The following is a 144,179-nucleotide window of genomic DNA, read 5'->3' on the forward strand; positions in this document are numbered from 1 at the left end:
ATGACGGTGCTGGGACTGATAAGCAGGGGATGATGAAACAGCATACAGAGATGAGGTGGAACACCTGTCTGCATGGTGTGAAGACAACAATCTATCTCTCAATGTCGACAAGACAAAAGAGATAATTGTGGACTTCAGAAAATCATGTCCTGCCCACATCCCACTCAGCATCAACGGTTTAGATGTGGAGACTGTTAGGAGTACCAAGTTCCTTGGTGTGCACATAACTGAGGAACTTACGTGGACACATAACACCTCATCACTAATCAAGAAAGCCCAGCAGAGACAACACTTCCTGAGGCGGCTGAAGCGAGCAAGTCTTCCCCCTTCCATCCTCAACATGTTCTACAGAGGCACCATTGAGAGTGTTCTGACCAGCTGCATCACTCTCTGGTATGGCAACTGCAACATATCCGATCGCAAGCGCCTGCAAAGGATAGTGAAGACAGCAGAGAACATTATTGGGGTGCCTCTCCCTTCACTACAGGACATATTTTACAAATGCAGTGTCCACAAGGCCTGCAGCATTGAGCAGGACCCCTTACAGCCCTCACATAGACTTTACACACTTCTGCCATCCAAGAGAAGATACTGCAGCATCAGAGTTAGATCTGCCAGGCTGCAGGAGAGTTTTTACCCTCAAGCTGTCAGATTCCTCAACACCAGGCTGCCCCCTGAGATCTTCCACACGGCCTTAACCACCTCTAAAAACAGAACTTTTATACATGCGAGCCACTGTCCTGTGAAAACAAGTGTGTAGGTAGAGAAGAACTGAAAATCTCATACTGACCTTTAAGGATTTTGACACTCTTGATATCCTTCTGCTGTGAAACATTCTGACCTGTCATTGTTTACATGTCTTAAACAACTATTATCATACACTGATCATTTGTACAGTGCATCCAGAAAGTATTCGCAGCGCATCACTTTTTCCACATTTTGTTATGTTACAGCCTTATTCCAAAATGGATTAAATTCATTTTTTTCCTCAGAATTCTGCACACAACACCCCATAATGACATGAAAAAAGTTTATTTGAAGTTTTTGCAAATGTATTAAAAATAAAAAAACTGAGAAAGCACACGTACAGAAGTATTCACAGCCTTTGCCATGAAGCTCAGAATTGAGCTCAGGTGCATCCTGTTTCCCCTGATCATCCTTGAGATGTTTCTGCAGCTTCATTGGAGTCCACCTGTGGTAAATTCAGTTGACTGGACATGATTTGGAAAGGCACACACCTGTCTATAGAAGGTCCCACAGTTGACAGTTCATGTCAGAGCACAAAACAAGCATGAAGTCAAAGGAATTGTCTGTAGACCTCCGAGACAGGATTGTCTCGAGGCACAAATCTGGGGAAGGTTACAGAAAAATTTCTGCTGCTTTGAAGGTCCCAATGAGCACAGTGGCCTCCATCATCCGTAAGTGGAAGAAGTTTGAAACCACCAGGACTCTTCCTAGAGCTGGTCGGCCATCTAAACTGAGCGATCGGGGGAGAAGGGCCTTAATCAAGGAGGTGACCAAGAACCCGATGGTCACTCTGTCAGAGCTCCAGAGGTCCTCTGTGGAGAGAGGAGAACCTTCCAGAAGGACAACCATCTCTGCAGCAATCCACCAATCAGGCCTGCATGGTAGAGTGGCCAGACGGAAGCCACTCCTTAGTAAAAGGCACATGGCAGCCCACCTGGAGTTTACCAAAAGGCAACTGAAGGACTCTCAGACCATGAGAAAGAAAATTCTCTGGTCTGATGAGACAAAGATTGAGCTCTTTGGTGTGAATGCCAGGCGTCACGTTTGGAGGAAACCAGGCACCGCTCATCACCAGGCCAATACCATCCCTACAGTGAAGCATGGTGGTGGCAGCATCATGCTGTGGGGATGTTTTTCAGCGGCAGGGACTGGGAGACTAGTCAGGATAAAGGGAAAGTTGACTGTAGCAACGTACAGAGACATCCTGGATGAAAACCTGCTCCAGAGCGCTCTTGACCTCAGACTGGGGCGACGGTTCATCTTTCAGCAGGACAACGACCCTAAGCACACAGCCAAGATATCAAAGGAGTGGCTTCAGGACAACTCTGTGAATGTCCTTGAGTGGCCCAGCCAGAGCCCAAACTTGAATCCGATTGAACATCTCTGGAGAGATCTTAAAATGGCTGTGCACCGACGCTTCCCATCTAACCTGATGGAGCTTGAGAGGTGCTGCAAAGAGGAATGGGCGAAACTGGCCAAGGATAGGTGTGCCAAGCTTGTGGCATCATATTCAACAAGACTTGAGGCTGGAATTGCTGCCAAAGGTGTATCGACAAAGTATTGAGCAAAGGCTGTGAATACTTATGGACATGGGATTTCTCAGTTTTTTTATTTTTAATAAATTTGCAAAAACCTCAAGTAAACTTTTTTCACGTTATCATTATGGGGTGTTGTGTGTAGAATTCTGAGGAAAAAAATTAATTTAATCCATTTTGGAATAAGGCTGTAACATAACAAAATGTGGAAAAAGTGATGCGCTGGGAATACTTTCTGGATGCACTGTATCTATCTATGATATACAGAGATCACCATTCAGTGCCCAAACCCCTTCATCTTTGTTTCTTATTACACCTTGCATACATTTCCTTAAAATAAATCTTCATCCTAAGTTCATTTGATATTGACCTCTGCATGTATTTTTACATTTCTGATTTTTAGTTTTATTGCCATTCCAGTTTGATGAAGGTATTTTGATCCCTTTTTTGGTATTTTGACACCTATTCCACACCAGCTTGTTAGCATAACAAAACCACTGCAAGTTTCTGTAGTTATTTCTTTGGTATTTAAGCTCCTGCTATCTCCAAAGACTTCAACCTGGAATTAGACTTTGGCTTTAAAATTTGATTTATGTTTGACCTTTTGTTCTGATCCTTGTTCGTTATTGACTATAAATTTCCTTATCACTTCTTCCTTTCTCAGCCCTGCTTTGGCTTGTCTTAACATTAGTGAAACAGTAAATCTCTTTCCCCCAACAAGTCCAAGCTACTGAAATAAAATCTGGTGTCCACATAAGGATTGCTACACATAGCAAGATTTTAATATCTGCTTACACAACCAAACCCAAACACATGAAGGAGGCCCATGGAACAGCATGGTGTCACATTGGGTCTCTGCTATTGGAAGTTCCTGGTTGTGAATCTCAAGACAGTACAGGGAGATGGCATTCATCTTTAATAGTGTTTCCACTGCAGGTTTCCCCTGTTTTTACAAAGAGAACCTGTTCCTGAAAACCACATGGTGAATTTTCATAATAGTATGGGTCCCAAACATGATCCAACTGACTTCCATACAAATACGCAGCACTGACCCTTTTAAAAGGGAACTAAAATACAGTCTGTGCATCACATTCATCACTTCTGAGGTGTTTGTCATGTCAGCACACTTTACAATATAGTTTCTTCAAACTGTTATATACATTCATGGCCGAAATTATCGGCACCCCTGGAATTTTCCCAGAAAATGCACCATTTCTACCAGAAAACTGTTGCAATTACAAATGTTTTGGTATCCACGTGTTTATTTCCTTTATGTGCATTGGAACAACACTAAAAAACAGAAAAAAAGCCAAATCTGACATCATGTCACACAAAACTCAAAAACCGGGCTGGACAAAATTATTGGCACCCTCAACTTAATATTTGGTTGCATGCCCTTTGGAAAAAATAACTGAAATCAAGCGCTTCCTATAACCATCAACAAGCTTGTTACACCTCTCAACTGGAATTTCTGACCACTCTTCTTTTGCAAACTGCTCAAGGTCTCTCAGATTTGAAGGGCGCCTTCTCCCAACAGCAGTTTTGAGATCTCTCCACAAGTGTTCAATCGGATTTAGATCCGGACTCATTGCTGGCCACTTCAGAACTCTCCAGCGCTTTGTCTTCAACCATTTCTGGGTGCTTTTAGAGGTATGTTTGGGGTCATTGTCCTGCTGGAACACCCATGACCTCTGACGCAGACCCAGCTTTCTGACATTGCGCCCCAATATCTTTTGGTAGTCTTCAGATTTCATGATGCCTTGCACACAGTCAAGGTATCCAGTGCCAGAGGCAGCAAAACATCCCCAAAACATCTTAGAACCTCCACCATGTTTGACTGTAGGTACTGTGTTCTTTTCTTCGTAGGCCTCATTCCGTTTTCCGTAAACAGTAGAATGATGAGATTTACCAAAAAGCTCTACCTTGGTCTCATCTGTCCACAAGACATTCGCCCAGAAGAATTTTGGCTTCCTCAAGTACATTTTGGCAAACTCCAGTCTGGCATTTTTATGTTTCTGTGTCAGCAGTGGGGTCCTCCTGGCTCTCCTGCCATAGCGTTTCATTTCGTTCAGATGTCGATGGATAGTTCGAGCTGACACCATTGCACTCTGAGTCTGCAGAACAGCTTGAATATGTTTTGAAGTTGATTGGGGTTGTTTATCCACCATTCAGACTATCCTTCATTGCGGTCTTTTATCAATTTTTCTCTTCTGTCCACGTCCAGGGAGATTAGCTACAGTGCCATGTGTTGTGAACTTCTTGATTATGTTGCACACAGTGGACAAAGGAACATGAAGATCTCTGGAGATGGACTTGTAGCCTTGAGATTGTTGATATTTTTCCACAATTTTTGTTCTCAAGTCCTCAGACAATTCTCTGCTCTTCTTTCTGTTCTCCATGTTAGTGTGGCACACTCAGACACACAACAGAAAGGTTGAGTCAACTTTTCTCCATTGTAACTGGCTTCAGGTGTGATTGCTATATTGCCAGCACCTGTTTCTTGCCACAGGTGACTTCAAACGAGCATCATATGCTTGAAATAAAACGATTTACCCACAATTTTGAAAAGGTGCCAATAATTTTGTCCAGCCCGGTTTTTGAGTTTTGTGTGACATGATGTCAGATTTGGCTTTTTTTCTCTGTTTTTTTGTGTTGTTCCAATGCACATAAAGGAAATAAACATGTAAATACCAAAACATTTGTAATTGCAATAATTTTCTGGGAGAAATAGTGCATTTTCTGGGAAAATTCCAGGGGTGCCGATAATTTCGGCCATGATTGTTGGAATCAGTCAGAGTTGCTATAACTATAAAAGAAAACTTAACAAGACAACATGTATAGAAACACCAACATTTGTGTGGAAAGCTGCATACAAGTATGTGTTTTAGAAATTTGATCCAAGGAACTGCAGGGTCAACCTTAACCCTTAAATATTTACACCATTTCTCATAAGTACTTGCAGGGTCTACTTTATGCACCAGTGTAAAAAGGGCTATTTTAATGCACACTGTGAGGTTCTAATATAAAATATTGCAATAATTTTAAATTGTATGTTTTTAATGTCATTTAATACCATATTACCGAATAGTACGACACAGTCTAGGACTATCTGACGGTGCTCATTTGTCACCGGTCACACTTTCATCCACTGCAGTATTTGCGGAGATAAAGTCATTGCAAGAAGAACATCTCATCATTGTCAAACATACGTCAGTACCCGTGCAGTGTACCAAATGCACCATATGGAACTTGTGACTGAGCATCCACTCATAAAACCAGGGGGGCACATTGGAGAGAAACCACTGCGATACGGTACTTGTAGTGAATCAAGCTGAGGAGAGATGGCGGATGCTGCCGGTAGGTTCAAGTAAAAGGACTTTGGACAAAAATAACTCAGATTGGTGTACAAAATACACCAGTGCGAGTAGTTGAGGGTTAAGTGGCCTACGGTCACCCATTGCCTCCATATCTCATATCTCTACGACAAAGAGGGTATTTCTCCAGGGACAGAACCATGCTCCCTCAGAGCAAATTCTCAGGACCATTATACTAATACAGGGTAGGGCCTCCTTTTGCTCTCCAAACAACCTCAATTCTTCATGGCAAGGATTCCACGAGATGCTAGAAACATTCCTTTGAGATTCTGGTCCATGTTGACATGATTGCATTACTCAGTTTTTCAAGATTTGTCAGCTGCACATTTCAATGCTGCAAATCCCCAGTTCTACCACATCCCTCAGGTGGTCTGTTGGACTGAGATCTGGTGAATGGGAAGGCCACTGAAGAACATTGAACTAATTATCTTGTTTATGAAACCAGTTTGAGATGACTTTTGCTTCGTGACCTGGTGCATTATCAAACCATAAGTAGCTATTAGATGATGAGTAGATTGTGACCATGAAGGGATATACATGGTCAGCAAGTGACATTCCACAGAATATTTTTCCACCAGAACCAGTCTGGACTGTTGACACAAGGCAGAATGGGTGCATGGATTCATACAAATAGTACCAAATTCAGACCCTGTGTGCCTTAGCAAGAAATTGAGATTTATCAGACCAGACTGTGTTTTTCCAGACTTCAGTGGTCCAGTTTTGGTAAGCCCGTGTCCACAACATGTTCTGCATTCTGAGATGCTTTTCTTCTCACCACCACAGTTATACAGAGTAGTACCCGAGTTACCACTGCCCTTCTTTCAGCCTGAACCAGTCTGGCCATTCTTCTCTGACCTCCCTCTATAACATGGCGTTTTTGTCCACAGACTTTCCACTTACTGGATGAGGATTTAGAGCAAGGGAACATGACTATAGTCTTGGGGTTAAACAGTGACTGAAGGTTTTCATTCCAAGCCAGTTTCATAATTAGAAGCCAGGGTTGGAGGTTGAATTTTGGCTTGCCAAGTTTGAACTGATTGTATGGAATGTTAATTGCTTCAAATAAAATCAATAAAAAATAAAAGAAGCCAAGCCAATAAGATAACGAAGCTGGCTATTTACAAGTACTGTGACGTCCATATCAGTGACAGGTTGGTCTGGTCTCAGAACACAGAGGATCTATAACAGAAAGGGCAGACCAAGCTCTTCTTCCTTAGGAGACGGCGTTCCTCTGATGTGGGAAGTGACATCCTTCACATCTTCTACAAACTCTGTAATGGCCAGTGTGGTGTGCTGGGCTGGTAACATCACGTCAAGATAGGCCCACCAAATCAGTAGGCTAATTAAAAGGGCAGGATCAGTTATGGGACACAGGAGGTGAGAATGAAAACAAAACTGAGTACAATTATAAACAGTGCTGCACATCCTCGTTTGGACACACCAACACTGAGGACTATCAGCCTATGAATTTTTGATAAGTGTGTCAAGAAGTTTGTATTGAGACTGCCAAGTCAGTATTTCTTTCTTTATAATTTACTTCCCGTGTGTGTATATATTTATCTCTATCTGTTTATTGAGCTTCTGTAAAGAGCAAAATTTCTTCCTGGGGAAATAGAAAGTTCTATCACTAGGGCTTGTTAGTGCTTCCATTCTTCTAAAACAAAAATTGTACATATCTTTTTTATTTTCTGAGAGCTTTAAATAGTGTCCATATGGTCCTTCCCTTCTTTATTTTAAAAGATTTTATCATCACAGATACTTCCTGATGCATGTCATCATCATCATCGAGTCATGTGCGTTGTTGCACTGACTGTCAACGCGATGAAACGCCGCCATTGTTCTCAGGTTTTGGCAGCTTCAAGTGATGATCCAAGGAATGCCAAATACACTGCGAATTCATGGTCTGCCTGGTTCTTCCTCCCGTATGTCAGCTTCCACTGAATTTGTCGCCATGACATTCTGCTGTTATCCATTCGCTTCTGCCTTATTTTGCCTCTTGCTGCTGGTTGAGCTGTTCTTGCGTGCACCTCAATATTCATAATTTTCACTGTCCACTTAATCCTGAAGATGCGCTGCAGACATCGCTGGTCAAATGCATCTTGTGATGGATGGCCGGCGAGAGTTTCTGGCCCTCACCCCCAGGCCGCCAGGGGGAGCTCTCCCGACAGCATGGACGTGCCCTGAATTCCAGCAGGGCCTCATTGACTTTGCCCTGCTGGATACCTTGGGGACCGCCGGGAGTCGCTGTAGGGAGGCTCTGGGACTCTTATGTGCCCTATAACCCGGAAGTGAGTCATGATCACATGACAAGAAGAAACGACATGCTTCCGGGTTGAAGAAAAGGACTTTTTACCCTGGCCCGGAAGTAATAAGGACTTGTGGGTTGTGGAACAGGAACACCTCCGGGTCAGGGGGTATAAAGGACCATGGGAAAGCCCAGACATTGAGCTGAGCTGTGAGGAAGGGTGGCGAAGTGTCTGGGAGAGGAGGATTGGTATTGTGATTGTAGAGAATAGTGTTTATTGATTATATGAGTAGTGTGGAGTGGAGGGTGCTTTGTGCAGTGTATTATTATAAAAATAAAGAGTCTTGGACTTTTACCTGGTGTTTGGCGTGGTACCTGAGGGTTCAAGAGGTCGATAAAAGCCTCTACTGCTACAATCTATTTGGAGTTCCATGACATCTGGGAGTACCCATGATTCAAAGCCGTAGGTCATTACTGTGCATTATAGAACCGTCTTTTGTGATGGATATGTTGCGATCTTTCTAGATGTTGTCCATCATACCAAAGGCGGTGGCAGGGGCACTGGCCAATCTAGTAGACACTCTTTTGTCTGTCTTATGTACGAACCGAAAAATCTGAAGTCGCATACAATCTCAACAATCTTGTCTTCACGTAGGGGGTATCTGCATCGCGCTTACATTGTCACGCAGTTGGCCGATCAGCATAGCTTTAGTTTTGTCGTAGTTGATCTTCAACCCAACTGATGCATGTACACAGGTTTAAATGGAAGCACGTTAGCTGGAGAGCTGGTAAGGACTCTTTTGTCATTTGCACCTCATTATTAATTGAAGGCTGGTCAAGAAGACAGGCAACAATTAAAACCCGAATGCAGCTGTTAAAAAGTAAAACAGGTAGGCAATTAAAGATTCTGAATTGTAACAAACAATATGTCAAAAAGACATATTGGCTTAGGAGTAAATAAATGGCTTCTAATTAAGAAACTGGTTAAAGTGAAAACCTACAGCCACTGCAGACCTCTTAGGACTGCATTTGCGGTGTGTGAAAATCCAAAATACTCATACCAGCACAACTGGCATCAACAATCCCGCCAACGGCTCTATCACTGAGATCACATTTTTCCCCATTCTGGTGTTTGATGTGAACATGAACTGAAGTGTACCTGTGTGATTTTTGGCATTGCACTGCTGCCACGTCATTGGCTGATTGGATGTCTGCAAGGCGTACAGATGTTCTTCTCAAATTAAGAACATTTGAACACTCTACAGTAGACGAGAACAGGCCATTCAGCCCAACACAGTTCGCCAGTCCTATCCACTTATTTCTTCCAAAAAACATCAAGTTGAGTTTTGAAAGTCCCTAAAGTCTTACTGTGTACCACACCACTTGGTCACTTATTCCAAGTGTCTATCGTTCTTTGTGTAAAGAAAAACTTCCTAATGTTTGTGCGACATTGTTCCTAATGATCTTCTCTGTGAGTGAACAGTATGCATAGGTGGGGCTTTGCGACTAATTTGACGCCCTTGTTCAATATTCATTTCTACAGGGTGGCCCACGAAAAAGTAGCCCGCTTTCCTGCCAGAGTGGTGTGCCGAGTGAATCCTTCCCCGTAGCACCTTGTCAACCCAACCCTTCCACCGAGTTTATTGGGGGACTGAAGCAACCCGACAAGGAAAAACGTGTGCATTACTGCACGTGGCTACTTGAAACGATTGCGAGTGGTTTGATGGTTCCGCTGCTGTATTTCATGTGTGACGAAGCCTGGTTCCACCTGTCAGGGTATGTGAACTCGCAGAATAGCAGATATTGGTCAGTAGTGAACCCGCATGCGATTCATCAGGAACCTCTTCACGATCAGAAAGTCGGCGTCTGGTGTGCTGTGTCTGGAACTCGGATTGTGGGTCCCATATTTTTTGAGACAACAGTGAACACGAACGTGTACATGAGAATTTTTGAGGAATTTTATGGACAGTTGACGCTGGAAGAACGCGAGTACGCCTTCTTCCAACAGGACGGCGCGACTTGTCACACGTGTCACTGGCACGAATTCGGGAGGCATTTACAGAAGACAGGATTGTCACCAAAGGATTGTGGCCTCCGAGATCGCCGGACTTAACAACATGTGACTTATCTGTGGGGCAATTTGAAGGGAAAAGTGTACGCTAATAACCCGAGAACTTTACAGCAGTTGGAAGACAATATTCGTAATGCAATTCAGAGCATTGGTGCCCCAGAGTTGCGTCGCGTATATGACAACATGTTAAGGCGCGTCCAAAACTGCATTGACGCACAAGGGGATCATTTCCAGAACTTTCTGTAAAGAGTGAGTAAAGATTTTGGCATTTCAAGTTCTTTCTTTCTTTACGGAAGGCTGCCAGTAATACTATAGTAACGCAGGCTACTTTTTCGTGGGCCACCCTGTACTTTGAGCCCAGTTACTGCCTGGGTACGCTTTGGCTGCAACTCTGAATTAGATTAAGAACTAGGGGGCTCCGCCCCCTGCTCGCTTCGCTCGCCAACCCCTGGCGTTGGGACATGACAAAGAGTGAGATGTATGAATTAGAAATAGAATAGTGTGCAGCTTTGGATGATGCGCATAGAAATAACAAATAGAGTGTTTGGCATATATTAATGTTTTATTGGAATATTTCTTTGTATACAACATTAGTAGTAAAGATGGTTTCTTGTCCTTGAATGAGTCTTCCTTGGCATGGATCATTTATAATTTTAAGTCTAACGTCAGATGAACGTCGAACACGTGAGAAGGCAACATAAAGTTGTCCATGTCCAAAAACGGGTTCAGAGAGGTAGATGCCAACCTTGTGCATGGTTTGTCCGTGTGATTTGTTGATGGTCATGGCAAATGCAGGTTTAATGGGGAACTGTTGCCGTTTCAATGTAAAAGGTAAATCTAGGTCAGAACTCGTAAGGTCAATTCTAGGAATGAGAACAGCACATGTAAGAACTGTTGCTTGAATAACATTGCGTGTCATGGTGTTGACGACTAAACGTGTGCCATTGCATAAACCCTGTTTTGTGTTAAGGTTTCTTAATAGCATGATTATTGTTACGTTTTTAAGGGCAAGGTTGTGTTGTGGTAATCCGGCTGGGTTAATAGTGTTCAAATATTCTAAGGGGAAATTTATATGTTCATTGTCGTCATCAGAGTCAACTTTGTCAGAGCTTAGAAAGATCTGTCTCTCTCCAGGAAGTAATGAAATGACCTGGTTATTAATGTGATTAACATTAATATTTTTTGGACATAATATAGTGCGTTGTGTTAAAAGGGGTATTTGGTCCAATGAGATTGCTGTTCCAAATATCTCTTTTACTAAGTCGTCTGAGATAAATTCATGGATACACGTGATTGTCTCTGTGCCTGCTGTTTTTTAATTCTTGAAATTGTAGCACTCCATCCATCCTGTCCAGTTGGAAATAATATGGGGTATGTTAAAGTATCAAGAAGCGGAAAGCAAATGTCTATGCGTTGGAATGTAGGTGTGTTGTTTTTATCAGGACGTAAATGTAGAACAATATCTCTGTGAAATGGAGGCTCACCATCTTTACTTTGAAAGACAATTGCCACTTCATTAACGACGGGCAGATTGTATCGTCTTGGATCTTGTTCTTTGTCCTTTATCAAGACGGATGTAGATTTGTGCATATTTGCGTTGTTGATTCGTTTCAGGGTGCACTGTTCCAATGCGATGCAATATTTGTCCACATATGCGAAAGCAGTATGGGCCATTGCCTTTTGGTGGCCTGATATGTACTCTGGTAGATGCAAAAGCAAATGAACTATTGTAGGATCTAATGCAGTTCGTAAAGTTTGTACTTTCAGGCACATCGTTAGTTAGAAGCTTCTTTAGATATTCAGGATATGAATGTAAAGGAGGCAGTCTAATCTGACCTTTTTGACAACAACGTGTAAATTCATTATTTGTATTGCCAGTTGTTTCTTCTGTGAAGTTAAGTGAATGACAATGATTGCAAATGACATTCATTAATCCCAATGAATTTTCCTCAATAGTGGATTCCTTATTGAAGGCGCTTTCAGCCATTTGGCGTAAGCGTTTAACAGGTGTGTGGTGTTGATGTCCGCGATGGGCATGTTTTTCTTTTTGCGTTTGATTGCCTTTTTGTTGCATGTCCATTATTTGTGACGCGCTATTTTATTCTTTTTTTTTATTCGCCTCGGCTTTGCGCAAAGTCCGTTTCAGTCTACGCCGTGCATTGTTTGTATCGAGCCTTGTCCGTTTTTGTATGTCGGTCATTTGAGCTTGTTGCTTTTCGCGTCTTGCTTTTTTTTTTTCCTGTCAGTTCATTTGCGCATTGTTCACGTCTCTGTTCATTTATTCTGTCTCTTCGCTCCCTTTTTTGTATGTCTGATACGCGAGCTCTTTCGGTTTGAAATCGTGCTTCTTTCGATGCAGCACTTTGACACGTGAATCGTTTTGTACCCGTGACCGTGTATTCATGACTTGTTTCTTTCTCAGCATGCGAAATATGGATAAGTAATAAGGAGGATCGCACTCACTGTTAATATGTATCCTTTTCTGCAGTTGAACGGTTAATAGTGCTTTATTGAAAGGACATCCACCTATGCTGACACCTACTATGCTGCCTAGTGTGAAGGTGTTGACGTTCACTTTAGAATATGTGGCTTTGGGTGTCACTTCTTATGGATGTGTGTGTGTGTGGGGGGGGGGGGGGGTTGTTGTTGCACGAGCGGCTTTTTTCTTTTTGTGTTCCTGTGTCTTGTTTGAATCCCCCTCTTTGTGTGTGTCCCGTCCCTTGCTTGTAGGGTCTGTGGGGTGGTTTTGTGTTCTTTTTTTTTGTCTTCCATGGGCTTGTTGAATCCCCCTCTTGGTGTGTGTCCCGTCCCGTCCAGTGCCTGTAGGGTGGGGGGGTGGTGTGGTCGTGCCTTGCTGTTGTGCGCTCGTCTGTTCTTTTTTTTTGGTGTGTTTAGTTTTGTGTGCAATGTGTTTCGTGCTTTGCCCGCGTTTTACTACTTTTTTATGTGCCTTTTCCTTTTTTCGTTTTGCCTCATTTCTGTGACTACTTTTTGTATGTGCTCACTCCTTTTTTCTTTGGTCTCGTCCGCCTCTCGCGGCCCCTCATCCGCCTTTGTCGCCCTCTTTTGTCCGCCTTTCTCCGACTCTCGCGGACTCTTTTGCGCCTGCGCCTCTCGCGGACCCTCATCCGCCTCTCTCGCCCTCTTTTGTCCGCCTTTCTCGGCTCCTCAGCCGACTCTCGCGGACTCTTTTTGCGCCTGCGCAGTATGTCTTTTTGCAGCTACGGCCCATTGCCGGATGTGCCAGCGTCCATCATCCGGTTTAGCATTCTCGGTTAGTAATATGGATGTTCGTTTTTTTTAAACAACAAAAGCAATTTTAGATCATATAAACTTCAATAAAACAAGTATTTACTTTCATTACATTTATTTCTAAAGCCACCAACAGTGTCATCGTCACACACCCTAAATGTTTGAAAAGCAAAAAGAATTGGCAATTCTTACACAATGCTTATGATACATAATATAAACAACACCTAAAACATTTGGGAATTTAAAAATGCAAAGCATCATGCGAGGCAAATGAAGGTGCATGCAGTATGAAGGACGAGCTTCATTCTGCAACACTGCCCACCAGAAGGTCCCAAAATATCTCGTTTATCAGTTTGTCCGGTTTTTTTTTTTTTGTAACAATATCCAATATTCATGTGCACAGAAATATTCCGATATAAAAATCTAAATACAGGCTACTAAAGGATAAGTAGTACTTACTGTATGATGCTGGCTGGCAACCCTACAACACTGCACCACAGTCATCATCTGGTTATCTAATGATAATAAAAACAGGACAAAAGACAGTAACACTAGACACACACAAAAGGGGAAAACATTCCAGTCCATTTGCTGTATTGGATATCAGTACAAAGCCACTGTCTGAAGAATGTAAACCACTAATGACTGGCGAAGAAATAAATAAACGAAGAAATGGCTATTCAGTGGTGAAAAAAAAAAAGGCTATAAAAATATGAAATGGTTTGGCTTGGGTTACTTCTGTAAATCAAGAACCCAACAGTCTCTGAGCACCGAGTGGCTTTGATGTGGCTACAAAGGTTGAGGGTCAAGGCTACCACCCCATCACAAGCAAATGGACTAAAATTCTACCGGGTAAGTGCAGAAGAAGTGAGGCAGGAGTGGCTGCCCCTTCCTTACAATGCAATACTCATGCTTATCATCTTCATGAAAGTACAGGGTTGAAAAGATGATCCGCGTTAGACATGAATTTACCAGAAGGAGAAAGCAACCAAATTAAACACACTGCCATTTCATGTCAAAGTGTCGACCGTCACCGGCTTTAAGAACTCCTTGCCTGAAATTGTCTTTTTATATAGTTGACCGCACAGGTGATGCGTAATGAAGTGCAAAAAGAAGAAGAAAAAATCTCCATTTCCTCTGTGGGTATGTCAGAAGTCAAAAGGCTTTTATTTATGAAATGAACCGTATAATCTCCGGTTTGATGGGTAGGATAAGTAAGGGAGAGGGAAAAAAAAAAATCTAGTCAGTAGACGTGGGTCGTGTTAGCTGGATATTTATTGGGCGGTCTCCTTTAAGCATTGAAATATTTCTCTGTACATTTTCTTCATCCAGTTCTTCTTTAGAAATTTCCTGATCTGAAACAAAGAGGGCACTGCCAGGATCACGAGGGGGGAAAAACGATGACAACCCCATCCACTTCATTTATTTGGGTGTATTGTAAGCCAAGTGTCTCTGATTCATGGGGTTATCCGGAGACTTCATCCATTCTTTCTTGAGCAGTTGCTTAAGTTGGGACAGGCGCATGTTGGGATTTTCCTGTTTGAGCCGAGGCATGTTCACTTCCTCGAAGGCAGTAAAGGCAGCTTTCATCCTCCGCTCAGGGTGCCGATCGACGAGCTGATCTGCCACGCTGAAAAGGACAAAATAAAGGTGGAGAGAAGTCAGAGATGGGCGGCGTGCATTTGATGGATTCATGTGAATCACATACTGTATGAAAAATTAATGTCCAACAGAAAAGACTGCATACTGACAAAAAGAATTAATGTGTGTGTGCATATAATAATAAATAATAATTCTTTGCACGCTTTTCTCACTACTCAAAGCGCTCAGCAATTGCAGGTTAAGGGCCTTGCTTAAGGGCGCAACACAGCAGAGTCCCTTTTGGCATTTTACAGGATTCGAACCAGCAGCCTTCCGATTGCCAGTGCTGATCCCTAGCCTCAGAGCCACCACTCCGCCATATATAAATATGTATATGTGTAGTTTTATACCCTGCATCTGACTGCATATTTCTTGCACTCAACTGCTGATCGGCATGATGGTTCCTCATGGGGGTGCTTAGTGATTATAGCTGCGGCACACACCAAGCTTACAAACACATTTTTTTTAGAGTTGCAGTGAAAGCAGGGATTTTGCTGAAGTAAATACTGTAATAAACCTTTCATCTGCGTAGAATATGATTTGGTAAATTACACACAGATAAAACATGAATAAAAATATACAACAAGAACAGTAATAATTATTCTCCAAACAACCTCCAGAAGTTTACCAAAAATGTTAAAAATATGTGCCACTTATATTTATATAGTATAAGTATGATTTTAATATGCATCGTTTTGTATAGTATTTTACACACTCCAGGACACCATGAAATATCAGGAGATTTTAAATTTAAATCTGGCTCTTCTGCCAAGAAACAAAAACTGAGTCATCTCTGGTTCTCCCAGCAGGACAATGACCCAAAATATATGTCCAAATCAACACAACAATGGTTAAAATCAAGCTTCCAGCTGTGGACATCTCAGTCCATGGACCTAAACCCCATTGAGAGCCTGTGGAGCGATCTGAAGAGGAGAGGGTACAAGGGAGGTCCTAGGACCCTCGACAATCTAGAGCAGTGCTCCACAACCTTTTCTCACATAGGACACACCAAAGTTCTTCCTAGAATTCCGCGGCACGTCAAAAGCTAAAATATATAGCAGTGGCGTAGCTAGGGCGGGATCGGTCCGCTCCGAGCACCAGCTATTTAGGGGCGTCCAAACTACGGTAGTTTCCTTTTTTTTTTTTGTTCCTTGAGGAGGCGCAAAAAAAAATTTCATTCAGCTTTAGGGCGTCAAATTTTTCACCGCCCGGGCAACATGATCTCCAGCTACGCCACTGATATATAGATATTAATTTAATACACAAATTGTACAATAAATTTTCATTTTTTATTGTAAGTATACATTTATTATAAGTATACATACATAAAAACTATACTATATTTACTTTTATGCAATCTTAATAATTATTATAACATAATGACTGATTAATGTGATACCTGCGCTTGTTTCAATGAACACAAAAGTTTTATATTCGGCTCAATATTTGACAGCGCAACCCGAAGTTCTTGGTCAAGATCTTTTAAGCATGACCGCTTATCATTTTTAATTAACACAAGAGTTGTTTGTCTTTTTGGCGTAACTGGGATGGTTTGAATTCAGATGGCGATTTAGTTTACTGGGTGCCATTGCCTTGTTTGATAGCTGATCGCCGCAAATGATGCATTGTGGCTTTGGAGCCGTTTCGTCACCACACCACGAGAATCCATATCGAATGTAGTCTTCGTTGTATTTCCTTTTCACAATCTTCTTTGGGGCGGCACGGTGGCGCAGTGGGTAGCGCTGCTGCCTTGCAGTTGGGAGACCTGGGGACCTGGGTTCGCTTCCCGGGTCCTCCCTGCGTGGAGTTTGCATGTTCTCCCCGTGTCTGTGTGGGTTTCCTCCGGGCGCTCCAGTTTCCTCCCACAGTCCAAAGACATGCAGGTTAGGTGGATTGGTGATTCTAAATTGGCCCTAGTGTGTGCTTGGTGTGTGGGTGTGTTTGTGTGTGTCCTGCGGTGGGTTGGCACCCTGCCCGGGATTGGTTCCTGCCTTGTGCCCTGTGTTGGCTGGGATTGGCTCCAGCAGACCCCCGTGACCCTGTGTTCGGATTCAGCGGGTTGGAAAATGGATGGATGGATGGACAATCTTCTTTGTTTTTTTTTTTTTTGCAACACTTGTGCTGGGTTCTTCATTATCTGTACGTGAAGACGAATCTTTTCCACGTAAAAATTTATCCATATTTAAAGGGGTATAAAACTAAATATGAATCACACGAAGAACGTTAACCATACACAATTCAGAAACACAGCTAATAGTAATGAATGATAACTACTGTCGCAAGACGAGTGAATGCGACGTAGCACGACTAATACGTCGGCTTGAATTGAATCTAGGTGAGGGCACGGAGCGCTCTGCTTATCAAAGCATACTACGGAGTTGTCTGGCGACTACGTAGGGCCTACGTCGTAGGCGCCAGGTGCCAGGCAATGGGATTTATTATTTCAGAGAAATGACACACAAAATTATGAAACCTTTAAAAGGCTACTTACGCGAATATTTCATTGCACGTATTCTCGTTATTGTGTTTCTAAGGAGGACAATTGAAATATTATTTAGTTAGAAAATTGTCTTATTTGACCGCGTCACACCTGTATCGGCTCAAGGCACACCAGTGTGCCGTGGCACACCGGTTGCGGAGCACTGATCTAGAGCATAGGCTCTTAAACTATGGGATGCATGCTGTCTAAAAAAAGGGTCGCGAAGGGTCATGATTCACAATTTTGAACTCAACGGGAAAGGGTAGTGTACTGTTAGCCAAGTGTCCTGTGGAGGATCGCTGCAGGCAGTTTAAGCAAACACTATCGGCCCATTTCGACATGCGTTGGTGATTATCCAAGGGGGAAGGAATCTCCTCCCAAGACATCCCAAATGGTGACTGCTGGCAGGAAGACTGAAGGCAGTGATTCTCCAAGAACAACAAATCCCCCTGACTCAAACAGGGTGCCAGTCCATTGCAGGGCGAATTACACAAAGCCACACACACATAAACATGGGCCAATTAACCCTTATTAATCCACCTAACCTGCATGTCTTTGGACAGCAAGAGGAAACCCACCCAGACACGGGGAGCACATGCAAGGAGGACATGGGATACAAACCCACCCGTCTCCTTACTGTGAGGCAGCAGTGCTACACATTGTACCACCATGCCACCTCCACTAATATATATATATATATATATATATATGTGTGTGTGTGTATGTAAAATGTCAATCAATAGATACATAGATATTAAAGGCACTATATTTTAGACAGACATGAAAAGCACTATATGATAGATAGATAGATAGATAGATAGATAGATAGATAGATAGATAGATAGATAGAGAGTAGTTGGCAGGATTAGACAGACAGACACAGACAGAGTAGTTGGCAGGATTAGACAGACAGATAGATATTAAAGGCACTATATTACAGACAGACAAACAGATGCCCTAGAGCAGGGGTGGCAACCTCCAGTCCTGGAGGGCCGCTATGACTGCAGGTTTTCATTCTAACCATCTTCTTCATTAGTTTTTGCTGCTAATTAACTTCTTTTGCCTTAATTTTAATTAACTCGATTCAGGCCCCTTAGTTGTTTCTTTTTCTTTAATTAGCTGCCAAACAATAATGAGACACAAAACATGGTGCCACATGACCAGCTCACCTGTGCCCATCACATAATATCTGAAAATAAAGAAAGGTGAAGGTCTCAGTAAGGTTGATCCCTTAGGTCCCCAAAACATTTTGACAGTGTTCTTAGAAAAAACAGAAAATCAATAGTTTTGGAAATGTCTGTTGTGTCCGAATGAGAGCAGCGACAAGCCATAGAATTAAATAATGAGTTTAATTAACAGCAAGAATTGACTTCTCATTAAGAAACTGGTTGGAGTGAAATTAGTTGGACTTTGAAGCCCCAATTTAGCTGGTCAACTGTTGACTTGTTTCACATTTGATTTCTGTTTGGCTGTCATTTAATGAAGTAAATAATTAATTGAGAGCACTGAATCCTTAAAAACAGGGCTATTAAAATGAAGTGAAAAAGATGTTAATTAGCAGTGAAAACAGGTCACTGATTAGGAAAAGGGTCAGAATGAAAACCTGCAGCCAATGCGGCACTCCAGGACTGGAGTTTGCCACCCCTGTCATAGAGGATGGTTGGGTGTCCCACCCAGGGTGGAGGTGTAGTCCTTACTCGGCTGGGATACCATAATGGAAGGATGGACTAAATGTGGGCTATACCATGCCAGAATGTTTTATGTTTCCCGTCCTGAGTGGGATCCCCAAAGATTACAAGAACCAGGAGGGAGCAGTTTATCCCCCACTTTAATAGATATCAGTGTCCCTCGTGTAGAATCCCAGTTTTGACACCTGCAGGGCTAAATGGGAGTTGGAATCCGGAGGTGCAGCCCGGTAGGGGTCTCTGGAAGATGATAAAGGGTGCTGCTAGGGGAAGACCTCCCTGGCTTTCTCATAACCTGAAAGTGTTCCCAACTGGCTATATCACATCACCGGAAGTACTTCTGTGTCCTCAATAAAGGAGACTGCAAGGCCTTGTTGAGGCGAGTCCAGGCTGGGAGGAAGAAAGGTAGCAATCATCTTGGAGGAGTGGAAGTAGAGCAGTAGACAGAGAAGAAGAGTGAAAGAAGGACAGACAACCTGTTTATTGTTTGTACAAGGTATTCTTGCAATAAATACCCTTTTATTTGAATGTGGAACCGATTTGTGTGCTCGTGAATGGGGTTTGGGGCTCAGTGGTGCCCCCTAGCCTTCACGACAGATAGACAGATATTCCCAGCACCCTTGGCCAAATTACATATTTTGTTAAAAGCTGAGGTTCAAAACAGTTATTACAACGTCAAGATGACAAATTAAAACAATGGCATTTTTATAATAATGTTAACATACAATTACGATTTTTTTTGATGAACTAAAAAATATTAACAAATAAAAGTAAATATGACATTTTGAAAAGTTTGGACAACCTACGAATTCAGTACTTACTAACACCTCATTTGTCACAAATTGTGGCTTGCAAGTGTTGTTACAGTCAGCAAGGAAATTACGAATTTTTGTTTTGGACTTTTTATCTTGTTCTTCCTTGATATTTAAATTCTATTTTTACATCTTTTTTTCTGTTCATGCTTGATCCACTTTTTATGATGATGATGTTGTTTATGATTAACATTTGCATTATTCTGTTTTTTTAACTAGTTCTGCATATAATTTTATGTATAAGTATCCATGCCGGTGTTAACATGTTCTTTGTGCTTTGTGTGTGGTTCTCCAAAGTGGGGGGGGGGGGCACCTGTTTATTGGCATCAAGAGCTTGCCATCAGTCCCCTACTGTGGTGCTGCGTGTGAGGGGTCTCTGGTAGTACGGGACAGGCTTGTGGGTGTGGGTTGCTACAAAGCCATGAGACTGTCTAGTGTTCAGTGGGGAAACAAGTGGATTGTTTATTTAATATGCAGGCACAACTGGCTCTACTATTCCTCACTGACACTCCAAAGATTGTTAAGAAAAGCATTTGCACACACAAAGGTATAAAAGAAGCCTAAATAGAGAAAGTAAAAAGAATCATGATAAAGAAAGAAAAAGAGAGAAAAAAGTAAATCAAGAATGAGAAAAATTGGCAAAGAGCAGGGAGAAGATCAGGATTGTAAGCCAGTGGAATGGACAGGTGAGGGAGTGAGGAGAACAGCATTCCAGAAGCGGGTCAATCTCACTGAGTAATTTGGTTAAGCAGGAGCGATTGAGAGCTCCAGGGGTCCTGCAGGACCGAAGGCAGGAGGGCAGGACGATGGACACACTGTCTCCGAGTATCCCACTACTATTGGTGGGGTGTGTTTGGGGTGGACAGGAATAGGAGTTCAGGGGTCTGCTAAGTAACTTTGTGGGATGGTGTCGGTCACACCAACTGCTTTTGAACATTTTCAAAACTAAGGAGATGGTCTTGGATTACCATAGGTCCTGAGACCGGTGTCCTTTGAAAGGATTGATGTGGAGTGGGGTTCAAGACCTATAAAATACCTTGGAGTGCAGTTGGATGACACGCTGGACTAGTCAGAAAACACAAAGGCTGTGTTCAGGAAGGGGCAAAGCCAGCTCTATTTTTTGAGGAGGCTGGGCTCCTTTAACATATGCAAGAAACTCCAGCAGATGTTCTATCAGTCGGTGGTTGCCAGCACTCTCTTCTATGCTGTGGTGTGCTGCAGCGGTAGCTTGAAGGAGAGAGATGCTGAGCGTACTGACAAGCTGATCATGCGAGCAGGATCTGTGGTTAGTATAGAAATTGACTCGCTGGTGACAGAAACAGAGAGCAGGACACTATGCAAGCTACTGTCTATTACGGACAGTGAACATCACCCACTATACATCACCATAATTAAGCAGAGAAGTTTGTTTAGTGGTAGGCTACTATCACAGAACTGCATTATAGATAGATACAAAAGATCTTTTGTGCCCTGAACCATTAGAATCTTTAACTCTTCCTAGCAAAGGAGTTTGGGAATGGGTGGTTGAGTTCTGGCCCTGATGCTACTTCTCTGCTCATACACTATACCGGGTGTCCCAAAAAGAATATCAGAGTTTTAAAGAGTTTTTTTTAGCTTGGCGCCCATTCATCGGAGACTGCAGAGTAACCTAGAGGCGTCTTGAGGAATTAATCTAGTTTCATTTCGTTGCCGGTAGATGGTGCTAGTGCTTATCAAAAAGCTAACAGTGTGTTGTTTCGATTAGTTACGTTTGCAGTTATGGCTGTGCCACCACAAAAGGCTTTTTGCGTTTGCGAATTCGCCAGAACTCAATCAGTTGTTACTGTGCAGCGAGCATTTCATCAAAAATATGGGACTGACCCTCCGAATGACAATAACATCTGTCGATGGTACCGGCAATTTCGGGATAATGGGTGTATCTGCAAAGGAAAAGCAACGGGCGATCTCGAACTTCCTCCTCTGCTGAGAATGTCGCCCGAGTGAAAACTGCGTTCACTCGGAGCCCATCGAAATCAGTTCGACGAGCAAGTCATGAGTTACAGATACCAAAGTCAAGTGTATGGAGAATTCTCCGACGCCGGTTAATTATGAAACCGTATCGTCTGCAGTTGGTTCAGGCCCTTAGACGAGGGGATAAGACGCGTTGAGTTGAGTTTTCAACTTTCACCCAGCAAAATTTGGAGACCAATGAAGATTTTTGTTCCATGATTATCTTCAGTGATGAGGCCACGTTTCACATTAGTGGGAAGGTCATAATGTACGAATCTGGGGTGAAGAAAACCCTCATGCAGTTATTGAACATGAACGAGACTCCCCCAAGACTAACGTTTTTTGCACAATTTCCAAGTCGAAAGTTTACGGGCCTTCCTTTTTTGAAGGAGCCACAGTAACAGGGGCTGTGTATCTGCAAATGCTGCAACATTGGCTGTTTCCTCAATTGGAAGATCAAGAACCAGCCGATTTCATTTTTCAACAGGATGGGGCACCTTGATCTGGGAATCAAGATTTGTCACTCCACCATTGGCCTCCAAGATCCCCAGATATCACCCCATGTGACTTTTTCCTTTGGGGATACGTCAAAGGATTAGTGTTCCAACCACCAATGCCCTACAACTTTGGACGAAATGAAGTTGAAGATAATGGCTGCCATTCAGAGCATCAATCCTGATATGTCAGAGACAGTTTGGCAGGAATTTGAATACCACCTCGATATTGTTACAGTTACTCGTGGGGGACAAATGGAACATTTAAGAACAATGTGGGAAACACGTGAATATAACAGTTTTTATATATGCTTGTATAATTCAATAAATATAGCTCTTTGAAACTCCGATACTCTTTTTGGGACACCCTGTATTAGCTAGGCACTACCTTTAATATCTCACCTCTGGGTCACTACTGTATATAAACTTTCAGAACGTGTCACTTTAAATATGTTACCCTGTCAGCTTAGACCATGTCTCTTTATTTTACTTTAATATTAACTTCGCTCGCCATATCCTGACCGAGAAAGCGCTATGCGACATTATGAAGAGTGGGGCCTGAACGCACCCCAAAGAGATGCGGCTGCTCCTCCAAAACTCCTCTGAAACGGTAATACAATGGGAAACAAATAACAGTTGTTATTTTTACCTCCTCTTTGCTCAATCAGCTGCTGCTGCTGTGCCATGTGATCTCATCTCGTGCGGTGCTCCGAACGTGTAAAAGCCTGTACAGCAGCTGTCCTTTTGTCTCACTGCCTTGTCTCTCTTCTCCCCCCAGACATCCTCAAACACTATTCGATCTCTTTTCGCTGTTCCGTTATTTTACCGAGTAATATTTTCCGTTTGTTCGCACTAATGCAATGTTTACTCTCATTTTTGTGAGACTTTCGAATTTTCCTACTTCCATGATCTCTAACCTGCTCTACATGTGTTTTACGGGACTTGTTCCAAAGGTTGTAAGTATGACGTGACTTGACCGTCTCGCGGGATGTGCAAGTGTCTCTCTTCAAAAGATCATGTCTCGTCGCAGGAAAAAAGGTCTCGTATTGTTGCTAGATTTTTTTTTTATAATAGAGAGATGACATTTGAGTATCTGTCACTTTAATATTATGTGCCACCTGTCACTTTGGTAGTATAGTAATATTTGCACAATTCCCATTACACTGGCATTATTGTTTACACCAGCTTGTGATTGCATTATTTGCAAAGTATTTGTTATTTGATATAATTCTTCGCTATCAGTTTCTCTCTGGATCAATAAAGTATCTCTCTCTCTCTCAATGGCGATTTACTGAGGTGGCTGTGATGTGAGTCAAAATGGGTATTGGGCTTGTCTGGGTCTCTCCCGTGCTGTGGAAACATGAGGGGTGAGCGGAGGTGGCAGGGGGTATTGCAGGAGCATGGGGTGTTTGGGCATCCTGATGTTAACAGTGTTTTAACCTTGATTTTACCTTTCTTGGATCAAGTTATTTATTTTGCTGATTTCCATTGGGTGTGACGAGGATGGACAGGATTAGAAATGAGGACATCAGAGGGTCAGCTCAAGTTGGACGGTTGGGAGACAAAGTCAAAGAGGCGAGATTGCGCTGGTTTGGACCATGTGCAGAGGAGAGATGCTGGGTATACTGGGAGAAGGGTGCCAAGGATAGAGCTGCCAGGTAAGAGGAGAAGAGGAAGACCTAAGCGAATGTTTATGGATGTGGTGACAGAGGACATGCAGGTGATGGGGGTGACAGAGCAAAATGATGAGGACAGGAAGAGATGGAAAAAGATGATCTGCTGTGGCGACTCCTAACGGGAGCAGCCGAAAGAAGAAGAAGAAGAAGAAGAAGGATCAAGTTATTTATTTATGGACTGATCTTTTAACTCCCACAGATGAGTAATGGGTTTTATTTATGAACACTGCCTTGCTGGATAAAAAAAAAAAAAGCACAATGCACATTTTCACTGATTTTGTTTTTTTTGATTCCTCACTGCACTAGCCCATCCCAGTCATTACTGTCAATGTCCCGAGTTCAAGAATATGCCAAGGCTGTGGGCAACCCAGGGATCACATGTATAAAGGCTGAGGAAGCACACAGCCTGTTGCGATTTAGTGAATGTGCTTTGTGATGTTGGCGAGTTCTGCTTTATCGGGCAAATAATTTTTTTTGAACTTCTGGATTATTATTAATGATATTATGAATCTGTATTGGGACATGTTTGCTCTGGATCGTCTATTTCAGGCAACTCTGTCTTTTGCCTTTTGTGCTCCTCAGAGCTTCCTTTGATTCAGAGCAATTTTGTAAAATAAATCTATTTTTATTTACAATGATTGTTTATCTAGTCTTTATGTTTTGCGAGCCCCAGTTTGATAGGTCCTTCCACTTATGGGGTCTTTTGAAACAGTTTTTGGGACTCCCTAGTTTACAACAAGATCACTTTCCAGCTGTGAGATATCCTATGGCTGTCACAGCATGTTTAAGATCTACCCACAGATTTTCAATGATGTTCAAGTTAGGGGACCATGAGAGCCATTCAAAACATTCATCTCATGTTTTTTAGGGTATTTCATAGCAATGTGTTTTGGATTGTCTTGGTATAGAAGCCATCCTTTGTTCAGCTTCAGGTTCCTGGCCGACGGTCTGACATTCTCCTTGAGGATTTCTTGATGTTCAGTGTAATCTATTCTTCCCTGTACTTGTACAGTGTATAATAGATTCACCTCCATACTTATGGTGTTCTTCTGTCAAATGCTGCTGCTTTCTTTCTTTGAATAAATCCTTTGTGACCAAAGATTTCAATTTAAACTTCATCTGTCTAAAGCACATGGTTTCAAAATCCCTTTCTGACTTTTGCAGATAATGTTTTTTGTGATGGTCACAGGTCAGGTTTCTTTCTGGTGGCTCTTCCACAATGGGCATGTCTACAGGAGAGCAGTGCACCATCATGCCATTCTCCACAGGTTCCTTGTAGTCACATGGGGGTTGTGGTTTGTTTTCCTGCACTGCATATAAGAAAGATGACAGACAGAATTGCTTGTTCTTTCAGACCTCCACGCTTTCCTTAGCTGTCTTATGACATTTCAAAATGTGGAAAATGCTACCTGAAAGCACTTTGATAATTTTTTACATTCTTCCTTTGTTTTGTAGGCAACAGTCAGCTGATTTTTCATGTTTTCAGCCAGATGATTAGGCGATTCCAAGGTTGGTGTTTGATTGCTGCGCAATTTCTTAAGAGTCAAAAAATTTACTGGACTCTTCAGCTGACAATTCCTTACGACAATTCTTGACCAGACTAATACTTAATCAGCTATGCCAGACCAGACTAATGAACTAACAAAGTTTTGAGACCTCACAACTAAAAGTTGTTTTATGTTTTTATTATGTCACTAGGTGTGTAAGCCCGTGCTGTAAAAAGCTAGGCGTCCTAGAACCTTTTGAAATTGTCAGGAAAAAAAATTGAAATGCAAAGATGTCAAGGTGATTGAAAGGAACTGCTCTGGGCATCTCTCTCCTAGGAGGTTTCGCCTTGCCGACGTGCTCGCATCGTTTGTGTATTAGCGGTGGGAAGAAATGTAAAAGGGATACCGTTTTGCAGATGTGCTCAACTAGATTCTGTATTAGCTGCTGTTGTGATGTAAGATTTTGCATCTAACTTGATAAAAATTTTGTATGTCTTTATTTGTAATTTAGGCAAAGCAATGTAATTTAGTGTTACATTAATGAGAAGTATTCACGTTTACCCCCCCCTTTAGGAATGGGTCTCTTTGAATTTTACGACAGAGTTGGGGGAGGACGTGCCTTAAACCAGTTTGGCGAGTGTTTCTCTGCTAAAGTCTTTCAACCCCCGCATGAAAGCCATAAAGACATATAGCTTTGGGGTTGGCAGGTGTGAAGATGTTCTATTCCCCCATTGGTCTGAAGTATGGCTGTTTGGAATTGGCTTGGATCAGAAGCTTTTAAGTACCATGACGTCCTATTGGCTCTAGGGGTTGGACAGAGAATCTACAAATCTGCTTACTCAACCACATTCTCTCTCTCTTACTAACCTCTGATCATGAAGAAGCATATCTCTCTTACCAAACTGATGAAGACCATAACACCATGAACTGAAGAAGACAACACAATGGAGAGCACAACTCGGCAGCCATATTGAGGCAGGCAATGCAGCCTGTTCTGAAGAAAGCTGAATGATGCTTTAACTAGAGACATTTTTAAATAACTACAAGTCTGTGTGCCGCCTGAAACTACACATCATCATTTAATAAGGTTGTATGGTAGCCAATATTCAAATGTACTTTGCATATTGTTATTATTTATGAATATTATCAATAATACATTATTTTATGTGTAACTTAACTCCTTCTTGTCTTTTTACTACACCTAATTGCCTGAGGTTATAGATATAGAAGGGAAGGTGGGGATAAGTTATATACTATAATACCTTATAAACAGTGGTAAGTCTGTGGGATTAGGCATTCTGACAAAGGCTACTTATTAATAATACAATACGGGAAAGTAGAGCCGCTAAAACAGCCGCTAAGTGAGTGACTCTCTCTTCTGAGGTTTCGCTTTGCCGACGTGCTGGCCTCGCTTGTGTATCCTTGGAGGTGGAAGCCCTTACCCTGACTCCACCTTTTACTTCCGGGCTAGACAGAGACACACACACTTCCACGCGTAGATGTTTATATACAAGATATGGCCAGAGTTGTCCAAACCTTAGCTTGGAACTGATATAGTTAGAGAGAAATCTGTGTGGCCTCATTAGAACGTCAAAACAGAGCAATTCACATTGGTCCACTGCTGTATCATTTTTGAAAGTATGTCTTCTGGTCAGTTCTTCTTGTCCTCTGATATGTCTGCCTTTTGTTCTTTTCTCAGCTTAAATGATTCCACGGGTCTTTAATTGTGCTGACTTTGGGTCTCTGAGGTGGCCAACCTAATCTTATTAGTGTTCAAACTGCAGACCTCTGCTCTAAGTAGATCTTAATTGTGTTTGGGGTCGTTACCGTGTTAAAAGATAACGTTTTCGCTAATAAGTTGTTTTCCCCAAAGGTATGGAAGAGGTCAATCAAAATTTAGGCACATATCTCAGCAGCCATCATTCCATCACTTTTGACCTGATCCTGTACACTGCTGACTGAAATGCAACCCCAGAACATAACAGAGCTTTGACTGTGCCACTCAGAAGCCTGCAGACAGCCCATTTGCGTACTTCTTGGCAACTCTTCAGATACGCTGGCATCTTCGCAAGACAAAAAGTTCAAATTTGGACCCATCACTCCATAAGATTTTTTGCTATATGTCCTCACAACATGCTTTATGAACTTTTCTATACGGCAGTCTCTTCTGCATGTTAGATTTCCTCAAGAATGGTTTCTCAGCTACAACAGACCCTACCAGAACCATGCAGCACTTCTTCAAATTCTGTTCCATTTTTCCTCAAAAACAGACCTTTGGCAGTTGTGGCCAAAAAGTTCAAAATTTAACTTCATTTGTTCACAGCACTCAGTTCGAAAATCCCTACCTTGTGAAGATGCTGTTTTGCACACCTGAAAGGACTTTTTTTGATGAGATTGCAGGTAAGGTTTCTTTTTGATGGCTCTTTCATACAGGCCACGTTTGCATAATAACGCAGTGCACCACCACTCCTTTCATGGCAGGTCCCTTGCCATCATTTGGAAGTTTTGCTTTGGCTTTCTGCTGTTCTGTCAGTTGTCTTGGTGTTCCAGATTGTGTCTTGAATACACTGGTTGCCCCTAACTATTATTCCTTAATGATGTTTTGGACCGTGAAAATCGCTAGCTCAAAGCGCTTTGACATCTGTTGTAACCCACGTGCACATAGCGGCCAACTTAAGGACTTGGGTGATATAATAGCCCACCACTCCAGGAGTTGGTGATGTGTAATAATGACTCTTCTCTTCCTATCTCTGCAGACTGGAAGACTGACAGCTTTACCACCACTGATGTCACTTCCGGCGTCCGGCCGCCCAGTCCCGCCTCTTCCTGCAGGACGCTTTCAAAGCCGGAAGATCCACCATCTTATATCGGTTTTGTTATGAACTTGCTTCTGAGAATTCATTTTTACAATTATTGTGTGTTTTCTTTACTTTAAAATATTCAGTTATACGGGGTTAACAGGGTGGTGCACAACACATCTTCATCATGGTCTTGTCTGTTCCCTTACATTGTTTATAGCATTTCCAAGCTTAGTAGACATCACTTATTTTAATTTTCAGATTCTCTTTAAGTTGCTTAGAACAGCCCACAACTGATGAGTGTTGCACAATGTTTGAAAAGTCAAACTATTTTGCAAGGCTATGTAATGGCAACTCTTGACCAGATCTAATGAGCTAAACCAGAGCAGACTAACAGCCTAGTGAGTTTTAAGACCTTAAAACTCAAAAGGTGTTCAAACGTTTACTCTTACATGTTTTTTTTTCCACTTCATCCGATAAAATGTAACCATACATTAGCAAATGGAACCATACATTACACTTTATAAAAATGGCACTGTTTTAGTGTATTTGTTGTCAAAGTTGTATTTACTCTTCTTTACTTCAGATGTCAACAAAATATGTAATTTGGCCAGAGGGGTCCACACTTTTGCATGAAACTGTATTTGATTACAACAGAAAAATCAAGAAAACTAGAGAAAAGCTCAAGCTCAATCAGACTCAGGGATAATGTGCAAGTTGTACCCAGACTGCAACAGGGCACAGAATTTGCACCTCAGATGCTTAATTCCTGAGGCAATGGCGCCGATATTGCTCCTTCATGACACCCCTTGCCGTTTAAATTAAACTCTAGTATTACACCAAAACTAATTTTAGTATAATTAGGGGCCAACCCCCCAACCTGTGCTACACGCCAGCCACTTCATGCCTCTGCCACTCGTGTGTGCACTTTCACCAAACAACAAATCTTTTAATTCGCCTGAATAAACCTCTTCATTGGGAAGAAACACTACTTTTCCCTGATGGCAACATGAATTAGACAATCTACAAGTCTCCGACTTAAAGTATAAATCTGATCAATATATTCAATCTCTTTTCGCTGTTCTGTTATTTCACGGAGTAATAATTTCCGTTTGTTTGCGCTAATACAATCTTTACTATCATTTTTTTGAGACTTTCGATTTTTAGTACTTTCATTATCTCTAATCTACTCTGCAGGTGTATCGCACCAACGTTTTGGAACCTCTTTATGGCGTTCTTCTTTGTCAACTACTCTTTGTCTTTTATTTCCGACCCTGGGCGTGGTTAAATCTCTTGGCACAAAGTCTTGTCTCATGGGACTTGAAAGTATCTCCCTGAAAAAGTTGTATCTCGTCCCAGGATTTTTTTTATATAATAGAGGGACACTGTATCAACACATCCTAGCTGATGAACGCATCAGTGGTTTATCTCAGTTGTCTCCTTGTGAAACAGATGAGTACTGACCTGAGCACTGCGATGGCATCTTCTATGGTCCTGGCCTCCACGGTGCCTTCTTCGGGAATAATGCGGTTGATGTTCTCTTCCAAAGGTGCATCCAAATGACTCTTTGTCTTTTCTGCAGGGGTGAAAGCATATGAGAAGTTAGCCTTACAAAATTACTATGCTGCTTTACTTTCTGAATCACCCCATGGAATATTGAAAGAAATGAAAAGGCATCATCTATAAACCCTTATTAGGCATATTTCAGCAGTCACTTCAGAAAGGAGAAGTACCCAAGGACTGGAAAGTTGCAAATGTGACTCCAATCTTCAAGACGGGAGGCAAAATGGATCCTTAGTAATTACAGACCAATCAGTCTTACTTCTTTGCCATGAAAAATTATGGAAAGTATAAGAAATAAACTGGAATATTACCTAAATGAAAATTATCTTCTTATATAATACGCTACCATGGCTGTCCGTGTGTATGTCCAGGATTTTAAATCATCTGCAGCTCACAAACCGTTTGACCTGAAATTTGGTACACATATACTACGTGACCTCTACTGTCCCACTTTCGGGTGATGATTTTTTATTACTGTTTTTATTTTATTGTAGAATCAACTCTTGACAGTGTGCTGCAGGGCGGCCATGCCGCACATGTGTACGGGCGTTGTTCAACCATCGTTGCCGTCACTTCCCCTGCCTCTTAATATCTTAAATCATTCTTGAGGCAGATTGAAAAATTAAAAAAAACGTACTAAGTAATTGCAACAGAAAAACTGACTTAATCAGTTTTAGCGAGAAAAGATACTGACGGAAGAAGAGAAGAAGCGGGCCGCTCAGGAAGCAGCAAGCACATCAACTTCTGAGCAAACGAATGCTAAACGTGCAGAGAAAGAGCATGAAAACTATAAGTCATAAAAAAGTTTGGGAACCCCTCTTAATTCTTTGGATTTTTGTTTCTCGTTGGCTGAGCTTTCAAAGTAGCAACTTCCTTTTAATATCTGACATGCCTTATGGAAACAGTAGTATTTCAGCAGTGACATTAAGTTTATTGGATTAACAGAAAATATGCAATATGCATCATAACAAAATTAGACAGGTGCATAAATCTGGGCACCCTAACAGAGATATGACATCAATACTTAGTTGAGCCTCCTTTTGTAAATCTAACAGCCTCTAGACGCTGTCCTCCTATAGCCTCTGATGAGTGTCTGGATTCTGGATGGAGGTATTGTTGACCATTCTTCCATACAAAATCTCTCCAGTTCAGTTCAATTTGATGGCTGTCGAGCATGGACAGCCTGCTTCAAATCATCCCATTCCATAGATTTTCGATGATATTCAAGTCAGGGGACTGTGACGGCCATTCTAGAACATTTTACTTCTCCCTCTGCATGAATTCCTTTGTAGATTTCCAACTGTGTTTTGGATCATTGTCTTGCTGGAATATCCAGCCCCTGCGTAACTTCAACTTTGTGACTGATGCTTGAACATTATCCTGAAGAATATGTTGATATTGGGTTGAGTTCATCCGACCCTCGACTTTAACAAGAGCCCCAGTCCCTGAACTAGCCACACAGCCCCACAGCATAATGGAACCTCCACCAAATTTGACAGTAGGTAGCAGGTGTTTTTCTTGGAATGCGTGTTCTTCTTCCGCCATGCAAAGCACTTTTTTGATATGACCAAATAACTCAAATTTTTGTCTCATCAGTCCAAAGCACTTTGTTCTAAAATGAATCTGGCTTGTCTAAATGAGCATTGGCATACAACAAGTGACTCTGTTTGTGGTGTGAGTGCAGAAAGGGCTTCTTTCTCATCACCCTGCCATACAGATGTTCTTTGTGCAGATTGCGCTGAATTGTAGAACGATGTCCAGATTCACCATCTGCAGCAAGATGTTCTTGCAGGTCTTTGGAATTGATCTGCTGGTTGTTTGTCACCATTCTCACAATCCAGCGCATATGCCGCTCCTGTATTTTTCTTGGCCTGCCAGACCTGCTGGGTTTAACAGCAACTGTGCCTGTAGCCTTCCATTTCCTGATTCCATTCCTTACAGTTGAAACTGACATTTGAAACCTCTGAGATGGCTTTTTGTAGCCTTTCCCTAAACCATGAGACTGAACAATCTTTGTTTTCAGATCTTTGGAGAGTTGCTTTGAGGATCCAATGCTGTCACTCTTCAGAGGAGAGTCAAAGGGAAGGAAGCACAACTTGCAGTTGACCACCTTAAATACCTTTATATGTCATGATTGGACACACCTGTCTGTGAAGTTCAAGGCTTAACAAGCTCATCCAACCAATTTGGTGTTGCAAGTAATCAGGATTGAGCAGTGACAGGCATTCAAATCAGCAACATTACATGGGGAACCAGATTTTTGCAGAGCCAGTTTTTCACATTTGATTTAATTTAATTTTTTCAAATTTCAATTTTTAATTACAACTAAATACTGCTTCACTAAAAATCTTTGTTCGGAAAACACCCCAGTACTCAAATTGTTCCTAGGAAATGAAAGACATACCACTGTTGTCTTTTTTGTTGAAAGTAGAGTCAATTATTGTGCAGGCTGAGAGGGGTCCCAAACCTTTTCATATGACTGTAAGTTAAGTGTATTCACTGCACGTTATCGTGCAGTATGCCGCTACTGGTATTCTAAATATCACATTCTAAAGAGTAGCCAGCATGGGTTTATGTGCAAAAGGTCCTGCCAAACCAATTTTTTAGATTTTTTTTTGAAGAAGCAACCAGAATAGTTGACAAAAAACAAAGCATATGACATAATTTACCTAGACTTTAAAAACATTTGATACAGTCCCACACCAAAGATTAATTCTGAAACAAGCTACTGTAGGCATCAGAGATAACCAGCAAAACCGGATCTCTAGTTCATTAATTGTCAGGAGACAGAGAGTACAGATAAGAGGAGAATGCTCCACATGGATCAAGGACATCAGTGCAGTTCCCTCAGGGGGTCTTGTCCTTGGTCCATTACTTTTTCTTATTTATATTAATGACATTGATACTGGTATAGTTTGTAAACTTGTCAAATTTGCAGATGACACGAAAACTGGAGAGATGGCGGGCACTAAGGAGGCAGCAAAAAGAATTCAAAATGACCTGGACAAGCTTCAGAAATGGGTGAATACCTAGAAAATGGAGTTTAATGTAGAAAAGTGCAAAGTGCTACATGTCGGCAAAAGGAACATCAGTTATAAATACAAGATGGGAGACTTGTCATACAGAAAGCAACCTTTGAAAAGGATTTAGGGGTTTGACGTATCATTTTCATCGACTAAGCAATGAAGAGAAGCAATTAAAAAGATAAATAAAATGTTAGGTTAGGTTATATCATAAAATTTATTGAATTTAAGTCAAGGGATTTTATGGTCAACATATATAATGCACTGGTAAGACCACATCAGGAGTACTGGGTGCTGCTCTGGTCACCATGGCACAAGAAAGACATAGCAGCACTTGAAGCTGTACAGAGTTGAGCAACCAGGTGTCTCCCAGAATTTAACCCTCGCACTCTTTAACTCGCACCATTTCTCATCTCATAATGTAGTTTATGCACCAGTGTAAAAATAGCTATTTAAATGCATGATGTGAGGTTGTAATATAAAATATTGCAAAAAATTTTAAATTGTACATGTTTTTAATGTAATTTAATATTATATTACTGAATAGTATAACAAAGTCTAGGACTATCTGACAATAAACCCGATCCATTTCTCCAGTGCTCACTTGTCACCCATCACACTTTCATCCACTGCAGGATTTGCACATGGCTCATATTTCACTTCAGTTGTTGAATGTTCTTTGCAGACAAAGTCTTTGCAAGAACATCTCATTATTGTTAAACCTACGTAAGTACCCACGCAGTGTCACCAAATGCACCATATGGAGATTGTGACTGAGCATCCACTCATAAAATCGGCTGGGAGCACACTGAAGGGAAACCATTGCGACACGGTACTTGTAGTGAATCAAGCAGAGGATAGATGGCGGATGCTACCGGTAGGTTCAAGTAAAAGGACGTTGGACAAAAATAACTGAGACTGGTGTATAAAATGGTAGTTAAAGAGTTAATGACATGTCCTACTCTGACAGACTTAGAGAATTAAACCTGTGTAGTCTCGAGCAGAGCAGACTGCATGGAGACCTAATCCATTTATTTAAAATCCTTAAAGACATTGATAAAGTAGATCCAGCAACATTTTTTCAGCTCGGATCATGAACTTGAGGGCATCAGTGAAAATTAAACGGAATTGCATTTAGAACGGAAGCCAGGAAGCACTTCCTTACAATAAGAGTTGTGATAATTTGAACAAACTACCAAGAAATGGAGTTGAAGCAGAAACCTTGACAAACTTTAAAAAACATCTAGATGAGACATTGGGACAGTTTAGCTATTAGCTAAACAAACGGGCTTGATGGACTGAATGTTTTCCTCTCGTTTGTCAAATCTCTTATGTATAGGATTAATAAAACTGATTTAGTGCATTCAAGGTGGAGGTGGGATTACATCAGGGATCGGCTCTGAGCCCTTTCTTATTTGCAATGGTGATGGACAGGTTGACAGACGAGATTAAACAGGAGTCCCCGTGGACTGTGATGTTTGCTGATGACATTGTGATCTGTAGCGAGAGTAGGGAGCAGATTGAGGATACCCTGGAGAGGTGGAGATATGCTCTAGAGAGAACAGGAATGAAGGTCAGTAAGAACAAGACAGAATACATGTGTGTGAATGAGAGGGAGGTCAGTGGAATGGTGAGGATGGAGGGAGTAGAGTTGGCGAAGGTGGATGAGTTTAAATATTTGGGATCAGCAGTACAGAGTAATGGGGATTGTGGAAGAGAGGAGAGTGGAGTGGGTGGAGAAGAGTGTCAGGAGTGATTTGTGACAGACGGGTATCAGCAAGAGTGAAAGGGAAGGTCTACAGGACGATAGTGAGACCAGCTATGTTATGTGGGCTGGAGACGGTGACACCAGCTTTGGATCTCAGTACTGGTACCAAACTAGTTCCGAAGCAAATATTAGATAAATCCAAAATCCTGTCTTACTTCAGGCTTCCTGGTGCACCACACAATTACTTGCGAACCTGGTGCACCACAAATTACTTGCAAACCCCCCACCCCAATATGTTGCACTACACACTGCTTCCCTGTTGATAGCCGTGAAGTCCTGATCATGTAAAAGCAGTAAGGGTGGGGGGACGACCCCCATGAAGTTCTAACTGCGTGTACTCTCATTTCATTAAGTCTATGAAACACACATTTTACTACAACTGCAATACTGAGTGTTGAAGGATGGGAGGATGTTGGGGAGGGGATTGTGGAGAAGGCTGATGTAAAATGCCAGTATCACGCCATTTTAAATTTTGGGTTTTTCTGTACTTTTTCAGCGCTGGTATAGCACACAACCCTTTTACCCTGAATGTCTGAATTATATAGCTCAGGAGTTCTCACACTCGGTCCTGGGGACCCACTGTGGCTGCAGGTTTTTGTTCCAGCCAGCTTCTGTTTTTAATTGGACTCCTGGGATAATTAAGTGAACTTTTATTTACCAGATTCTGAGTTTTGAGAAGAATATAGAAATTAGAAAACTAAGTGTGGTTTTTAAAAAAAATATATACGGGGGTCCTTGGGTTACGACACAGTTCCGTTCCTACAATAATGATGTAACCCGAATTTTGGTGTAAGTCGAAACACACCCTAGCCTGAGTCACTTACCTATCCTAACACATTTGCAAAATCATAATCTAGAACATAAAAACAGAAAAAGAAAAAGGACATAAATATACTGTACTGTACACTGTACTGTAGTAACAGAAAAAAATGAGTGTAAAAAAAAAAATCCTTACCTTTATTACTTCTCACGTCTCAATTTTTTAAAGTTTTATGGGAGTGAGCGTTGTAAACTTGAAACATTGTATGTCGAGACGTTGTAACTCGAGGACTCCCTGAATATACGTATATTAAAATGTACAGAGCAGTTATATGGGGATAATGTATCTTTTTCTTTTTAACAATATTTTCATCTTGATTTACATTCTACTTTTCCAGGTGCTCTAACTGTTTCATTAATCCATTATTTACTAATTAGTGGGTCTGACGCTAATGTAGTTATATATAGCCTTTCATAATTCAGTGTTGTTTGCCTGGGTGTCTGCTCTGTTCGTTTTTAATTGTCATTATTAAGATACAATGAAGGGAGCAAACTGCACAGAAAAAGGGCAAAATATAATGAAATCAACAAAAGAGAGTTAAGCATTTAAATCTATAGCAAAAGAAGAAATATTTTTAAATGTCTAATAAATGTAACAATCATGCTGCTGTGCTTTTCTGAATGTAGAATAAGAGAAAAGAAGAATGCTAATTAAACAAAATCAGTGTTATTAGTTGTCACTGATTATGATTCTGGATGCAACAAAAACCTGAAGCCACAGTGGGCCCCCAGGACCGACTTTCAGAGCCCCCAATATAGCAGAAATTGAAATGGTTTGTAAGATTCAACAACATACATTCAAGGCTAGGAAACTAAACGTCACCACTGTTTACACATATCGTAAAAATGAATAAAAGACATTGAGTTTGTAATGGATTTCATTGGCCTATTTTAAAATTCACATTATGATGTGCAAACGTATGAATGGTTTAGCTCCACTTCACTCTACACATAAATCTTATATACTCTACTGCTAAATCTTATACACCACTCTGTGATTATAATGCAAAAGCTTATAATTTGAAAGGGTAAAAATATAAAATCCCCTAGGCAGTAGAGACTTTAGTAATAGGACTCATAACCTTTGGAAGGATCTGCCAGTAAATGTGAGGAATGGCTCATATCTCAGCATTTACAGTGAAGCAGTACAGCGATTATTTAAGAGCGGCCTTCTCTAGCACAACATACTGGTGCAGTGGTGCATGGTGCATTAATGTTTTTAGATTTCTATATACCAAGCTTTCATTATAGTGTGGATATTCATGTACACTGACTTTTAATTGCATTTTCAATATCTTCTTGGTCTCACATCTACCTATGGACAAACATGTCCTAGCATTGGAATACAACCTTGCAGCAAACAGGATAAGCAGCATTATTATAAATTGCTCCCAAAATGGGAGCTCTTCTTCCATACATGGATCAACATCACGGCTTACAATGCCTAAAAGGCGGTTTAGGTTGAGTTATAAAAGAATTCAATTTGGTATAGCTCTTCTATATGCTTACTTAATGTAGGAACATTATAAGATATTTTTATTTCTTTATGGTTTGTTTTATTTTGAGGATGTGGCTTTAGAAAAGAGGAAAGCATGAAAATGTACAAAGTATACTGTTTGTTTGCCACTATGTCTGCATTTTGTTTTTAATGTACATACAGTGCATCTGGAAAGTATTCACAGCGCATCACTTTTTCCACATTTTGTTATGTTACAGCCTTATTCCAAAATGGATTAAATTCATTTTTTTCCCCTCAGAATTCTACACACAACACCCCATAATGACAACGTGAAAAAAGTTTACTTGAGGTTTTTGCAAATTTATTAAAAATAAAAAAACTGAGAAATCCCATGTACATAAGTATTCACAGCCTTTGCTCAATACTTTGTCGATGCACCTTTGGCAGCAATTACAGCCTCAAGTCTTTTTGAATATGATGCCACAAGCTTGGCACACCTATCCTTGGCCAGTTTCACCCATTCCTCTTTGCAGCACCTCTCAAGCTCCATCAGGTTGGATGGGAAGCGTCGGTGCACAGCCATTTTAAGATCTCTCCAGAGATGTTCAATCGGATTCAAATCTGGGCTCTGGCTGGGCCACTCAAGGACATTCACAGAGTTGTCCTGAAGCCACTCCTTTGATATCTTGGCTGTGTGCTTAGGGTCGTTGTCCTGCTGAAAGATGAACCGTCGTCCCAGTCTGAGGTCAAAAGCGCTCTGGAGCAGGGTTTCATCCAGGATGTCTCTGTACATTGCTGCAGTCATCTTTCCCTTTATCCTGACTAGTCTCCCAGTCCCTGCTGCTGAAAAACATCCCCACAGCATGATGCTGCCACCACCATGCTTCACTGTAGGGATGGTATTGGCCTGGTGATGAGCGGTGCCTGGTTTCCTCCAAACGTGACACCTGGCATTCACACCAAAGAGTTCAATCTTTGTCTCATCAGACCAGAGAAGTTTCTTTCTCATGGTCTGAGAGTCCTTCAGGTGACTTTTGGCAAACTCCAGGCGGGCTGCCATGTGCCTTTTACTAAGGAGTGGCTTCCATCTGGCCACTCTACCATACAGGCCTGATTGGTGGATTGCTGCAGAGATGGTTGTCCTTCTGGAAGGTTCTCCTCTCTCCACAGAGGACCTCTGGAGCTCTGACAGAGTGACCATCGGGTTCTTGGTCACCTCTCTGACTAAGGCCCTTCTCCCCTGATCGCTCAGTTTAGATGGCCGGCCAGCTCTAGGAAGAGTCCTGGTGGTTTCAAACTTCTTCCACTTATGGATGATGGAGGCCACTGTGCTCATTGGGACCTTCAAAGCAGCAGAAATTTTTCTGTAACCTTGCCCAGATTTGTGCCTCGAGACAATCCTTTCTCGGAGGTCTACAGACAATTCCTTTGACTTCATGCTTGGTTTGTGCTCTGACATGAACTGTCAACTGTGGGACCTTATATAGACAGGTGTGAATTCGCTGTGAATACTTTCCGGATGCACTGTATATTGTCATATCAGGGCACAGCTGGGGAAATGAAACAGTTCGGTGGTCTTAGAATTGTGTCACTACTTTTGGCAGATGACGTAGTACTGTTGGCTTCATTGGGCTGTGAACTCCAGCATGCGTGTGAGTATGAAGTGGCAGGGATGAGGATCAGCCATGGTCCTCTGTAGGAAAAAGATGGACTGTCATCTCCAAGTTAGAGGTGAGTTACTAACTCAAACAGAGGAGTTTACTAACCTCGGAGTTTTGCTCACGAGTGAGGAGAAAATGGGTGGTGAGGTGAACAGACAGATAGGAATGGCAAGTGTAGAGAAGTCGTTGCTATACCAATCTGTAGTTGCGAAGAAGATGCTCAGTCAGAAGGCAAAGCTTTATATTTATCAATTGACCTACAACACTACGCTTACCTATGGTCATGAGCATTGGGTAATGACCGAAAAAATTAGATTGTGGGTGCGAGCGGCTGAAATGAGCTTTCCGCGCAGGGTTGCTGGGCTCTCCTTAGAGACAGGATGAGAGGTGCAGACATCCGGGAGAGGCTCTATGTAGAATCGCTAACCGTTTGCATCGACAGGAGCCGATTGAGGTGGCTCAGGTATCTGATACGGATGTTTCCTGATGAGTGGGCCTCACTGATAAGACTGTTGCTCCTGTGACCCATCTTCAAATAAGCAGAGGAAAATGAATGAAGGAATGGTATTGTGGTATTGTGCTTGGTACCCAAGAGAGGTTTACATCATATAATAATGGATTGAACTGCATTGTTCATAAAGGCCCAGAACAGTTCACTGCACTGTTACTTCATAGCCTCCGTTTTAGTGTGAGTCTTGGATGAATGGCACTCTGTGTTCCCAGTGTGTTTTGTTGCATTTCTTCTGTAACTTACAAATTCCTCTTAAAGCTCAATTACATATTCTCACATCAGTCACAAGTTGTACATCACCGGATGAAAAATACTCAGTAAGTACAAATGTGGAATAAGGTTGACTGGGAACTATACCCAGGCGGAATTCCTGTCTTACACTTGTTGCCCACAGGAATGGCTTTATGTCCCTGGATGCTGGAAATGGAACAACCAAGTCAGAATAAGAGTAGTCTGAAAGATATTTATCCATCCATCCATCCATTTTCCAACCCGCTGAATCCGAACACAGGGTCACGGGGGTCTGCTGGAGCCAATCCCAGCCAACACAGGGCACAAGGCAGGGAAGCAATCCCGGGCAGGGTGCCAACCCACCGCAGGACACACACAAACACACCCACACACCAAGCACACACTAGGGCCAATTTAGAATCGCCAATCCACCTAACCTGCATGTCTTTGGACTGTGGGAGGAAACCGGAGCGCCCGGAGGAAACCCACGCAGACACGGGGAGAACATGCAAACTCCACGCAGGGAGGACCCGGGAAGCGAACCCAGGTCCCCAGATCTCCCAACTGCGAGGCAGCAGCGCTACCCACTGCGCCACCGTGCCGCCCGAAAGATATTTATACGTCAGAAAATAAAAGTAGACTGCTGACCGTTTTTCTAGCCCTGTGGAGCTAGTAAGACCATACAACACAAAGTTTAGTCATTCAGCTTACAACACTGACTAAATATGTGACACTGAAGCAGGCTTTTTAACCTCCATTGTCACTCTATAAAAATGGAACCGTTATATTTTATGCTACTGATTTGGATGTTGCACTGTTTAAAGATATGAGCTAAAAGACTGCATAAACAGCAATATACAATCATAGCGTAGTTTTATTTTGTAAAAGCTCACTATCTATGAAGTACAGTGGATTCAAAATGTCTTCAGACCCCTTCACTTTTTCAAATTTTGCAGCCTTATGCTAAAATCATTTAAATGTGTTTATTTTCCCCCTCATCGAGCAACACTCACTACCCCAGAATGACAAAGCACAAATAGGATTTTAGACATTTTTGCAAATTAAAAACAACAAAATATCACAATGACACAAGTTTTCAGATCCTTTGTTTGGCTCCAGTGTATCCCATTGTATTGATCATCATTGAAATGTTTCTATACATTTGTTTGGAGTCCCTCTGTGGTCAGTTTAATTGATTGGACTGATTAAGAAGAGCACACAAGTCTATAGAACAAGGGGGTCTAACGCTGATCCGGGGGATGGGGGTTGACTCAGTGGCTACAGGTTTTCCTTCCAGCCTTTTTAATAATAATAATAATAATAATAATTCATTACATTTATATAGCGCTTTTCTCAGTACTCAAAGCGCTATCCACACAGGGAGGAACCGGGAAGCGAACCCACAATCTTCCACAGTCTCCTTACTGCAAAGCAGCAGCACTACCATTGCGCCACCTGTGACCACTTTCTACTGTCAATTGACTTCTTTTGCCTTCATTTCAATTTCTTTTTTTCCTTAAATGGCAAACAAACTGGTCACTGATTAGAATGAAAACTTGCAGCCATTGGGGCCTTCCAGGATCGAAGTTGGACACCCTGGAAATACAAGATCCCAACAACTGAGCAAAAACCAAGCCACGAGGGGACCAAGAACCCAATGATCATTCTGGCTGAAGTCCAGGAAAACCTGTGTAGAGACGGGAGAAAATTCTAATAGGATAACCATCACTGCAACGCTCCACCGATCTGTGACCGGACAAAGACCTCGTCTTGGTAAAAGAAGCATGGAAGCCTGCTTGGAATGTACAAAAAGACACCTAAAAGACTCTGAGAAACAAGATTCTCTGGTCTGACTAAACCAAAACTAGCAATGGAGTGCGTTCACAAGTCCACTTTGTTCATAAGAACAGCAAAGTTGGCTTAGGCACCCAAAGAACACAATGCAAACCCCAAGCCTCAACTCTTGCTTGCAAGCTATTTAGGGTTAATAGCTGACAAAGCAGTTTTGCTCTAACAGCAGGTTATTCATACAGGCGTCTGTCAAAAGACAGGGTGCAGTAAGCTGACCAAGGACAATTTCCAGTTTCTTTAGGAATGTGTCTTATTTGACATGGGAAAGATGACCTTTCCTTCTTTAGGGTCTATCTGACAAGTAAAACAAAAAAAAAAGAAGAACAGAGATGGCCCATTAGCGTAATAAAATAAAATGCTTAAGTAAACGATTTTTTGTTTTTTTTGATAAATAAGGGGAAGAGGGAGGAAGGACAAATTATAAAAAGCCAAACAAAAAATGGAACTTTGCTCTTTTGCCTTGCAATGTAGAATCCATGTACTCATCTGTGACTGAATTAAATTCGAATTGATTGAACTATTCCCATCTTCCTCGGGGGATTTCTTTCACAAAAGCACGTACATGTACTGCTATCTGTACATAAGTAAATGCTTTTAGAAGTTAATATTTGGATTTTCATATATATTTCTTATGCATTTTATCAATAAACAACAGAAAGTTAATTTTTGTTTCCATTAGCTGATATCATTGTTTAAACTCTCAGGTAGCCTATATATGCAGGCCTAACCTACCTCTACTCAACTCCTATTCGAAAACATGTTTGTACCGTAAAGTACGCAAGAAAATGCTTTAAAGTTAATATTTGTATTTTCGTACAAATTTCTTGTGCATTTTAGCAATAAACAACAGAAAGTTAATTTATGTTTCCATTGTTTTCCATTAGCCGATATCGTTGTTTAAACTCTCAGGTAGCCTACGTATGCAGACCTAACCTACCTCACCTCAACTCCCATCGAAAACATGTTTGTACTGACAAGTGCACAAGAAAGTGCTTTTAAAAAATTAATACTTGTATTTTTTGTTATATATTTATACTGCATTTTAACAGACAAACAACTGAACGTTATTTTTTTATTCCTATTGTTTTCCACCAGCTCATCTTGCGAGCAAACGTACCTAACGTGATTGTCTTTTTCAGTTCCAGTCGCTACACAGAAAGTGAGCAATTGGATGGCATCATCTACTCAACGCCTACTGCCTATCACTCTATATCGATGCCCGGTAAGTGTTCGCACTGAAGATTCATGGCAGGTTTTGAAGCGAGGACAAGAGAAAAAAAAAAAAAATCACAAAAAAAAAGTACTTCCGACGCCAACTCCAGTTTGAGTGTATCAAACTAAAAGGCCTCGCTAAGCCTGGGATGCTCATATCCGAAGATCATAAATTAGAGTTGATTAGGACAGGTTGACAACAACAAGCTGTTCACGAGATCGGACTGAAGATTTTTATAGCGTTTGCACTTCAGCACGCTAGTCGATTTTGTATGGCATGTTAAAGTGGTTCTCCGAGTGAAGAACGTACCCTTAACGAGTTTCAGACTCTGTGTGTCCCCATGCTCTTGTTGAACGTGCTTAATTCCGGACATCTTAAACTTGAAACAAAGTGTGTTAACTTAGCTTAAACAGAGACACAGCCAAAAGTACAATCACTTGTATAGGATGCACGCACGTGATTAAGCATGTAAACAATAAAAGAGTGGATTTTGTGCTCCACCTAGCGCCGAACACGCCAATGAACTTATATGCTGGCGCGAAATTTTAAATAATGCTACAATTTTTAATTTATGACAATTACATAATTTTTAATTAATTGGACATGCACGTTCACATCTTTGCAAGTTCGTAACATGAAGGTTTGTATGTGGGGGACTTGATGTATAAGGTTACCAATTATCCTCACATATATGTTTTAGGAAGCGAGGGGAAATTTTGCTCTCTTCATTACATTTCAGTTCATTCAAATACAAAGCACTGAACAGAATAGCAAATACTATGTAATTAAAAGCTCACACAAAAATAACAAACATGTAAAACCACGCAAACTGTACACAGAAATATTTCTAAAGAGAATAAAGCTGCATGATGATTAATACATGCAAATAAGAATTTCATTGTCGCGTGAGAATAATAGATGGTACAGAGCTATAAAAACATGTACATATAGAGTGTAAATGCCACCCAACTCTGCACCCCCCACCATGTTCTCTTTCTCAATTCTTCTCACCTTCTATCTCATTTTTGCTATTCACATGTATTTGTCTGTTGACGATTGGCCGATTTATCTCCACTCCTACGTTCTCAGCTATGTATTATAATTTGATTCATACCACAGTGTTAAATGCTTTGTAAAGCAATCTGCTATGGAGCTTGATTTAATAGCGCCATATAAAATAAAAACTGACTGACTAATCTATTTTGGCAGGAGAATCCTTTCAGCTTCACTCCCCAAATCCATACTGCTATTAACATAAATTTTACAAGAAAACTTTGCAAGTCCCGGGAGTCCCTGCTTGATGAAAGACTGATGACAACGCTGCACACCCAAGCGCCAGCCCAAGGTCTCCTCCGTACCTTTTGTTTCGTCATTGGATTTCTCCTGCTCTTTGCGCAGCGTCTCTTCAATTTGTGCCCGGGTCACTTTGCTGGGAGCTTTAGCAGCTGTGGTTTGGCGCCCTTTGATTTTGGAATCTTCTTCATCCAGTAGCCTCTGGGTCTCCTTCTTTCTCTCCAGCACCTCAAGGCGTTTTTTTTCCTTTTGGTCCTGTAGAACATTTCAAAAGAAGTTTGCATGAATACTATGGGAGAAGTTATGTATAAACCACCATCCAAAAGCCACAAGCATAATGATTACAAGTACAAACACTAAGTGTAAAATTTCCTTTACCACAAGGAAAGTACATTTTCCGTCTATACATCAGATTTTGTAATTAAGAACATCATATTCATTCAAATCTATATATTGTTTAACAAAATTCTTTAATACCCAGTAAGTAAGTTACAAGGATTTCATTAAGGATGATGGATTACATAGCATGCTGTGACTGGTGCAAATCAAGGGGGGTTATGATTAAGCTAAATAACACACGTCTGTCTATCAGATTTACTTATTAACTACACCATACAGTACCCAATAAATAAGTGTTTCATACAGAAATACAGAGAAAGCACATTTCTATATAAAATCCAATGTCTGTCTGTCCACTTTTCACGAGAGAACTACTTCCTGAACATTCCAGGTGATTTTGCGACTTCTCTCATCGTGTTAAGTATTATAGTTCATTTGCGGGACCAATTCATTTACACGAATCTGAGAGAGAGAGAGAGAGGTGCAGCGGACCGAGGGGAGGGGTGCGGGGCCCTCTTCACTCACGCTCCAGCCTCGCGGTGTACCTTACCTCTGCTTAGCTAGAGAACGAGGAAACTACTGAACAGATTTAGATCGGGCTTTTCTTCTTGAACATTCTAGTTAATTTTGCGACTTCTCTCATTGTGTTAAGTATCATAGTGTACCAATTTATTTGCCCAAATACGAGAGAGAGAGATACAGTGAACACGAGGCCCTCCTCACTCACGCTCCAGCCTCGGGTATACCTTACCACCGCTTAGCTAGAGAACTACTTCATGGATTTAAATCGAGTTTTTTTTCTATAATTTCCTTGAACATTCCAGTTGAGTCATAGTTCGCTTGCAGGAGCGATATATTCACTCTATTCCGAGACAGAGGCTGCGAGCCGAGGGAAGGGGGAATTGTGACATCAAGAGTAGGGAGCCGGGCAGGGCCCTCCTCACTCACACGCCATCCTCCGTTTGAGTCGGCCTACCTTTACGTTTTGGAGTGTACCTTGCCTCAACTTAGCTAGCAATACTTGTTTGTTTATTGATTTTTAAAGTTTGTCCCATTTCACTACTATGCGGGCGGAGCCACGGGGGATAGCTAGTTAAATATAAGTTGAACCGCAGGACATGAACATTACATGCCTTCATCACTCACGCATCAGCTTTGGGGCATAACTTGAACTCCACTACTTAACAGATTTAGATTTTTTTTAATATAATTTGCTTGAACATTCCGGTTGATTTTTGCGACTTCTCTCATCTCGCTATGAGTCTTAGTTCGCTTGCTGGAGCAATATATTCATGCCATTCCGAGACAGAGGTTGCGATCAGAGGGAAGGTGGAAGTGTGCCATCAGGAGTTGGGAGCCAGGCAGGGCCCTCCTCACTCGCGTGCCAGCCTCCATTCGAGTCAATCTACCTCTGCATTATGGTGTGTATCTCCATAATAATACCTGTTTGTTTATTGACTTTAAAGTTTGTCCCGTTTCACTACTACGCGGGTGGAGCCGCAGGGGGATGGCTAGTACAAAATATACACAAAACCAAAATAATAAGACAAAAGGCAGACAAACAAACAGGCGTTATTTTTTTGTACAGCATTTTTTTCAATAATGAACACTATTCAATGAAGCTTTACAGTACACAGGTATAGTACACTGGCTAAACTTTATTTTTTGTTTTTACAGAGCCAGGGTGGCACAGTGGTTGCGGTGCTGCCTCGCAGAAAGGAGTCCACAGTTCACATCCCGGGTCTTCCCTGTGTGAAGTTTACATGTTCTTCCCCTCTCTGTGTGTGTTTCCTCCCTCATTCTGAAGACACAATGGTTAGGTGGACTGGTGATACTAACTAAATTGGTTCAGTGGTGTGTGTGTTTACCCTGCAATGGACTGGTGCCCTGTCTATGGTTTTTTCCTGTCTTGCACCCTTTGTTAGCTGGAGCCTACCTCCCCAACCCACCCTATTCAATAATCCTGTTCAAGACTTAAGCGGGTTAGAAATTGACTGACTCAAGAGTTAGAACCTAGGCATTTCAAATGACCTGCTCAGGCAGAGTCACACAGTGAGTCAGAAGTGGGGACTGAGATGAGATTTAAAATCCAAAGCCTTACTAACTACACCGTACTGCCTGCTCCAGAAAGGACGTGTCTTAAAGCTGAGCAAATGTCTCTAAAGAAGTGAGCACAAAGGCACTGCAATACAGGAAGTGACCTCTGAAAAGGACTTGTGGGTTTACGTTGGCACAACATTTTCATCATCTAAGCAATTAAAAGAGCAAATAAAACATTAGGCCACATTGTGAAAACTGTTAAAATATCATGATTGAAATAAGGCACTAAAGGGTTCAACAGGAAGTCCAATAAATGAAACAAAAAGGGGTCACTATGCAAGTCTCTATGACTACTGATCAACAAAACAAGAAGGCCAATCTCTTCTGGCAATCATTCATTGAGTTTTTCAGAGTTCCGTCCTTTGGCTCAGTCGAGTTAGAACTGACCACAAGTCTCTGGCCACGGTAGGCTTTGAAGGTGGAAAACCGGAAGGGGCGGATTCAATTGCCCACATTGGGCATCTTTTCGCCACTGCAGAGAGAAAAGAAGAGAAAAAGGTAAGCCCAAGCGTCCCCTCTCATCCCGGGGTGGTATCACCTGATTTAGAAAGGCCCAGATAGTGATCCACAGATACACATCACATATGTGACAATATAAATAACAGGACATTATGCTCCGAGCGTACAATAAGACAGCATCTGGAGTATGTGACGATGTGGTTCCTGCTCCATGCTCCCATCACTCTTCCAGGTAGCCTCTTGAACCCAACACCGTCATGTATTGTAACCAGATGATCTGGACAATGAGGAGACCAAACGAAAGCAAAGGGAAGGTGGAAAGTGCAAATAGTGCGTTTACGAAAAAAACAAGTGTCCAAATAAATAGTGCAGTGTTCAAAACAGTTACATAAATAAATAATCCATAAAATCAGGTGTAATGTGGAGGTTAAAAATAATTCAATACATAAATCCAGTTAAAACGAGGTTAAAATCAACAGAAGGCTGGAAGCTGTCCTTTAAAAGCCCGGTGCCTTCTTTTAGCTAGCAGCTCTCCTGCTTCTCCCATCTGGGCACCAGAACAGGGGAGTCGCAGTTTCAGCTGATCCCTCTGAAACAAGATTCGGGTTCCTCAACGGCCAGGGCGCTCACGCTGGAGCTCAACCTCTCAAGCCTCCAAATCCCGCTGCCCTCCATGGCTAGTCATCCACTCCTCCGGTCATTCCATCTCCTCAAAACTGCTCAGCTGGAGCAACCGCTTCTTTCTGCCCCCCAACCCCCCCACCTCAACCCAGAGTGTCGGCCAAACACTCCTTCAGAGCCCTGTTCTCAGCTGCCTGCCTTCACCAGCGAGCCTGCTCTCCCTACTTGCTTGCTCACTCACTCACTCACTCACACCTGGCACCGGCTCTTTTCTTCTCTTTTAACCTCCATTATTTTCTTTTCTTTTTCTCCCCTCCGCACTCGCGCTCCTACCATTTATAATGGGGATGTGACACTGGTGCGGCGATTAGCAGCTCCCGACATCAATTATGGACATGGGAGATCCCACACTTGTGCACTTCAGTGCTGAAACACCCAAGCCTGTATCGCGACCAAGAACTGCTCCGGCCACATTACCACTTCCCCCTCTTTAACACTAGAATTACCAGAGTCTACGAAAAAACTCGTAGATCCGGCCCACCTTAAAACTGTTCTCACGTCTCCTTTGTTTTCTAAATGTGCCAATTAACACGAGCAGCAAGCAGCCGGCTATTCCATCTCCCACCGCCACAGAACGTTCACTAAGTTTTCCCAGCTCATGCCTTGTTTGATTATCTGGGAGTGACTGAAGTGCTGGAGTTTTAGAGTGGAAATAATAGATCGGTATAACACACGCATTTAATTTGTGTTCCATTTCTATTGTAATCTGTGTAAACACATTTTTAAAACAGAAACGTTTTTCATATTTTAGTAGTAAATGACAAAATGTAGTCATAAACTATACAGTGTATGAAGCCTGAAATCCAAAGATCAAGTAAACACTTTCACAAAAGGTTCAAGGATGATACAACAGCTTCTGTGGCGTAGCGTTAAGATTTGCTGACTTGTAATCAAGTGTCCCTGGTTCGATCCCCACTCACTCCTATATTTGCCGTCTTCAGTAGTGAGCTGCTCCTTTGTTAATATTATACAGTACACACATACATTTGGTTTGCGTCCGTAACACACGGTGTGCATTTATAGGACTTGTAAAAGTTACCGTTTTTTTTTTACTTTTATTCTCTCTAAATCACGATCACGATACATACTACCGCCCATCCCCCCCCCACCAGAGATCTGACGCTGTTATTTTTCATTTGAAACGGAATAACTGGAGATGTGAGCGGTGTTTGAGACAATGGAACTGGACATTCTCTCATCTGGAGGGATAAAAGCTGACACACAAACGCTGGCGAATCTGCCTTCTTCTTATCTCACTGTCACTTGATTTTTTTAATTCAGTTTTATTGAGTGTTCCTGCTCATGCTGAATTGATGATTGAATGATTGGAAAAGCCCAATCGTCCTGGTGCAGGCTTTGTGCCGATGACCGAAAACAGGAGGTGGACAGAGATTGGAAAAATGGACAATGGCTTTGGAAGACAGAGGATTCAAGATAAATAGGAAGAAGAGAGAATATCTGGGGTTACAGTCATATGAAAATGTTTGGGAACCCCTCTCAGCCTGCATAATAACTTACTCTACTTTCAACAAAAAACGATAACAGTGGTATGTCTTTCATTTCCTAGGAACATCTGAGTACTGGGGTGTTTCCAAACAAAGATTTTTAGTGAAGTGCTATTTAGTTGTATGAAATTAAATCAAATGTAAAAAACTGACTGTGCAAATATGTGGGAACCCATGTAATTTTGCTGATTTGAATGCCCGTCACTGCTCAATGCTGATTACTTGCAACACCAAATTGGTTGGATGAGCTCATTAAGTAAGCCTTGAACTTCATAGACAGGTGTGTCCAATCATGAGATATAAAGGTATAAAGGTGGTCAACTGCAAGTTGTGCTTCCCTTTGACTCTCCTCTGAAGATCCTCAAAGCAACTCTCCAAAGATCTGAAAACAAAGATTGTTCAGTCTCCTGGTTTAGGGGAAGGCTACAAAAAGCCATCTCAGAGGTTTAAACTGTCAGTTTCAAGTGTAAGGAATGGAATCAGGAAATGGAAGGCCACAGGCACAGTTGCTGTTAAACCCACGTCTGGCAGTCCAAAAAAAATACAGGAGCGGCATATGTGCAGGATTGTGAGAATGGTGACAGACAACCCACAGATCACCTCCAAAGACCTGCAAGAACATCTTGCTGCAGATGGTGTACCTGTACATCATTCTACAATTCAGTGCAATTTGCACAAAGAACATCTGTATGGCAGGGTGATTAGAAAGAAGCCCTTTCTGCACTCACGCCACAAACAGAGTCACTTGTTGTATGCCAATGCTCATTTAGACAAGCCAGATTCATTTTGGAACAAAGTGCTTTGGACTGATGACACAAAAATTGAGTTATTTGGTCAAAACAAAAAGTGCTCTGCATGGCGGAAGAAGAACACTGCATTCCAAGAAAAACACCTGCTACCTACTGTCAAATTTGGTGGAGGTTCCATCATGCTGTGGGGCTGTGTGGCTAGTTCAGTAACTGGGGCCCTTGTTAAAGTCGAGGGTCAGATGAATTCAACCCAATAACAACAAATTCTTAAGGATAATGTTCAAGCATCAGTCACAAAGTTGAAGTTACGCAGGAGTTGGATATTCCAACAAGACAATGACCCAAAACACAGTTCGAAATCTATAAAGGCATTCATGCCGTGTGAGAAGTACAATGTTCTGGAATGTCCGTCACAGTCCCCTGACTTGAAGATCATCGAAAATCTATGGGATGATTTGAAGCAGGCTGTCCATCAAATTGAATTGAACTGGAGAGATTTTGTATGGAAGAATGGTCAACACTACCTCCATCCAGAATCCAGACACTCATCAAAGGCCATAGAGGCTGTTATATTTGCAAAAGGAGGCTCAACTAAGTATTGATGTCATATCTCTGTCGGGGTGCCCAAATTTATGCACCTGTCTAATTTTGTTATGATGCATATTGCATATTTTCTGTTAATCCAATAAACTTAATGTCACTGCTGAAATACTACTGTTTCCATAAGGCATGTCATATATTAAAAGGAAGTTGCTACTTTGAAAGCTCAGCCAATGAGAAACCAAAATCCAAAGAATTAAGGGGGGTTCCCAAACTTTTTCATATGACTGTAAATGACAATCAGGATTCAGAAGTTAAACTGCAGTGAAAGCTCTTGAAAATAGTGGAGATGTTTAAATATCTGGGATCAGTGATAGCCCAAGATGGAGTATTAGATACAGAGATAACCCATTGAGTGCACTATGGATGGAACTATTCGAAGAAGGTATCAGGAGTATTGTGTGATCAAAGAATTAAGGTGAAGGTTAAAGGTCAGCTTTTTTAAGACAGTGGTAAGGCTAGTAATGATGTATGGAGCTGAGACATAGGAATTGAGGGGAGCGCAGGAGAAGTTGTTGTGTGAAAGAAATGAGAACGTTGAGATGGATGTGTGGAGTTACAGATAAGGACAGAACAAGAAATGAGAGAATCAGAGGTACAACAAAAGTGGGAGAGATATCTAAGAAAGTCCAGGAAAATATGATGAAGTGGTATGGAAATATGGTGAAGAGAGATAAGGAATATGTGGATAAAAGATGGATAGGAATTGAAATATAGGGGAAGATAATGGAAATCGAAACAGAGGTACATGGATCAAATAACAGCAGATTTGAAGGAATGGGGGTCTGACTGGGGGCGGGGAGGTGCAGAACCGAGCTATATGGAAAAGGTCGATAAAGCACATCGAGCCCAGATGAAGAGGAAGAAGACAATTTGTAATTAATTTAGGCCACTTTGCACAGATCTGTTTTCACTTTGACATTAAAGAATTCCTTCTGCGGAATAATGTCAAAAAAGCCAAATGAAATTCACTGTGATTCAATGTTGAATAACAATAAAATGTGAAAACTTCCAAGGGAGAGGGGGGAAATATAGTCACTGAAAATGACAAAGAATAATTTAATGCTTGTTGGCTGAAAAGATCAGTCACCAAGTCAAAGTAATTATAAATTAGAAACCTTTTTATGGGACGCAGCCAAAGCTGCTGCATTCTGCCTCAGAATGTGCTATGCTTTGGTGCACTGGCCGAACAGCAGGTTTTTGGCAAACGACATGAATCTGTGGCTGATGATGAAAAAAATTCTAAACAGGTGCTCAGCTTTTGAATTTTGAACACTACAAGAGATTAAACAAACCCTCTTCTGAACATCGTTTCTGCATGTTATGTTAGTGGGAGGATGAAGAGCAGGAATCAGAGAAGAGGCATCAGACTTTGGAAAATTCATTAGCTGCTATGATAAATCCAAACCTATGCCATCTACAAGTCTTACCTTAATTAATTATCCGTGTGCCAGGCGCAAGGTCGGCAGCAGAATCTGCATTGTCTATTGATGAGGTGCCGCAGATCGTGTGACAGCAGGGAGAGTAACTAGAGCCCTCACACCCTAGCGCAAGAGTGTGATTTACACCGTTCTACATAGTAACCTAAAGAACGACGCCTGCAGAGCGGCAATAGACCCCCTGCTCCTGTACACAGTGTCAATAATTTAAAAAGAAAACCTAGAGGAGCCGGAAGGCCAGGGATCCAAGGAAGAAATTTGAGCAAACATGTTGGGTCAGAAGTGAAGAGGTAACCAAGGGCCAGCCAGGACTAAAGAGTTGAGGTGGGCAGAGAGAATTATTTCCGAGATGTCTTACAATAAGGCAGGTTAGAAACAAAAAGTGAAAGCATATCTGCCCAGATTTACCCCTCTGCTCCACAGTTTAAAATTACAAATCAAACAATTCAGATGGGGTTAAAGTGCACATTGCTGACTTTCATTTAAGGAGATTTGCAGGTATTTTGGTCACACAATATTTTTTCTACGTGGTCCTCCCCATTTCAGGAGACCATAATTATCTGGGACACAGCAACAACAGGTCTATTAAAGCTGCCATATTTAGGACTTTGTCACATATCCCTTGCATGCAGTGACTGCTTGAAGTCTTTGATTCATCAACACCACCAGGTGATGAGGACCTTCTCTGCCAAGCATCTTAAGCAGCGGTCTTCAGCTCCTGCTCGTTTCAGGGGCTTGACCCCTTAAGTTTTCTCTTCAGCATATGGAAGTCCTGCTCAGTTGGATTTAAATCAATGGACTGACTTGGCCATTCAACAATTTTCCATTTTTTCACTTTGATAAACTCCTGTGTTGCCTCCGCAGTCTATTTGGCTCATTATCTTGTTGTAAGATGGAGCACCGTCCAACGAGTTTGGAGGCATCTACTGGGACTTGAGCAGATCTGATGTTTCTACGCACCTCAGAATTCATTGTGCTGTCAGCAGTTCCATCATCAATGAATAGAAGTGTGCCGGGACCTGAGGCAGCCATACATGACCAAGTCATAACACCCTCAAGCATCATGTTTAGCAGATGAGGTGGTCCACTTTGGATCTTGGGCAGTTCCTTTTCATCTCCACACTTGGCTCTTTCAGTTTGTCTCGTCTGTCCACACACACTCGTATTCCTCTCCTGCAGACCCACGCACACAGATCACTGGTCTCTGCAGGCGTACTACTTCAGGAAACGTCTGGACTTAATGATGTTTTATTGCTGCTGTCTTTTATACTTACTATGTTTATTTTATCATTTATAGTGTACTGTGCATTTTAAGTATTCTGCCTTGAAGCTGAGTCATACCAACAAAAATGTCATTATGTATATGCATAATGACAATAAAGAATTCTATCTTCTATCTATCTAAGACATCTTCCCAGAACTCTGCTGGCTCTTTTAAGTCATTTTACACAAACTGTAGTGTGGCCATCTTGTTTTTGTGGCTTACTAGTTGTTTGCTCATCTCTGTGTTTCCGTTCATGCTGATAGTCGTCTCTGGCCTCCTGAAGAATGTTTCTGATCTGTCGGACAGGCATTGGTGGCTTTTTCTTGACCATAGTGGGGATCTTTCCGTTCTTAGCAGTGGAGGTCTTCCTTGGCATACCAGTCTCTTTGTGATTACTGAGCCCACCAGTGTGTTCTTTCTTCTTCATGCTACTCCAGACTGATTTAGGGAAATTCTAAGGCTTTACTGATGCCTCCAACAGTTTTATTCTTGTTTTTCAGCCTCATAATGGCTTGTCCTCATGTTAAATAGTGGCAACTATTGACTCCAAAAGGGAAGAAAAGCAAGATGTCTTACTGTATGAAGCAACGAAACACATCTGAGGAATCACAAACACTTGTGACGCCAACTGTCCCAAACATTACGGTACCCTGAAATGGAGGGACCACGTACAAAAACAGTTGTCATTTATACATGGTATGACCGAAACAAATGCAAATTCCATTAGATTAAAGTGTGCAATGTACACTTTAATAACATCTTAAGTGTCTGAGGGGTAAATCAAGGAATAAATGTGTAGCGGAGCTACATTATAATAGCATGTTCTATGTTTGTGCTAAATGCGTTTTCTTTCCATCATCCCGTTTACTGTTCGTTATATGTGCATCAGTAAATGTTGTCCCCGTAAGTGCAGAGGGAAAGGATGATGGAGAGAGGCCGTAGCCCCGAGACGGAAATCACCTGTTAACTCACCAGCTACATCCGGGACATTTTGCATTTAAAAAAGAGGAGCGAAGGTGAAAGAGAGAGGCGAGGAGAGAAAGAGAGGAGACAAATCGAGGAACGAAAAGAAGACAAGTGCCAGATTAAGTGAAAAATTAAAGAAAACGTACTAAGTAATTGCAGCACAAAAACTAACTTAATCAGTTTTAACGTGAAAAGATGGCGACAAAAGAAGAGAAGCAGCGGGCCACTAGGGTGGAGTAAAGAAGAGCAGCTCAGGAAGCAGCAAGCACATCAACCTCTGAGCAAACGAATGATAAACGTACAGAGAAAGAGGATGAATACTATGAATGCTTAAGTCAAGTGTATTCACTGCACGCTATTGTGCAGTGCGCCATTACTGGTATATACAGTGGTGTGAAAAACTATTTGCCCCCTTCCTGATTTCTTATTCTTTTGCATGTTTGTCACACAAAATGTTTCTGATCATCAAACACATTTAACCATTAGTCAAATATAACACAAGTAAACACAAAATGCAGTTTGTAAATGGTGGTTTTTATTATTTAGGGAGAAAAAAAAATCCAAACCTACATGGCCCTGTGTGAAAAAGTAATTGCCCCCTGAACCTAATAACTGGTTGGGCCCCCCTTAGCAGCAATAACTGCAATCAAGCGTTTGCGATAACTTGCAATGAGTCTTTTACAGCGCTCTGGAGGAATTTTGGCCCACTCATCTTTGCAAAATTGTTGTAATTCAGCTTTATTTGAGGGTTTTCTAGCATGAACCGCCGCCTTTTTAAGGTCATGCCATAGCATCTCAATTGGATTCAGGTCAGGACTTTGACTAGGCCACTCCAAAGTCTTCATTTTGTTTTTCTTCAGCCATTCAGAGGTGGATTTGCTGGTGTGTTTTGGATCATTGTCCTGTTGCAGCACCCAAGATCGCTTCAGCTTGAGTTGACGAACAGATGGCCGGACATTCTCCTTCAGGATTTTTTGGTAGACAGTAGAATTCATGGTTCCATCTATCACAGCAAGCCTTCCAGGTCCTGAAGCAGCAAAACAACCCCAGACCATCACACTACCACCACCATATTTTACTGTTGGTATGATGATCTTTTTCTGAAATGCTGTGTTCCTTTTACGCCAGATGTAACGGGACATTTGCCTTCCAAAAAGTTCAACTTTTGACTCATCAGTCCACAAGGTATTTTCCCAAAAGTCTTGGCAATCATTGAGATGTTTCTTAGCAAAATTGAGACGAGCCCTAATGTTCTTTTTGCTTAACAGTGGTTTGCGTCTTGGAAATCTGCCATTCAGGCCGTTTTTGCCCAGTCTCTTTCTTATGGTGGAGTCGTGAACACTGACCTTAATTGAGGCAAGTGAGGCCTGCAGTTCTTTAGACGTTGTCCTGGGGTCTTTTGTGACCTCTCGGATGAGTCGTCTCTGCGCTCTTGGGGTAATTTTGGTCGGCCGGCCACTCCTGGGAAGGTTCACCACTGTTCCATGTTTTTGCCATTTGTGGATAATGGCTCTCACTGTGGTTCGCTGGAGTCCCAAAGCTTTAGAAATGGCTTTATAACCTTTACCAGACTGACAGATCTCAATTACTTCTGTTCTCATTTGTTCCTGAATTTCTTTGGATCTTGGCACGATGTCTAGCTTTTGAGGTGCTTTTGATCTACTTCTCTGTGTCAGGCAGCTCCTATTTAAGTGATTTCTTGATTGAAACAGGTGTGGCAGTAATCAGGCCTGGGGGTGGCTACGGAAATTGAACTCAGGTGTGATACACCACAGTTAGGTTATTTTTTAACAAGGGGGCAATTACTTTTTCACACAGGGCCATGTAGGTTTGGATTTTTTTTCTCCCTAAATAATAAAAACCATCATTTAAAAACTGCATTTTGTGTTTACTTGTGTTATATTTGACTAATGGTTAAATGTGTTTGATGATCAGAAACATTTTGTGTGACAAACATGCAAAAGAATAAGAAATCAGGAAGGGGGCAAATAGTTTTTCACACCACTGTATATATTATTGAATATTTGTCTGTCTTTTCGTTTTACAAAATATCCGTATTTGATTTTACATATCTGTTTACTGTTTTCTGATTATTTCATCTTGTCGGGAGAAATAAGACAACTTGTAAGGAGTACAGCTTGTTATTAGAGCAAGAAACCTCAGGTAATCCAAGGAATATGTCTTGGTAGTGTAGTGGCAGGTCTGGGTAAGGGGTCGGCTGAGACAAATGTGTCTCTGTCTCTAACATTATGCAGGGCACTGTATGGACCATTCACACAACAGTTCAGTAAAACCGGCAAGAGTACTCCAAAAGCAGAAAAAAATCTGTTGGTCAATCCCTCGATTTCAGTGAGAAAGACAACTTATATTCCTTATACTCCCTATCTCCTGATCAGTAAAGAGCAAGCTACCCATTTCCGAAAAGCAAACCATGAGGTCAGATTTGGAGTTGTCAGGTGGCCGGTTAGGTTCCTCATGGCAGCTAGTGTCCCTCTGCATTAAGAATTGAGTAGAACGGATGCGGTGTTCACAGTCTCACTTGTTAAGAAATAATGTGTTGTGCAGCTGGCAGATCCATCTTTAATAAAAAGGCAAGTGGCAGGATGCCACCATTGATAGCAAATGCATTTAGAGAGGACGGTACATGAGATTGCAAGTTGAGCACAGGGCCACCCAAATTAAAAAAAAAAAAAACAACATGGTAAGCAACATCAGTAGGCCAGTTTCTCTTTGAAACAGGCACAATTCCAAACTGGAGTGCTGCCAAAGCAACAGAACACCCGACCTTCACAAAAGGTTTCTTTAATTGGAGTTTGTTTATGTGTGTGTGGAATATTCAAGCAAGGAACACAAAACAGTGACAAGTTAAGACCTACATCACGCTATCTGCAGCTCGTTATATGTGTTCCAAACATGCTAGTCTGCTAATATGGCAGAAGAGACTCATCTTTTCTTACCATCATGGCACAAATCAAACAGGATGAGTTATATTTTCTTCTTATATAATCTTCTACTAACAAGCAATTACCTACATTATCTAATGAGCAACAGCAACACCCCAGAATATTCAGTACACAATTTACAAAGATACGTATTTATTACTAGCTGTCCCCCGCAGCTCCACCCACGTAGTAGTGAAACAGGACAACCTTTAAAAAAATCAATAAAATAAATAAATAATAATAAAAAAAATGTAATTCTGGCCAAGTGAAAGGTAGGTACACTCTAACGTCAAACGTTGGCACTGTATCTGATTGTGTTCAGCTCTGATGGGAGAGCGTCCCCCTCATGGAGAGAAAAGCACGTGGCCATGATCTCTCTGGCAATCAGCAGCTACCCTCTAAAACACACGTAGCTCTGATCTGTCTCTCAAAAACATCAAACGTTAGTCCTTAACAATCTCTACATGACAATGTCTGCTGAACAAACAGGTATCGCTAGCTAAGAGGAGGCAAGGTACGCTCCAACATGTGGCGAGAAGTAGTGTGACTGGAGCGGAGGCTGGAACGTGAGTGAGGAGGGACCCACCTCCCTCCCCTCGGCCCGCAGCCTCTCTCTTGGGTTCGTGCAAATAAATTGCTTCTGCAAGCAAATTCTGATACTGAGTGCGATGCGAGATGTCGCAAAATCAACCGGAATGTTCACGCAAATTGTAGAAAAAAGCCTGATCTAAATCCGGTAAGACAGGGGTGGGCAAAGTCAGTCCTAGAGGGCTACAGGTTTTTGTTCCAACCCAGTTGCTTAATTAGAAAACAATCCTTGCCAATAATTTAATTTTATGACTTGTTAAGTGCTTTAACTCTGCCATGTCAGGTCATTCTCATATCCTAGATTTTCTTCTCCTTTCTAAGGATATCATCCAAATGATTTGAAGTCTAAAATGGAGGAGTAATTCTCAGTCGTTCACTCTTTTTCTTTTCATTTTCCTTCTAAATATTTAATTGAACCAACTAGTGCATGATAAATATACACAGAGGTATAAATGGAAACAAGCTAAATGGAGAAATGCTGGTCTCTTTTGTCATGTGCATCCTATTGCTAATAAGGAGCAATTAAAAACCAAGAATACAGCTGTTTAACACTAAATCCAGTACTAAGGGTTCAAAATCTTAAGCGAGACAACGAAAATGAAGCATAAGTTTTACTTGAGAAATACCGGTAAGCGTTTCTAATTAAGTAATCGGATTGGAGCAAAACCCTGCAGCCTCTGCAGACCTCCAGGAACGACTTTGCCCACCCCTGAGTTAAGCAGTTCTCTAGTGAAAAGTGGACAGACATGCATACAGACAGACAAACATATACATATATATATATATATATACATACATATATATATATATATACATACATATATATATATATATATATATATATATATATATATATATATATATATATATATATACACATACATATATATATGTAGTGCATCTGGAAAGTATTCACAGCGCATAACTTTTTCCATATTTTGTTATGTTACAGCCTTATTCCATAATGGATTAAATTCATTTTTTTTCCTCAGAATTCTACACACAACACCCCATAATGACAACGTGAAAAAAGTTTACTTGAGGTTTTTGCAAACTTATTAAAAATAAAAAAACTGAGAAATCCCATGTCCGTAAGTATTCACAGCCTTTGCTCAATACTTTGTTGATGCACCTTTGGCAGCAATTCCAGCCTCAAGTCTTGTTGAATATGATGCCACAAGCTTGGCACACCTATCCTTGGCCAGTTTCGCCCATTCCTCTTTGCAGCACCTCTCAAGCTCCATCAGGTTGGATGGGAAGCGTCGGTGCACAGCCATTTTAAGATCTCTCCAGAGATGTTCAATCGGATTCAAGTCTGGGCTCTGGCTGGGCCACTCAAGGACATTCACAGAGTTGTCCTGAAGCCACTCCTTTGATATCTTGGCTGTGTGCTTAGGGTTGTTGCCCTGCTGAAAGATGAACTGTCGCCCCAGTCTGAGGTCAAGAGCACTCTGGAGCAGGTTTTCATCCAGGACGTCTCTGTACACTGCTGCAGTCATCTTTCCCTTTATACTGACTAGTCTCCCAGTCCCTGCCTCTGAAAAACATCCCCACAGAATGATGCTGCCACCACCATGCTTCAATGTAGGGATGGTATTGGCCTGGTGAAAATGCAGTTTAATACAGAAAAGTGCAAAGTTGTTTGCTTTTATCTGTTGGTTTGGAAACCTCAGCAACAAGAATATAAATCTTAACAACATTATAAAAATTTGAAATAAAATTATTGGTTCACAGCAGACGTCTACCACTGAAATGTATTGCAAACAGGTCAGAAAGAAAGCTGACTCAGCTCTGTCAGATGGACGCCATCCTCTTTCCTCTAAATTCCAGCTGTTGCCATCAGGCTGCAGATTTAGGTTTCCAAAGGTAAAGACCAGCAGGTTTAAGAACTTTTTCTTTCCTAGAGCTATAAGCATTTTCAATTCTGTTACTTTTAGGGATGATGCTAAATGTTAAATTCTGCATTATTGTTTTTTATACTGTTGAAAAGTAATCATTCTTCGTTGTATTGATCTTGAGTGTGTGTTTATGCAATAACATTGGTTGTCAAATGTTGTGTCTTTGTTGTATCTATTGGATTTCTGTAAAAATGTTTTCTGTTTTTGTACTTTACTGCTGCAAACAAATTTCCCTCTGGGATAATAAAGTCTACCAAAACCTAAAGTACTACACATGGGCAAAGGGAACATTAACTATAAATACAAAATGGGAAACACTGAACTACAGGAAACAACTTCTGAAAAGGATTTAGGGGTTTATGTGGAAGCAACATTTTTATCAGCTAAGAAAAGCACAGAAGCAATTAATAAGGCAAATAAAATGTTAAATTGTTTCTGTGATATAACCTAAGTCAAGGGATGTTAGGTTTAAACTATATAATGCATTTGTAAGATCTCATCTGGACATAACAGCACTTGAAGCTGTGCAGAGGAGAGCAACCAAGTGCATCATGGGACTTAAGGATATGTTCTACTGGGACAGACTCAGAGAATGAAACCTGTTTAGTCTCAAGCAGAGGAAACTGCATGAGGACCTAATCCAGGTCTTCAAAATCTACAAAGGCATTGATAAAGTAAATCCAGCAACATTCTTTCGGCTTAAGGGTGACTCACGTACTCGAGGACCTCAGTGGAAATTATAGGGAAGCGGATGCAAAACAGAAGCCAGGCAGCAATTCTTTACACAAAGAGTTGTGAGAATCTGAAGCAAAAACCTGGAACCTTCAAGAATAATCTGGATGAGATATTGGAACAGGTTACCTATTAGTTAAACGAACTGGATTCATGGACTCCTTTCGTGTGTCAAATTTCTTATCTCTCCATTATAATAAATAAATCCTGGGACAAGACGAGACTTTTTAACCTGGGACGAAATGTGAGTTTTTTCAGAGAGAGGTACTTTCAAGTCCCGAGAGACGAGACTTTGTGCCAAGAGATTTAACCACACCCGGGCCGGAAATAAAAGACACAGAGTAGATGACAAAGTAGAACATCGTAAAGAATTCAAAAACGCTGGCGTGATACACATGCAGAACAGATTAGAGATAATGGAAGTACTAAAATTCAAAATCCTCAAAAAAATGATAGTAAAGATCACATTAGCGCAAACAAATGGAAATTATTACTCGGTGAAATAACAGAACACCGAAAAGAGATCAAATATATTGTTCGGATTTAAACTTTAAATCTGAGACTTGTAGATCGTCTAATTCGTGTTGTCATCAGGGAAAGGTAGTGTTTCTTCCCAATAAACAGGCGTATCCGTGAGAATTAATAGATTTGGTGAAAGTGAAATCAACATACGCGAGCAGCAGAGACGTGAAGTGGGTGGCGCGCAGCGCAGGCCCTGGGGTTGGCAAGCAAAGCAAGCAGGGGACAAAGCCCCCTAGTGTTCTTGATGAAATTTAGAGAACTATATTGCAAAAAAAAGCCTACAAAATGATGACATTTGTAAATGCCTTTTTTGACAATTGCAGGTTTCAAAAGTTAATAGGAAGTGTAGAGGCCTTTGCTTTCAATGACTTTACCACATCTACACCCACAGGACATGACCAGTTTCTTGCATTGCTCTGGTTTGATTCTGTTCCACCTGTCTTCCATAATTCAGTAACTGTAAAGGGTTTCTTTGTTAAAACTTTGTCACCATTTATCTTCCAGAGATTCTCAATCGGGATCAGATCAGGACTCTAGACTGGCTATTTCCATCACTCTGATATTCTCCTCTTCCAAGAGCTGCAGTGTGGCATTATTATGCATAAAAATGGCTGGCTGAATGGGTGATGCTCATATGGACAGACCCACATGTTGCCGAAGGAGGCTCTGATACACATTAGCATGCACCTTGCCATGTAACTAGACTCCTGATGCACAGAACATCCCCCACACCACGACAATTCCTCCTCCAAACTTTACCGACTTCTCTACACACTTTTGGTTCAGTCTTTTCCAATTTGTCACTGAATATAATTTTTCCCATCTGAACCCACTAAATTAAACTTGCTTTTATCACCAAATTTAACTTTGGACGAGTTCTCCTTAATCGACGCAACAAGCTAGAGTAGTCTTTGCTGAGGGGCATATTTATTATTGTTGCAGAAGAGAAGCTTGGTCACTTTCAATTCCAATTCTCTCAGACAAGACGACACTGAATGTTAGTTAGATTAGAATAGATAGATTCTTGCCTGTTCAGCACAGAAACAGAGATATTCCAGATGTGGTGTTGAACCGATGCCCCACAGAGTCTTTGTATCATCCCATTTGCTCAAGTACTTGTCTTATTTGGGGACTTAAATGGCTTTGTTTCTTTGTAAAGCTTCAATACCTGAGAGGTTACACTCTTGGAAAGACCAACTACCTTTCCAATGGCAGTCATCCCATCAGCCTTCATCTGAAAAACCTGACGTGGCAGCATTTCAATTAACCCGTAAAGTGGCTCACCACGCGTTTGGTGTTGCCTGGTATTTCAAGTCAGTCACAGCTTATTAGGAGATTGGCAAGGAGAAAGCCACTGTGTTAAAAAAGACAGACAGAGATTGTTAAATAGTACCTTTCATATCTATCTGACAGACAGACAGACAGACAGAAGTGAAAGGCACTATATAATAGATAGATAGATAGATAGATAGATAGATAGATAGATAGATAGATAGAGATAGATAGACAGACAGACATGAAAGGCACTATATGACAGACAGATACAAAGACAGACAGACAGTTTATTGATCCAAAGAGAGCCCCAGAAGTCAGCTGGATGAAGACTCAATGGTCTGACAGAAGCCATTTTTGAATGCTGCACATTACCAAAAAACCCACCCTCCCTACAGTGAAGCGTAGTGATGGCAGCATCGTGCTGTGGGGATGCTTCTCTGAAGCAGGCCCGGGAAGACTTGCGAGGGTAAAATGAATGCAGTAAAATATGGGGAAATCCTGCAGGAAAGCCTGATGCAGTCTGCAAGCTCCTTGGGGGGAGATTTGTTTTTTCAATAATACAAGGAGCCCAAGCATAAAGGCAAAAAAAAAAAAACACATAAAAATGGCTTCAAAACAACAATGTGAATGTCCTGGAGTGGCCAAGTCACAGTGTAGATCTCAATCCAGTTGAGAATTTGTGGCTGAACTTGATCAAGGGTGTTCACTCAGATCACCATGGCACCCGACAGAGCTTGAGCAGTTTGGCAAAGAAGAAAGGAGACAAATGGCGGAGCTAATAGAGAGACACCACACCTGTGCACACAGACTCAAGGCGGTCACTTACTAAATACTGACCTAATGCAATCCATTACTTTGCGTTTTATATTTGTAAATAATTTAGATAATTTTGGAGAGATCTGTTTTCACTTTGAAATTAAAGTTTTACATTTAGTCAGTGTCAAAAAAGCCAACTTAACTCCAATGCTGCATTAGAAATAACATATTGAAACTTCCAAGGGAAGATTACATTTTATAAGCACTCTTTACAGCAAAAAGGGCTGCTTAAATATGCACAAGTGCTATATATAAATAAGCTGCATGTTAAAGATGCCATATAAATATTATTATGGCTCCATATGTGATTAAAACATGTACATATAAACACAATGCACATGAAAGGTACTATATAAATAAAATGTTTAATTATTAAGGCTCCATAATAGGTTTAAAAATAGCAAGTGCATATAAATATATACAATGCATGGGAAAGGTGTTACATATAGTGCTATGTAAAAGTTTGGGCACCCCTCTGAGGTTGCATGATAATTTGCTGTCTTCATAAGAAAAGATCACAGCAATATGCCATTTTTTTCACTAGAGAAATGTAGACAAGGGGATGTTTATCAAACCAAAATTTTTAGTGTAAAATAAAATGTAAAAATGGGATGTGCAAAAGTTTGGGCACCCTTTAAATTGCATTAATTTGAAGACCTGTAGTCATTTAATGCGGACAGGTTGCAGCACAGATTTGCTTTGATTAGCTCATTAGACCTTAAACTACAAAGACAGAAGCAACCAATCATGAAAAAGGCTATTTAACAGAGGTAATTGCTAACTGTGCTTATCCTTGGCTCTCTCTTAGAAAGTGGCCACATGGGAACCTCTAAAGAACTCTCTACTGAATTAGGAGAAGGGTACAAGAAATAATCGCAAAGGTTTAGACTGTCTGTCTCCACAGTCAGAAATGTACTTAGGAAATGGAAGGCCACATGAACAGTTCTTGTGAAGGAAAGATGTGGTAGACCAAGAAAAATATCTAAAAGGCACAGCCAAAGGCTGATTAGAATGGTCACAGACAAACCACAGAGCATCTCCAGAGAGCTACAAGAACACCTGGCTACTGATGGTGTCACTGCACATCGTTCCACAGTCCAGCGCACTTTGCACCGGGAACAGCTCAGTGGAAGGCTGATGCGCAAAAGGCCTTTCCTGAGTCCTCGCCACAAGAAGAATCACAGGATGTATGCAAAAGCACATCTGGACAAGCCAGAGACATTTTGGACAAAAATAGTGTGGACAAATAAGATTAAAGGTAGAGTTATTGGGTCACAACAAGAGGCTCTATGCACAGCGAAAAAAAAAACAAAAAAAAAACACAGCATTCCAGGAAAAGAACTTGCTGTCTACTCTAAGATTTGGTGGAGGGTCCATCATGTAATGGGGCTGTGTGGCTAGCACAGTTACTGGAAACCTTGTTAAAGTTGAGGTTCCGCATGAATTCCTCCCTGTATTAGCAGATCCTTGGCAAGAATGTTCAAGATTCAGTCACAAAGTTAAAGTTATGGCAGGGTTGGATGTTTCAGCACGACAATGAATCCAAAGCACTGTTCAAAATCTACCAAGGAATTCACGCAGAGGCACAAGTCTGATGTTCTAGAATGGCCATCCCACTCTCCAGACCTGAACATCACTGAAAAATGTATGGATTGATTTGAAGCAGGCTGTTCACACTCGGAAGTCATCAAACATGACTGAACTGGAGGCATTTTGTACGGAAGAAGGGTCTGAAATACCACCAGCCAGAACCCAGGGACTTGTCAGTGGCTATAGAAGGCGTTGACAGGCTGTTATTTCAGCAAAAGGAAGCTCTACTAAACACTGATGGGATTATTCCTTTGGGGCACCTATATTTATGCACCTTGTAGCAGTGCTACTATAAGTTAAAACTGCATCCCCCAGCAGAGGGTCTGATTGGTATCTGTTGGGGGTGCAGGGGCTGTTGGGGTCAAAGTGGTCTTAAAAGTAGGGCCGGTGCCCAAAGACAGAGGAGTGTTTTTTTTGTATTCTGTGTTCCGTATACCTGTCTGTCTGCCTTCTGTTGGATTAACCGTACTTAGTCGCTGTGTCCTGGATTGTTTCGTTGTTGGGGTCTGGATTGTCTTCTGTCTACCTGTGTGCTGAGGATGGGTAGTGGATTCATGGCCTTCCATGAATCAGCAAAGGAGTGCTCCTGAACCGTCCACCCATCTGCACCATTTTCAAGGTCTACCGGTAGGACTATCTCAACATTCCCTTTCAACGTACAGATCTCTGGACTTACTATCTTCATTATTTCATTACATCCGGTGCTATTTTCCATGGACTTTGCTATGGGGGGTTGTTTGTGTTTGCATGTTTAATGTAATATTGTCGCAGGGGTACAGGGGTGGTACTGTATTCATTTGTTGTTTGATCCCAGTGTGCATCATTTTGTCTCTGTTTGTGAGTGTGTATAGATCGGGCCAATGCTGGGAGCATCCCTGAGACCTCCTCTATAAAAATAAATAAATCACCGTCTTCTTGACGGTGTGAATCTTAGCGGGACCGGACCACTACAACCTGCCTATTTTTGTTTAAATGCACATTAAATAAGTTCTTGTGGTCCAATAAAAAATATTTCACTACTGAAATGTTGCTGTTTCCATAAGGTATAAAATACATAAAAATGAAGTTGCTGCCTCAGAAGCTTAAATTGAAACAGTGATTGTTATCAGGGGTGCCCAAACTTTTACATTGAACTGTAAATAACATAGTATTATTATTACGGTTCCTTAATTAGATTGAATATAACAATTTCACTGTACTCTGTACATGTGATATTAATGACCCTATGAACCTATTAAAAATAGAACCTTTTGCAATTTTAATTTACAAGGTGCTATATAAATAACATGTATTATTATTAGTATTACAGCTTCATAACGGGATTGAAAATAATTTCTCTGAACTCTGTACATGTAACAATACTGACCCTATGAACCTATTAAAAATAGAACTTACAATGTTTCTGCAATTTCAAAGTAGTGAAATATATGTGTTTTTTAAAAAGGTCTTTATTTTACATTTCAATGCTTTTCTGGTAAAATTTTAAACTCAAATCTTTGAATGTGAATATTCAACATTTGCAACTAAAGAACACTTGATTAATGAGCAATCTGAGATCATCATCCCCTAATGAACTAGATTCAGTTGTCAAGCCCCAGTGACTTAATGCCCAAAGGCGGCTGTCACACCTCCCAGGTTTCAATTTAGTATAACAAATAAGGCCACTGGTACGGCGACGCAAATAAATCATTTACGGCTCCCCATGCCTCCGTACAAACAGTACCAAGCTGGTGAGGAGGGCAGTCAATATGGGGTCATTTTCTAACAGAAAAGGTTTCCAGGGCAGAAAGCCAAATGACGGCCTTGGCTTGATTGATGCCTGCAGGACTGAGTTGCTGCAGCAGCCAAATGCCTTTCAAAGAATTTCACTGCGGATCCGGGACTCTAAATGTCACAGTCATCGGATCACTTCCTGGTCTTCCAAAAGATTAATACGAAACTGAAAAGGTATTACGTAAGCTGAACACGCATTAAAGATGCATTTGTTTTCGCTCTCTCTGGCTGACATACAACACACTGCACTCTTTAGGTTGCCTACTTTCATTGCATACTTGAAAGTTTTTGCACGTCAAACTAAAAAGAAAGACATCTAAATAAGGAAGCTCTATCACACTTTTATAGCTTCTTCCTTCATTTCTTTCCACTTCAGGTTAGCCTTGACAAGGACAGACAACCCTGCAAATGAGATCAAATAATTAAATCAAAAAAATATGATGGGGCGGCACAGTGACAAAGTGGCAGTGCTGCTGACTCGCAGTAAGGAGGCCAGTGTTCATGTCCTGGGTCCTCCCTGCACACAGTTTGCATGTTCTCCCTGTGGGTTTCCTCCCAGTGCTCTGGTTTCCTCCCACAATCCAAAGACATGCAGGCTAGGTGGATCAGTGATGCTAAACTGGCCTGGGTGTTTGGATGCCTGTGTGTGTGCTCGTCCTGCAATGGACTGGCAGCCTGTCCAGGATTTGTTCCTGGCTTGTGCCATATGCTAGCTGGGATAGGCTCCGGTACCCCCACGACCCTGTTCAAGACTAAGCAGGTTAGAAGATAATGAGGATAATAAGAGGTCTTAATTTGACTAAAATGTGCTTAGAAAAATAAAGGAGAAGAAGAGGGGGGAGACGTCTCCGGAGGCAGGAGGAGAGGAGGAAAGTAAAGAGCGTGGAACTGAGGGTAGGAACTTTGAAGGCCTAAGAGAAGGTTTATGGATGTGGTGAGAGAGGACATGCAGGTGGATGGGTGTAACAGAACAAGATGATTTGCTGTGGCGACACCTAACAGGAGCAGCTAGAAGAAGAAGAAGAACAGCAAAAAGAACAACAAGAAGAAGAGCACTATAATTAAAATAAACAATTTCTTTCTTGTATACCCCAAAATCTGAGTTTTCAGTTTGAGAAATTGAGGAGAAATCTTTTAGGACTTTTATTAATTTATTTTTTTATATATTTTGAAGCACTAGTTATTTTTACATGTTCCTGTAATTTGGTGTGTTTTGTTTTTTAAATCTAGGCTAGGTGTTGTTTTTGTGCTCTTTATGATCTAATTGGCTTAAGCTGGCACATGTATCTGACCACAGAGTCAACAGCAGTAGAGTGTTGTACCGTGTTAGCCACAGATTGATACAGGAGAAAGTAGGGTGAAATTACACCTTTTATTGGCTAACTAAATAGATTACAAATGCAAGCTTTCGAGGCAGCTAAGGCCCCTTCATCAGGCAAGGTGTCAAAAGAAGGAAAAAAAAACATCAAAAGGAGTATAAATACTCAATCCCAATTTGGGATACCAAAAGGTTGAATTACAACTTGATAGAAAAACACAAAAAAGAACAAAGCAAAAAAATGAAGAAGCTGTCAGACCTCAAAGCTTTGTAACACCGGTCTGTACCGACAGATACAAGCACAAGAGATGAAGTGAACCAACCAAGATCTCTTCCATTTACAAACCTAGCTGTCTGAAACAATGCCAAAGATACCAACAAGCTGAGGAACAATGTGACTGTTTGGAACATTTAATGATAATAAATCATCTTGCATGTCCTCCGAAAGACTACTGGTATTTGTTGTCCCACTGAAGGCTTAATTGGAAAAAACGTTTTGGCCATGGTGGGCAGTTATTTTCTTTGGATGAGGAAGATGAAATGGGAACTTCTTTGGCTTGCAACTCCCTTTCCTTGTAGATTAACTCTGCTGCCTTTCATTACAACTTGTTCTCCTGATGCAAACGTAGCCTTCCTATTAGGCTCCACTGAAGGTTGTAAAACAGCAGGTTAGGAAGAAGTCACCTGAAGTGAACAGTTGTCTGAGCTAAATTTGTCAAACTCAAACCTTCTGCAAAAGGGTTGAGCTCTTCAGTTCTATCAGTACTGTGGAGCTGATGAACTGCATGACAGAAGGATCCTGAAATCTGTTGAAATCCATTAGGTGAAGAGTGCTATACAAAAATATCCTGAACTGAAATGAAGAGAGTCACAGCAGGGAAGTAAACCTTTGCAAGCTTTTCAATAAGGCCTCGGCAATAGCTCTGTCTACTAACTAGGCAATATCAGAGAGAGAGAGAGAGAGGCAATATCACCACATTGTGATTTTTTGGAAGCATCTCCAGTTAAGACCAAAGTGATACTCTGGCACATTTTTTCTGCTTTTGTGCCTGTTGAGGTATGACAATATTACATTTTATTAGATGTACCAATGTGGCTTGAGGATGTAAAGAAAACCAGGTGCACAACAGAGCACAATCCCACCAATTTGTGTCCATGACTTTCTATTATTAAAAAAAAAAAAAAAAAAACTCTTGGAAGGCTTGGAAGAGAGACAATACAGTGGTGTGAAAAACTATTTTCCCCCTTCCTGATTTCTTATTCTTTTGCATGTTTGTCACACAAAATGTTTCTGATCATCAAACACATTTAACCATTAGTCAAATATAACACAAGTAAACACAAAATGCAGTTTGTAAATGGTGGTTTTTATTATTTAGGGAGAAAAAAAAATCCAAACCTACATGGCCCTGTGTGAAAAAGTAATTGCCCCCTGAACCTAATAACTGGTTGGGCCACCCTTAGCAGCAATAACTGCAATCAAGTGTTTGCGATAACTTGCAATGAGTCTTTTACAGCGCTCTGGAGGAATTTTGGCCCACTCATCTTTGCAAAATTGTTGTAATTCAGCTTTATTTGAGAGTTTTCTAGCATGAACCGCCTTTTTAAGGTCATGCCATAGCATCTCAATTGGATTCAGGTCAGGACTTTGACTAGGCCACTCCAAAGTCTTCATTTTGTTTTTCTTCAGCCATTCAGAGGTGGATTTGCTGGTGTGTTTTGGGTCATTGTCCTGTTGCAGCACCCAAGATCGCTTCAGCTTGAGTTGACGAACAGATGGCCGGACATTCTCCTTCAGGATTTTTTGGTAGACAGTAGAATTCATGGTTCCATCTATCACAGCAAGCCTTCCAGGTCCTGAAGCAGCAAAACAACCCCAGACCATCACACTACCACCACCATATTTTACTGTTGGTATGATGTTCCTTTTCTGAAATGCTGTGTTCCTTTTACGCCAGATGTAACGGGACATTTGCCTTCCAAAAAGTTCAACTTTTGACTCGTCAGTCCACAAGGTATTTTCCCAAAAGTCTTGGCAATCATTGAGATGTTTCTTAGCAAAATTGAGACGAGCCCTAATGTTCTTTTTGCTTAACAGTGGTTTGCGTATTGGAAATCTGCCATGCAGGCCGTTTTTGCCCAGTCTCTTTCTTATGGTGGAGTCGTGAACACTGACCTTAATTGAGGTAAGTGAGGCCTGCAGTTCTTTAGACGTTGTCCTGGGGTCTTTTGTGACCTCTCAGATGAGTCGTCTCTGCGCTCTTGGGGTAATTTTGGTCGGCCGGCCACTCCTGGGAAGGTTCACCACTGTTCCATGTTTTTGCCATTTGTGGATAATGGCTCTCACTGTGGTTCGCTGGAGTCCCAAAGCTTTAGAAATGGCTTTATAACCTTTACCAGGCTGATAGATCTCAATTACTTCTGTTCTCATTTGTTCCTGAATTTCTTTGGATCTTGGCATGATGTCTAGCTTTTGAGGTGCTTTTGGTCTACTTCTCTGTGTCAGGCAGCTCCTATTTAAGTGATTTCTTGATTGAAACAGGTGTGGCAGTAATCAGGCCTGGGGGTGGCTACGGAAATTGAACTCAGGTGTGATACACCACAGTTAGGTTATTTTTTAACAAGGGGGGCAATTACTTTTTCACACAGGGCCATGTAGGTTTGGATTTTTTTTCTCCCTAAATAATAAATACCATCATTTAAAAACTGCATTTTGTGTTTACTTGTGTTATATTTGACTAATGGTTAAATGTGTTTGATGATCAGAAACATTTTGTGTGACAAACATGCAAAAGAATAAGAAATCAGGAAGGGGGCAAATAGTTTTTCACACCACTGTATGTGATTTTCTCTGAGACACTTTCACTGCCTTGTCTTGCGGGACGTTAGACAAAAGGACAGCTGCTGTACAGGCTTTTAAATGATTGACACGCAGTGCGACAAGCAGCTGATCCGACCACATCTTCTTAGCATGCTTTAACCGCCCCCACCCCTCCACCCCCCCAAGTGCAAAGGTGAGAAGCAGTCCGCATCCGTAATTGTTCCCAGGAGCTGCTGATTGCAACAGCTGCCACGTCCTCTTTATAAATAGAAGCACGAGGCGGTTAGAGGAAGAAAAAGATAAAAGAGAAATAGAAACGGAGGTTGTGGGAGTGAGGAGGAAGGCAGGAAGCTGAAGGAGAAAGTCGGTGCGAGACAGAGAGAGAGAACGAGCGAGCGCTCGCAGGCAGCTGGATTGAAGAGCCCCTCACGAGCAGTGTATGGCCGACACTAGAGGAGGGGCAGTTGGAAGTGGTCGCTCCAGTTGAATGATTTCTAGGAGCTGGAGTGACCGGTAGTGTGGATAACTCCCCGCAGAAGGCAATGGGAGTCGTGGAGTCTTGGGAATGTGTGCCTCAGCGTGAGAGACCTGGCCGTTGAGGAAACCAAGTCTCGGTCCGGTAAGGTAGCCATACGGAGACAGGGAACGGAAGGCAACCGGACATTAGTAAGGTCAGCTGCAGGAAGGGCGACTCCCCTGTTGAGAAGCCCGTATGGGAGAAGCAGAAGATCCGCCAGATAAAAGAAGACACTGGGCTTTGGATTTTAAAGGGACTGTTTCCAGCATTGTTTTAACCTCGTTTTAAAGGATTGGTGTTTTTCTATGGTGTTTTTTTTAACCTCCACTCTGCACCTATTTTATAGATTACTAGCTGATTACCCAGTGGCTTCGCTCACTGAGCGCAAGGGAAAAAAATAAAAAGTAGTCTGTAAGTTATTAAACAGTAACACATTAACATTTTAAGAAGTAAAGATACATTGAGCACTACTGGAGTGGTTTCGGGTAAACTACATTTTAAAGGCGGTATAACACAACAGGTAAGTGGTACTAACAGCAGCTAAAATGTATTTGGATCATCTCTCGGTAGTAGATCCCTTTTGAAAGGCGCTACACGATGGCTGTGGTACAGACATTACATTTTCTATGTGAACGTCCAAATTTCTGCCTGTGGTAATGTGCCTTACTGGCATTACCAGCAATTAAGGAAAATTAGTTTTGTGTCCTCTGCAGTGTTAGGAGAGAAAGGCTTTGGTTTGGGATAAAAGGAAAAAAGGTATAAAGAAAGGAAATTTGCCTTTTTCTTTTATATTGTGTAGAGAGACGTCTTCGCTGACGATGAGAGAGCCTTTTGGGAAGCGTCGCGGCGGGTCTTGTGTAGACTGGAGAGACGGCCCTGCCATTAACCGGCCGGGATGGCACTCTGTCGGTCCTCCACTCCTGTGCGTGCCTCCCGCGACCTCATAACCCTATACGTGCAAAACAAAAGTGCGAAGCGCCTTAATATTAGTTTGCAGTGGTCTAGAAAAGGGATCTCGTCTTTGCAGTTGTCTGGGCTATAGCTCAGGGGAAGGAGGAAAAAAATTAAAAGTGCTTACTTTCACTTAAGGCAGAAGCGCAGTCACCGTCTCAAAGGTCGGCACAGCTACACGCGCACTGGCTGATCAACTTTTATAGTATTTTTGCCGGGCAGGAGACGCTACTTTTTGCAGACACATTCACATCATCACGTGCTTACGGAGGGATGACGTGGAACAGGTTAATTGGTCGGCGCGAGGGCGAATACAAAAAGGAATTACAGCGCCTGACAACCTTGCACAATGTGCCAGTGATTCAAGAGAAAAATAATTCTGATAAATGTGGACGCTTTATATGAAGAAGCCTGTACATCATCTTAGATGTAAACTCTTCATCTTCTTAAAATAATTGATTACAAAAGCAATCTTGAATGTTGCGGGGTTTTAGTGACCCGAACTCACCTTAAGGGACAGTATGCAGTCGTGCAGGGCAATTTACAAACAGAGTCCTGCTTCGATGGCGCCGATTACACTCATTCGCAAAGATTTCCACTCTCCCAGGAGCCGACGGGGCACTTGAAGTATCACAAACAGTGCAAGATGAGAGGACGCTGCCCGAAACTGTGAAGCTCTCGACCCGGCGGAGCAGCCCGACATTCCGTGCCTCCCATTGTCCACTTTGTTCTCAACGTAATTTCCATATCGCGTGGTCATACGTCATTTCCGTTTCAAACGCGAAAAGAATTTTATATATATATAGATTTAATAACTTTTTGAGGCACTGCACTTTATTTATTTGGACACTTGTTTTGTTGATTTTGATAAAAGCACTCTGCACTATTTCACCATCCCTTTGCTCCATTTGTTATGCCTCACTGTCAAGCTCATCGGTGACATTACCGACGGTGACGGGTTCAGGGCTCCCTGAACGCAAGATGGGAGTATGGAACGAACTCACATCGTCACACCCCTAGTCTTAAAATATTACTAACAGACCCTGGAAGTCTCATTAAATATAGAACCTTTCAAAATGACCAGTACAAAGACACATTTAATGAGGACACATTTTTGTTATGCGCCAGTACACAGAGTGCATGCTCTCAAGTGGTGCAGTATACCAGTACTTGTAAATGTACTGAGGGGGAGGAAGCAAAAACAGTTTTTATACGGAACAGTAGCAGCACTTTAGTATCAGAAGTAAATGGTAGTTTTTAAGCTCCTCGCAAGTTGACTTTATTAATGTACTCAGAACTCCAAGGGGAATCCCCCTCCCCACTCCACAATGAAATAAACATATTACGCCTATGCTCTTCAAAAGTCTATATTTATATGAATGTGCTGGAGACTCCAAGGGGAAAAACAACCCCTGCTGCTTACAGTGATCTGTGGAGTGTGGCGCATGTGTTAGCAGACTGGCGAGTATGAAGCAGCTGTGAGACGGGGGGGATTTAGTTTGGGGTTTCCGATATTTGCTTTGGTACCAGTACCAAGGTTCAAAAGTTGGTATTGATAAAGTTAAAAATCAGATGAAACACTAGCACCTACATTTATGATATTGTGGAAGCACAGGGGGCAGCACGGTGGCGCAGTGCTGCCTCGCAGTAAGGACACCTGGGTTCGATTCCAGGGTCCTCCCTGCGTGGAGTTTGCATGTTCTCCCCGTGTCTGCGTGGGTTTCCTCCCACAGTCCAAAGACATGCAGGTTAGGTGCATTGGCTATCCTAAATTGTCCCTAGTGTGTGCTTGGTGTGTGGGTGGGTGTGTGTGTGTCCTGCGGTGGGCTGGTGCCCTGCCCAGGATTTGTTCCTGCCTTGCGCCCTGTGTTGGCTGGGATTGCCTCCAGCAGACCCCTGTGACCCTGTGTTAGGATATAGCGGGTTGGAAAACAACTGACTGAAAGCACAGGACAATACAAAGCCTCTCATATCAAACGAGCTTTTCAAGTCAGCAGCAAAAACAATCAATGCTTAGTACAGCGTTTTTCAATTTTTAAGTATTTGAGACCTGAGTTTTTGTAACAGTCTTAATCGCGCTCCCCCTAACGTTTTTTTGAAACCCTAATAAAATTTATTCCTATATTTTTGCTGCTGATACCCTGCTACAAGTTTAAAATTTCCCTATGAATAGCGAAATTACGCCACATATGACAGTTTTAGAACCACTGGCTTAGTACATCTGACCAATTTATTCTCTAAACTGGCTGTGCTACCAGTCAAAGATGAGTTGAAATCAAAGTCAGTGAACCATCTGTTGGAATGTATTTTGTAATGCATGTAGTAATAAAATGCATTGCAATGCCATTCCAAAGGATGGTGCATCACAAACATCCACCTTAGTAAAAGGATAAGTGTATGTGTGTTGGTGTATGTGTGTCCATCCTGTTGCTTTCTCTTTGTCATTCCAACAGATGGCACATCATAAACAGTTGTGGTAATGCATTTTATTAGTACAAATGCTTGTGATAAGCCATCTCTTGGAAGGACAAATACAATGCATATGTCTATTATACGATATTTGGTATGGGATATGTAAAAGCAGTGTTAATGTTTGCAATGTGCCATCCATTGGAATGACAAACAAAATACAGGTTATTACTGGAAATGTTATGGACATACCATCTGTTTGAAATGACAGAGACATAGCACCTGGATGGAAAAACAGACACTTATCCTTTTATTAAGGTGGATAAATATGTAGACATGATGTTTTTGCTATAATTATATATTTTAAGCCTAGAGTTATCTACACTGTGACCTGTTGGGAGTGTCTCACAACCCCATACCCCAGACAAAAGTGCACACAAACCAGTCCAGGGTTCAAAAGACCTTTTCTTTAAAACAATACCTCTGCAGGTTTTCTTCCAATATACACTTCATTCTCATCCACTTTTCCCAGGTGAAGTTTATCCTCCTCCTCTCCAAACTCCAACTCTCTGGGCAATGTGGGGAGCTCCTATCCAGTGCCAAACCATTGTGTCTAGGAAGTGCTTCTGGGTCAGGCGGAACTGCCCTAGGACAGGGGGATTCACCTCTCAATAGCTCTGCCTGGTGTCATTCCCGGCATCCAACAGTGCACTGTGTATACCCATGGTGCCTTGCAGTTGTCTAAATTGGAGCTTGCCTGCAGGGATCCTTCTGCTTAGTGTACAGGGTGGTGAAATGAGCATGGGAGGCACCCGATATCACCCCCAATCCAACCCCCACCCCCTCATTTTGTGACTAAGAATTTAAGAATATCAAGAGGGAAGTGGTGTGTATTTTGGCGCGGCTGGACAGTGTACTAGTAAAGTTAGCAATCGTATGGCACACCAGGGTAGCTGGAGTGAGACAGGTTTTTATTGGAGTGTTCCGTTTTTTGCTTAGAACCAATTTTGGCACCGAGGTCCAAAAGCTGGTACCGATACCAAGTCCAAATTTCAGTACCAATTCAACACAACTCGGGATCTGAAAATTAAACTAAAACTGATGCCTAAGGAGAAAGGGGAAGGCAATAAAAAAAAATTACCCAAGTCCGAAATGTCATTTTGAACATGCAGTTAAGGGGAACCGTGGAGGTCAAAACGAGACCAGAAAAACCAAGAAAAATGACAGACGGAACAGCTTGTATACTGTGAAAGAAGGTAAATCAAAGCCCCCATATGACTGCAAGGAAACGGCTGAGAAAAGAGTGGTGGTGCACTGCTCTCTACTGTGAGACATGGCCTCAAAGGAAGAGTCATCAGAAGGAAACCAGAAATGTATTCTAATATATAAAGCAGAGTCTGTATGTTTGTTTGTCCGCCATACAAATCTGCACCGGGCGTCCGATCACCACCAAACTGGGCATGGGGCTGCTTTGTGACCAGGAGGAGGTATGTTTGGTTGGGAAAAATATCCTTGGTCAAGCGCAGGACACCTTTTGACCGATACAATGTGCACAAAAAGTCCCCGTACTTATCATCGTCAAGATGGCCGCACATTGTAACAGACGTTAAATGGCAGCGCCATCTAGCGCCACATTTGGTCTCTGTGCATCCTTCTTTACCAATGTGTCTTTACATTGCCACGACATTGCGGAAGTGTCCAAGTATGAGAAAGCTGACTGCTTTCATCGCGTGAAAGGAAACTGCCGTATGGATGTAAAACGTGAATGACCCAGTACGCGTGACTGGCTTTCCGTATTTGTGGTGCTATTTACTCACTTTCCGACTCAAAGTAAGATTTCAGTCTTGGCCTTTCTGACTGACTGGTGCTAGTTGTTCGATTTCCGACATATTGTAAATAACGTACATTCATCTCACTCTGGTGCTTATTCCGTACGTCATACCATGTGACACATTATAATTGTCCTACTTTTCGCTAATATACCCATGCCACCAAAAAAAAGACATGGCATTAGAAAGTCCCTTCCGATGCCACAAAAAAGTCTATTTCAAGGCCGTCTCAAACATTGCGCAAGACGTCAAGATTTTGCTATGTGAATTACTAAGGCTGAAGGGCAATCACTCCAAGTTAAAGGCATCAATTTGGAAAATCCATGCTTTTCACATGGACAACTCTATGTAACATGTTCTACAGTTAAGGCTGGCGTCCTTCAACATCTGCAATAAGATGCTGCAGATGTTCTATCAGACGGTCGTGGCGAGCGCCCTCTACTATGCGGTGGTGTGCTGGGGAGGCAGCATTAAGAAGAGGGCCACCTCACGCCTGGACAAACTTGTGAGGAAGGCAGGCTCTATTGTAGGCATGGAGCTGGACACTCTGACATCTGTGGCAGAGCGACGGGTGCTGAGCAGACTCCTGTCAATTATGGAGACTCCACTGCATCCACTGAACAGGATCATCTCCAGACAGAGGAGCAGCTTCAGCGACAGACTGCTGTCACCGTCCTGCTCCACTGACAGACTGAGGAGATCGTTCCTCCTCCACACTATGCAACTCTTCAATTCCACCCGGGAGGGTAAACGTTAACATTATACTAAATTATTGTCTGTATACCTGCATTGTTATCACTCTTTATTTTAATATTGTCTTTATCAGTATGCTGCTTCCGGAGTATGTGAATTTCCCCTTGGGATTAATAAAGTATCTATCTATCTATCTATAGTAGGCATTCCTCACAATTTGTTCATTTTCGGAACCCTAGGACAACATAAAAAATATACTGTATCCAAAGCCGCTAAAATGACCAATTATATTGCCTATTACAATAAAATGTCAATCACAAAAATGTTGGTTCGATTTCTATGTTCTGTTTCTTTCATTTGGGAAATTCACCAGTTATAAATTCCCGGCCAACGCCGGGTACTCTCATCATAAAAAACGACATCTGCGTAACAATGAGGCATTTCTGAACCAAGTGCTGTAAAAAGATTAAGGTAAAACTCAGCTCTTTGGCAACAACCATAAAAGATTAGTTTAGATAAATAAAGGAGTAGTACTAAACCTGTTGATAAATACAGGATTGTATTCATTATACTATGGGGTTGTGTGGCAGCAAGTGGCTCAGGAAAACTTGTGAGAGTACAGAGAAGAATGGATTGAACTAAAGACGAACAAATCATTGAGGAGAATGTCAGTCACGAAACTGAAGCTGAAAAAGGGTGGCTTCTATAACACGGCAACAATCCAAAAAACCTAATATGAAGTTCCTCAAGAAACACACAATGAAGGTTTTGGAATGGCTTTCACATCCTTGAAAATCTGTGGGTAGATCGTAAAACGTGCTGTGGCAATGTAAGAATATCTCACAGCTGGAAAGTGATCTGCAAGGAAGAATGGGGGCACCTTTCCAAAACAAGAATTCAAAGACTTCTAGCTGGCTACAAAAAGGTTTTGAAGCTGTGATTTTTGATAAAAGGTGCATTATTACTAAGTACTGACTAAAAGTAGGGTACCCTAACGTTTTCAAATGACAGTTATTTATTTATTTTACTTTTTTTTAATTACATTGTTTCAGTTTTTTCTTCTTCTTCTTTTTTGGCTGTGGAAGTTGTATTCACAATTTTTTATTTCACAATTTGGCCAGGGGTTTCCAGACGTTTGGGATTGTATTCGGTCTTTTTCTAGACAGCCCTATAGAAAGCAAGAAAACACATGCGGTCTCCATTCTTTGACACAGAAAGATCTTTAAAATCAACAACTGTGGAAAAAGTACACTGGCGCCACCTTGAGGCCAACAGCATATAAAACTAACAAGGTTACAAGTGATGTTACAGGGATAATAAATAAGGGCCTTCTGTCATGTACTGTAATAAATAAAATGTATCTTGTTAAAGTCATACAAAAAGACACATACTGCCTGCCAGATAAGCAGCTGGGCTTTAAATGCAAATTAGATTAATGTATTTTGCCGGGCATCATGGTCTAGCAAGTACTTGCATGGTACTGTAGAGCTTGTTGCCAGTTACACAGTCAAAGTAAAAAGTATGTGAAAACTCTTGGAATTACCTATATTTATGTGTAATTCCCATTGTGAGACATGCCCAGACACCACCAGTCGGAAACCACATTTTTATATGAAAAAAAACACACGTTTATTAAAGCACTAATAAAGTCCAACACAGCACACAGTGCTCCCAGCACCAATCACCCCTCTTCCGGGCTTCAAACACAATGTCCGTGACCGCCTTTCTTTTCCTCACGGGAGCTTTGTCCTGCTCCCACTCCCAACGCAAACTCCTTGATTGTAGGAAGGTGGCCCCTTTAATTCCCACCCGGATGTGCTCCAGGTGTCCGGTGATGTCCTTCCGGCAGCACTTCCTGGTGTGGTGGAAGTGCTGCCCTTTGCCCTGGAAGACCCTGGAAGGGTCTTCCTCCATTTTCCCGGGTGTGGCAGAAGTAATTGTTTCCCGGGTTCCCTGAGGCTTAAGGCGCTCCCAGGCGGTGGCCACAGGTCCCATTGGGTTGGAATCTCCTTGTTCCTTTCCCATGGTCCTCTCCTAACCCTGGGCGGTTGCCCCCTCATGACCCGGAAGATATAAAGGCCACCTTCCGGTCCTTCTAGGCGTCCCAGCTGAGTCAGAACCCCAGCCATCTGTGACATCATATAAAACATGGTTATATCTTCATGTCAGTCACGATAATGAACAAACACAGTGCTATGGTGTATACAATCTACATCTTATTCTGTATTATATTTTGCTCAATCCCAACAAGATGAATTCAGATGTAGGAGGCATTATAATAAAAAAGGCATATCCTCTTCCCTTACACCTCACTTTTAGATAGATAGATAGATAGATAGATAGATAGATAGATAGATAGATAGATAGATAGATAGATAGATAGATAGATAGATAGATAGATAGATAGATAGATAGATAGATAGATAGATACTTTATTAATCCATAACAGTTGTTCACAGCTTAGTGCCAATTTTGTAATACAGCAAGGGAAAGGAAGACTGAGCCGACACCTCAGGCTATTGATTACTTTATGGATGGACATCTGGGACAACAATTTGGTTTACAGCCTAGGAAAGGAGGAAATGAGACAATATCAAAGAACTTTATTATCTGGGAAAAGATAGATTCAAAGAGTTTGAGCAAAATTCATCCATCATATTGACAGCCAGCCAATCAGGTGCATAGAACATTCATGTGTTGTGAAACCATGGCATGAAACTTAATAATAAATATGCCTCATTTAAAAGCAATGTCAGAAGGAGAAACAGAGACAACGGAAGAGCGACGTCAGAGAATAAAACAAAGACACGTGTGATCAGTTTTTATCCGATCGTCAGTTAACTGCATTTTCATGAATATTGATTGCTAAATCAAACGCCGCCCTGGGACTTTCATCCTTGACATCACCGATTCCTTTCAGTAAGCTTTTTTTAAGACTATTTTATCCAGACTTTCTATACCCGTTGTACATTTTCAGAACACTGCATACTAATCAACATAAAACACGTTGCCACTCTCCTAATGCTGCCAGGATAGACACTACTCCAATTTGATTAAGTGTATTTTAGAATGTCATATTATGTATCACACACATGTGATTGGGAGGCAGCTAAAGAGCCTGAATAATAACAGTTCCACGCCAGACCTGGGGGTGGCAAGGTGCACCAACTTTCTCTCTCAATCCTCTGCAGACCATCCATGGGAAATCCAGCACGGTTTTGGCACCCACTTCCGGTTTCAGGTGCCTATGATAATGTCACTTCCGGTCCAGACAACATCACTTCCAGTTCCAGCCCCGATGACGTCACTTCCTGTCTCTGCCTTTAAAGTCGCCATCTTTAAAAGCCTAAAATCAGTTCCGTTTTGGACTCTGACCTGTGAACATCTCTCAAAAAATTACCCATCTGCAGCCAGGGCATAATATACGGGTGGCTGCCCCAAACGTTTTTGATGTCTTTGGATTGTTCTTATGACATATGTTAGGCTGAGCTAGTGCTTTCTTTTCTGTCACTCTTTGGCACCACAATTGGAGACTATAACAACCTTACAGTAAACCTACAATAACCCAAGAGTAAAGATACAATTCATTTGTTTGGGTACCTGGCAATTCCCATCGTACCTGTGAATAATTTTTTCATGGGACTAATGGAAAAAAGGTGATACCTGTCTGTCCTTTTACAAAAAGTTGAAACTTATCAAACATATCAAAATGATATTCCAACCCACAGCAAAAGAAAATTGCCTACCTTCCTTTGTTCCTTCTTCATGACATGCTTATCATCATCTCTCCAAAAGGCATCCTCCTGCTCCTGCTTTTTGCGGCATTCTGCCTCAGCCTTTGCCTCAGCCTTGCGAGCTCGGGCCGCAGCAGCCTTGGTGTTTTCACCCTGGAACTTCTTCGGCATATCTCCGTAGGGAAGGGGAAGGGGTGCACCACGAGGGAGGCACTACTGCTGTTAGGGAAAGAAAAGAAGAATATATGCACTTTTAAATGATTATTATTTGCATTACTCATTCAGATGCAATGTACTTTGTCTTCTCTTTGTACACCTCAGACTATAAATATAACACCAGGTTATGTCACTTGCAGAAATTATCCGATGATTCTGCACTTATGGAGGGTATTGATGAAGGGGATGAGACAGAGGAGAGGAGTCAGGGAGAAGAACTTTGAGAATTGTCTGCAACTTAACATCAGCAAAACCAAGGAACTGCTTAGTGACTTTCACTGCACCAAACAGCCTCTATGTCTGGTCACTATTGAAGGAGAATACTTGTGGGTCAAAATTAAGGACACGCGGAACTTTTCTTGGAACACGGGGGACCTACAGAAGAAAGTGCAGAGCAGGTTCTTCTTTTCTTAAGAGGCTGCACTGACACCCTTCACATCTTCGACAACTCTGATGGCCGGAGTGATGTGCTGGACTAGTAACATCACTTCAAATCAGTAAGCTAATTAAAAGGGCAAGCTCAGTCATGGGACACATTCTGGACATCCTGGAGGTAAAGGCAAAGGAGAGAATTAAAACAAAAATGAATACCATTATGAACAACGTTGTACACATCCTCTGTCTGTCACACCAACACCGAGGACTTCCACCCAACAGATGATTCAGCAGAAGTGTGTCAAGAAATGAGATGGGGGGTCCTTTATACCAACAGCAATATGTCTGCATAATGACTCAATGGGACTGGGACAGCCATGTCAGAACGTATCTTTCTTTTGATGTTTCTTATAGATTCTTATAGTTTCTTATAGATCTGAGTGCCTTTAATGACCTCTTGGGCACGGCCATCAGCAGTGTGTCTGTTTGCGGAGAGTGTCGACCTCAACGAGGGGTTCACTTACCTTGGCAGTGACATTCTCGTCTCTATTGATTCTTCCTATGAAGTCAGTAGACAGACTGGGAGAGCATGGGGGTTCATGAGGTCGCTGGAAAGGGGTATGTGGCCCTCCTGATATCTCTGCAAAAGGATGAAGGTCCAAATTTTTAGAATCCTGGTGCTTCCTGTCTTGCAATATCGTTGCGAGACATGGACGCTATCCAGTGACATGGGACGAAGACTGGACTCCTTCATGTGTCTCTCCGGAGAATCCTTGGGTACTGCTGGTTTGACTTTGTGTTGCTCACGGAGTCCTGAATGAGGCACATTACCTGCATTGTGAGGGAGCGTCAGTTATTGCACTATGGTCATGTGGCGCGTTTCCCCGAGGGTGATCCAGCTCGTAAGATCCTCATTGTTGGGGACCCAAGTGGCTGGACCAGGCCAAGGGGACACAATGAAACACCTGGCTGTGGCAGATAGAGGGTCATTTCCAGAGGGTGGGACTGGACCGCGTGTCTGCCTGGGGGGTTGCCAAAAGGGATCCCGGGTCATTTCGTCGTGTAGTGGGTGCGGCAATGCACTGTACAAGTGCATGGTCCCCGACTTGACTTGACTTATTGTTTCTTATAGATCTTAGTGCGGCCTTTGACACTATTTGTCATACCACTATCCTTAATAGATTATCTTTGATTGGAATTACCCACACTCCAACTGATTGGTTCAGATCCTACCTCTCAGGCCGCACTCAGTTCATTCAGCTTAAAACTTTCACATCCCAACCCACCGCTGTTACTTCAGGTGTGCTCTGTCCTGGGGCTGCTTCTTTTTATTATTTACCTTCTTCCCCTTGGCAATATCTTTCGTAAACATTAAATTTCACCGTTATGCTGATGACACCCAGTTCAACCTTGCTAGTAAACCCACCTCCTCTTTTCCACAATTTTCGCTTATTGACTGCATGGCTGAAATTAAACCCTGGTTTTCTTCAAATTTTCTTAAATTGAACTATGACAAAACTGAGATTCTCATTATTCAAAGCCGATAATCTTTCACTTGCTATTGATAACTCCGTTGTTTCTCCATCACCTCAGGTCAAGAGTCTGGGTGTCATCCTTGACAGTACTCCAATCTCACATTATAATAATGATGCATTTTATTTATAGGGGCACTTTACATTAGCAGTAAATCTCAAAGTGCAACATAAAAAGATTAAATAAAGGCAAGGCAAGATAAAAACACAGATAAAACAACAATAATTATAGCATTCTTGTTAATAAGCTTTCCTAAATAGAAAAGTGTTTAGCTGTTTTTTAAAACAGCCCATAATCTGCTGTGTTCTTAGGCTCTCTGGTAGGACATTCCAGAGCCGAGGAGCAGCCACTCCAAAAGCTTGGTCACCCGTTGTATGAAGTTTGGTCACATTGGGGGGCAAAGGCAGTGGGTATTTGTAAAATTGAGGTTTCTTGAAGTGGATTGTAATATAAGGAGTTCCTTAAGATATTGTGGAGCATTTCCATAGATACACTGGTGAGTAAACAAACAGAGTTTGCATTCGATACGGAGATGGATAGGGAGCCAATGAAGTGACCGAAGGATTGGTGAGATATGTTCATATTTCGGCTTCCTCATCACATTAATAACATCACCTGGTCGGTCTGCTTACTTCCATCTACGTAATATTAAATCGCATCCACCTCTCCCGCACTCCCTATACCATTGTCATTCTTGTTCACAGTCTTGTTACTTCTCGTGTGGACTCCTCTTTGGTCTGTCTAATAAATGTCTCCATAAGCTTCAGCTGGTCCAGAAATCTGCAGCTCGCATCATTAGTCAAACCCCGTCTATTCACCATATTACTCCGGTCTTGCAGGAGTTTCATTGGCTCCCGGTTAAGTTTCAAATTGATTTAAAAATTCTACTATTAACATTTAAGGCCATTCATAACCTCGCCCCTCCATATCTGTCCGAAATTCTTCATGTTGCCATTCCCTCCCATAACCTTAGCTTCTCCATCCACCTGACCATCCCTCTCGCCCGTCTAACTACCATTGGGAGCGACGCGTTCAGCCGTTCTGGAACTCAGTACCTACTGAGCTTAGAAATAACGAATCATTCTCAACCTTCAAATGTAAACTTAAAACCCATCTGTTTAAAACGGCTTTTTCTCTACGATAATGGTGGCTTTGTTTGGTTTAAATTTTTATACTTTCTGTATTTTCTGATGTTTTAAGTTTGTTAATCATGTGTTTATTTATTTACTAGACAAAGAGCTCGTTTCGACAACCTAAGATGAAACAGGCACGAGTTTGTGTCAGCAGTGTATGAAGAACAAATGATAAGTAACGAAGAAGTTGTTTTGTAATGATTGTAGTCCGCTTTACTCATTACTGTACAGGCTTGTACTGTTAGTTGATGAATTTTCCAGGCCTATAGTATAATATTGAATGATGAATGTTCCAGTACAATATGGAATAGTAATAAGTATTAGCACCACAAACCTGATATAGGTGTATTGAATGAATGCGTAATTGAATCAGAATGCGTAATTAGGCCTCGAGCTGTAGTCGAAATCGCCTTTCAGGCCTCTAGAGCTTTAATCAAAGTCGCCTTCCTCTTTGAATTTTTGCGGCCGTAAATCCGCCGCCTGCCGCAATGTTGGGGTTGGATGTCGGTCGAAGTCACCTTTCTCTTTGAATTTTCGTGGCCGTAAATCCGCCGCCTGCTGCGATGTCGGCCTCATAAGGTTTTTCGGGCAGCTGCGCAGAAGGCAACTGCGCATTTGGCTTCGGACGGATGTGAGTAAGTGAGTGAGTAAGTGAGGAGGCTGGCGAATTATGTATTAAGATTGTTTGTTCGGTGTCCTTGAGTTCTTAGAAAGGCACCTTGTATAAATAAAATGCATTGTTATTAATTCCAATGTGTGTTCAGACCAAAGTGTGCGTGTATATTTATTTATTTACTTACTTACTTACGAGGGTGCTCGCCCACCTGCGGGTTTGGTTATCCGGATATATAATTTAAAGAGATTATTTTCATTTCACTCATTTTCATTCATTTTTTATTTTTTGATATTTGCCGGTAATAAAGCTGTAGCGAATGAGTTATTCCCCCTACCCCCCTGGGGGAGCACTACACGCTAGCCAACTCGCATGTCTGCCACTCGCATTGTGAAGAGGGGGACTGAACGCACGCTAAGGAGATGCTGTCACTCCTCCGAAACCCCCCTCTTAAATGGTGACACAATGGGAATCCAATAGCTTTTTTTTAACCTCCTCTTTGCTCGATCAGCTGCTGCTGCTGTGCTGCGGTGCTTCAAACATTTAAAAGCATGTACAGCAGCTGTCCTTTTGTCTCACGGGATGTTAAAGTGTCTCTGGGAAAATCACGTCTCGTTTCCTTCCAAGATTTTTTTTTTATATAATAGAGAGATCTATTTACATATTTAACTCTCTATTATTATAAAAAAAAAAGAGAGACTGCAACAAGACGTGATCTTTTGAAGAGAGACAGAGAGACACTTTCACGTCCCGCGACACGGGCAAGTCACATCATACTTCTAACCTTTGGAAGCAAATCTCATGACACACATGCAGAGAAGGTTAGAGATAATAGAAGTAGGAAAATTCGAAAGTCTCAAGAAAATGAGTAAAGATCACATTAGAGCAAACAAATGGAAAATATTACTCGGTGAAATAACTGAACAGCGAATAGAGTTTGAGGATGTCTGGGGGAGAAGAGAGACAGGGCCGTGACTTTAAAACATTCGAAGAGCCACACAAAAATGCCAATCACGCAGCACAGGAGCAAGCCAGCAGCTGATCGAGCAAAGAGGGGGGTAAAAAAAAAAAAAAAAACAACTGTTATTGGTTTCAAATTGTAACACTGTTGAAGAGGGGTTTCAGAGGAGCGAACCCGTCTCCTTGGGGTGTGTTCAGCTCCTGTCTTCACAACGGCGCATAGCACTGATGATGCGGATAGGGGTAGGCGGGCGAAGTGCAGATCACGCAGCACAGCAGCAGCAAGCCAGCAGTTTATCGAGCAAAGAGGAGGTAAAAAAAGATAGACCGATAGACACACAGATAGATAGATATAGATTTATTAATCCCAAGGGGAAATTCACAAAGTACACTTACACAAAATAATATAAAAAAGGGTCTGATCGATTTATGCCTTACACAGAGTCGGGCATTGTACATAATTAACATTAGAATGTCATCTTTGGTCCCTTTCTTTTAAAATCAACAATTGTAATGTACTGCGTTGCACTTAATTTCATAATGGATGTCACAAAACAACCTTTGTCTCCAAAGCTGGCGCACTATGGCATAATGTAAAAAAAAAAAAAAAAACGTATGCCGTCTGCACTTGGCGTTGCGCGGTGGAGAACATCCAAGTGCATCTTAGGACTTAAGGACGTACGTGTTCTACTGTGACTGACTGTGAGAATTAAACCTGATTAGTCTCGAGCAGGGGAATCTTTAAAATCCACAAAGGCACTGATAAAGCCCTTCCAGCAGAAGTCTTTCAGCTGAAGGGTGAATCGTGTACTCAAGGACATCAGTGGCAATTAAGAGGAAGTGCATTTAAAACTGAAGCTAGGAAGTACTTCCTTATGCAAAGAATTGTGGGAATCTATAAGAAACTACTGAGACATGGAGTTGAAGCAGAAAACGTGACAACCTTTAAGATTCTGGATGAAAATATTGGGGCTGCTTAGCTAAACAAATAGACTCGATGGTTTCCTCTCATTAGTCAAATTTCTTATGTTATATGTAAACTTGATCTTGTATTAAAAAATTTGTCTCGTTTTCCTGCTCTGGACAATAATTCCTTAGCAAAGCAACAAAGTATACTTTTACGCATAGTATCTGTCTGTCTCTTAATAACATTGGAGGTCAGTTTGAGAAGGGGAAAAAAAAGAGTCCAACGGCCTCCATCAAAGGGCATACTCAAGATTCAAATGGCTAAAGGTCACCTTTTGAAAGCATTGAGCTGCTGGGCTGCCCACAGGGCTCTGAAAGTTACATCTCTGAAGTGCCACAGCATGCAGCAGAATCACTGATGACAGCAATTAGCAGTCTGTCTTAACAGCTTAGGGCTGAGATTCAAAGGACCCCCTTGGAGAATCACCACCGATCATAAGATTTGGATGGGGGATCATTGCCCCTTGGAGAATCATCACCGATTGTCAGAAGGGGGTAATTACTTAATCAACCTGCGGCAACCCACAACAACCCACTTTGACTGCATTTAGGCCCTGCATTGTATTTTGATATTGATAAATGAATAATTATGAACTACTTTACTTCAATGATATTTGGGTAACTACTTGAAAAGTACACCACACTTTTAAAGTTGCTGTTATTGTAAAGATTTATACATTTTATACTTTTATTACAGTAAAAGGCAAAATATTGTACACCTGAATAATGGAAGTACTTTTAATTAAATCAATGGGATTTCTATTTTTGTTGTGGTACTGAATAAAACTTAAGTATTGTGAAATTTCACTAGCACTGGAATCGAAGATATTCTGGTATCAAGGAATCTGTACATGCACATACATACTGTATATGTATGCTCATATATATATTATATACAGTATATAGTGATGGACGGCCAGGACACCCCTGAAGTGGAAGGATGGGGGAAGGCAGCTTTTTCAGGACACTGCCTCCCCCAAAACGCTAGATGGCAGCTCCCCTGGAGTGTAGCGGTGTCCCGGATTCCCACAGGGCACCCTGGGACGTGGAGTCCAGTTTCTCAGCCCTGTTGGGTGCCACCAGGGGGAGCTATTAAAGAACATGGGGAGTCATGCTTCCCTTACAGCCTGGAAGTACTTGGAAGTCATGAGGATGGAAGCCCCACAGTACTTCTGGTCTGAGTAAAGACTTGGGATTCTCCATCTGACCCGCTGTAGCTTCACACTTCCGGGCACTGCAAGGCCGGACAGACACACACTCCCACGCGTAGATGTTTATATACAAGATTGTGTATAAGTGTGTGTATATATATATATATATATATATATATATATATATATATATATATATATATATATACACATACATACATATGTATATATATATAGTCACGCATGAGCGCATGGGGAGCAGCATAAGGCCCCGATGTGTACCGCGAAACCTCGTGCCAGGACAACGATGGGGTACTAAACTCTCTTTCATTGTTCCCTCAGGAAGAATGAAGCAGCACTGCCATGAATACACCCGGACTGCTAAACCACAAGACACTTCCGGGTTCCCTTTATTTTCCCCTGGTCCCCATCTGATGATGTCACTACCATCCATCGACCACCGTGGCTCCTTCACAGCATTCCATGTCCACTTCCGTTCCCACCCCATAAATTGTCCGACTGTTATTTGGTTGTTATCGACTGGCATATGTGCAAACTGACCGTGAATTTACAGAACCGTGTTACAGTATACGGGGACGGAAACCCCAAACCTTTATCATTTCTTATGTGCTTCTTTTACTATATATATATATTAATATACAGTGAAATACGTTTAACGCGAAAACGCTTAAGATGAAATATCGGTTAACACGAAATAATACAACGGTCCCGACAAACTACTATGTATTTTCATGCATTTTTTTCTCTTAACACGAAACGAAAATCGCTTAACACGAAAAGATTTCCCTTCTGGGAATGAACAAAATACGGAAAACACCAGCCGCGCAGGCGAGATTTAAGAGGGGTGTGAAATGAAAGAGAGGTGGTTTCACATGTTTCGTAGAAAGGAGGCTAACTTGGCTTTGAAATACCCTCGGAATAGCCTGTGACACAAGCCAATTTTGTTTATCTAAGCTACTTTTACCCTCCACCCCTACAAACGCCACACAAAAACATCTCATCTCTCATCAATTAGCTTTGGAATTTGGTGACGAGTACATCGCAGTGTGAGTAAAAATCAGTGAGTTTGGTTCGCGTTTTTTTTTCTATTTTAGAAGAATTTTTTTTACGAGCACAATAGCAAAGAGCTCAGGGGGAAAGCAAACTGCTATTTCGCTTAAAATGAAGATGGAGCTTCTTAAGGCTGTTGATCAAAAACAGAAGACGAAAACGGAAATCTGTAAAGATTTTGCTATTGCTATCTCTATATTATCAACAATACAGTAATTAAAAAAAAAAAGAGAGCAAATTACGGAAATGTTTGAACGGAGTAAGTTTGAGCCAGAGCGAAAATGGATGAGAACGGCCAAGCACGAGGATTTAGAGACGGCTTTACTTGTTTGGTTCAAACAAGCGAGATCTTAGAATGCTCCCATTTTTATTAAATACATGCATATATACATATCTATGTAAATAAAATGTACTCTAATAAACTTAATTTTGTTGAATATACTGCATGTTTTTTTTTTTTGTAATATCCTTTAACACGAAATTCTTTTAACATGAAAAAATATTTCAGTCCCCTCAGTTTCGTGTTAAACGATTTTCACTGTAGATAGATAGATAGATAGATAGATAGATAGATAGATAGATAGATAGATAGATAGATAGATAGATAGATAGATAGATAGATAGATAGATAGATAGATAGATAGATAGATAGATAGATAGATAGTACATACATACTGTGACGGATGGCTGGGGCCCATGCCTGGCCGGGACACCCCTGCACCATATGTACCAGGGGCAAGGGTGGGAAACCCAGTATCTTCCCCTGGACACTAAATGGCAGCCTCCCTGGGTTGCAGCGTATGTGTTGCAATTACCTAGTATGTCTTCCTTAATTTTCACTTAAGCTGGCACTGGTGTCTTCAATCTGCCTCAAGAATGATTTAAGATATGAAGAGGTAGGGGAAGTAACGGCACTGCTGGCTGCTACCGAGAGCCGATTCTACAATAAAAATACAATAAAAAGAGGAATAACCTTAAAGGTCAGTCATCACCCCGAAAGAGGAATGGTAGAAGTCATGCAATATATGTGTACCAAATTTCAGGTCAATAGGTGAAACGGTTTGCGAGCTACAGGTGATTTAAAATCCTGGACAGACAAAGGAACAGCCACAGTAGCGTATTATATACAAAGGTATACTGTAACTAGTCCTTACATTTTGAAAATCTACCAAACTTAGTTTGTAATTTCTACATTGACTCCAAAATACAGAAATTGGAAAATAATGGCTCACTTAATGAGGCTAAGAGTCCAATGAAAAACAGAAGTTGGTTGTAACAAAAACGTGCAGCCACAGTGGGTCCCCAGAACGAGTTTGGGAACCACTGCACTAATGAATGCGCATGATCTCTAATCACTCAGATGTGACCATTTTAAACATCTGTAATGGATATCATGACATTGGCCTTCAGTAAATCTTAAAAATAATAATAATAATACACTTGGGGCTTTGCCCCCAGCTCGCTTCACTCGCCAACCCTCCCGGCCTGCTCTCTGCCACTCACATATGTAGATTTCACTTTCACCAAACAACAACTTTTCATTCTCATGGATACGCCTCTTCATTGGCAAGAAACACTGCTTTTCCCTGATAGCAAAACAAATTAGACGATCTAGTAGCCGCGAAATATTACAAAATTTTCATAATTTTATTTCCATTTTCAATTCAATGTGATAGGACGTGACATCTGGTGGACCTGGTGCAAACCAGTAACTCACTTAGTAATAACTGTTCGCGGAAGCCTCTACAAATGGTTACTAGATGGCGATCTACAATAACTAAGTTTCTCGATTGTTTCAGTAGTTTGTCAAACTTTATCGGTACTTTGTGTTCGTATAGAAATAGCTGTTGGTTTTGCGCGGCCTTAGTGTTGAATTAGTTTTCAGAGATTGTATCAACTGTATTTCTTCTCATATGTATTTTTAATATGAGAAGATCGGGTTTTACTAAACCGTAATAAGCGTTGTGGGAGTGAAAATAAAGAGGGCACACAGTCAACCAGAGTGTGAAGAAGTGCAAATATCGAAAATATGATGACAGTTTTCCGGGTCCTCCCTGCGTGGAGTTTGCATGTTCTCCCCGTGTCTGCGTGGATTTCCTCCCACAGTCCAAAGACATACAGGTTAGGTGCATTGGCGATCCTAAATTGTCCCTAGTCTGTGCTTGGTGTGTGGGTGTGTGTGTGTCCTGCGGTGGGCTGGCGCCCTGTCCAGGGTTTGTTTCCTGCTTTGAGCCCTGTGTTGGCTGGGATTGGCTCCAGCAGACCCCCATTACCCTGTAGTTAGGATATAGTGGGTTGGATGATGGATGATGACAGTTATTTGGACTTTGGTTTTATGTTGACAGAAGTCAATGGTGGAGAGAGGCTGCAGTGTGTACCGAGTATGAAAGTTTTGACACCTGAGTGCCTGCTACCAAGTAAGTTGAAACGCCTTTTAGAAACCAATCATCCGAGCATGCTTAGTAAACCTCAGGACTACTGACCTTTCCGTCTCTTTTTTTTCCCCCTCTCATTCTGTGCCGGCCCGTTCTTGTATGGCTCCGTGGGTACAGCGTCTCAATCGCATTCAAATTGTTTTTGAGATCTTATCAGCAAGAGTGAAAGGTAAGGTCTACAGGACGGTAGTGAGACCAGCTATGTTATATGGGCTGGAGACGGTGGCACTGACCAGAAAGCAGGAGAGAGAGCTGGAGGTGACAAAGTTAAAGATGCTAAGATTTGCATTGGGTGTGATGAGGATGGACAGGATTAGAAATGAGGACATTAGAGGGTCAGCTCAAGTTGGACGGTTGGGCGACAAAGTCAGAGAGGCGAGATTGTGCTGGTTTGGACATGTGCAGAGGAGAGATGCTGGGTATATTGTGAGAAGGGTGCTAATGATAGAGCTGCCAGGGAAGGGGAAAAGAGGAAGGCCTAAGAGAAGGGTTATGGATATGGTGAGAGAGGACATGCAGGTGATGGGGGTGACAGATCAAGATGACGAGGACAGAAAAATAGATGATCCGCTGTGGCGGCCCCTAACGGGATCAGCCGATAGAAGAAGAAGAAGAAATAAGCACTTTATTTATTTTGTAGTGGGTGGCCGGCTAAATATTCCAGTCCTCACCCCCAGGCCGCCAGGAGGAGCTCTCCTGACAGCATGGACGTGCCCCGAATTCCAGCCGGGCCTCATGGACTTTGTAGTTTTTATGCACAGCCCTGCTGGATACCCTGGGGACCACCAGGAGTCGCTGTAAGGGGGCTATCGGACTCTTACGTGCCCCTATAACCCGGAAGTGCATCATGATCATATGACAAGAACAAACGACGTGCTTCCGGGTTGAAGAAAGGTGCTTTTTATCCGACCCGGAAGTGTTCATGATCACATGGACAGAAGAGAGTAACGCTTCTGGGTCATGGACTATATAAAGGACTCTGGGAAACCAGTACACTGAGCTGAGCTGGGAGGAAGGGTGGCGAAGTGTCTGGGAGTGTGGAGGATTGATTATTGTATTGATTAGTGTCTTGATTAATTTATGAGTACTGTGGAGTGGAGGGTGCTTTGTGCACGTTATTGTTCAAATAAAAATAATATTTGGACTTTTACCTGGTGTTTGGCATATTGTCCGAGGGTTCAAGAGGATGACAGCAACCACTATCTGTCACAATTTTTACTTAACCCTTTAATTTAAAAAAAATTATTGGCTATTTTGCAAATTAAATTCAACGGGGGGGGGGGCAGTTTAATAATAATAATAATTCTTTGCATTTATATAGCGCATTTCTCACTACTCAAAGCACTCAGCAATTGTAGGTTAAGGGCCTTGCTTAAGGGCCCAACAGAGCAGTGTCCCTTTTGCCATTTACGGAGTTTGCACCTTGGGAAAACCTGGATTCAGCAAGGGTGTCAAGAATCGAAAAAATTTGGGAACCACTGGATTACTGGTAGAATTTGTACATAGAAATTTACCAATAATAACTAGGGGACTTTGCTCGCCAACCCCTATCCCCCCTGCTCCCCAAAATCCCCCATCGCTACACGCTGTTGTGAAGAGTGGGGCTGAACACACCCCAAGGAGATGCGGTCACTCCTCCGAAACCCCTCTTAAATGGTGATACAATGGGAAACAAATAGTTTTTTGGCAGCAGCAGCTGCCAGCTTGCTGCTGCTGCCGTGCCGCGTGATCTGAATCTCGTGCAGCGCTTCGAAAATTTAAAGGCCTGTACAGCAGCTGTCCTTTTGTCTCACTGCCTTGTCTCTCTTCTCCCCCAGACATCCTCAAACACTATTTGATCTCTTTTCACTTTTCCGTTATTTCATTGAGTAATATTTTCCATTTGTTTGCGTTAATGCAATCTTTACCATCATTATTTTTGAGGCTTTCAAATTTTCCTACTTCCGTTATCTCTAACCTGTTCTGCATGTGTATAACACCAACGTTTTTCAATTCTTTACGACATTCTACTTTGTCTTTTTCCAGCCCCGGGTATTGTTAAATCTCTTGGCAGAAAGTCTACTCTCGCTTAAGAGTGGAGAGCACAGGAAGTGTGTCTGCCAAAAGCATTCCAACAACTGAGAAGTTAGATTGAAAATGGTTGTAAGTAGGGCGTGACTTGCAAAAGTCACAGTCTCACGGGACATGCTTCCAAAGGATGCAAGTATGACGTGACTTGTCTGTCTCGCGGGACGTGAAAGTGTCTCTCTGTCTCTCTTCAAAAGATCACGTCTCGTCACAGGAAAAATAGTCTCGTCCCAAGATTTATTTTTTTATTTATCCATTAAAAGAACATTTGTGCACACAAGTAGTACAACATGGCATGTTACATTCATCAGACTCTCCCAGAAATCAATGCCACACAAATATGAGTGGCCGATTCTTTTAAATTCCGCGGGACCATCTTAACACTCTAGGATGGGAAGCACAATAAGAAGCAACACATAACACTTTATGTGCCATCTGAGCAAACTATATCAGTCAGCCCGTTGGGCAGACATCTATGAAAGCACAGCATCTTCGTTCATCAAGGATATATTTAGATGTTTAGAAATTTTCTTTATCAGTATGCTGCTGCTGGAGTATGTGAATTTCCCCTTGGGATTAATAAAGTATCTATCTATCTCTCTATCTAGATGAGAAGACCATCTTGATTTAGGTGGCATGCTTCTGCATCGCAGTAAGGAGAACAGGTTAGCGTATTCTTAGAAATCTCCAGTCAATCAGTCACTCAGTCAATGGGTGGGCCTCTCTGACAATGTCTTAAATTGGTTCGAGTCCAATCTGGCAGGTAGAAAATTCTTTGTTAATTGTTGTAATTATACTTCAGAGACACATGATATTCTATATGGTGGTCCACAAGGCTCTACTGGCTTCCATCAGGTCAGATTATCTCGGGGCATAACGTAAGCTACCACAGCTATACTGACGACACACAATTGTATTTATCAATAGCGCCTGATGATCCCGACTCTCTTGATCCACTGACCCGAATGTCTTACTTGTGTTTCTGAATGGATGAGTAGTAATTTTCTCAAACTAAATAAGGAGAAAACAGACATTTTAGTGATTGGCAATAATGGATATAATGAGGTTATTAGAAATAAACTTGATGCATTAGGATTAAAAGTCAAGATGGAGGTGAAGAATTTAGGGGTAACTGTTGACTGTAACCTGAATTTTAAATCGCATATTAATCAGATCACTAAGACAGCATTTTTTCACTTAAAAAATAACAAAAGTTAGACCTCTTATAACACTGCAAGATGCTAAGAAATGATTTCATGCTTTTGTTTTTAGTCGACTAGATTACTGTAACACACTCCTCTCAGGACCACCCAAAAAAGACATCAATCGATTGCAACAAGTGCAGAATGCAACTGCTAGAATCTTAACTAGGAAAAGAAAATCGGAGCACATCACACCAGTCTCTGCCATCATTACTATTTATTTATTGAGCACTTTGTTGCATTGCACCTTTGGACACTTTAGATTTTGACTTGCTTTAAATAAAATCACGTGAGCACTTTAACACATTTGCTTTGTGTGTTTTGTGTCCTCATCCGCTGGCTCATCCCTCAGGTCCATTATCGGGGGTAGCGGGTTCAAGAGGCTCCCTGGAAAGACCCGATAGTGTGGAGCCAACCCGCACCGCCACAGTGGTGCACTCTTACAAGTACTTGGGGATTCCACATTAATGACAACTTGGACTGGTCTTGGAACAAAGAAGAACTAGAGGACAAAAAGCAGACAGAGCAGACTGTTCCCCCCCAAACCCCACCCCACCCCCCATGGAGACTGGTAGGGACATCCTTCACATCTTCTACAACTCTGTGATGGCCAGTGTGGATTGCTGGGCTGGTAACATCACTTCAAGAGAGGCCCACCGAATCAACAAGCTAATTAAAAGGGCAGGCTTAATCATGACTTCTCTAGCGCCTTCAACACCATCCAACCTCTGCTTCTCAGGGACAAGCTGACAGAGATGGGAGTAGATTCATACCTGGTGGCATGGATCATGGACTATCTTACAGACAGACCTCAGTATGTGTGTCTCTGTAACTGCAGGTCTGACACTGTGGTCAGCAGCACAGGAGCGCCGCAGGGGCCTGTACTTTCTACGGTCCTGTTCAGCCTATATACATCGGACTTCTAACACAACTTGGAGTCCTGCCACGTGCAAAAGTTCGCTGATGACACTGCTATCGTGGACTGCATCAGGTGTGGGCAGGAGGAGGAGTACAGGAACCTAATAAAGGACTTTGTTAAATGGTGCGACTCAAACCACCTACAACTGAACACCAGCAAAACCAAAGAGCAGGTGGTGTATTTTAAGAGGCCCAGGCCCCTCATGGACCCTGTGATCATCAGAGGTGACTGTGTGCAGAGGGTGCAGACCTATAAATACCTGGGAGTGCAGCTGGACGATAAATTGGACTGGACTGCCAATACTGATGCTCTGTACAAGAGAGGACAGAGCCAACGATACTTCCTTAGAAGGCTGGCGTCCTTCAACATCTGCAATAAGATGCTGCAGATGTTCTATCAGATGGTTGTGGCGAGCGCCCTCTTCTACGCAGTGATGTGCTGGGGAGGCAGCATAAAGAAGAGGGACGCCTCACGCCTGGACAAACTGGTGAGGAAGGCAGGCTCCATTTTAGGCATGGAGCTGGACAGTTTGACATCTGTGGCAGAGCGACGGGCGCTGAGCAGGCTCCTTACAATTATGGATAATCCACTGCATCCACTAAACAGGATCATCTCCAGACAGAGGAGCAGCTTCAGCGACAGACTGCTGTCACCGTCCTGCTCCACTGACAGACTGAGGAAATCGTTCCTCCCCCACACTATGCGACTCTTCAATTCCATCCGGGGGAGTAAACGTTAACATTATACAAAGCTATTGTCCGTTTTTATCTGCATTGTTATCACACTTTAATTTAATATTGTTTTTTATCAGCATGCTGCTGCTGGAGTATATGAATTTCCCCTTGGGATTCTATCTATGACACGCACTGGAGGTAGAAGTGAAGGACAGAATTAATACAAAACTGAGTGCCGTTATGAACAACACTGCACTTCCTCTCGGTGACACACCAACATTGCAGACTTTCAGACAACGAATTATTCAGCAAAAGTGTCTCAAGAAACGTGACGGGGTTCCTGTATACCAACAGCAATATGCCTGTATCGCGCCTTACTGGGGCAGTACCTGCCAAGTCATACGTTTTCTTCTTTTTTAATTTTTTTTTAGTGATTCTACCTAGCTATGTATTTATTTACATCACACACTGTCCATTGGGTAACACTTTATTAAACTAAGGTATTTTCTGTGATTTTTATTTTACTTTTTATGATGAGACTCCAAATGTGCCACTTTGTGTGCATTTACGCTGCCGAACGGTGGATTCTGATGCACACTTACATATATAAACCCTCAACATGCACGGGCTCTGTTCAAACATTTCAATTTGTTTCATTCCCAGCGGCCCCAAACTTTCAATTTTACAAAACATTTGCATATCTCACCGTTGTTCGGAACGATCTAACAGTTTGAAGTTAACCGCTTTGTCGCTGCTCTATGCGCGCCTTCGGTGACAAGTTGTACGAAGCTTCGCGAATGTTACTAGCCGAAACACGCGACAATTGCTTAATAAGACCACGTAAGCAACTTTATTTCATCTGCGGATTTGCGGTCTATGGTTTCTAAAAAAAGAAGATCACCCAAAATGTTTAACTGGTTTCCACCCAAGACAAGCGGCAAACAACACACGTATAACAGGACAAGTTACCCACGGTGACATTCTATTACACTTCTTTCAAAACTATATTATTTTTGTACGATATTTCAATAAATCGTAGCAACTAGATAATATAATACACCTACAGTAACTACCTACCTGGTACAACTTAACGTCTCAGCGGATGATCGACCATCACACAGGCCTCTCCTCGTCGCGTTCTGTTTACGTCAGGGGTGTCGCTGTAGTGACGTCACTAAAGTAAGGCATCTATAAAACTGCCTGATTGCCTGCTCTTTCCACGAAGCTTAGCGTGTAATACGAATACAATAAGAAGTTATTCTTGTTATTTTTTATTAATAGAATCACATAAATAGTGTCATTTATTTTGATTGAATCACGCATGAACTACATTACCTCACAAACCTGGCCAGATCATTGTTATAAACAATTGAGAATCAGATGCTTACCGTTTTCAAAATAATCATTATTCGTAATTTCTCTCCATTTCAATTTCATTACTGCTAAACATGCTAACACGAATAGCAAAATTGCCACATGATCGCTTGATTTTTCAAATGCCCCTCATAATCATGGCGCCCTGCCAAGCCCGCCCACTTTGAAACCTGAAAGCCCTGCCTGAAGGGCTCAGTCGGTGTCAACAATCGACAAACATGGAGCCGCTCGGACACGGCGAGGCCATTCCAGGAGAAGAGGACACAGTCAGCCCGAGCTGCAGTAATACTAAACTCAGTAAAGATTTAGAAAATACGGCTTTGCAGAACAGTCTGCACTCGCGTCGCTCTGAAGCAACGTCGAATAAAAGCAACGACAGACGCGCGGCCGGAGAGGAGTTGCAGACGAGCACGAACGAATCTTGGACTGGCGTGGAGGTGGACGTGGACCAAGTGGACAGAAAAGTCCCGGAGGAAGAGCGCTCACTCACTGACCATCTCAACAAGCGCCTTCTCGCCTCTTTTCTGCAGAAACTGAACGAAAGGGACTGTAGCCTTCCTGGCATCCAGAGGCTGGACTGCGCCGTCGCTGGAGAGGAAGACTCCAACCGAGCCACGGAGGAGTGGTGACCGGAGGAAGGTGACGACTAGCGCTCGAACTCGCTCTCATAACTAGTGCTGTGTCTCGAACTACAGGACGGCATATAGATAATCCGAGGTTGTGTTGGTCAAGAGATGACTACAACCTCCGCTGCCATTCCATTTATTATTTTTAATTTGCCTTCACAGGTTGAATAGCCATTGACGTAAAATCAGTTCGTATGTCGCGATTATCCTCCTAATAGACTGTATGCGCTCCTCCCATGAATTTGGTAAGCAGATAAACCAGAAGATCAACTTCTGTCTCATCCACGATCTGATCTCCTCAGTTCAGATCACCCAAAGCTGACAACAGCAGGAGCCAAGGAGAACTGGAAAGGGAGTAGCGACCATTTAAACGCAGCTTTACAATACTAATGCTGATGTTTGAATACAGTTGGCCTGCTGCCTGAAGACCAGCTCGATATTACTACCGGAGTGTTAAACTCTTACATGCTGTTATGTGAGCTATTTCTGCAGTTTGAATTTTACAACTATTTTATGTCTCCCGTATTGTGTAAACTGAACAAAATCCGAAATTTAAATAAATTGCAAAGCGACTGTTTAATTAAGCTCCTCACACTTGTCTTGTAATATTCATTTTGTGCCTTTTTAATGTGCTGTCCCTTTCATGCCTTATCAACTGACTTAAACCTAAAGTGGGTTCTGTCTCTTTTATAGTGCCTTTCACATTTCTATATCTGTCTCTCTTAGGTTGTGCCTTTTACATCCATCAATCTTTTTGATTTTGATCTGATATACTTTATTCATCTTCGAGAGGAAACTACCTTTTTGCATGACTCCTTTGGGGGTCAGAGTGCACGGCTATTCGTTTTACAGCACCTCTGGAGCAAACTTCAGGTTAAGGGTCTTGCTCAAGGGCCCAATAGAATAAAGCTTCCTTCTGGCAGTAATGGGAGTTGAACAGCAACCTTCTAGATACCAGCGCAGGTCCTTGGCCTCAAAACACCACTCTGCCTAATTCATGTCTGCCCAGATAACTATAAAAATAGATATCTATTATACAGTGCTTTTCATCTATCTATATCTATCAATGTATTATATAGTGCAGGGGTGGGCAAAGTCATTCCTGGAGGGCTGCAGTGGCCACAGGTTTTTGTTCCAACCCAGTTGCTTAATTAGAAAACAATCCTTGTCAATAGATAGATAGATAATTACATTTCATGGCTTGTTAGTGCTTTAACTCTGCTATGTCAAGTCATTCTCATATCCTAGATTTTTTTTTTTCCATTCTAAGGATATCATCCAAATACTTTGAAGTGTAAAACGGATGGGTAATTCTCAATCCTTCACTGTTTTTCTCTTTCCTTCCAAGTATTTAATTAAACTAAATAGTGCATGATAAATACACACAGGTGTAAAGGGTAACAAGCAAAATGGATAACTGCTGGTTTCTTTTGTCGTTTGCATCTTATTGCTAATAAGGAGCAATGAAAAACCAAGAATGCAACTGTTTTAAGACTTAAGCAATAAGGGTTCAAAATCTTAACGAGCGAGACAACTAAAGTGAAGCTGAAATGTTACTTGAGCAATAAGTGCTTTTTATTAAGCAATTCGGTTGGAACAAAAACCTGCAGCCTCTGCGGCCCTCCAGGACTGACTTTGCCCACCCCTGATCTAGTGCAATCTGTCTATTACAGGGGTGGGCAGATTCAGTCCTGGAGGGCCGCAGTGGCAGCAGGTTTTTGCTCCAACCCAATTGCTTAATAAGAAACCCTTATTGCTCAAGTAACATTTCAGCTTCACTTTAGTTGTCTCGCTCGTTAAGATTTTGAACCCTTATTGCTTATTTTAGTCTTAAACAGCTGTATTCTTGGTTTTTAATTGCTCCTAATTAGCAATAACAAGCAAAAGTGACAAAAGAGACCAGCATTTCTCCATTTAGCTTGTTACCATTTACACCTCTGTGTATTTATCATGCACTATTTGGTTTAATTAAATACTTGGAAGGAAAGTGAAGAGAAAAAAGTGAAGCACTGAGAATTACTTATCTGTTTTAGACTTCAAATCATTTGGATGATATCCTTAGAAAGGAAAATAAATCTAGGATATGAGAATGACCTGACATGGCAGAGTTAAAGCACTAACAAGCTATACAATTAAATAATTGACAAGGATTGGTTTTTAATTAAGCAAACCTGCAACCACTGCGGCCCTCCAGGACTGAATTTGCCCACCTCTGGTCTATTATATAGTCCCTTTCATCTATCTATTCTATAGTGCCTTTCATCTGTCTATATCTATTATATAATGCATTCTATTTGTTGTGATGTGAGATTTTGCATATAACTTGATAAATATTTTGTATGTCTATTTGTAATTTAGGCAATGTAATTTAGTGTTACTTTGGTGAGAGAGCATTCGTGTTTGCCCCCCCTTTACGACTCAGTCTCTTTGAATTATACAACAGAATTGGGGGAAGGGGGTGCTTGACACGGGTGTTTCTCTTCTAGAGTCTTTCAACCCCCCCGCAAGGAAGCCAGATTACCTAACTGGCAAACTTCCATCCATCCATTGTCCAACCCGCTGAATCCGAACACAGGGTCACGGGGGTCTGCTGGAGCCAATCCCAGCCAACACAGGGCACAAGGCAGGAACCAATCCTGGGCAGGGTGCCAACCCACCGCAGACTGGCAAACTTTAGCTCAACAAATGGTTTTGGGGGATGGCAGGTATTAAGATGTTCTATTCCCCCATTGGTCTGTTTGTTTGGAATTGGCTTGTCTCGGAGGCCTTTAAGTACTATGATGCCCTATTGGCTCTAGGGGTTGGACAGAGAATCTATAACTCTGCTTGTTCAACCACATTCTGGGGCAGAGTGGTGGCTCTGAGGCTAAGGATCTGCACTGGTATCCAGAAGGTTACCGGTTCGAATCCCTGTCACTGCCAAAAGAGATCCTACTCTGCTGGGCCCTTGAGCAAGGCCCTTAACCTGTAATTGCTCCAGGGGTGCTGTACACTGACCCCAAAGGGGTATGCAAAAACTAACAAATTCCTAATACAAGAAATTGTATAAGGCGAAATAAAGAACAAAAAAAAAAAAATTCTCTGTCTTACTTCTTCATCATATGTTGGTTAGTATCTCTCTTACCAAACTAATGAAGACCATCACACCATGAACCGAAAGGACAACACAACAGAGACCACAGCTTAGCAACCATATTGAACAGCCCTGCGGCCTGTTCTGAAGAAAGCTGAGCACCAATGATGCCTTAACTAGAGACATTTTAAATAACAAGTCTGTGCCGCCTGAACTACACATCACCATTTTATCAGGTTGTATGGTTGCCAATATTCAAATGTACTTTGCATATTATTGTTTATGAATATTATCAATAATACATTATTTTATTTGTAACTTAACTCCTGCTTGTCTTTTTACTACATCTAATTGCCTGAGGTTATAGATATAGAAGGGAAGGTGGGGAGAAGTTATATACTATAATACCTTTATAAACAGTGGTAAGTCTGTGAGATTAGGCATTCTGACAAAGGCTACATATTAATAATACAAAAGGAGAAAGCAGAGCAATATATTACTCTACCAAGACAAAACACTGTTCTATAGTGCCTTTCATCTATCTATATCTATTATACAATGCATTTTATCTATGTTATATAGAGCCTTTCACATCTGTCTATCTCAGTGTGTCTTTTGAAAAACTCTACCCAAGATGATGTGTGTGTGTGTGTGTGTGTGTGTGTTTGATTTTCTAAACACAGTGGCATACTCCTTGCCAGTCCCCTAATACGCTGTGACTGTCTTGAAATTCCAGGCAACACCAAACGCTTAGGCAACATTGGTAGGTATTTTGCTGTATGGTGACCCGCTTTAAGGGTAACTGAAACGCTGCAATGTCAGGTTGTTCAGATGAAGGTTGATGGGATGACTCGGTCATATTGCCATATCTGTCATGTAGTGCATTATCTTTCTCTTATATAGTGCCTTTCACATCTGCCTATGTCTTTTATATAGTGCCCTATTTGTCTATTACAGGGGTTCTCAAACTCGATCCTGAGGACCCCCTAAAGCTGCAAGTTTTAGTTGTAGCCAGATTCCTAATTGGTGACAACACCTGATAACACTGATCTCATTTAATTAGCTGGGATTTTTCCCCCCTTATTTTACATTCAGAAAAGCACAGCAGCATGATTTTTTTTTAACATAAGACATTTAGAATTATTTCTATTTTTGTTGTACACTTAAATGTTTAACTCTCTTTTGTGGATTTCATTCTATTTTGCCCTTTCTCTGTGCAGTTTGCTTCCTTCATTGTATCTTATTAATGCCAATTAAATACCAGCAGAGCAAACAGCCAGGCAAACAACGCTGAATCATCAAAGGCTGCAACAACTTTAGCGTCACACCCACTAATTAGTAAATAATGGATTCATTAAACAATTAGAACACCTGGAAAAATAAAATAAAAATCATGATGGAGAATATTGTTAAAAAGAAAAAATACATAATGCATTATTTCCATGTAACTGCTTAGTACAATTTTTTTTTTTAACCAAACTTAGTTTTCTAATTTGTATGTTGGTCCCAAAACACAGAATCTGGGAAATAACAATTACTTAATTATCCCAGGAGTCCAATTAAAAAACAGAAACTAGTTAGAACAAAAACCTGCAGCCACTGGGGGTCCCCAGGACTGAGTTTGAAAACCCCTGGTCTATTATATAGTGCCTTTCATATCTATGTATATTATATAGTGCCTTTCATATCTTTCTATTTATTTTATAGTGCCTTTCATATCTATTTATCTATCTATTATATAGTGCCTTTCATATCTATTATATAATGCCTTTCATATCTATCTATCTATTATATAGTGCCTTTCATATCTATTTTATACTGCCTTTCATATCTATTATATAGTGCCTTTCATATCTATTTTATACTGCCTTTCATATCTATTATATAGTGCCTTTCATATCTATTTATCTATCTATCTATTATATAGTGCCTTTCATATCTATTATATAGTGCCTTTCATATCTATCTATCTATCTGTATCTATTATATAGTGCCTTTCATATCTATTATATAGTGCCTTTCATATCTATCTCTATTATATAGTGCCTTTCATATCTATTATATAGTGCCTTTCATATCTATCTATCTCTATCTATTATATAGTGCCTTTCATATCTATCTATCTGTATCTATTATATAGTGCCTTTCATATCTATTTTATAGTGCCTTTCATATCTATTTATCTATCTATCTATTATATAGTGCCTTTCATATCTATTTATCTATCTGTATCTATTATATAGTGCCTTTCATATCTATTTTATAGTGCCTTTCATATCTATTATATAGTGCCTTTCATATCTATTTATCTATCTGTATCTATTATATAGTGCCTTTCATATCTATTTTATAGTGCCTTTCATATCTATTTATCTATCTATCTATTATATAGTGCCTTTCATATCTATATCTGTCTATTATATAGTGCCTTTCACATCTATCTATTGTCATAAACTCCACACAGAGCCATAGCAAGGTTTGGGGCAGCCACCCGTATATTTGATATCCTGGCTGCAAAGTCAAAAAATGAACACAGCACTGATGTGCTCAAAACAGAACTGAGGGATTAGGGGAAAGCTGGAGACTTTTAAAGGGGAAGACAGGAAGTGAGGTCAGAGGGGTCGGGCTCACAGGGGTCTTCAGCCATAGGCTTGAGCCCGGACATGACATGAAAGGGGCCGGAGCCGGAAGTAACGTCAAGACGGCCAGGTGAGATCTCCCGTGAATGGTCTGCAGAAAAGGGAGAAAAAGAGTCATCTATTATATAGTGCCTTTCACTCTCTATCTATCTATCTATCTATCTATCTATCTATCTATCTATCTATCTATCTATCTATCTATCTATCTATCTGTCTGTCTGTCTGTCTGTCTGTCTGTCTGTCTGTCTGTCTGTCTGTCTGTCTGTCTAAAATAAAAAGGCCTGAATACATTAAAGTGCTTTTCTTGCCGTTTGTCTAATTGAACAGGATGATTCCTCCGATTCCCTTTTCTCAGTTTATTGCTCCACTTTTATTAATGTGATGGCTAATATCCAATCGTCTCTCAGCAAGCGCACCTCAACTTGCTGCCCTTTGTTTGCACGCTGGCTCAGCTACCGTAATACCTCGCATAAGGGAGCACAGCAACTAAGTTACTGTAAAGCTTAGAATAACAGGAGCTGAAAAGATCATTTTTATGTGATTGTCCAATTTACTGATTACCAATCGAGTCTTTCTTTGAGAAAATCGGCAGAATTAGATGGGTGGCTGATCAATCGAGAACATTGCTATTTTTGAAAGTGTTGCTGGATTTACTGGTACGTTTACTGGTATGTTTAGGCTCATTGGCATGTTGCAAGATTCAGTTTCTGAGCTTCATTCTCCTGACAGATGGTCTCACGTTATCCTCAAGCACCCTTTGGTACAATGAAGAATTCCTAGAGGATTCTATGATGATGAGCTGCCTCAAGCCCTGATGTAGCAAAGCAGCCCTCCGATCAGAACGTTTTCACCAGCAGGCTTTATAGGCAGTGTTGGGGTTTTCTGGTTGTTTTTATTTTGTCTGATATGGTGGCCAGATCTATTTGCCTCATCTGTAGAGAGCTCATTGTTTCAGAAGTCCAGGGGACAGATTTCTAAAAGTTGCATGTGCACATAACAAAGCCTAAAATATGCATATGCAACTTTCACACACAAAGTTGAGATTGATAAAACGAAACTCGACGGGAGAGCTAGCGTATGTTTATAGTAACTCTGACTCACGCATGCTCAACATTTTGGCGAAACAGGGAAACAGCGACACCCTTGATCACGTAGGGAAACACAGCTGCATCTATCATGGTGTCACAAACGTGCACATGGGAGTCAGCTAAAGGGCTTGAGTCAGGGCAGTTCCGAGTCAGATTGGGATGTGGCAGAGTGCACTGATTCTTTTTCTCACTTTCTTGCAGACCAACCACGGGAGGTTCCACCTGGCCCTGTTGACATCACTTCCGGGTCCAAGCCTATGGAGGAAGACCTTGTCGGCTCCGGCCCCTTTGAAGTCACGTCCAGGCTCGAGCCTCATGAGCCCGACCCCCTCTGACTTCACTTCCTGTCTTCCCCTTTAAAAGCCTCCACCTTTTCCCTATTCCCTCAGTTCTGTTTTGGACTCGGTTTTGTGCACAGCAGTGCTAGCATTTAAACGACGATTTACAGCCAGGAAACAATTCAGCACAATTTGCACAATTTGTATGGCAGGGTGATGAGAAAGAAGCCCTTTCTGCACTCACACCACAAACAGAGTCACTTGTTGTATGCCAATGCTCATTTAGACAAGTCAGATTCATTTTGGAACAAAGTGCTTTGGACTGATGAGACAAAAATGGAGTTATTTGGTCAGAACAAAAAGCGCTTTGCATGGTGGAAGAAGAACACCGCATTCCAAGAAAAACACCTGCTACCTCCTGTCAAATTTGGTGGAGGTTCCATCATGCTGTGGGGCTGTGTGGCTAGTTCAGGGACTGGGGCCCTTGTTAAAGTCGAGGGTCGGATGAATTCAACCAAATATCAACAAATTCTTCAGGATAATGTTCAAGCATCAGTCACAAAGTTGAAGTTACACAGGGGTTGGATATTTCAACAAGACAATGACCCAAAACACAGTTGGAAATCTACAAAGGCATTCATGCAGAGGGAGAAGTACAATGTTCTGGAATGGCCGTCACAGTCCCCTGACTTGAAGATCATCGAAAATCTATGGGATGATTTGAAGCAGGCTGTCCATCAAATTGAACTGAACTGAAGAGATTTTGTATGAAGAATGGTCAACACTACCTCCATCCAGAATCAGACACTCATCAGAGGCTATAGGAGGACAGCGTCTAGAGGACAAAAGGAGGCTCAACTAAGTTTTGATGTCATATCTCTGTTGGGGTGCCCACATTTATGCACCTGTCTAATTTTCTTATGATGCATATTGCATATTTTCTGTTAATCCAATAAACTTAATGTCACTGCTGAAATCCTACTGTTTCCATAAAGCATGTCGTAAATTAAAAGGAAGTTGCTACTTTGAAAGCTCAGCCAATGAGAAACAAAAATCCAAAGAATTAAGAGGGGGTCCCAAACTTTTTCATATGACTGTAACAATACAACCAATACATTTCTATTGTTGCTAAGGGATATTTTGAAACTAATTTAAAGGAACTCAGTCTCCTAAGGAATTTCTAGGTCTACATTATGATCCTTGAAATTCATGGAAAGATTTCATTATTTAAATCGATTACACATATAATAATAATAATAATACATTTTATTTATATAGCGCCTTTCCCATGCTCAAGGCACTTACAGAATATAATAAAGAACGGCAGCGTATACAGTATATAGCATTGTACAAACCAAATAAATAAATAAAGAAGATTAAGACAGTGAATTCTGAAAAAAAAAAAAAACAGACAACATAATTGATGTTCTCGCACACACACACACACACACACACACACATACAGGTTACATCAGCATCTTGACAGAGAAGTAAACTGAGAGAAGTCAAGCAGAGCTAAAAGCCTTCCTGAACAGATGAGTTTTGAGTTGTTTATTAAAAGAATTCATGGAGTATATGCTTATGATTTACTTGTTGAGCTTCTGTAAAAAGGTGAATTACCAACCTGATGCTAAATAACACACTATGGTTAACAGTAACACAGACAGATAATCTGGTATCCTCCTTACCGTTATGTTTACCCCCGCAAAAACGTGCCAGAAATATTGGAATTATGTTGGGGAAAAAATGTTATTAAGTATGTGTAACAGAAACAAAGCAGGGCTCACTAGTTCTCTCTGCTCCCCTTGGTGGTGCCTACAGAAATCAACAGGGCGGAGCCAAAGATCTCCAATTCCCATGATGCCCTGTGGGAATCAGTGGATGTTGCCTCAACCCAACTCAGGGGGGCTGCCATCTAGCAATACAATGCCGTGTGCATGCCAACTCCCCCGGTCCTTCCACTCTGAGAGCGTCCCGACCTGGTAAGGTCCCCGGCTGTCCCTTACAATTTTTTCCTGTTTGCTTGAATGTGAGAGGTTAGAATGTCAGTGCCTGATCCCCATGATTGTTGATGCCCCTCCATTGTGTTCTTGCAGGCTATCATAGCAAGACTTCCACATTTCCCCTGACACGGACTGCCAAATTCTGAACAGTGCTTAGGGAGCTAACAACTTTCACCTTGATTGCAATTGATTTGTCTTTTTGCCTCATAGCTTACTGCACCTTAATGTGACTAAAGTCACCAGGTATATCACTGTGATTCGGTCGTGAAGTGCCTTTTTGTCACGTAGTTAGTGTTGCCCAACTGTGAATTTTCAGGTGACCGAAATCAACAGGCATATCACAGTTTGATTATACAGAGCCACATGCATCCGTTTCACTATCTGGGTCAGCGTCTGTTGGCCAATTTCAGCTTTTGCTAAAAACTGTTTTTACAAGTTTTTAGTAATATATGTAGTAATAAAATGCATTATTTTTGTCATTCCACCAGATGGTGCATCACAAACATTTAATAAAATACATTAATACATTACAGTTGTCATTCCAAAAGATGGCGCATCACCAACATTTAATAAAATACATTACATTTGTCATTCCAACAGATGGCGCATCACAAACATTTAATAAAATACATTACTTTTGTCGTTCCAACAGATGGCGCATCACAAACATTTAATAAAATACATTACATTTGTCATTCCAACAGATGGTACATCACATAAATTTGCACTAATAAAATACATTACATTTGTCATTCCAACAGATGGCGCATCACAAACATTTAATAAAATACATTACATTTGGCATTCCAACAGATGGCGCATCACAAGCATTTAATAAAATACATTACATTTGTCATTCCAACAGATGGCGCATCACAAACATTTAATAAAATACATTACTTTTGTCGTTCCAACAGATGGCGCATCACAAACATTTAATAAAATACATTACATTTGTCATTCCAACAGATGGTACATCACATAAATTTGCACTAATAAAATACATTACATTTGTCATTCCAACAGATGGCGCATCACAAACATTTAATAAAATACATTACATTTGGCATTCCAACAGATGGCGCATCACAAGCATTTAATAAAATACATTACATTTGTCATTCCAACAGATGGCGCATCACAAACATTTAATAAAATACATTAATACAATACATTTGTCGTTCCAACAGATGGCGCATCACAAGCATTTAATAAAATTCAATACATTTGTCGTTCCAACAGATGGCGTATCACAAGCATTTAATAAAATTCATTACATTTGTCGTTCCAACAGATGGCGCATCACAAGCATTTAATAAAATGCATTACATTTGTTGTTCCAACAGATGGCGCATCACAAACATTTAATAAAATACATTACATTTGTCATTCCAACAGATGGCGCATCACAAACATTTAATAAAATACATTACATTTGGCATTCCAACAGATGGCGCATCACAAGCATTTAATAAAATACATTACATTTGTCATTCCAACAGATGGCGCATCACAAACATTTAATAAAATACATTAATACAATACATTTGTCGTTCCAACAGATGGCGCATCACAAGCATTTAATAAAATTCATTACATTTGTCGTTCCAACAGATGGCGCATCACAAGCATTTAATAAAATACATTACATTTGTCGTTCCAACAGATGGCGCATCACAAACATTTAATAAAATACATTACATTTGTCATTCCAACAGATGGCGCATCACAAACATTTAATAAAATACATTACATTTGTCATTCCAACAGATGGCGCATCACAAGCATTTAATAAAATATATTACATTTGGCATTTCAACAGATGGCGCATCACAAACATTTAATAAATTGCCATTGTATTTTTTTGTTGGAGTCTCCACCCCCCGCTCATGAATATTGATGAGTCACCTTAGATTTACTACGTGAGAAGTCAAGCAAAATGACCCCTTTTATTGGCTAACTAAAAAGGTTACAATATGCAGGCTTTCGAGGCAACTCAGGCCCCTTTTTCAGGCGAGACGTAATACAGAAACTGGAGTTCCCTGTGTTTATATACACACTAGGACAAGTAACAACATTGGTCAATCTTTAAGTGAGACATCTTAAATGTAAAAAATGAATACACCTCTTCAGGCTAAGATTCATTTAACAAGAGAGAAGAACAGTGTATGGTCAAAATCTTTGGATAAGATGACTGTCCAACAAAGTCTTGGGAAGTTTCTGATGAGTTTTTCACTTTGTCTGTGTCAGTCTGAGAAATGCAAACAATCCTCATATCTGGCCATAAAACTCTTGTCTCTATATACACCATGTTATCATCTTCTTATTATTATTCTTTCGTCTGCTCCCGTTAGCGGTTGCCACAGCGGATCGTCTTCTTCCATATCTTTCTGTCCTCTCCATCTTGCTCTGTCACACCCATCACCTACGTGTCCTCTCTCACCACATCCATAAACCTTCTCTTAAGTCTTCCTCTTCTCATCTTACCTGGCAGCTCTATCCTTATCATCCTTCTCCCAATATACCCAGCATCTCTCCTCTGCACATGTCCAAACCAACGCAATCTCGCCTCTCTGACTTTGTCTCCCAACTTGAGCTGACCCTCTAATGTCCTCATTTCTAATCCTGTCGATCCTCATCACACCCAATGCAAATCTTAGCATCTTTAAATTGGTCATCTGTTGGAATGACAAATGTAATGTATTTTATTAAATGTTTGTGATGCGCCATCTGTTGGAATGACAAATGTAATGTATTTTATTACTACAATGTTTGTGATGCGCCATCTGTTGGAATGACAAATGTAATGCATTTTATTAGTGCAAATTTATGTGATGTACTATCTGTTGGAATGACAAATGTAATGTATTTTATTAAATGTTTGTCATGCGCCATCTGTTGGAATGACAAATGTAATGTATTTTATTAAATGTTTGTGATGCGCCATCTGTTGGAATGACAATGTAATGCATTTTATTAAATGTTTGTGATGCGCCATCTGTTGGAAGGACATATGTAATGTATTTTATTAGTGCAAATTTATGTGATGTACCATCTGTTGGAATGACAAATAACAACAACAACATTTATTTATATAGCACATTTTCATACAAAAAGTAGCTCAAAGTGCTTTACCTAATGAAGAAAAGAAGAATAAAAGACAAATAAGAAATTAAAATAAGACAACATTAGTTAACATAGAAAGGAGTAAGGTCCGATGGCCAGGGTGGACAGAAAAAACAAAAAAAAACTCCAGAAGGCTGGAGAAAAAAATAAAATCTGTAGGGGTTCCAGGCCACGAGACCGCCCAGTCCCCTTTGGGCATTCTACCTAACATAAATGAAATAGTCCTCTTTGTAGTTAGGGTTCTCACGGAGTCACTTGATGCTGATGGTTATACAGACTTCTGGCTTTTAATCCATCCATCATTGTTGGAACATCATGGTGCTTTGGGTAGATGGTGGTGGCACAAGCCACCACCAATAGGACACCGGAAAAGAAAACAGAAGAGAGAGTAGTAATGTATTGTAATGTAATGTATTTTATTATTTTTTTTATTCCCCTCCTTTAACTGCCACCTTATCGTGGTGGAGGGGTTTGCGTGTCCCAATGATCCTAGGAGCTCTGTTGTCCGGGGCTTTATGCCCCTGGTAGGGCCACCCAAGGCAAACTGGTCGTAGGTGAGGGATGAGACAAAGAGCGGTTCAAACCTTCTATGATGAATGAAAACTTTGGACGCCGTTTTCCCTTGCCCGGATGCGGGTCACCGGGGCCCCACTCTGGAGCCAGGCCTGGAGGTGGGGCTCGATGGCGAGCGCCTGGTGGCCGGGCCTGCACCCATGGGGCTCGGCCGGGCACAGCCCGAAGAGGCAACGTGGGTCCCCCTTCCCATGGGCTCACCACCTATGGGAGGGGCCAAGGAGGTCGGGTGCAGTGTGAGTTGGGTGGTGGCCGAAGGCGGGGACCTTGGCGGTCCGATCCTCGGCTACAGAAGCTGGCTCTTGGGACGTGGAATGTCACCTCTCTGAAGGGGAAGGAGCCTGAGCTAGTGCGCGAAGTTGAGAGGTTCCGGCTAGATATAGTCGGACTCACCTCGACGCACAGCTTGGACTCTGGAACCAATCTCCTTGAGAGGGGCTGGACTCTGTACCACTCTGGAGTTGCCCCCGGTGAGAGGCGCCGAGCAGGTGTGGGTATACTTATTGCCCCCCGACTTGGAGCCTGTACATTGGGGTTTACCCCGGTGGACGAGAGGGTAGCCTCCCTTCGCCTTCGGGTGGGGGGACGGGTCCTAACTGTTGTTTGTGCGTATGCACCGAACAGCAGTTCGGAGTACCCACCCTTTTTGGAGTCCCTGGAGGGGGTGCTAGAGGGCATACCTTCTGGGGACTCCCTCGTTCTGCTGGGAGACTTCAATGCTCACGTGGGCAATGACAGTGAGACCTGGAAGGGCGTGATTGGGAGGAATGGCCCCCCCGATCTGAACCCGAGCGGTGTTTTGCTATTGGACTTCTGTGCTCGTCACGGATTGTCCATAACGAACACCATGTTCAAGCATAGGGGTGTTCATATGTGCACTTGGCACCAGGACACCCTAGGCCTCAGTTCGATGATCGACTTTGTGGTCGTGTCGTCGGACTTGCGGCCCCATGTCTTGGACACTCGGGTGAAGAGAGGGGCGGAGCTGTCAACTGATCACCACCTGGTGGTGAGTTGGCTTCGATGGTGGGGGAGGATGCCGGTCAGGCGTGGTAGGCCCAAACGTGTTGTGAGGGTCTGCTGGGAACGTCTGGCAGAGCCCCCTGTCAGAAGTAGCTTCAACTCCCACCTCCGGCAGAACTTTGACCATGTCCCGAGGGAGGTGGGGGACATTGAGTCCGAATGGGCCATGTTCCGTGCCTCTATTGTTGAGGCGGCTGACCGGAGCTGTGGCCGTAAGGTGGTCGGTGCCTGTCGTGGCGGCAATCCCCGAACCCGTTGGTGGACACCGGTGGTGAAGGATGCCGTCAAGCTGAAGAAGGAGTCCTACAGGACCCTTTTGTCCTGTGGGACCCTGGAGGCAGCTGATAGGTACCGGCAGGCCAAGCGGAATGCGGCTTTGGTGGTTGCTGAGGCAAAAACTCGGGCGTGGGAGGAGTTTGGGGAGGCCATGGAGAACGACTTTCGGACGGCTTCGAGGAGATTCTGGTCCACCATCCGGCGTCTCAGGAAGGGGAAGCAGTGCAGTGTCAACACTGTATATGGTGGTGATGGTGCGCTGCTGACCTCGACTCGGGACGTTGTGGGTCGGTGGGGGGAGTACTTCGAAGACCTCCTCAATCCCACTAACATGCCTTCCAATGAGGAAGCAGAGCCTGGGGACTCAGAGGTGGGCTCCCCCATCTCTGGGACTGAGGTCACCGAGGTGGTCAAAAAACTCCTTGGTGGCAGGGCCCCGGGGGTGGATGAGATACGCCCGGAGTTCCTCAAGGCTCTGGATGTTGTAGGACTGTCTTGGCTGACACGCCTCTGCAACATCGCATGGACATCAGGGACAGTGCCTCTGGATTGGCAGACCGGGGTGGTGGTCCCCCTCTTTAAGAAGGGGGATCGGAGGGTGTGTTCCAACTACAGAGGGATCACACTCCTCAGCCTCCCTGGAAAAGTCTATTCAGGGGTCCTGGAGAGGAGGGTCCGTCGGATAGTCGAGCATCGGATTCAGGAGGAACAGTGTGGTTTTCGTCCTGGTCGCGGAACAGTGGACCAGCTCTATACCCTTAGCAGGGTCCTGGAGGGTGCATGGGAGTTTGCCCAACCAGTCTACATGTGTTTTGTGGACTTGGAAAAGGCATTCGACCGTGTCCCTCGGGGAATCCTGTGGGGGGTACTCCGAGAGTATGGGGTACCGGCCCCCCTGATAAGGGCTGTTCGGTCCCTGTACGATCGGTGCCAGAGCTTGGTCCGCATTGCCGGCAGTAAGTCGAACCCGTTTCCAGTGAGAGTTGGACTCCGCCAGGGCTGCCCTTTGTCACCGATTCTGTTCATAACTTTTATGGACAGAATTTCTAGGTGCAGCCAGGGCGTTGAGGGGGTCCGGTTTGGTGGGCTCAGGATTGGGTCACTGCTTTTTGCAGATGATGTTGTCCTGTTTGCTTCATCAGGCCGTGATCTTCAGCTCTCTCTGGATCGGTTCGCAGCTGAGTGTGAAGCAGCTGGGATGAGAATCAGCACCTCCAAATCCGAGACCATGGTCCTCAGCCGGAAAAGGGTGGAGTGCCCTCTCAGGGTTGGTAGCGAGATCCTGCCCCAAGTGGAGGAGTTCAAGTATCTCGGGGTCTTGTTCACGAGTGAGGGAAGAATGGAGCGTGAGATCGACAGGCGGATCGGTGCGGTGTCCGCAGTAATGCAGGCTCTGCATCGGTCTGTCGTGGTGTAAAAGGAGCTGAGCCATAAGGCAAAGCTCTCAATTTACCAGTCGATCTATGTTCCTACCCTCACCTATGGTCATGAACTATGGGTAGTGACCGAAAGAACGAGATCGCGAATACAAGCGGCTGAAATGAGTTTCCTCCGCAGGGTGTCTGGGCTTTCCCTTAAAGATAGGGTGAGAAGCTCAGTCATCCGGGAGGAGCTCAGAGTAGAGCCGCTGCTCCTCCGCATCGAGAGGAGTCAGATGAGGTGGCTCGGGCATCTGATCAGGATGCCTCCTGGACGCCTCCCTGGTGAGGTGTTCCGGGCACGTCCAACCGGGAGGAGGCCCCAGGGAAGACCCAGGACACGTTGGAGGGACTATGTCTCTCGACTGGCCTGGGAACGCCTTGGGATTCTCCCGGAAGAGCTAGAAGAAGTGGCCGGGGAGAGGGAAGTCTGGGCATCTCTGCTCAAGCTGCTGCCCCCGCGACCCGACCTCGGATAAGCGGGAGACAATGGATGGATGGATGTATTTTATTAAATGTTTGTGATGCGCCATCTGTTGGAATGACAAATATAATGCATTTTATTACAACATATATTACTAAAAACAATTCCAAAAGGTGGTGCACTGCAACCATTAACGCTAAGGACTACATTGATCACTTGGATTTCAACCCATCTTCGACAGGTATCACAGATATAGCAGACACGGGGAGAATATACAAAATTCATGCAATTAGGACCCGGGGCATAAATTCTTGTCTCCTAGCTGTGAGGCAGCAGTGTTACCACCACTGTTCCACCCATAATGCATTTTATTACAACAGGTATATGTGATTCACCATCTGTTAGAATTACAAATGCAACTAATTTTATTACAACAAATGTTTGTGATGCACCATCTGTTGGAATAACAAATGTAATGTGTTTTATTCCTACATGCCTTACAAAAAACATTGCAATAGATGGTGCACTGTTAATACTGTTGTCCAAGTTGATTTCTTAGACTGGTAGCACAGTTTCAGCAGGGAGAACATGCAAACTCCATACAGGCAGGGAGGACCCAGGATGTGAACCTCTGGTCTTCTTACTGTGAGGCCAGCTGTACTACCACTGTGCCACCCTGCCACCATTGCGTACCATTCTGAAATACACCAGTCCAAATTAAATGTTGGGGGTACCAGTAGTGTTGCCCCTTTTAATATTTGCGGCAGTAAGGCAAAATAAACATGTGCACAATGGCATTAACAAGAACATAAAAAAAGAACAATAAGTGGGCTATAGAGCCTCAGAAACAGGGTATGGTTGCTCTGTAGAGTAGTTAAGTTAGAAAGGCGCTCAGTCTGGTGGTCTGCTTTTTCCCAAATAGAACGTCACCTTCTGGGAGCATATCGTTCTTACAGTCCTTGGACCAGAAGGGACGGAGTCAGTTACCCTCATTGGGTGTCTTCTTGGAGCTGTGGGTGGAAAAAGAGATAATGACATCAGCAACAGCACCACCTCGTGTCCTGGAGTGGTAGTGCTTACCTTTACCGAGCCCGGAAAGGGACCCTGTAACATGCATGCGTGACACCCTATAAGCCATATTATCCCCAAGGTAGGAGTCAAACCTGGGCAGGGTGGCTTTACTTCCCTAACATAACATACAGTACCATTGAGTTCTCTGATCCAGTTTAGGATTACATGGAGGGGTGCAAGGCCTATCCTGGCAGCATCTGGCACAAGGCAGGTGCCAACCCTGAAAAGGAGTGCCCTTGGATTATTAATAGCGGTGACCAGCTTCTCATACCTGACAATCCGAGTAAAGACTGCTGACCGAGCAGCAGTGGTGACTTAGGCTGTTCCTTCACTTGGTCACTTTTCGTTATTGTGCAGTGACCTCATTCGCAATCCTCCGCCTGCCCCGCTCGAGTCTGAATCTGGCACTCTGAGGAGGCCAGGACGTTCTGTCCCCATTTCCGAGAAAAACTGCTGATGAACGTTTTGTTCCATTAGATACTGGTGACTCTCTGCCAGGCCGGCCCATCGTTCACTTAGGCAGGCTATCATTCAAGCCCTGAAGCATGAAGGCGGCTGTAATGAGAAAAGTGACTGTGCCCGAAACGGAGCTTACAAATGGCGTGGATGACGCCTGTGGTGATTCATTCTTATCAGCATGCAGACTTTACTAATTAGCCTGCGCAAAGTCAGGGATTCCCCCACCAACTTTTTTTATTAGTTCACTTCCATTTGTTTCTTTACAGCCAAGGCCTCCACATGTATTACTTTGTTCATGAAGGCCTGATGAGATTGTAGTAGGACCTTCTTAGGTGTTCCCCAGCCCCAACCCCCCCCCCCCCCAACCCCCCTTGGAGTCCAGCCCTGCCATACTGGAGCTTCAAGTCTTCGTGGTTAAGTCTCAATTAGCTTTGCACACCTGGATTAGGGCAATTTTTCCCATTCTCGTTGGCAGATCCTCTGAAGCTTCATTAAATTGGAGTCAGACGTGGCTGTAAACTGCAATTTTCAGGTGACTCCACACGTGTTGTATGAAGTTTAAGTCTGGACCACTGAAGGACAGTCAGTGACTGGACCCAAAGTCACTTCAGACTCGTCTTGCTTGTATGCTTCTGGTCCTTGTCGTGATGCCCCAGTCTGAGGTGGCGTGCACTCTGGAGCCACTATTGTACAGGGTGTATTTTATTAGTGCAAATTTATGTGATGTACCATCTGTTGGAATGACAAATGTAATGTATTTTATTAAATGTTTGTGATGCGCCATCTGTTGGAATGACATATGTAATGTATTTTATTAGAGCAAATTTATGTGATGTACCATCTGTTGGAATGACAAATGTAATGTATTTTATTAAATGTTTGTGATGCGCCATGTGTTGGAATGACAAATGTAATGTATTTTATTAGTGCAAATTTATGTGATGTACCATCTGTTGGAATGACAATGTAATGTATTTTATTAAATGTTTGTGATGCACCATCTGTTGGAATGACAAATGTAATGCATTTTATTAGTGCAAATTTATGTGATCTACCATCTGTTGGAATGACAAATGTAATGTATTTTATTAAATGTGTGTGATGCGCCATCTGTTGGAATGACAAATGTAATGCATTTTATTAAATGTTTGTGATGCGCCATCTGTTGGAATGACATATGTAATGTATTTTATTAGTGAAAATTTATGTGATGTACCATCTGTTGGAATGACAATGTAATGTATTATATTAAATGTTTGTGATGCACCATCTGTTGGAATGACAAATGTAATGCATTTTATTAGTGCAAATTTATGTGATCTACCATCTGTTGGAATGACAAATGTAATGTATTTTATTAAATGTGTATGATGCGCCATCTGTTGGAATGACAAATGTAATGTATTTTATTACTACAATGTTTGTGATGCACCATCTGTTGGAATGACAAATGTAATGCATTTTATTAGTGCAAATTTATGTGATGTACCATCTGTTGGAATGACAAATGTAATGTATTTTATTAAATGTTTGTAATGCGCCATTTGTTGGAATGACACTCTTATACAGGGTGGCGCACGAAAAAAAAAAACGAACCATCTCCGACTCCAACGTCAATGTACGTTTTTTAGCCTGTACATGAAATGAGCAACGGAGCCCGATTCCTTTTGTAGTTTGCAACTGACCCAGTCTTACGTCACTTCTTCACCAACTCGTGAATACTGCTCTTTGCTGGTAGGTTTACGGCAGGAAACCTCTGTGAGAAAATGTCCCTCGTTTCCGTAAAAGAACTGGCAGACACTGTGGTAGATAGCCCGGACACAGACAGGCAGACACCGATGGTTCAAGCACCAACACACGTTTATTCATTATTTCTATACAATACAATACAATACAAATTATTTTTGTATAGCCCAAAAATCACACAAGAAGTGCTGCAATGGGCTTTAACAGACCCTGCCTCTTGATAGCCCCCCAGCCTTGACTCTCTTAGAAGACATGGAAAAACTCCCCCCCCAAAAAAAACATTGTAAGGAAAAAATGGAAGACTCCTTGGAAAAGGCAGTTCAAAGAGAGACCCCTATTAAGGTAGGTTGGGCGTGCAGTGGGTGTCAAAACAAGGGGGTCAATACAATACAATACAATACAATACAATACATAGAACAGAACAAATCCTCAATACAGTATAGAAATAAAAATTTTAGAAGTATGGATATGATATCACATTAGATGATATCACATAATAGGATTTGGATTTGTTTAGAGTCCTGGAGACCTCATCCATCAAGCTGCCAAACAAAACCCCCCATTTAGCCATTTCACAGCTGAAACCACGCAGCCAATCCAATGAAAGGACCCCTCTACCCCATGATTCCTGCGATCCTCCATCAGGGATGACTTTACCTTAGGCAGGCAAAGCAACTCTATATTACAAGTGCCACGCACAACCCAGTGCCCCTGCACCAATCACCCTTCAGTCCTGGCCTCTTTTCAATGCCTCACTTCTCCTGACCGCCTCCACTCCTCTCCACCGAGCTCTGTCCTCTTCCACCCGACTCCAGCCATCAAATGGAAGGAGGCGGCCACTTTCATATCCACCCGGACGTGCTCCAGGTCTCCTCCCGATGAACTTCTGTCGGCACTCCCTGGTGTGGCGGAAGTGCCGGTTGTGCACCTGGAAGCACTCCGGGTGTCCCTGGTCTTCGTCACTCCAGCTGACAACCAGGGCTCTCCAGGCATTCGGGTGCCCCCTGGTGGTGACCACGGGCCCCTAAAGGGTTGAGCTTCCATGCTCCTTTCCCGTGGTATTAATAGCCACCAGGGCGGACGCCTCCTCATGGTCGGGACTTCCGGGCATCCCAGCTGGGTACCGCCCCCAGCCGCTCGCCTCCAGAGCTTTTCCAATCCTCTGTTGCAGAGAATACAACTTCCGGATCTCTTTCACGCACGTCTGTACCCACTGGCTCACAGCTTCCTTACTAATGCACAGATGGGGCTGCTGACCCCATCGTGACAACAAGGCTCCACGATCGTGAAGGCACCCGCCTGTATAATAGCTTGAGTCAGCCGGTCAGAGACGGTTCGGTTTTTTGTGTGCCACCATTTATTTGGCGGCATTCACCCGTCCCTCAGTTCTGGCCAGCCTTGGTTCCCTTGGTTCTGACCAGCCTCACTGTCCCTGCACACCCCGTACCATGATGCTGCCACCCTCATTCTTCATTAAACAGCTGATGAGCCACCAGACAGTGCTTAGAGTTCTGTTTTTGTCTCATCAAACCAGAGAATCCTTTTCTTCCTGATCTCAGAGTCCTTGAAACTTGTGTTACTTAACCATTAGGTTGCTAGTTGTCACGATTTGCTATAATTTATAATGGTAGTGGGTCATGGTGGGTCTTGCAGTCTGGGCATGCTTCTGATGAGGCGGCAGATGGTGTCCTGGGGGATCTCCTCCCAGACCTGGATCAGGGCATCAGTGAGCTTCTGGACAGTCTGTGGAGCTACTTGGCGGCATCCGATGCACCAATACATAACATCCCAGAGGTTCTCAATGGGATTCCACTCTGGGGAACGTGTGGGCCACTCAGTGGCATCAATGCCTTTGTCATCCTGAACCTGCCTCCACACTCTGGCAATATTAGGCTGGGCATCAGCCTGCACCAGGAGGAACTCAGGGCCCACTGCACCAGCATAAGGTCTGACAATGGCTCTGAGGATTTCATCCCAGTACCTAATAACAGTCAGGGTACCATTGTCCAGTACGTGGAGGTCTCCTTGACCCTCCAAGGATATTCCTCCCTAGACCATTACTGACCCACCGCCAAACCGGTCATGCCAGATGATTTTGCAGGCTGCCTACTGTTCACCATGGCATCTCTCAGACTCTCACATATGCTCAGTGTGCACCTGCTCCCATCTGTGAATAGAATGAGGTGCCAATGGTGGAGCTGTCAACTGGGCATTCCCTGGCAAATGACAATCAAGTTGCACAATGATGGGTTGTGAGCACAGGTGCCACTTTGGGACGTTGGGCCCTCATGAAGTCTGTTTGTGACAGTTGGAGGCCATTTTTTAGGGCTCTGGCAGTGCTCCTCCTGTTCCTCCTCACACTAAGGAGCAGATACCAGTCCTGCTGCTGGGTTGATGCCCTTCTACAGCCCTGTCCTCGTGTAACGGCCCATCTCCTGGTATCTCCTCCATGCTCTTGGAACTCTGCTGGGAGACACAGCAAACTCTTCTTGCGACGGCACTTATGGATGTGCCACCCTGGAGGAGCTGGACTACCTGTGCAACTTGAACGGGCTGCAGGACCCACCTCAGGCTACCAGCCTTTCCTAATCAGTCTAATTATTTGAACTGAGCACAAGTGGACTCCAAACAAGCTGTAGAAATATCTCAGTGATGATCAATAAATTTGGGATACACATGAGCCAGATTTCAAGGGTTATAGCAAAGAGTGTGAATACTTGTGTCAGCGGTGGGATATTTCTGTTTTCTTAGTTTGATTTCTATTAAATGTGCTAAACTTCCTAAAATCCTGTTTTTGCTTTGTTATTCTGGAGTATTGAGTGTTGCCTGAAGAGTGAAAATATGAATGTAAATGATTTTAGCACAAGGCTGCAGCATAATAAATGGTGAAGGCATCTGAAGACTTTCTCAAGGCTCTGCATCTTGAGATCCTGGAAGTTGGTGCCTTTTTACAGTTTTACTGTTTCTATCGCGATGCAGAAACTGACTTCCATCAGACCTAACTATTTGGTTTTCTCGTTTCTATCCTCCAACCGTGGCCCTCCAGAGGTACATTTTTCTCCTATGGACCATCGTAGGAGATTTTTTGCTTTCCTCTTGTTGAGGTTTAGACTGAGGATCAATATGCCTTGTTACTGGTTATAGAACTTGTAGTATGTGGCCGGGGCACTTTGCTGGCCGGGACACTTCCACGCTGAAAGGACCAGGGGAGCAAGCATGGCCAGTACATTACCTCCCCTGGGGCGCTAGATGGCAACCCCTCTGGGTTGCAGCGGTGCCTCAGACTCCCGCAGGGCTTCATGGGAGTTGGAGTGTGGTGCAGCCCTGTTGAGATCTGCAGGCGCCACTGGGTGGTGCTGCAGCTGGAGTTGCTGAGCCCTTATGGGCAGTTCTTCTGCCACACCTGGAAGTGCTGCAGGAAATGAAGTCATCAAGCACCTGGAGCACTTCCGGGTGCGTTATAAAAGGAGCCAGCAACCACTACTCGGGGAGCCAGAGTCTGGAGGAGGAGCGACGAAGCTTATGGAGGAGGAGTGGAGGAAGAATAAGAGACATAAAAGTATTGTGTGGAGTTGTGCCTGTGGGAACGGTGAAGGTATTGCCCACAGGAGAAGAAATAGAAATTAAACATTTATTTGTTTTATCAATGTGCCTCCCGTGTCTGTCTGTGTCGCGTCGGCACTCATATAGTGCCTTTCACTCACAAACAGTCATTCATTGCCCAACCCGCTACATCCTAACACAGGGTCATGGGGGTCTGCAGGAGCCAATCCAAGCCAACACAGGGTGCAAGCCAAGAACAAACCCCAGGCAGGGCGCCAGCCCACCGCAGGGCACACACACACTAGGGACAATTTAGAATCGCCAATGCACCTAACCTGCATGTCTTCGGACTGTGGGAGAAAACCAGAGCACCCAGATGAAACCCATGCAGACATTGGGAGAACATGCAAACTCCACGCAGGGAGGACCCAGGAAGCGAACCCAGGTCTCCTAACTGTGAGGCAGCAGCACTACCCACTGCACCACCATGCTGCCCTAGATCAAGATTATCAATCCATCCATTTTTCGACCCACTGAATCCGAACACAGGGTCACGGGGGTCTGCAGGAGCCAATCCCAGCCAACACAGGGCACAAGGCAGGAACTAATCCCGGGCAGGGTGCCAACCTACCGCAGGACACACACAGACACACCCACACACCAAGCACACACTAGGGACAATTTAGGATCGCCAATGCACCTTACCAGCATGTCTTTGGACTGTGGGAGGAAACCCACGCAGACACAGGGAGAACATGCAAACTCCACGCAGGGAGGACCCGGGAAGCGAACCACAGGTCTCCTAACTGCGAGGCACCAGCACTACCCACTGCGCCACCATGCCACCCTAGATCAAGATTAGCAATGTGAAAATGTCGGAAATGTAAAACATGATCAGATGAGGGTCGAGAGGTTTATTTACCTCAGCAGTGACATTCATGTCTCTGGTGACTCTTCCAATGAAGTCAGTAGACGGATTGGGAGGGCATGAGGGGTCATGAGTCGCTGGAAAGGGGTGTGTGATGAAGGTCCAAGTCTTTAGAGTCCTAGTGATTCCTGTTTTGCTATATGGTTGTGAGACATGGACACTATCCAATGACCTGAGATGAAGACTGGACTCTACAGTATATTTAGTATTCATTTATTAGAAATTATCCTATTATCAATTAATGACAATAATTCAAGTAAATGTGGTATTTCTTTGTTTTTTGTTGATCAATCTGTGAAAAGAACCTGTAAATGTATGATAAGGCGCTATATAAATAAAGTTATTATTATTATCTGTCTTTTCAGATCTTTATGCCGAAGAGTTCTACCGAGTCAGAGCTGTTGACTTATTCTGCTTCATCTCACTGTGCTGTTCCTTTACATCAAACAACATTTTAACTGCAACCTTTAAAGAAGGGGAGAGTCCTTAAAGTCAGAAAGATTTGTGTTTTACGCATTGACAAAAAGCTGGCAGTGCCCATCAGTACCCACTCCCTCTCACTGGATTCGTTTCTGGTCACCACATTTTGGAATATTAAAGAATAAAACAGAGTGCCCACGCAGACATGAAGGAAACCTGTAAACACCACACAGATGGTTTGGTTTGAACCCTGCTGACTGGAGTGGTGCGTAAGCAGTGGTAACCATTGGGCTGCTCCCCGCAGTTTGATTCATCTCCTGACCTCCGGGACATCAAAGCACAAACAGGCTCCTTATCTGGGCTCCTCTTTCTTCACTGATGTGATTTCAGGCAAATATCAGGAATGATGACAGAGCTGAGCTGAGCTGAGGTGGCATGAGGTGCGCTGAGCTCAGAAAGTGTCTTCAAAAGCTCTCATTGTTCTACGATTTGCTGAAAGGCAAAGAATTCTTTAGCAGCAGCCCAACTGCAGTCGAAATCAGCATTTCCTATCAAAGCCCGTGTCCGCTCAGCCATTCAGCTGTGTCACCCATTAAATCAGCCAGCCACCTAGCAGCTGGAGTCAGCACATTACAATGGAGTTCACCTGGGACACGCGTTTACAAGGTTGAATTTAGAAACCCGGAGAAGAAGCCCGAGCAGAGGTGCTACACTTTGAAAGGCACTTGAGGAGCTTTGACTGGGAAAGATGCTCTGGAAATAAAACACATCATTATTATTATTGCTGTCATATAGTGCCTTTCAGAGCTAGAGATCACACGACACCTTTCACATGTCTCTCTATCCATCAATCTCATGTGGCACATTTTATATCTGTATATTAAAAGCACTTTTCACTTCCCACCTTCTATATATTACAAAGAGCCTTCGCCATCTATCTATCTTACAAAGTACCTTACATTTTTAAATATTTTGTACTGACTTTTCTGTCTATTATATAGTGCCTTTTACATCTTTACACCTTTAACAGTACCGATCTTAGTACCTGTTGCTTCAATATATTTTTGAGTGCCTTTCATATTTACCTATCTTACAGAGTAATTTCAATTTTTATGTATTATATAGTGCCTTACACAACTATCTATCCTATAGAGTACCTTATCTATCTATCTATCTATCTATCTATCTATCTATCTATCTATCTATCTATCTATCTATCTATCTATCTATCTATCTATCTATCTATCTATCTAGGCGGATGGCTGGGGGTCCTGCCCAGGTGGGACACCTGGAAGGACTGGGAGAGGAGCAATACCTTACTCGGGCCACGAGAGGGCAGCCGCCCTGGTCTGTGTGGGGGCCACGGGAGCAGAGCTTGGAAGCTCATCCTGGTTGGACCTGTGGTCACCACCAGGGGGCACCCAGATAATTATGGAGCCCTAGAAGGGAGCACTTCTGTCACACCAGGAATTGCTGCCGGAAGAAAAATCCAGGTAGGCCTGGAGTGCTTCCAAGAGCAGCACTTTCGCCACACTAGAAAGTGTTGCTGGGAGAAGACCAGGAAGCACCTGGAGCACATCTGGGGGATGTATAAAAGAGGCCGCCTCACTCCAATCAGATTCGGAGTTGGGTGGAAATGGACAGAGCTTGGAAGAGAGGAGTTGGAGGCGGCTGAAGAGAGAGAAGGAGGTCTAAATGACTGTTCACTGTTTTGTGGTGTTGGGAAAGGGGTTGTAAATAAACGTCTGTGATTTGAGACATTCTGTGTCTGCCTGTCTGTGTCCGGGTCCGAGATCTCCACACTATCTATCTATCTATCTATCTATCTATCTATCTATCTATCTATCTATCTATCTATCTATCTATCTATCTATCATATAGTGCCTTTCATATCTATCTATCTATCTATCTATCTATCTATCTATCTATCTATCTATCTATCTATCTATCTATCTATCTATCTATCTATCTATCTATTATATAGTGCCTTTCATATCTATCTATCTATCTATCTATCTATCTATCTATCTATCTATCTATCTATCTATCTATCTATCTATCTATCTATCTATCTATCTATCATATAGTGCCTTTCATATCTATCTATCTATCTATCTATCTATCTATCTATCTATCTATCTATCTATCTATCTATCTATCTATCTATCTATCTATCTATCTATCTATCTATCTAATATTGTCTTTTATCTATCTATCTATCTATCTATCTATCTATCTATCTATCTATCTATCTATCTATCTATCTATCATATAGTGTCTTTTATCTATCTATCTATCTATCTATCTATCTATCTATCTATCTATCTATCTATCTATCTATCTATCTATCTATCTATCTATCTATCTATCTATCTATTGTCTTTTATCTATCTATCTATCTATCTATCTATCTATCTATCTATCTATCTATCTATCTATCTATCTATCTATCTACACACTCCTATGTCTCTGAATTATTGGATGTTTTATGAAGAGCTGCATTCTCCACACGATGCAATGGCACCCCCTTGTGTAAAATATGATTATAGCAGATGTGTTTCTTTTCTTTAGATTTCTTCACTCTTTTTTTATAATGGGCCCAAAAATCAAAGAGTTGTATGGTGAAGCAGTTTATTATTCAATAAAAAAAATTAAAAAGTATACAATTAGACTAGCCCTCCCAGGCACTCTGCCAGTCGCTTTGCTTTCTCCTAGCAGCCCGATGCTCGAGATGGTTGGATACATTTGATTGTGAAATGGCAGCGGTGTCGATGACGTTTCAGATGACGTGTCTACACTTTGCTCTCTTTTAGCACAGGTTCAAGGTTAAGAAGCTTGGCCTCATGTTGTGGAGACGCAGCCTCCAGGAGCTCCTGGGAATCTTCCACGTTTGGGGCAGAAATCGTAGGGCATCTGTACTCCTGTTGGAAAACAGAAAGGCGGTTCCTTACAATTAGAAACAATCAGCAAGTATCCTATCCCATCTCTCCACCTCTAACATTTCTGGCCTCCTTTCTTGTCGTCCCCCCACTACCAGTCCACTTGACCCCGTCCCCTCACGCCGTCTCTCTCCCTCTCACACATGTCTGCAGTGTCACACGTCATCAACACCACACTCAGCACAGGCCCTTTCCCTGCTGTGTTCAAACAGACTCCAGTAACTCCTCTCCTTAAGAAGCCCACTTGACTCGTCTGAAGTAGGTAATTACAGACCAGGGTCTCTCTTCTCCTTTCTGTTCAAATCACTTGACCATGCTGTCTCTGACTAAGTCTCTTCCTTCCTTTCTTCACCAGAGCAGAGCGATTGATCCTAATCAGTCAACAGTCTTCAAGAGGGGACATTCCACTGAGGTGGCTCTTGTTATTGTTGTTGACACGCGTCAGCTGACTGGAGTTACTGACGTGCCTTCTCTCCTTGTCCTGGTAGATCTCTCTGCCTTTGACGTGGTCAACCACCAGACCCTCACTAAGCTGGGCATCACTGGGACTGTGAGTCCTACATCTTGGGCAGATCCTACCAGGCGCCCCGGTGAGTAGAGACGTCAAGAGTACACCAGGTAAGCACAGGAGTCTTCCCAGGACTGGTGTTGGATCCTCGCCTCTTCTCTCTGTACACCTCCTCACCTGGTCCTGTCGTCATATCACATGGGTTTTCTTATCGATGCTATGCTGATGACACTCCGCTGTGTCTGTTTTACGGGACCACACCACATCAGCTACAACTTCTGCATGTCTCACTGATATTGAAGCCTGGATGAAGGATCACCATTACCAGCTCACCCTGACAAGAACAGACCTTCTTGTTATCCATCTCGTCACCACTTTGGCTCATTGTCTGTATGCAGCCTTGGGATGCTGATCGATGACTCGCTGTCCTTCATTGGCCATGTTTCATTGGTCCCTCAATTCTCGCAGATTCATTCCATACAACATTCACAAGATGGGACTGTATCTGTGCGTAACACAACTCGTGGTCCATTTTCTTGTAAGAAGTGGCGAATAGTGGAAGACAAGTGACTTTGGACTGAATGGCCTTGTCGCCTCAAAACTTTATCACAGGTTCTTATTGGGATTAATAAAGTATCTATCTATCTATCTATCTATCTATCTATCTATCTATCTATCTATCTATCTATCTATCTATCTATCTATCTATCTATCTATCTATCTATCTATCTATCTATCTATCTATCTATCTATCTATCTATCTATCTATCTATCTATCTATCTATCTATCTATCTATCTATCTTATCTGTAGGAACATAAAGTTCTCTTCCCAGTCTGCCACATGAGATGAAGGGGACAATAAAATAAGAGAGCCACTGGATAGGATCCTGGCGCTGATCTAGAAGTGGGCCCTAAAACCACCAAAGCAAGTAAGAAAGAAACAGAAGCCAACTAATGAATTCAAGGGACATGACTGTGTGGGCCAGTAAGCCAGTGGGTGGGGTGAGGAGAAGAGGCGATCACCTCAGGTGGCACTTAGGTAAGGGTCCATCCATCCATCCATCCATCCATCCATCCATCCATCCATCCATCCATCAATCAATTAATTTTCTATTGTTCATCTGTGTCCAGTTCATGGAAGCAACAGTTTAAGCAAAGACGTCCAGACACTCCTTTTCCCCACCACCTGATCCAACTCCTTCAACGAGTAAATCAAAAGGTAAAGGCAATTTGAAAATTATGCAGTAACAGCAATGAATATAAGCTGACGCCATATAACACGTTTTTAACGGCGAGCATATTGCAGTTACCCCATAATTTTCAAATTACTTTTTGATTGACTCTAGTAAGATGAGGAGACAGGGAGATGGCACAACAGTGGGAAGGATGATCAGAGACCTTAGCTGTGACACACAATGGGAGTCAGAACAAGAGCAGCTTTATCAGTTGCCAAGTCAAGTCAAGTCAAACTTTATTTATAAAGCACATTGTGGCAGACGACCAGCACCCTTACCCATCCAGGACTCCTGTTTACTGGAAGGACTTTGGGGTGAGAGAGCATGCACAGAACACTGTCTTCCCTGGATTGCTAGATAGCTGCCCCACCCCGGGTTGCTGCATTGCCACGGATTTCCTCAAGGCTTCATGGCAAATGGAGTCCTGCTACTCAAACCTGTTGGGTTCCAATGGGTGCCAGCAGGGGGTGCTGCAGGGACTGTGGAACCCTACTTTTCTGGGCTTCTGCTTCACCTGGATGAGCTTCTGAACCACGCGACAGCCCAGCGAAACTACTCCCGGGTACCAGATAAAATAAGCCAGCTGCCACTGCACCAAGAACCAGAGTCAGGAGGACAATGGATAAAGCTTGCTAAGAGGAGTGGAGGCAGAGGTGAAGTTAGACAGAGAGATAAGAAGAAGAAAGAAGGAGTAGGGGCACTTCTGTGTGCTGCTTTGTTTGTACTGTGCTGTATGCAGGTGGGAAAAGCTTAGGGAAGAGTTTCCCACGGCAAAATAAAAAGCCTTTGTTGCAGAGACTTGTGCCTGGGTCTGTCTGTCTGTCTGTCTATCTGAGTCGGGTTTGGGGAACTGCAGCGCCCCCTTCAGGCCACAACATTTACACAACAGCCAAACCACTGAACCAAAGTGCCGAATAATAAAAGGTAAAAGAAGCCGTACATTCTTAAAGAGAAGGACCACACTGGTGAGCTCAGCAACACCAGAAGGTCTGGACAACCATAGATGACAACTGTGCTGGATGATCACAGATTTCTATCCTTGGTGAAGAAGAACCCCTTCACAACATTTAGCCAAACCAAGAACACTATCCGGGAGGTCAGCCTATCATGGCCAAAGTCTTCAATCACAAGAAGACTTCACAAAAGTAAAGACAGAGGGTTTACCACCTGGTGCAAACCACAGGTAAGCCTCAAGCATAGGAAGGACAGATTAGACTTGGAGAGAAAGCATTTTTTGAAAACCTGTCCAGTTTTGGAACAACGTTATTTGGACAAATGAAATTAAGGTCAATATGAATCAGAATGATGGATAGAGAGGAATATGGAGAAGAAAAGGAATAGCTCATGATCTGCACATCATCTGTGAAACATGGTGGAGGCCGTGTTATGGCCTGATCATGCGTGATGGTCAATGGAAGTCGGTCACTGGTGCTTATTGATGATGTGACTGCTGACAGAAGTAGCAGGATGAATTCTGAAGTGTCCAGGGAGCTCTACTGTCTGCTCATATTCAGCCAAATTCTGATAGGACGACACTTCACAGTACAGATGAACGATGAGCTAACAGATAGTGACAGCAAACCAAGTGCTTTTCAAAGCAAAGAAGTGAACTGTTCTTCAATGGCTAAGTCAATCAACTGATCTCAACCCAACTTCACTTACTGAAGACAAAACTGACGTCAGAAAGTGAAGGCCTGGCAAAGCATCACTGGGGTGGAAACCAATACTTGGAGATGGCCAGGAGTTCAGACTTCAGGCAGTCATTGACTGGAAAGGACTTTCAACCAAGTCATTATATTTATGATTATGGTGTCCAAATACTTTTGAGCCGCTGAAGATCAACGAATAACAACGAATGTCATTCCTAAATGGTACATGGCACAATATTTTCGCAAACCTATTGAATTAAAGCTGCAAGTCTACACTTCAATCTCATCTTGATTGCTTTGTTTCAAATCCAATATGGTGGCGCACCAAGTCAAAATGATAAAAAGTGTGTCACTGTCCAAATACTTATGGACCTGACTGTATATGGCAAGGGGTTGGAAAGAAACATCATGGCCACTTGAGGATTCTGAGCTGTTGAACACCACAATCTTAGTTTTGTTATCATTTAGTTTAGGAAAATTCATTGCCATCCAGGTTTTGATATTAGTCAAGCACACGTGGAGGGTCTGTATTGTCAGATCTCCTTTGATTTTAGCGGCAAACAGATCTGAATGTCATCAGCATAGCAGTGAAAGGAGAAGCCATACTTCTTGACAATCAAGCCTAAAAGTAAGCTGTATATCAAGAAGAGAACTGGGCCAAAGGTGGAATCCTGCAAGTAAGAGGAGCCAAAGAGGATGGGAAGTCACCCAAGTGAATAGAAAAACCATTTAAGGGCCTTACCTCGGAGGCCTACGTACTGTTCAAGGTGGGAGAAAAGAATCACATGATCTGCAGTGCTCATATATTATTTTATGATGCTGCCCCTGTGGTCACTCACAGAAGAAAGGTGTGACTAGAGACATTAGGATGACCAGGGTACAACAGATGATTTGTCTTTGTAAAATGAAGGTGCCCATTGGTAGGTGTCTCAGTGTTTCTGTATCAGTATTTGTTACAGTTTATTTAATATGAGAGTACCTTTAGATATTAACTGGTTAAACACACACAACGTAAACCAGTCTATTTATACATAACGTTTATCCACTAACCCAGGGTTTCAGTCCTGGGGATCCACTGAACACTGCATTTTCAAGATGGCCGTCTACCACAATTAATGAATACTCTTACGTCAAATGTGCTACAACAACAACATTGGGTCCAAGGCAGCATCCAACCTTGGAGCGGGCATCAGTCCATACTGGGCAGCCTTCCTCACAAACTTACTGTATCTAGATTCCATTAAGAGTCACCAAATATCCTAACCCTCTGAGTTTTTGGAAGTTCAGAACTCTGGTGGTGTGCAGCAGTAAGCCAACCACGGTCCCCACGCCATCCCATCAGGCCTGTTACATCACTTAATGCTAACAATAAGGTAATACGTATAATTACTCACTTTGGCCAGTGGTGGTGCTGTTGAACTCTTGCCACACAAATCCCACCATAGAAGTCCAGGGGTGATTGAACTCCTCTGGGTTGGTCCTTAGTCATGAAAAGAAGTTTTATTAAGTAATTTAATAAAACAAACAAAGATCAACCTAAAAGAAATCGAAACTACAAGACTTAATGATCATGACTTGTTTTTTTTTATAGTCTACTGCAGAATATCGAAACAAATAAATCAAGAGAAAAAAAAAGAAAAAATACTCAAATGAATTGGAAGGAAATCAATAAAAATTAAAGTACAAAGGGAAACCGTCATAAATGGGCAGAAGACACAAACTGGAGACAGAGAGCCCCCCGGCGGGGTCTTTGGAGCCATATGAGAGTAGAGTTCAGCATAATTATTATTATTATTATTATTATTATTATATTATACTTTTTACACCTCTGATATTTTTGACAGTATATAAGGTGATACCATTATTATTATTATTATTATTATTATTACACCTCTGACTTATTGTTTTGCATGCTTTTGACAGTATATTAGGTGTTACCATTATTATTATTATTATTATTATTATTATTATTATACTTTTTACACCTCTAACTTTGTACTTTTATTGGTTTGAACATTTTTGACAGTAAATAAGGTGTTACCGTTATTATTATTATTATTATTATTATACTTTTTACACCTCTGACTTTGTACTTTTATTGGTTTGCACGTTTTTGACAGTATATAAGGTGTTACCATTATTATTATTATTATTATTATTATTATATTTTTTACACCTCTGACTTATTGTTTTGCATGTTTTTGACAGTATATAAGGCGTCACCATTATTATTATTATTATTATTATTATTATTATTATTATTATACTTTTTACACCTCTGACTTATTGTTTTGCATGTTTTTGACAGTATATAAGGTGTCACCATTATTATTATTATTATTATTATTATTATTATTATACTTTTTACACCTATGACTTTGTACTTTTATTGGTTTGCACGTTTTTGACAGTATATAAGGTGTTACCATTATTATTATTATTATTATTATTATTATATTTTTTACACCTCTGACTTATTGTTTTGCATGTTTTTGACAGTATATAAGGCGTCACCATTATTATTATTATTATTATTATTATTATTATTATACTTTTTACACCTCTGACTTATTGTTTTGCATGTTTTTGACAGTATATAAGGTGTCACCATTATTATTATTATTATTATTATTATTATTATTATACTTTTTACACCTATGACTTTGTACTTTTATTGGTTTGCACGTTTTTGACAGTATATAAGGTGTTACCATTATTATTATTATTATTATTATTATTATTATTATACGTTTTACACCTCTGACTTATTGTTTTGCATGTTTTTGACAGTATATAAGGCGTCACCATTATTATTATTATTATTATTATTATTATTATTATTATTATACTTTTTACACCTATGACTTTGTACTTTTATTGTTTTGCATGTTTTTGACAGTATATAACGCGTCACCATTATTATTATTATTATTATTATTATTATTATTATTATTATTATTATTATACTTTTTACACCTATGACTTTGTACTTTTATTGGTTTGCACGTTTTTGACAGTATATAAGGTGTTACCATTATTATTATTATTATTATTATTATTATTATTATTATACTTTTTACACCTCTGACTTATTGTTTTGCATGTTTTTGACAGTATATAAGGCGTCACCATTATTATTATTATTATTATGATAATTTTTACACCTATGACTTTGTACTTTTATTGGTTTGCACGTTTTTGACAGTATATAAGGTGTTACCATTATTATTATTATTATTATTATACTTTTTACACCTCTGACTTATTGTTTTGCATGTTTTTGACAGTATATAAGGCGTCACCATTATTATTATTATTATTATTATACTTTTTACACCTATGACTTTGTACTTTTATTGGTTTGCACGTTTTTGACAGTATATAAGGTGTTACAATTATTATTATTATTATTACTATTATTATCATTATTATTATTATTACCAGTAACAGCGCACTGCATGATAACATGCAGTGAATACACTTGACTTATAGTTTTCATCCTCTTTCTCTTTACGTTTAGCATTTGTTTGCTCAGAGGTTGATGTTCTTGCTGCTTCCTGAGCAGCTCTTCTCTTCTCCACCCTAGTGGCCCACTTCTTCTCTTCTTCCGTCGACATCTTTTCACATTAAAACTGATTAAGTCAGTGTTTGTGTTGCAATTACTTAGTACGTTTTCCTTAATTTTTCTCTTAAGCTGGCACGTAAGTCTTCAATCTGCCTCAATAATGATTTGAGATATGAAGAGGTAGGGGAAGTGATGGAGAAGGTGGGAGGGAATGAGAATGGCGCCACACGGCCTCCCTGCTGCACGGTGCCGAGAATTGATTCTACAGTAAAATAAAATAAAAATAAAAAGAGGAATAACTTTGGAGATCAATCATCACCCTGAAAGCGGACAGTAGAGGTGACGTAGTATATGTGTACCAAATTTCAGGTCAATTAGTCAAACGGTTTGTGAGCTACAGGTGATGTCAAATCCTGGACAGATAGACAAACAGACAGCCACGGTAGCGTATTGTTAAAGAAGATATTATTCCATTTGAGATCATTCTATAAAACCACACAATACTCGAATCGTTTCCTTAGGCCTAGGGTTAGAATGAGTTAGCCTTCTGTTTAATGGACGGTTGTCTTTCTTAGGATATGAAACACTCCAAGTAGTGTGACCTTCTGTAATCCTTGCATTTTGATGTTACCCGAGAACTGCCAGGTCTATTTCTCCAATTCTTTATTTATAAATATGAGGGCTCCTATCACTACTGGTATCATTGTGTTTGACAATTTTTCGGTTACTTTTCCTGAGGTGAGTTGATGTGGACATATCGAGGAGTAGGCTGATTTTTAATTTTTTGTTCTTAATGACGATGTCTGGTTTGTTGACCTTTATCTCACACTCTGTCTGTACTGGCATGTCCCACAGGATTGTGGTGGTATCTTTTGCTGTTACTGTTTGGGGCTCGTGCTCACAACATTTTTCTTTTGTGTTCATGTTGAATTCTTTGCAGATGTTCCAATGCAGGTATGTGGCGGCCTTATTGTGTCTATAAATGTGTTCAGTGTTGGTCAATTCAGGGCATTCTGCATCGATATGGTCAATGGTTTCCTGGAATTGACCACATATCCTGCACACTGGTTCTGTGTCATCTTTGAGGATTCTTCTTCTTCCTCTTCTTCTTCTTCTTCTTATTAAACACTCAACATGGGTTCAGACAAGGGAGGTCGTGTTTCACTAATATGCTGGAATTCCATGGAAGCACCAAAACGATGTATGAGAAATCATTTATCTTGATTTCCAGAAGGTTTTGATGAGGTCACACAGGAGAGCTTGGGCACTAAGCTACAGGAAGGCGGAGTTCAGGGCGTGGTCTGTGGGAGGGTCCAAAGTTGGCTCAGACACAGGAAGTAGATTTTTTTTTTACACAGTTCTATTCAGCTTGCCCATCTTTGTTTGTCTGAGTTAAATTTTGCAATTTTATTTACCCACTTTTATTGAACCCTATGCATGCTGATCTCTGGTGACAATGCAATATTTCATCAGTTTTGACCCGGAACTGTACCTTAATTACATCAAATTTAAATTTCTCATTTCCTTATATTATACTTGTAATGAATACAGACACATATCTATATAGTGCTTTACACATATATATATATGAAAAGTTACCGGTGTTGGTCAAGTGGTTTGCGTGTTGGACTTTCGATCAAACTGTCAAAGGTTTAAGACAGGGGTTGCCAAGTCCGGTCCTGGAGGGCCGCAGTGGCTGCAGGTTTTCATTCTAACCCTTTTCTTAATCAGTAACCTGTTTGTGCTACTAATTAAGTTCTTTTGAACTCATTTTAATTGACTTGTTCTTGAAGACTCAGACCCCTTAATTGTTTCTTCGTACTTAATAATGAGATACAAAATGAGCCAAAACAACTGGTGTCCATCATACAATATCTGAAAATAAAAGAAGATGAAGGTCTCCTGCAGTGGGCTGGCGCCCTGCCCGGGGTTTGTTTCCTGCCTTGTGCCCTGTGTTGGCTGGGATTGGCTCCAGCAGACTCCCGTGACCGTGTGTTTGGATTCAGCGGGTTGGAAAATGGATGGATGGATGGTCCTGTAGATAATATCCAGGTTAAACACTGGAAACTGATGTCCTATAGCCTCCCATGACTACAATAAGCCACGTTTCTGTTCTTGCTCTCATATGTTGTATACATTTAACTTTATTGATATTTACCTTGTACTGTAGATGTAGTTCTATATTTGTTCACAAAAAATAATAATACAAGTTCCATTGCCTCTGTTAATTTTACTGAACAGTGGGTTATGATTTATGCCACAATTTTTACTTTTATATGTTATATAAAACTATGTTGTTATTATTATTTGACCCCCCTACAAAAATGGGGATGGATGGATGGATGGATATTTTTTGCCCCCCCCAGACACACCAAATGCCCACCCACACATGATGTTCTGGTCACACCTCTGTCACAGGGTGGGATGGAGAGAGGATATGTGCCATGGGAGTAATGTTTGGGAGAGTGGTGTGAAGGGTCGTGGTCAAGGCTGAATAATGCGGACATGATGGAAAACTTTGTTTTTAATATAATAGAGAGATACAGTATTTAAAATGTCAATATGCATTGCCTAAGAGTAAGTTCCTTGTATGTGTGACAAATGTGAAGGTAAAATGTGTCTATAAGTGTGTGTCTCTATTGAATATTTTACGTTTATTTTACAGTTCCTGTAAATGGCAGAGTATTGAGTTTGGAGAGGTGTGATGGAAATCACAGCTCTAGTAAAAAAGCATCTTCTCAGTCTGTTAACGCCTGATGTGATTGCCATAAACCTCCATCCGGACGGTAGCGGGGCGAACAGATGGCGGCCTGCAATGTGTTGTGTCTCTAATAATGGTGCTAGGTTTTCGTCCAAAGTCTGGTCTGCCCTGTCGATTCATTTCACAGCCTTCATCACACATTGTAGCTCCTTCCGTTCTGTAACTGTGCCGCTGGCTTACCACACAATCAGGCCGTAGGAGAGGATACTTTCTATTGCACTACGGTAGAAGTTAATTAACTCTTTGAGGGCTGTATATTTTTTCCAAAAAACTCAGTTTTCTGAAAAACACACAAAGCAATAGATTTCACACATAAATCAACATACAAAGTCCGTTACATCTCTGGTGGCTGGGGGCACCTCAATGGACAGCAGGAATGCACAGTGGGCCTGCTGCATGGCTGTCTTCGCACAGCAGGTGGGTTGTGGTGGTGTTTGCAGTGTAACGCAATATGTGGTGGGCCTCCCAGGCGAATGCTGCTGTAGGAGCATCAGCTATATGAAAGTGTTCAGCCCCACGATCATCTGGGGACCAATCAGATGATGCTGGTACCTCACTTTCGTTTTCAATATCCATCTCCAGATCACTTGCATCAAACTCGGAGTCCGACAAGTCAGAGTTCTACTCAACGAAATTATGTAAAACGTCCATGGAGTATTTTGCTTTGACCAGATTTGCATCTGGTCTCTCGCCAGATGTCGGTGCCATTTTAGAGGTTGTTTGCTCTTTGCTACTCATGCACGCGTAGGGAATCGAGGTTAAATTAACAAAGCTATGTAACTTTTCTTCTAGCAAAGAGAGTCAAACTAAAATATAAGGGTGGGTTTTCTGCAGTTTACCAGTGATCACCATCCTCTACCTCTGAATCTTAACAAAAGTCGACATCAGCCCTGAAAGAGTTAATAGCTGCTGAGGTAGATGAGCCTGTCTCAGCTTTCTGAGAAAGTACAGAGTAAGTCTTCATTATACGTTTATGTGCATGGTTTTACCGACGTTTGTTACATTGATTCCTAATCCATCTATCCATAATTTGTAATAGTGGTGCACAAAGCAGAAACCAAGAGGATGGACCACCAAGTCAACTTGGGGAGCATGCACTGGTACAGTGCGTTGCCGCACGCACTACACGACAAAACAACTCGGGATCCCGGTTGGCAACCCACCAGGCAGACACCTGGTCCACACTCCGGAAATGACCCTCTATCTACCGCAGCCAGGTGTTACATGGTGTCCCCTTGGCCTGGTCCAGCCACTCGGGTTCCCAACAATGAGGATCTTACGAGCTGGATCACCCTCGGGGAAACGTGCCACATGGCCATAGTGCCGTAACTGACGCTCCCTCACAGTGCAGGTCATGTGCCTCATTCGGGACTCCATGAACAACACAAAGTCAAACTAACGGTGCCCAAGGATTTTCCGGAGAGACACAGTACCAAAGGAGTCTAGTCTTCGTCTCAGGTCACTGCATAGCGTCCATGTGTCGCAACCATAGAGCAAGACACGAAGCACCAGGACAGCGGCACCCAAGGGTTCTCTGAAGAGATATAGTACTGAAGGAGTCCAGTCTTCGTCTCAAGCCACTGGATAGCATCCATATCTCACAACCAAGAAGCACCAGCGCATTGCCACACCCACCACATGACGAAATAGCTCAGGATCCTGGTTGACAACCCCCCATGCGGAAACGCGGTCCAGTCCCCACCTCCGGAAATGACCCTCTATCTGCCGCTATCACCCGTGGGGAATCGCGCCACATGGCCGTAGTGCCGTAACTGACGCTCCCTCACAATGCAGGTCATGTGCCTCATTCGGGACTCCATGAGCAACACAAAGTCAAACCAGCGGTGCCCAAGGATTCTCCGGAGAGATACAGTACTGAAGGAGTCCAGTCTTCATCTCAGGTCACTGCATAGCATCCATGTCTCTCAAACAGGAAGCACCAGGACTCTAAAGACTTGGACCTTCGTCCTTTTGCAGATATAGGGAGCACCACACACCCCTTTCCAGTGACCTCTTGACCCCCCATGCTCTCCCAATCCGTCTACTGACTTTATAGGAAGAGTCACCAGAGACATGAATGTCACTGCCAAGGTAAGTGAACCTCTCGATGAGGTCGATGCTCTCTCTGCAGACAGACACACTGCTGATGGCCGTGACCAAGAGGTCATTAAAGGCCTGGATCTTTGGTTTTTATCAGGACCCTCAGACTCCTCACTCAGTCTCTTGAGCCTCTGTTGACTCTGCGAAGATCACAGCATCGTCAGCAAAGTCAAGATCAGTGAATCTCTCTTCACCAACAGATGCCCCAGAGCCACTGGACCCCACGACCCTGCCCAACACCCCCAGAACACATCCCTGATGTGACCACCAGCCTACCAAAAAATGATACAATTTGAGATTGTATTGTAATGTGTTAGTCTTTTGTGATGATGCATGATGGTTAGATGCACTATATAAAATAAACGATAGGCTGACAGGTGATATCAGCACACTGAGAAAGGTGAACAAGGAGTGGTTCTTTACCTGAGAGAAGGCTGACGAGAAGCCCAACCACCAGCACCGTAGTTGTCCCCAGTGTCCCATAGTAGAGGTAGGAGATTGAATAAAACTCTTTGACGCCTGAAGCCCTGTAGGAGATGAGAAAGACTTATCCACAATAAGCCCTTCATAAGTGCACTAGAACATCATTTCAGGTCCTATACTGTAAAACGTTCACATTATGGATGCTCTTTTTAGTCATCGCCCAGGAATACCAAACACTGACTGCGTAACCAGAAATGAAAAATGATTTGTGAGCCTAATTGTGTTAGCATTCATGCAGCTGATGTTCAGGTTCAGATTTTGATTGCTTAAAGCAGGGTTGACCTGTCACTTTCAGGCAGAGGCCATGAGTGATTAGAGCCGGTGCACGGATAGGGGTATTTGGGACTGAGAAGAGCACAGTCCAGATATAACAAGGCTCTGATGTCTTGTAGTTACCAATACCCGTCATGTTTCATATAAAGCTCACTGCATACACAGAATGAGTGGGTATTTATAATGGAGAGGAACCTTCTAGAAGAAATCTCTAAGAAGAAGGCCGCCTGCACTCCACTGTACAATCATCAGCATTCCCCACTGAAGAACTGGATGATGATTGCACTGCTCCAATGGCTTCTCTTTGGCCTGGATACGTATGTGCATCTTAAAGCAAGTTACAGTGCATCCGGAAAGTATTCACAGCGCATCACTTTTTCCACATTTTCTTATGTTACAGCCTTATTCCAAAATGGATTAAATTCATTTTTTTCCTAAGAATTCTACACACAACACCCCATAATGACAACGTGAAAAAAGTTTACTTGAGATTTTTGCAAATTTATTAAAAATAAAAAAATTAAGAAAGCACATGTACATAAGTATTCACAGCCTTTGCCGTGAAGCTCAAAATTGAGCTCAGGTGCATCCTGGTTCCCCTGATCATCCTTGAGATGTTTCTGCAGCTTCATTGGAGTCCACCTGTGGTAAATTCAGTTGACTGGACATGATTTGGAAAGGCACACACCTGTCTATTGTCACAGATGACTGCGGTGATTACCTGGCCGGGATGCCTGGAGGGACCGGAAAGCGACATTAATAGCTTCCGGGGCACAAAGGGGCAGTTGCCCTGGATAAAAAGAGGACCACAGGACAAGGACAAAGAGGACTGGTACTATTGGGAACCGTGGCCACCGCCAGGGGGCGCCTTAAGCCTCAGGAGACCCGGATGTGATGACTTCCGCCACACTTGGCAAGATGGCGGATGGATCGACCAGGGACGCCCGGAGTGCTTCCGGTTCAAAGGGCAGCACTTCCGCCACACCAGGAAGTGCTGCCGGATGAACATCATCAGCCACCTGGAGCACATCCGGGCAGGAATAAAAGGGGCTGCCTCCTTGCAGTCAGTGAGCCAGAGTCGGGAGTGGGAGAAGGACGAAGCTCCCTGGAGGAGTAGAGGCGGCAAAGGACATTGGTTTAAAGGGTGATTATTGCTGAGTGCATTGTGTGTTAGTGAGGAACTGTGTTTATTAATGGCAAATAAACGTGTGTCTTTTATAAAGATGTGGTCTCCGACTGGTGGTGTCCGGGAAAGTCTCACACTATATAAGGTCCCACAGTTAACAGTTCATGTCAAGAGCACAAACCAAGCATGAAGTCAAAGGAATTGTCTGTAGACCTCCGAGACAGGATTGTCTCGAGGCAGAAATCTGGGGAAGGTTACAAAAAAATTTCTGCTGCTTTGAAGGTCCCAATGAGCACAGTGGCCTCCATCATCTGTAAGTGGAAGAGGTTCGAAACCACCAGGACTCTTCCTAGAGCTGGCCGGCCATCTAAACTGAGTGATCAGGGGAGAAGGGCCTTAGTCAGGGAGGTGACCAAGAACCCAATGGTCACTCTGTCAGAGCTCCAGAGGTCCTCTGTGGAGAGAGGAGAACCTTCCAGAAGGACAACCATCTCTGCAGCAATGCACCAATCAGGCCTGTATGGTAGAGTGGCCAGACGGAAGCCACTCCTTTGTAAAAGGCACATGGCAGCCCGCCTGGAGTTTGCCAAAAGGCACCTGAAGGACTCTCAGACCATGAGAAAGAAAATTCTCTGGTCTGATGAGACAAAGATTGAACTCTTTGGTGTGAATGCCAGGTGTCACGTTTGGAGGAAACCAGGCACTGCTCATCATCAGGCCAATACCATCCCTACAGTGAAGCATGGTGGTGGCAGCATCATGCTGTGGGGATGTTTTTCAGCGGCAGGGACTGGGAGACTAGTCAGGATAAAGGGAAGGATGAGTGCAGCAATGTACAGAGACATCCTGGATGAAAACCTGCTCCAGAGCGCTCTTGACCTCAGACTGGGGCGATGGTTCATCTTTCAGCAGGACAACGACCCTAAGCACACAGCCAAGATATCAAAGGAGTGGCTTCAGGACAACTCTGTGAATGTCCTTGAGTGGCCCAGCCAGAGCCCAGACTTGAATCTGATTGAACATCTCTGGAGAGATCTTAAAATGGCTGTGCACCGACGCTTCCCATCCAACCTGATGGAGCTTGAGAGGTGCTGCAAAGAGGAATGGGCGAAACTGGCCAAGGATACGTGTGCCAAGCTTGTGGCATCATATTCAACAAGACTTGAGGCTGGAATTGCTGCCAAAGGTGTATCGACAAAGTATTGAGCAAAGGATGTGAATACTTATGGACATGGGATTTCTCAGTTTTTTTATTTTTAATAAATTTGCAAAAACCTCAAGTAAACTTTTTTCATGTTGTCATTATGGGGTGTTGTGTGTAGAATTCTGAGGAAAAAAATTAATTTAATCCATTTTCGAATAAGGCTGTAACATAAGAAAATGTGGAAAAAGTGACGCGCTGTGAATACTTTCCGGATGCACTGTAAATAAATGTTTATCCTTTTGTACCCCATTTCTCTCATCTGATTATTTCTGCCATGGTTACCGAAGGGGTGTACAGTATATACAGGTTCAAGTAGGTCCTGCATTTCAATAAAGAACACAATCCCAGAGAGCAAGCGCCCCCTGCTGGAGAGCACAGCACAGTAAACACGGAGAGCTCCACAGAGATGGCTGCACAGATTCCTATTTACACTCGCTTACCTTGTGACGTCTACAGAGAGATTATTAGGAGATGGAGAGGCTGTGGGGTGCAGGGCAAGGTCACGGGTGAGGTTGGTCACTTTCAGGACTGGACACTGCTCGTCAGAGCTGGGCAGCACGCCCATGAGTTCTGCCCCAGGAGGATACAAGCTGGCACCGACTGCAACCCACAGGGAAATCCCCAGTCCGGCAGCTAGTCCAACATGGGCGCCCTGAAGAGACAAATGGAAGCTATTCAGCGTGGTGATATGTTTAAAGGTAAAAGCCAAAAAAGTGGTATACATCAACACTTAATTTAATCCAACTCAGGAGAAGGTGGGCTTCACTAGCAGCCCAAAGAAAAATGTTGGGGTTTAAGGCCTGCCTTAAAGGATAGGCTTGGTACTCCGTTTAGGCATCAGAGCGAGCCCAGTGATTTGCCAATTATGCTCTTAAGTGGTTTTTTAGATGGAGTGTAAATTACATGGAAATACTGTATGGACCATTCCATACCAATTGTTTTAGGAAAATAAGAATGAGATGTGAAGCGAGCCAACAGATGATCACATAACTTGTGAGTGGCCTCGAGTGGAGTTCATGGAGGTTCACTTTTTATCCTCCAATTATGGTTTCAAATTAGAACCTAATTCTTGACGTGATTAAATTCTATGGCTTCAGAGTGTCCTTACTCTGACCTCACACACATTTCCAATTCCAATCCTTCTCCAGTTCTTTCAAAATTCACCAATCCATGCCTGTGCTGATTTCATTTCTACCAGATCTTAAAGTTCCTTTATGTTACAGAGGAGTCCCAACATGATATCCATGATATGCTGGATATCATGGCCCGCCTGTACTCTGGTACTGTGAGTTGTGTGCAGAGAGGAGGCAGACCCTCGGTGTTCTTCCCAGTTGATTCTGGGGTTCATCAGGGTGTGTTCTGGGGGTGCTGGGCATTGTTGTGGGGCCCAGTGGCTGTGGGGCATCTGTTGGTGAAGAAAGATTCACTGATCTTGACTTTGCTGATGATGCTGTGATCTTCACAGAGTCAATGGAGGCTCTGATCTGGGGTCTCGAGATGACTGAGCGAGGAGTCGGAGTGTCTGGGCTTGCGAGTGTCCGGATAAAAACCAAAGATCCAGGCCTTTAATGACCTCTTGGGCACGGCCATCAGCAATGTGTCTGTCTGCAGAGAGAGTGTCGACCTCATCGAGAGGCTTGCTTACCTCGGCATTGACATTCATGTCTCTGGTGACTATGAAGTCAGTAGTTGGATTAGGAGAGCATGGAGGGTCATGAGGTCACTGGAAAGGGATGTGTGGCACTCCTGATATCTGCAAAAGGATCAAGGTCCAAGTCTTTAGCGTCTTGGTGCTTCCTGTTTGAGAGACATGGACGCTATGCAGTGACCTGAGATGAAGACTGGACTCCTTCAGTGCTGTGTCTCTCCGGAGAATCCTTGTGTCCCGCTGGTTTGACTTTGTGTTGCTCATGGAGTCCGGAATGAGGCACATGACCTGCATTGTGAGGGAGCATCAGTTACGGCACTACAGCCATGTGGCGCGTTTCCCCGAGGGTGATCCAGCTCGTAAGATCCTCATTGTTGGGAACCTGAGTTGGCTGGACCAGGCCAAGGGGACACCATGTAACACCTGACTGCGTCAGATAGAGGGTAATTTCCGGAGTGTGGACCACGTGTTTGCCTGGTGGGTTGCCAACCGGTATCCCGAGTTGTCTCGTCGTGTAGTGGGTACGGCAACGCACCGTATCAGTGCATGCTCCCCAACTTGACTTGAGTTGGTGGTCCATCCTCTTGGTTTCTGCTTTGTGCTCCACTATTACAAATTATGGATAGATGGATTAGGAAACAATGTAACAAACATCGGTAAAACCATGCACATAAACGTACAGGACTTACTCTGTACTTTCTCATAAAGCTGAGACAGGCTCATCTACCTCAGCAGCTATTAATTAACTTCTACCGTAGTGCAATAGAAAGTATCCTCTCCTACGGCCTGGGAGTGTCGACCTCGTCGAGAGGTTTACTTACCTCGGCAGTGACATTCATGTCTCTGGTGACTCTTCCTATGAAGTCAGTAGATGGATTAGGAGAGCATGGGGGGGGGGGGTGATGAGGCCGCTGGAAAGGGGTGTGTGGCGCTCCTGATATCTGCAAAAGGATCAAGGTCCAAGTCTTTAGCGTCTTGGTGCTTCCTGTTTGAGAGACATGGACGCTATGCAGTGACCTGAGATGAAGACTGGACTCCTTCAGTGCTGTGTCTCTCCGGAGAATCCTTGTGTCCCGCTGGTTTGACTTTGTGTTGCTCATGGAGTCCCGAATGAGGCACATGACCTGCATTGTGTGGGAGCGTAGGTTACGTACGGCACTACGGCCATGTGGCGCAGTTCCCCACGGGTGATAGCAGCAGATAGAGGGTTGTTTCCGGAGGTTGGGACTGAACCGCGTTTCCGCATGGGTGGGTTGCCAACCAGGATCCTGAGCTGTTTTGTCATGTGGTGGGTGTGGCAGTGCGCTGAACCAGTGTATGCTGCCCAACCTGACCTGACCTGACCTATTATTTTTTCACAATCATAGATTAATTTACCATATTAAATTTTACATTGAAACATCTCTCTATATATAAAATCCAATGTCTGTCTGTCTCTCTGTCTGTATGTCTGTCCACTTTTCACGAGAGAGCTACTTAACAGATTTAGATCGGGTTTTTTTTCTATAATTTGCTTGAACATTCCGGTTAATTTTCCGACTTCTCTCATCGTGCTAAGTGTTGTCGTTCGATTGTGGCACCGATTTATTTGAGCAAATCCAAGAGACAGGCTGCCGGCCGAGGGGAGGGGGGCAGGGAGCTGGGCGGGGCTGTCCTCACTCACTCACTCACTCACGCGCCAGCCTCCATTCGAGTCGCTTTACCTCTCGCCACGTGTTGGAGCGCAACTTGCCTCCGCTTAGCTAGCGATACCTGTTTGCTCAGCAGACATTATCATCTAGAGAGGAGTAACGTTTGCTGTTTTGTGTGTTTTAGGGGGTAGCTGCTGATTGGTAGAAATATCACAGCCACATGCTTTTCTCCCCACACGGGGGACACTCACCCGTCAGAGCTGAACACGATCACATACAGTGCTAATGTTTGACGTCGGAGTGTACCTACCTTCCGCTTGGCCACAGATACCTTGCCAACTTTTTACATTTTTGGCAAGATGATCACAGCTACATTCTGGCCCCCGATAGCAAAACCAAAAATATTGCATAACAAGAGGCCCTCGGATATGAAAGCTATCAATATAAATTCTTCTCAATACAAATTATTCCATTTTGTAAAACTTTTTAATTGATTTTTAAAGTTTGTCCTGTTTCACTACTATGCAGGCAGAGCCACGAGGGACAGCTAATAGTTGATAAAGAAAAAATAAAAATAAGTAGCCCACTCTTGTGTTTTATAATGAAGCTAAAGGGTCTTGGGGTCTCCTTGTGAAAAAAAGTCATAAATGTATTGATCCACATCTTGAGATTACACATTAGAACATTAGAACAATGCAGACGAGAACAGGCCATTCAGCACAACAAAGCTCGCCAGTCTTGTCCTCTTAATTCCTCCAAAATAACATCAAGTCGAGTTTTGAAGGTCCCTAAAGTCCTCCAGACCACCACACTACTTGGTTACTCTTTCCAAGTGTCTGTGGTTCTCTGTGTGAAGAAAACGTGAGAGTTGTGGAAGGAGACATTGCGTTATACTGTTATGAAACAGGATTTGGAAGTCTGTGAAGGTATTGTAAAATAAAAACATCTTCTGTTTGAACCCAGGACAGTGCTGTGTAGTTGAGTCTCGGGGTTTAGGGGCTCAGTGATTCCCCCTTCAGGTCACAATTGATTACCTCCATAAAACAGAAGAACATAATCTTTCAGCTGCTCCTGTCAGGGATCGCCACAGTGGATCATCTTCTTCCATACCTTCCTGTCTTCGTCATCTTGCTCTGTCACACCCATCACCTGCATGTCCTCTCTCACCACATCTATAAACCTTTTCTTAGGCCAGTGGTTCTCAAACTGTGAGGCGGGCCCCCCTAGGGGGGGCACGAAGTAACAAAAAGGGGGGCATGAAGATGTGAAAAAAAGAAAACAAGATTCGAAAATATGAAAAATACATCTATTGAAACCAAAACAAATTAACTTAAACTACATTCTGATACTAGAAAAATAAAAATAGGGTTAGATAAATGTCGATAAAAGTTAAGTAGGTATAATAAAATATACATCTATGATATATCATTACTTAAAAAAGAACAAAAAAAATCAAAAAAACGTTA

The 144,179-nt window shown here is 42.3% G+C and overlaps 2 protein-coding genes across 3 annotated transcripts in view; both read right to left on the reverse strand.

Moving 5' to 3' along the window:
- Window positions 1-13,322: 13,322 nt before the first annotated feature.
- ccdc124 (coiled-coil domain containing 124) lies at window positions 13,323-96,696 on the reverse strand. 2 transcript variants are annotated; one of them, XM_028816586.2, is made up of 5 exons: window positions 96,580-96,696; window positions 80,200-80,406; window positions 43,743-43,932; window positions 29,750-29,861; window positions 13,323-14,854 (listed from the first exon to the last, which is right to left on the reverse strand). In XM_028816586.2, exons 2-5 carry the CDS (start codon window positions 80,356-80,358, stop codon window positions 14,647-14,649), a joined length of 669 nt encoding a protein of 222 aa, XP_028672419.1. In that variant the 5' UTR covers window positions 80,359-80,406; window positions 96,580-96,696; the 3' UTR covers window positions 13,323-14,646. The 2 variants fall into 2 exon arrangements, with proteins under 2 accessions (XP_028672419.1, XP_028672420.1); XM_028816587.2 differs by having other exon boundaries at window positions 80,200-80,403; window positions 96,580-96,656.
- Window positions 96,697-124,382: 27,686 nt separating this feature from the next.
- The window catches only part of slc5a5 (solute carrier family 5 member 5), a 73,395-nt gene continuing 53,598 nt past the window's right edge, over window positions 124,383-144,179 (reverse strand). Inside the window, exons 12-16 of the mRNA XM_051935432.1 lie at window positions 139,889-140,086; window positions 137,655-137,670; window positions 136,772-136,867; window positions 129,317-129,402; window positions 124,383-124,511 (exon numbers count right to left, since the gene is read on the reverse strand). Of these exons, the coding sequence (XP_051791392.1) occupies window positions 124,383-124,511; window positions 129,317-129,402; window positions 136,772-136,867; window positions 137,655-137,670; window positions 139,889-140,086 (525 nt within the window). The remainder of the gene's footprint in view (window positions 124,512-129,316; window positions 129,403-136,771; window positions 136,868-137,654; window positions 137,671-139,888; window positions 140,087-144,179) is intronic.

This window comes from Erpetoichthys calabaricus, chromosome 12 (genome assembly GCF_900747795.2).
Source record: "Erpetoichthys calabaricus chromosome 12, fErpCal1.3, whole genome shotgun sequence".
Lineage (NCBI taxonomy): Eukaryota > Metazoa > Chordata > Cladistia > Polypteriformes > Polypteridae > Erpetoichthys > Erpetoichthys calabaricus.

Bases quoted from the DNA above. Each gene is read 5' to 3' on its own strand.
- ccdc124 (XM_028816586.2), bottom strand. From the start codon at position 80,358: ATGCCGAAGAAGTTCCAGGGTGAAAACACCAAGGCTGCTGCGGCCCGA. The intron at 29,862-43,742 runs GTACGGAGGAGA...TCACCCCTGCAG, and splicing joins ATCCAATGACGAAACAAAAG to AAAAGACAAAGAGTCATTTG. The intron at 14,855-29,749 runs GTCAGTACTCAT...TGTCCTTTTCAG, and splicing joins GATGCCATCGCAGTGCTCAG to CGTGGCAGATCAGCTCGTCG.